The sequence below is a fragment of the Staurois parvus genome, unplaced genomic scaffold (genome assembly GCF_062004578.1).
Source record: "Staurois parvus isolate SC_StPar_1 unplaced genomic scaffold, SC_StPar_1.0 ptg000151l, whole genome shotgun sequence".
Classification (NCBI taxonomy): domain Eukaryota; kingdom Metazoa; phylum Chordata; class Amphibia; order Anura; family Ranidae; genus Staurois; species Staurois parvus.
The window spans coordinates 10,770,018-10,914,196 of NW_028317947.1; the positions used below are offsets into that span (position 1 = coordinate 10,770,018).

General features: G+C 41.7%; 1 protein-coding gene across 1 annotated transcript; it reads right to left on the reverse strand.

Annotated features, from left to right (window-relative positions):
- Positions 1 to 26,101: 26,101 nt before the first annotated feature.
- On the reverse strand, positions 26,102 to 96,606 carry LOC149464456 (keratin, type I cytoskeletal 19-like). The gene is made up of 8 exons (XM_089674426.1): positions 96,189 to 96,606; positions 56,074 to 56,156; positions 52,246 to 52,402; positions 47,409 to 47,573; positions 37,884 to 38,009; positions 34,600 to 34,820; positions 33,004 to 33,026; positions 26,102 to 31,687 (listed from the first exon to the last, which is right to left on the reverse strand). Exons 1-8 carry the CDS (start codon positions 96,567 to 96,569, stop codon positions 31,602 to 31,604), a joined length of 1,242 nt encoding a protein of 413 aa, XP_089530552.1. The 5' UTR covers positions 96,570 to 96,606; the 3' UTR covers positions 26,102 to 31,601.
- Positions 96,607 to 144,179: the final 47,573 nt, after the last annotated feature.

Consider the following 144,179-nt stretch of genomic DNA (forward strand, 5'->3'; position numbering starts at 1 on the left):
TACTCGTGGTCCGGCAAACTGACTCCCTCCGAGTGACGTTACAGTCCCACCCCTACGCGTTACGCCACTGGTCACGTGGCTTCATCAGGGGGATTTGATTGGCAATCAAATCCCCCTGATGAAGCCACGTGACCAGTGGCGTAACGCGTAGGGGTGGGACTGTAACGTCACTCGGAGGGAGTCAGTTTGCCGGACCACGAGTACACAGCTCCGACAATCAGCGGCGGTTTTGGGATTGTATTTGTGCTACCACTATCCGCACACTTTATATGTGAGTGCCATATTCCAAGCAAATTAAAGTCATACTTATATAAAAGATAAAGCACCACGTCGAGGTCTTTTTTGTATGTGGAGAATCGCATGGAGATGAAAATATAGAGGAATTGCACCCTCTGGAGAGGAGATTCATCCTATAGCATATGTCGCATACCATGGATATCTTAAAGCAGGAGTTCTAAACAAGCAGGTTCCAAAGGAGGTGAACCACAAGCTTATATAGCCTAATTGCAGGCTTCTTATGAGGTGAGCGCACATCTTCACTTGAGGGAGGATTCACAAGCAGTCACCGATTTATAATCTTTGTAGATTGAAGATTTTCCAGCACAAAGTCACTTTTTGGGACATTTTCTTTACATTTATTTTTATATTTTTTAGAATATTTTTTATTTTTATTTTTATTTTATAGTTTTTATTTTTCATTTGTTATGCACATTATTTATTTGTACTAATTTAAATTATAAGTGTATTAGTATTTATGTTTACTTACACACATCATTCTTAATTACTGTGATCCTTATAATAGAGATCAAATTTAAATAACAATATATTGATTTGATGTTTGGGAGCGCAACACTATATATTTTATTTTTGCTATAGCATTTCCACCAGTCCTGGTTACTCATAGCAACGGCATGTTAGACTTCTACTCCACTGCACTATTAACCCTTTCTTGGTGGCTCTCTACCTTCTTCTCTTCATTCCCTTTCGTGTTACAGGCCCTGTTCTTTGGATTCGTCATGTGCCTTAATGCACCCCTTTTGAGAACTTTAGACCAGGTACTTTACAGTTAACGTATAACCTTTACTAAGCCTTACGTTGATACAGCACACAGTTTCCATACAGTCAGTTCTTCATTTATCTATCTATCTATCTATCTATCTATCTATCTATCTATCTATCTATCTATCTATCTATCTTATCTATCTTATCTATCTTTCCTAATCAGGCTGCAATCTCATATCTCAAAGTCGAGGAAAGTCCATAAAGTCCTTTAGGTCTCTTCAGCATTCCAACTGGGTACCCTTTCATAAGGGAAAGACACCCCTAAATTAAGTTGACATCTTGCAATACCTTTCTGGCTAGTTCCCATGTGCAGGAAGAAGAACATCGGAAATGTTATCTCCCCTTGTATTTATAGACCACATGAAAGGGCAGGATCATGAATGCCTGGCAGTTGGTAACCTTAACTTGGTATCCCAACCTTTTGGGCAGCATGCTGACTCACACATTACACAAACCAGTTCAAATTATAATGATAGATCCTTACAGGTAATCCAACATAACAGAAACTTTACATTATATTTACAGTACATCCTCTGTAAGCACCTTTTTACATGTGTGATAGGGGGCTAGGTGATTGGGGGGGAGGGGTTGTGATTGGGAGTTGTCTGATTGGTGGGCTCTGTGATGGAAGGACTGTTTAAATGGTGGGTTCTGTCACACCCTGTGCACACCTCTATGGGCATGTTACTGCTCATGCATTAAATACACAGCAACAGACCAACCTGGTGTGCAGTACCAGGACATATTCGCCCAGTGCCCAGGATTATTTAGCCTAAAGCCAGGCCTCCTGGAGGTGACACCTTTGTGTTAATGAGATTATCACCTGCTGGGAGAACCTGTTTAGGAACTTGTTATAGGAGACAGGATGGCTAGGTTTGTGCATTCATCAAAGGAGTATGTTTAATCTCTTATAAAAGATGAAATATTAGTTGGAGAGAGATGGAAATGCTTCAGTTGCGCAGGGCCTGCTGTGCGCTACATTTGCATATAAGAATCATATTTGTGGCTTGGAGAGAAAGCCAGGAAAACGCATGGAATGATTAGATGACGCGGGGGTGCGACAGTCTGATGGTGTTTGGTACTGTTGCGATCGGGCTGACGCTCTAGTGTCAGAAATCCAATCCCCGACTTGGTGTTCAGGCCAGTCTTGGCCCAATTGAACTTGGGCAGGTCCATACACAGTACCTCTTGTGGGCAGGTCAGGACCACCTTCCCCAGAGTCAATTGGCTGAAGACTAACGTCCCGCCCAAGTCCAAATCCCACTAAATTGAGCGCATGGACATTTGGACATCTGTGATCCATACGGAGCTGGTTTGATTGACCAATGGATTGCTAAGTTTCTGGCTTGCTCCAGCCGCAGGGTAAAGTGTTATTCTGTTTTTTTATTCCCTTTTTATTTTATAGTAATTAGTCATTTGTGTGTCTTCTTATATCTTTTGTATTTCTGTAACTTTTTACATTTGTACATATTTTATGCACTGCCCACTTTGGGAAATTAAATCTTAAAATTAATTAGTGAACTTCTGTGTATTTAAGCACGTGCTCATATCTTCGGAGACACTAGATAGGAGAGATTAGATCGGAAAGATTAGATTAGATTGTATTGTATTTTAGTGCCTTTAAAACGCTCGGTTAAGCTCATTGCCAATCTGTATGCAATTGCTCTGTGTGTGGGCAGATTGTGTGCAGATTGTAAAAGGTAACAGATCGGCCAGACAGAGATCTGTGTGTGTGGGGTGTCTCAACAGACCATTCTGCAGATAAACTGTTGGGTGGTGGCAGGCTACCTTTGTGGTGCGTCTGGTGTGGGGGTGTGTGGACAGTGGAAGGGTTATCAACCCTGGGGTTCAAGCTAGGATAGCTGAAGGGACCTTAGAAGGGTGTGTGATTACTAAGCTGGTCCTCAAGTCTAATCAGGGCACCAGGTTGTATGTAAGATCGTATCTGCCAGTGTGTGGTCGACCAGCTGGATTGGAGTGGAGTCTCCATCCGGTGGTGGCCAGAGGTAGTGCGGGCTGTGAAAAGGTATCACAGCTGATCTTATATAGGGTTTGAAATATTCAAGTGTAAATCCCTTTATTCTCCCTCTTTACCACCCTGTCGCGGCCGCATGTGCGTGGCTCGGTTAGCTAGTCGCTGTGGGCGTGGCGTGTGGGGGACGCGTGACAGGGTGATCGCTGACGGATCCGTGACAGTTGGTGCCCAGGATGTAGACATACGACCATCTCCCAGTTATTAGAAATAAAAACCTTGCTAATTTGTCTGCTTTGCCAGCTACTGGTGTAACATCATACTCCATTAAACCCAGTGTTCATCTCAGCTGGCCACATCTAACCCAAAAAACTGTTAGAAAGCAAGTGCCCTCTGCTACTAAAGCATGACATAGAATAGCCGTACTGCCCTGTGCCCATTCTCCACTCCCTTGCTCCGAATACCCAAGGATTGAGTACTGCTCACGCATGCTCAATTGTTTGCATTCTGACAGGGTTTTTTTTTTTTAAGTCTCACTGCAGTCATTACTAGGACTCTGTGCTTCTCTATGCAATGCAGTCAAAATATGGATGATGAGAGGGGCCATCAGGGTGATGTAAATAACTTCTTCTTGGGCTGGCCCATAACATCTTTGGCTGGCTCTTGAAAGGAGTTATGCCAATATCAAAATGAAAAAACAAATTAACTGATTGTTATATGTATTTTTCCAAGCAAGTGGTGAAAGTGTCTACAGTAGATTTGAATTGGCATTCTTATTATTACAGGTACTTATATAGCACCATCAATTTATGCAGCGCTCTACATACATTACATTAACAAAAGCATTGGGACGCCTGCCTTTACACACACATGAAATTTAATGGCATCCCAGTAGGGTTCAATATTGAGTTGGCCCCGCCCTTTGCAGCTATAACAGCTTCAACTCTTCTGGGAAGGCCGTCCACAAGGTTTAGGAGGGTGTCTATGGGAAGGTTTGACCATTCTTCCAGAAGCACATTTTTGAGGTCAGGCAATGATGTCGGGGGAGGAGGCCTGGCTCGCAGTCTCCGCTCTAATTCATCCCAAAGGTGTTCTATGGGGTTGAGGTCAGGACTCTGTGCAGGCCAGTCAAGTTCCTCCACCCCAAACTGGCTCATCCATGTCTTTATGGACCTTGCTTTGTGCACTGGTGTGCAGTCATGTTGGAACAGGAAGGGGCCATCTCCAAACTCTTCCCACAAAGTTAGGAATATAAAATTGTCCAAAATGTCTTGGTATGCTAACACCTTAAGAGTTCCCTTTACTGGAACTAAGGGGCCAAGCCCAACCCCTGACATACAACCATACACCATAATCTCCCCTCCACCAAACTTGACACTTGGCACAATGCAGTCACACAAGTACTATTCTCCAGGCAACCACCAAACCCAGACATGTCCATTGGATTGCCAAGCAGAGAAGCGTGATTGGTGAGTCCAGAGAACATGTTTCCACTGCTCTAGAGTCGAGTGGCGGCATGCTTTACACCACTGCATCCGATGCTTTGGTGATGTAAGGCTTGGATGCAGCTGCTCGGCCATGGAAACCCATTCCATGAAGCTCTCTACACACTGTTGTTGTGCTAATCTGAAGGCCACATGAAGTTTGGAAGCTTTTAGCTATTGACTCTGCGGACAGTTGTCATGTACTGACCCCGCTCTGTCATGTTACGTGGCCTACCACTTGGTGGCTGAGTTGCTGTTCCCAGTTGCTTCCACTTTGTTATAATACCACTAACAGTTGACCGTGGAATATTTAGTAGCCAGGAAATTTCACAGATGGACTTATTGCACAGGTGACAACCTATCACAGTACCACGCTTGAATTCACTGAGCTCCTGATAGCGACTCATTCTTTCACAAATGTTTGTAGAAGCAGTCTGCATGCCTAGGTGCTTGATTATATACACCTAAGGCCATGGAGGTGATTGGCCCAATACATTTGGCAATATGGTGTATATATTGTACATTCACATCAATCACTAACCCTAAAGGAGCGTACAATATAAGGTCCCTAACTCACATTCATACATACACATACTAGGGTAGATTTAGACAGGAGCCAATTAACCTACCAACATGTCTTTGGAGTGTTGAAGGAAACCCATGTAGACACAGGGAGAACATGCAGACTCCAGGCAGGTGGTGCCGTGGTTGGGATTTGAACCACCGACCCTAGTGTTACTAGGTGGAAGTGCTAATTACTTAGTCACTCTTGCCATCAGAGTTCCCTGTAAATATGGATGGGCACCAAAGATTGGGCAAAAACAGTGTGAAAGGAGACTGCATGGATAGAAATACAATTCCTTTGGTAAGTAACAGTTCTCATCTACAGCATTTATTTAATCTGTGAATGTAGCTCTGCCTGGAGCTAATCCATTCTCGGAATAATAATTCTAAATAGGAGGACGTAGATGCTGCCACCTGTTCAGCTTTCACCTTGACAGACAGGTTGTATGGGCCCAGTTCAGACTTTAAGTCGCCGCTCAGGTTTTTGGGATTAAAGTGAAAACTATGTATAAGTAGTCAATGAAGAAGTTGTTTATCTTCTTAATTAACTTTAGAAATGTTTATTTTTCCACTATTTTATGCCTTTTCCTAGCCATAGTGCAGAAATAAGGCATTATAATATGCACATTTTACCGTGCGTTACCACAAATACGTAGCAATGTGCATCACCCCAATGCACTAACACAACGCAACACAGCAGACAAATGAGAACAATCTGTGTGTTGTGGTGTGTCGGGAGAAGTGGGGCATGCGACATCTCTGATGCAAGGCGGACCATTCAAAATGAAAGGGTCTTTTAGGGTTGTTCATGTAAAATGAGCGATAACGCATGTATGTGATCTCCATGATCAAGTCCTGCCGTGGGTGAAACATGATGGGGCATGACTTTGGGTGGGAGTGAGCAGTGTTTTGTCATTGCAATAAACTGGCTGGCTTGGCTGGAGTTAAACATCTTCGGTGCGTGGCCTGTTATTCGAATGGTGGACTACAGTGGAACAAGAGCTGACTCTAGGCACCGGGCTGTTTGCATGCAATCGAGGAGGATACAGGCTGCCCTGTGAGTGGTGAACAGGGGTTGGCCCAGGATTGCCACCGCATACCTTTGAAACCGAACACATATTAATTACACAGGTTCTGGGGCTGATCAACGTGGTAATTACCACCTTTTTTACCACCACGTTGTGCCTTATCTGCATTAAATCAGTCCCAAAACTTGTGTAATTAATATGTGTTTGGTTCTAAAGGGATGCGATGGCAACCCTAGGTTGGCCTTGTTCTCCACAACTTGCTAAAGCTATTTTTATGCTAAACTCAAGAAAATGTGAACATTGATCCATTGTAGTAGGGCTGTGCCCACACTGCAAAGGGTAACTGCTCATTTAGGTCTAGGGGCTTTCTTACTTGATCCTTTGCACCATTAGGCCCCTACAGTGTCTTATCCCCCATGCCTCTTTATTAGGATTTTATTTTAACCAAAGACATGTAACAGAATACACTTTGGCCTAAATTTATGACGAAATTTGATTTTATTGGATATAAATTATATAACAGAAAATATAAAATATAGTTTGTTTGTTTTTTTGGAGGGGCGGGGGGCTGAAAATGTTCGGTCTTTATTTCGCTTATATAATAAAAACTAAAAAAAAAAGCGGTGATCAAATGCCACCACGAATACTCTGTTCGTGTGAAAAAGATGATATTAATTTCATTAGGGTTCAGTGTTGCATGCGCAAGCAGCTAAAGTAGCACTGTGCTGAACCTTCCGCAGGTCAAGTAGTTAAAGATATTCCTCAATAGCCAAAAAGGATATAAATTACTTTTTTGTGCATCAAATGCCTTTAGGAACCAAGATATTACTTTGTAAGGTAGTAGTGACATCATCACTGTGGGAGGGACCCTAAAAGAGTGGGCGGAAACAAGAGTAGTCACCCAGCAGTGAGCAGCAGAGACAGGTCTTTATTCCAAGAAACTCCTACACAGAGGTAAGCTTTCACACTGGATTGCCGCACAGATCTGAAAGAAAGACACAAAGAACACCAATATTCAAGGAAGAATACACATAGATGTTGTACGTAGACAATATTTTTTTTTCTGCATTGGAAACTGACTAGAACTGACTGCACTGGTGTGAACCAGAGCCATTGGAATACATGGGCAGCACAGTGGCTAAATGGTTAGCACTTCTGCCTGGCAGTGCTAGAGTCGTTGGTTCAAATCCCAACCATGGCACCACCTGCCTGGAGTTTGCATGTTGTGCAGGGGCAGACTGACCACTTGGAAACTTGGGCACTGCCTGAGGGCCCGGGGTCAGTAGGGGGCCCCATGAGATGCCTCTGGTACCTGTTTCATAGGCTTTTTTGAGTTTGGCCAAGGACACAGGGGCCCCATGATCCCCTATTGCCACGAGTTGTCAGTCCGCCCCTGTCCTTGTGCCTGCGTGGGTTTCCTCTGGGTACTCCAGTTTCCTCCCACACTCCAAAGACATGCTGGTAGGTTAATTGGCTCCTGTCTAAATTGTCCCTAGTATGTGTATGTATGAATGTAAGTTAGGGACCTTAGATTGTACACCCCTTGAGGGTTAGGGACTGATGTGAATGTACAATATATATGTAAAGCACTGCGTAAATTGACAGCACTATATAAGTACCGGAAATAAATAAATAATTGGAAAACACTGTGCATGCATTTTTGATGCAGAAAAAAACACACTGGACTGCATCTAGTGTGAACCAGCCATTAACCAGCATAAAAATGCATGTGCAGTGTTTTCCATGTATTCCAATTGTCCTAGTTCACACAAGTGCAGTCAGTTCCAGTGCAGAAAAAAAGTTAAAACAAAAAAAAGTAAAACATGCTGCATTTTTTTCTGCACACAACCATATTGGAACACAGCAAAATGCATCAAAAATGCCCTGGAACGGAGTGTGGTGTGAACTGTAAGCAAAAACACATCTGGAACACATCCGGAGTGTGTTTTTGTGGTGTGAGCTGGCCCTAAGTCCAAAAATATTTTTTTTCATTAATACGTTTTAAATATTAGTTCATTGGGGTACTACATCTGTCTTTAACCTCCCTGGCGGTATTCCCGAGTGTAGCTCGGGGTTGATTATCAGTGCCAAAAGCGGTGACCCCGAGCTACACTCAGGAATACACTGCAGCGTTGCTCAAGGATCTCTTCTTCACTTACCTTGTCCTGCGCTCCTGCGATGTCCCTCCTGGAGTGTCCCCGGCCATCTCCTCCGGCCGATGCCGTCATGTGTCTTCTGGGTTCTGTCCCCTGCGAGCGTCTGGACATACGGGGGACGGAACTGGCGGGAAATTTAAACATTTTAAAAAGTGATATTCACTAAAATCACTAAATTCACATAGTATTCCATTACTGTATCAAACCATTTCACATATATTTTGTCCCGAGTGCTTTGTCCTGTGCCCTGCCTGCATTTTTACTGTTCTTTCTGCCTGGAAACTGAGAAACTTGGCGCTCTATTTAAAATTTCAGTGTTTTTGGTTTGATTATATTATTGAATTAAATTTATTATTATTATATTATTATTTTTTATGATTATTTATTATATTATAATTTATGATTTCGTGTTTCAAATTTTATCATACCTGGGATGTTTACTAGACTCTTGTTCGGACAGATTTCAGTGAGTTATTCCTAAGAATTACAGGCCTACAATAAAAAAGACTCCGCCCCTTGAAGACGTCAAGTGACGGAACGCGTTGGGCCTGGCCTAGTGGATGTGACGTTGGAACGTTCCTCCAAGCTGTTTGATCGCAGTGCAGGTGGTTCATCCCTTGGTTTTTCCCTTGTGGGTGTGGCATTTTAGAGGCTGTCATTGCTGGTGTCGGCTAGACACCTTCTTTGTGAGTGCAATACTTAATAAAATTTTACTGGTTTTAAACGTACTGCACCATCATATCTCTTCTTATTCCTCGAGCTTTGCCCATGTTATTGGAAGATCATTTGCTGCTTAGCTGTTCCATATGTGCTGATTGGATCACTATTGGTTGCTGTTCCTCTACTGGGATATCCTGCAGATCATCGCTCCCAGAGCAAAATGCTATCATGCTGGTTTATAATATAATCAGCATATAGCTCTGGTGAGTGTATTCATTTCATCTGGTGTCGGATTTGCACATGGGTGTTTGTTTTCAAGATTGACATTAAGTTGATATTGGACTATCACTGTTATGGTGGCTGGACTTATGTTTATATTTATGAATTCATTTATTTTTATTGTTTATCCTTGCATGTTTTGTGAATAATTAGCGCACTTTTTATTTGTACACTATTTTACCTTTTTTGGTTAGAGGTGCTGCTTATTTGATTTATTTTGCATTTTCTGTGGCGCTTCTTATATCTGCTACAATAAAAAAAAATACATATTTCCATGCAAAAAAACTTTACCACTTTGAGCACAGAAATACGGACATCATCAGACCGCTAGGGAGGTTAAGCCATTCTTATTTACTATTCTTTATCACCATGTAGAGCTTTAAGGCATCCCCCAAACCTGCAATTTTAAAGAATTTGTATGCTTTCACCTAGAGATGAGCGAATCGAACCAGGCGAAGTGGAATTCGTTTCGAATTTCAGGAAAAATTTGATTCGTGCCGAATCCGAATATTAGCCAACTTCGGGTGCGCGAATCGGATTTTTCCCGATCAGCCGGCAAAAAGTGTCCCTGCAGAGAGCTCCGCTATTTCTGACAGTTCTCTGACAGTTCCTTCACATTTACAGCGGTTGAAACATTGTATCTATTTGTTACCATTTAGGATACAGATGTTTTTATTCGGAAACAGATACAATGTTTCAACCGCTGTAAATGTGAAGGAACTGTCAGAGAACTGTCAGAAATAGCGGAGCTCTCTGCAGATACACTTTTTGCTGTACTGGAATACTTCTTCTTTTCATTCTTCTTTTCATTCTTCTTTTCATTCTTCTTCTCATTCTTCTTCTCATTCTTCTTTTCATTCTTCTTTTCATTCTTCTTCTCATTCTTCTTTTCATTCTTCTCATTCTTCTTCTCATTCTTCTTTTCATTCTTCTTTTCATTCTTCTTTTCATTCTTCTTTTCATTCTTCTTTTCATTCTTCTTCTTCTTTTCATTCTTCTTCTTCTTTTCATTCTTCTTTTCATTCTTCTTCTTCTTCTTTTCATTCTTCTTCTTCTTCTTTTCATTCTTCTTCTTCTTCTTTTCATTCTTCTTTTCATTCTTCTTCTTTTCATTCTTCTCATTCTTCTTTTCATTCTTCTTCTTCTTCTTCTTCTTTTCATTCTTCTTCTTTTCATTCTTCTTCTTCTTCTTCTTTTCATTCTTCTTTTCATTCTCATTCTTCTTTTCATTCTTCTCATTCTTCTTTTCATTCTTCTTTTCATTCTTCTTCTTTTCATTCTTCTTCTTCTTCTTTTCATCTTTTCATTCTTCTTCTTCTTTTCATTCTTCTCATTATTCTTCTCATTCTTCTTTTCATTCTTCTTCTTCTTTTCATTCTTCTCATTCTTCTTTTCATTCTTCTTTTCATTCTTCTTCTTTTCATTCTTCTTTTCATTCTTCTTTTCATTCTTCTTATTCTTCTTCTTTTCATTCTTCTTCTTCTTCTTCTTCTTCTTCTTTTCATTCTTCTTCTTCTTCTTCTTCTTCTTTTCATTCTTCTTTTCATTCTTCTTCTTCTTCTTTTCATTCTTCTTCTTCTTTTCATTCTTCTTTTCATTCTTCTTCTTTTCATTCTTCTTTTCATTCTTCTTCTTCTTCTTCTTCTTCTTTTCATTCTTCTTCTTCTACTTTTCATTCTTCTTTTCATTCTTCTGCTTCTTTTCATTCTTCTTCTTCTACTTTTCATTATTCTTCTTCTTCTTTTCATCTTTTCATTCTTCTTCTTCTTTTCATTCTTCTGCTTCTTCTTCTCATTCTTCTTTTCATTCTTCTTTTCATTCTTCTCATTCTTCTTTTCATTCTTCTTTTCATTCTTCTGCTTCTTCTTCTTTTCATTCTTCTTCTTCTTTTCATTCTTCTTCTTCTTTTCATTCTTCTTCTTCTTCTTCTTCTTTTCATTCTTCTTCTTCTTCTTCTTCTTCTTCTTCTTCTTCTTTTCATTCTTCTGCTTCTTCTTCTACTTTTCATTCTTCTTCTTCTTCTTTTCATTCTTCTTTTCATTCTTCTGCTTCTTTTCATTCTTATTCTTCTTCTTTTCATTCTTCTCATTCTTCTTTTCATTCTTCTCATTCTTCTTTTCATTCTTCTCATTCTTCTTCTCATTCTTCTTTTCATTCTTCTTTTCATTCTTCTTTTCATTCTTCTCATTCTTCTTTTCATTCTTCTTTTCATTCTTCTTCTTCTTCTTTTCATTCTTCTGCTTCTTCTTCTTCTTTTCATTCTTCTTCTTCTTCTTCTTCTTCTTCTTTTCATTCTTCTTCTTCTTCTTTTCATTCTTCTTCTTCTTCTTCTTTTCATTCTTCTTCTTCTTCTTTTCATTCTTCTTCTTCTTCTTCTTCATTTCATTCCATGAGTTGTCAGTCCATCCCTGAACAGGGCATATGGAATTTTACCAAATTTGCACTACCCATGCCTCAGATCTACTGTGGACAGTCTTGAAATGGTAAATTGGACACTATTAAACACTGGATCTACCTATTTAAAATCTACCTTTTTTTTATTTGTAGACAGCACTCAGTAGATGAGCAAACCAGATGGTACTCTGACGCACCATCTAGTGGAGACAAGTGGTATACAATGTTGCATTCCCTTTTTGTGCTGACTTCAAAGTTTCTACAAATGGACATCCGATTAAAAGAAGTTTTACCATAACCAAAACACTCTCATAGTTTCTAATGACATAGCTATGTAAACATCTAAATTAACAAATAGACTAATGCTATATGGGATATTCATCTGTTAACAAAACACCAAGGATAACTTGGACAATGCAAGTTTGTCATCTAAATCTGCAATGAACAAAAACAAGTCAAAAGTTTGATTTAAAATAGTGAATTGCTTTTAGGAAATGGAGACGTCTGTTTCAGAAACAAAACACTATGTTAATGTCCTATGGGGAAAAAGGGCTAATCTGTTTTTTTTTTTAAAAAACATGGTTCAAGGGTTGGTCCACAAAAAAAAGTTATTTTTTCATTTTAAAATAACCTAGTGGGTTGAGTTACCCTAGGTTCACACCTAAGCGTTCTCTGCAGCGTTTTGCAGAAATGCAGTACAGTCCATTTAACGTGATTTCCTATGGGACAGGTTGACATCTATGCGTTTTCACCCGGTACGTTATTTTGAAAGGGTCAATGACTTTTTTCAAAAAGATGCGGTTTTGTTTCTATAAACTTCAATGGAAATGCTGCAGAATAGCATCTATTGCATTTTTGCTGCATTTTTGCTGTGTTTTAAATCTGCCTAGCAACAAGAAAATAAAAATGAAAAAAACAAAAAAAACAAAACGCATTAAAAATGCAGGTGTAAAATGCAATGCAGAAATGGCTCAAATGCAACCTGCATAGGTGTGAACCTAGCCTTAGATACTGAGTTAGATTGATTGGACACAGTGGGGTTGATTTACTACAACTGGATTTATGCAGGCCATACATGGTCCAAATTCCGAACGATTTTTTGTCCAAATATCGAAAACGTTGTTCACTCGGTAATCCGATGGTGCCATCAATGATTTCAAAAATCGGTCGACCAAGTCATAAAGTTCACCCCATATAACAGGTGAAACTGCTGTTCCTTCCAGGTCACGGCTCATTCGCATATTCTTTTTCGGGAAAAAAGATTGTACGACTTGACCATCATTGAGTCGAAAATTGGTTGTTTTTCATGAATTTTCCAACAAGCCCGATCACCGAAAAGGGGAGGAACCATGAAAATCGTCCAGTGCCATTGACCCACTAACAGAGCGAAAATCGTCCGATTATTCTTAGGTCCAGTTTTCGGACGAAAAATCGGTCGAATTTCCACCCATGTATGGCCGTCCTTACTCAAACTGCAAAATCTGGAGCTGCTGTGCATGGTAGCCAATTAGATTCTAACTTCAGCTCGTTCAATTAGGATTTGACAAAAAAACTGGAAGCTGATTGTTTTTTTTGCTCTAGCATCTGCCAAGAATTGAAATATCAGTTTTGAATGGACTGGCCCTTTACAATAGAGTGTCATGAAATACTGTCTACTTTTCTTTGTATAGATCAGGTGACTCCAAACTATGACCCTCAGGCCGTTTGCAGCCTGTTACTAGACTTCTTCTGGCTGATAGGGTCAGTGGTGTTATCCTCAAACTCTGGCCAAATTTGGCCTTTTGTGCTTCCATTCTATTGGTTCCCACCTGGACCCAGAGGTAGTGACCTTATCTTGGCAAGGGAACAGGGGCGGACTGACAACTCATGGGGCCCATGGCAATAGGGGATCATGGGGCCCCTATGTCCTTGCCCAAACTCAAAAAAGCCTATGAAAAAGGTACAGGGGCATCTCATGGGGTCCCCTACTGACCCCGGGCTCTCGGGCAGTGCCCGAGTTTCCAAATGGTCAGTCTGCCCCTGCAAGGGAACTATGCTACTCTCAAACAGACATTTTCCCAGCACACGTACCAGCTAGTCTGCAATCACACCAAAATGACCCTGTCTAACAAGTCACTGTAAAAACAAAGCGTTTCGTTGCACACATTTGCTAATATAGGTGGAAGCCATAGTTTCCACGTCAAGGCTCCTCTGTATACTAACTCTCTATTTTTGAGAGTTGGAGCATATATAGCAGTGGATAAATTAAGACAGGTTTGCCTGCAGGGAGCCCACCTCTCCTTTAAAGTGACATTAAAGGTTTGGCTTTAAAATAAAAAAAAATCATGTTTTATTTACCTGCTATTTGCAATGGTTTTGCACAGACCAGCTTTAATTCTCTTCTTCTCGGGTCCCCTGCTGGCACTCCTGGCCCCTTTGACCAGTGCCCCCAATAGCAGGCGCCTGCTATGGGGGAACTGATACATGCTCACTCCCAAGCCCGGCTATATGCATACATAAGACACATAGAGCCTTGGCTCGGCCCTGCCCTCCACTCTCTCCTCATTGGCTTACAGGCTGTGGTTGATAGAGCTGGGAGCCAATGGTTCCCACTTAGGGTTGCCACCTCATCCCTTTAACCACTTCCTGTCCGGACACTTTTACCCCCTTCCTGTCCAGGGCAATTTTCAGCTTTCAGCGCTATCACACTTTGAATGACAATTGCGCGGTCATGCAATACTGTACCCATATTAATTTTTTACCATTTTTTTGAGACAGATAAAGCTTTATTTTGGTGGTATTTATTCACCGCTGGGATTTTTATTTTTTTTGCTATGTAAATGAAAAAGTCCAAAAATTTTGAAAAAAAGTGTTTTTCTTATAAAATTTAGCAAATAAATAATCTTTCATCATAAATCTTGACCAAAATGTATTCCTTTATATTTTTAGTAAAAAAAAAAAATAAGCCAAATTAGTTTATAACCAAAAATTATAATTTTTAAACATTTTTTTTACATTTTTATTTTATTTTTTTATATTATTATTTATGGTTTGTTTGTTTTTTTGTTTTTTTTTTACATACTGTCACCCTAGCAGTACAGTGTCAGCATGGTGACACTGTACTACTTGTGGGGGGTGATGAAGATTTTTTTTAATTTTTTTTTATAGTGATTGCTTTTACACCCATATAGGATGTAAAAGCAATCATTTCTCTTTCTCTCTGTCTGCATTCTTGCAGCCATTGAGAAATACTGAGTGAGCTGTGATTGGTCACACCTTGTCACATGGTACAAGGCTGTTGTGAATAGCCTTGTACCATGTGACCTCTGTGATCATTCATAGATTTCACACGTAGTAAGCAATGATGTCACAAGTGACATCTTGCTTACTACTTTGCATGTGATCACTGATTGGCCAATTAGTGATCACATGATCGGGACCTCGTACAGAGGTCCCGTCCGACGATTGGTGTTTCACTGTGTCCCAGGGAGCGCGCACAGCTAGAAAAGGCGGGTGCCGTTTATGAACGGCAACCCGCCCCTGGAGTGCCACCGCCCTGCCGTTTATAAACAGCAGGCAGATGGCAAGTGGTTAAACCCGAACACATATTAATTACACAGGTTCTGTGGCTGATTAAGGTGGTAATTAAACTCAGTGCCTTGTCTGCATTAAATTAGCCTCAGAATCTGTGTAATTATTATGTGTTTGGGTTTAAAGAGATGAAGTGGCAACCCTACCCTCCGCTGCTGTCTCAGATAATGAGGAGAGGGAGACCTGGGACAGCCAAGGCTCCCATGCACCCCGCTGGATTCAGAGGGGGCTCAGGTGACTTTTATGGTGGGCTGTGGGGGGGGGGGGGAGTAGCACACAGAAGGTTTTTTTACCTTCATGACTTCAGGCCTTCAACCTTTTTAACCACTTTAAATAACAGGGACACACTGGATGCCCAGCAAGAACACAATGGCAGCTGAAGGCATCCAATGTGTTCCCACGTCAAATCCAGCGAACTATGTTACTCTCCCTTGAATGTGGGGAAGCCTGTGGGGTAAGCTTGTCCTGGCTTAACTGATACTTGCGAAAAGTTATCTGAACACCTGCTTCAAGACTTACAACGATGAACCCCCACCAGGGGCAGAATGACCATTCGAGCATTCGGGCACTGCCCAAGGGCCCAGGGTCAGTAGGAGGCCCCATGAAATACCCCTGGTACCTTTTATAGGCTTTCTTTGGGTGTACTTTGAGTGTGGGCAAGGACACTGGGGCCCCATGATCCCTTATTGCCCGGGGGCCCCATGAGTTGTCAGTCTGCCACTGACCACCACTATACTCCAGGAGACATCCCCATATCAAGGTTAGAAGAAAGAAGAGCCCACACCAGGAATGCCCCTTATTGTTATCTGAATCATTAGAAGTAAAGACATGTATATACTTCATCCAGTGATGTATTTAGGTTTCATGCTGCCCTAGGCAACACAAAATTCTGCTTCCCACCCCACGGAGAGACCCTGACACTGACCAATGCCCCCCTCCCCCATGAAGAGAGCCTGACATTGATCAGCAACACCCCAGCCCCCCCACCCAAGAGAGCCTTCCAATACCACTGCCCCCCATACACTGGCAACCCCCCCCCACGAGAGACAAAACATTCACCTTCACAGCTCAGGACATCCCCAGGAACAAGAGTCATGCTCTGCAAGCACCATAAAGCAGCCTGCAGCCTCTCTCAGATCCCACCTGGTCCCCATGCTGCATGTGTCCCTTATTCCATTCCTTCTTTTGGGGGGCTGTGCTGCCCCCTTGAAAAATGCTGCTGCCCCCGTGAAAGTTGCTGCTGCCCCCCCTGAAAAATGCCACCACAGCTCAGGACATCCCCAGGAACAAGAGTCATGCTCTGCAAGCACCATAAAGCAGCCTGCAGCCTCTCTCAGATCCCACTTGGTCCCCATGCTGCATGTGTCTCTTATTCCATCCCTTCTTTTGGGGGGGCTGTGCTGCCCCCTTGAAAAATGCTGCTGCCCACATGAAAGCTGCCGCTGCCCCCCTGAAAAATGCCGCCCTAGGCAAATGCCTTGTTTGCCTTGTGGTAAATACACCCCTGACTTCATCCAGGGTTTAGTTACAAACAGTCCAGCATGCTTCAGAGAAATGTGGCATGAGAGGAGATACAAGAGACCCATTACTCACAAAGGGGATGTCCTAGAGTTCTGCATCCCATGAAGGGGGGATGTGAACAGTCCTAAAAATGCATAAAGTCCTTCAATTGCTCTAGGCTTCCCCCCACAAGAGGAAGCTAAATGAGATAAGGCCCAATTGCCTACAAGTTGTTCCCACCCAGTCCATCTACAGAAACCCTTGCAGATAACCATCAACACTCTATATAATTCAGGCTTCCCAAGGCGCCCCTGTACTGGCTGGCTGGTGTCTAATCCTATCACGTCCTGAGCCTCCCCTAATTTACGGCTATGGGGACAGCTAAATAGGTTAAGAACAAATTACAGTGGGCCACCTCTGTGCCCTACCCTACAGTATTAGTGCCTTAAATAAAGGTAGCTTATAGTTTAGGCTTGCTGGTCCTTTAATACGATAAAGTGAAAGGATACCACAAATTGCATAGAGGAACATAAAGGTGTTAGAGCCAGCTAAAGAAGCACAATAGCTGATGAAAGAAACATTTATATTCTTACGTGCGTCTGCTGGTTCAAAACTAAATCTGGTAGATCCAGTTTGTCCAGCCCTACATGTTATGTGAATTCTATGACCTCATCCTTTCCTCACCCTGGAGATAGTGTTTATGCAATGTTGGAAAAGCTTCTATTATTTACGGGAGATGAAATTCTGTCCCACAGAAGTGGAAGACATTGATTTTCATAGAAGTTAATGTGTCGTACAATGTACAATCATCAAGGATGGCTTAAAATGTAAAAGTCAAGGACAAGGAAAAAGTCATTAAACACAGTTGGAAAATATTGTCAGTCTAGTTTTATAAGATTTTCTCCAGCAGGTGTACAATTAATTAAGAGCTGAACTTCAAGTATGATTTTTACTGCATAGTCACATTTGTTCAGCTTGGATGCTTATCTCATTCCCGAGGAATCGTTGTGGAAGCTGAAAATTACATTAGTGATCACCACTACCAGGGGCGGACTGACAACTCATGGGGCCCCCGGGCAATAGTGGATCATGGGGCCCCTGTGTCCTTGCCCAAACTCAAAAAAGCCTATGAAAAAGGTACCAGGGGCATCTCATGGGGCCCCTTTCTGACCCCGGGCCCTCGGGCAGTGCCCGAGTTTCCAAATGGTCAGTCCGCCCCTGACCACTACTACAGTGATAGCAGCAATCCTCTGGGTCCTGTGGCAAGTGGCTGCCGTTCTGCATTGTAACCACAAGGGGTCGCTTACTCAGCACTGCTGCTAATCAGTTTTTTCAATGGATACAAGGCATTCTCTGATTGGAAGAGGTGGAGATTGTGACATCACTGCCCCACCTCTCACCTCTTCCAGTCACGTCTGAACATCTGCACTGACTGACTCTTGCACTATCTGTTACATACTATTGACCTCTGAACTTTGAGTTACTTATTCCTGACCACCTTTACACCTGCTGTAAAAAGTCGTTTTACAAAGCACAGTAGCTCAAGCAGAAATTTACATATACAAGTGAATAAGGCAGAGCAATGACTCATTACCATCTCTTATGAAATGGCTTTGTCTGAAGTTTCTCATTCTGCCTGAAAGAAGTTGATTACTGCTATGCTGGCATTTTAGCTAGCACATAATTCTCTGGGAATCGTTTTTTTTTTTAAATATTAACTGTTTAGTATAACAATTTGTATGTATATGATTGTGCACAAACAATAGAAAAACAGATTTACAACACCTAAAACATAATGTTGACCTAAAATAAGAGAATATATAGAAAACAAATCCACTGCTAAGAGTTTAGCATGTATGGCTTAATTGGCTGAATCTGAACCCAGGTGAGACAGAAGTGCTTGTAGGCTAACAACAATCGCCAGAAAACACATCCAGCTGGTTTAAACCTTGGGAATACAAATGTTATATACTCAGATTACGTGTACGGTTCTGGACACTGACCTATGAATCAGGGGCAGACTAACAACTCATGTGGCCCCTGGGCAATAGGGGATCATGGGGCCCCTGTGTCCTTGCCCAAACTCAAAAAAGCCTATGAAAAAGGTACCAGGGGCATCTCATGGGCCCCCTGCTGACCCCGGGCTCTCGGGCAGTGCACGAGTTTCCAAATGGTCAGTCCGCCCCTGCTATGGATTAATCTACAGGTATCCTGTAGTCCTCATTCCACCATCTCAGGAATATTAGAAATATCAAACATCTGATTCCAGCAGAGGATATGCCAAAATTAATCCATGCTTTATAACATCCAGATTGGTATATTGTAACATCCCCTACTGTGGTCTACCTGAGAAAGAATTACATCACTTGCAGCTGACCAACCCTGTAGCTGCCACATCACCCCAATTTGTTCGCTACACTGGTTTATAATTGTTCCTTTGATAGAGAATATTTATTGTTCAATTAATCGTACCTACTGTAGGTTAGAATATTATTCTGGGGTGAGGCCCCTCTTTGACCTTAGAAATCCCCAGGAGGATAATAGCCTTCTACTCAAAGATCATTCTGAAGGGCATTAGTATAAAGTATGGTGTGGGAATTACTGATGTATATATCATCCTAGGGCCAATCACAAGAGGTTTCTTACCGCCTCTCAGGGAGTTACCTTGCCATGTCATGTAGTAATTGAAGAGCTGATCCCCAAAATTGGATGGTGATGTGTGCAGAGGCACTCGTAAAGGAAGAGATGCTTGAACATAACTTGCTTTAAAAAAGGGTTCTTTATTAGTCATTCTACACACATACTGTATAACCATCAAGTCACTTTGTGACTTATGCTGGCCACTTCATCAGGAAGGTGCGTTAATGTACTAAAAATACAAAGCCATGGTGTATATGTAGACTAGAAAATCATATAAAAGGCTTGACATAAATATGTTGATTTCATGGGCCAAAGAAAAATCCTAAGACTGTTTCAACTTACCTGCCTAATGCGGCCTTCATCATATCGGTTCTACACTCACAAGGTTCTCTCCTGGGGCTTTTCCCCTTTGTCTTCTTTCTCTTCTCTGTATTTAGTCAGGTAACTGCTTGGCCCAGCTTCCATTTTTTGTAAAGTACTCACCTCATCCCACCGCACACAAACTCTTTTATAGCACCACCGGAGGCAACAAACACACCATGGCTCTTGCTAGTAAATTCACTGTAACTTGTAAAACATCATGATCTAGACTTCAGGCACAGACTTGAAAGACGTAAAACAATGTTCCAACATCATCCACACTTGGGTTTATAGTAATCACCACTCGGTGCACTCATGGTGATGTAGCATTTTACACAACAAAGCATTTTTTTTTATTTTCGTTGGATTGACATCAAGTCATTTGGAGTATCTGGAGGAGCATAGTCCTGAACCTGTGTTCTCGAGGAGAACACTTCTGGCTTACATGGCAAGGCCTAGTTGTCTTTTTCAGCTTCAGAGAATGAGTTCTCTGTCTCTAACCATGCAGAACTCATTCTCAACCCAGCAACCAATGTCCTCTTTATAGATTGGAAGAACATTTCTTCTAATCAAGAACATAACTTCAATTACAGGTTATGGTGGAAACAAAGTGGCCAAAATGCTGTAGACATCCCTTCCACTGTTACAGTTTGTTAACAGACACATCAGTAGACTTTTTCTGTGAAAAATGTGTGGATATTACCTATACAGGGAAATTCTGCCTCTTTACCCCTGCTCCCTATAAGCACAGACCTAATAAGCCTAATGGTAAACCTGCTCTAGATATATTTTATAAAAAGGTCCTGTGCTCCTCCGCCAATATTCCACTGCTCCACCTTATCACAGGTATTCACAAGCTGCTCTGTGTTTCACATCACTATGTGCTTCTTTGTGTTATCCCCTCCACCTCTGAGAACTCACCAGAATATTTTGACCCCTTTATGCAAAAAAAGTGGGCTCAACAGTGCTTTTCCCCTTTGGGATGTATCTGCTCCAGCTCCACCATCTCATTACAACCAAGTCTCATGCCACACAGGTAATTGCATGGAAAGAAGAAAGGCCTCCATTGCATAAAACCATTTTATTTAAAATATACTGTATATAAACATAAAAATGCAAACTCACATAGCCTTACACCAGGAACAGAACGCTGGTTACCAGCTCCACTCACTCTAAATGCGAGTCCGATCCCACATCTACTTTGACACTTCTTGGTGTACTACGTGTTACTTCTGTGTTTGCTGGATGTCGTCAGTTCCTGCAGCTCCACCCCTATGTGTTTTGTCAATTGACATGCTCAGGGAGCATGTTTTGAACCAGGGGCGGACTGACAACTCATGGGGCATCCCGGCAATAGGGGATCATGGGGCTTTTTTGAGTTTGTGTCCTTGCCCAAACTCAAAAAAGCCTATGAAAAAGGTACCAGGGGCATCTCATGGGGCCCCCTACTGACCCCGGTTCCTCGGGCAGTGCCCAAGTTTCCAAATGGTCAGTCCGCCCCTGTTTTTGAACTATTTCTCTAAATTATTTCGAGTTTCTAAAATCATTGTCTTTAGCCAATTCCATTTTATAGGATCCATTCTCCAAAAGAAGGGGTAGCTGGGGTTTCCAGCAATTGCATGTTATGCTATGGTTTGGCGTATGTTATTTACATTGTTATTTATTCTTGCTGTTGACTAGTTCATCAGAGTGTGGGATTCTAGATGTTTATATGTATATATGATAGCAGTAGTATAATTTAAGTGTAGCTGTCATTATAATTAAGCTCTTGACACTTTTATTATTGTGTAGTACAAGAATGAGCCAGTTTAGTAGAAGTGGTTAGTCAAGGGTGGGGACCAGCCTAAGAAGTGGTCAGGTGTATCCAAAGAATAAGATTCATTAAGAAATATGTAAAGGTAAATGCACACAAGCTGTCTCTTGTTTTTTTTTTTTTTTAAATGTATCTTCTATTTAGAAGAAAAAAAAATCCATTGGGCTTGGGCATGTACAGATTAGAGTGTATGAATAGGCAAAACATGTTTAGTTTTACTTTGAGTCAGGGCTTTTTTTCTTGGAGAATAGATGCAGGAACTCCCCATTTCTGAGTCAATTTTTGTCTCCGCGCCTTACCCACCTCTGAGCACTGTCCCTTGGTTTTACCCCCTATGCACCTCCCAGTACCCCCCCCCCCCTTTTAGGGATTACAGAGCCAAGTAATTTGGATGGAATTTGTTAATGATAATAGGAAAATCAGGAAAATAGATCACCCGCAGTCAGGGGCGGACTGACCATTCAAGCACTCGGGCGCTGCCCGAGGGCCTGGGGTCAGTAGGGGGCCCCATGAAATGCCACTGGCACCTTTTTTATAGGCTTTTTTGAGTGTGGGCAAGGACACAGGGGCCCTATGATCCCCTATTGCCCGGGGGCCCCATGAGTTGCCTGTCCGCCCCTGCCAGCAGTAACAGACCCACCCAGCAACAATACATTCCCCCAGTAACAATAGACCCCAGGGAACAACAACAGATTTCCCAGCAGTCAGCATCAATAGACTCTCCAGCAGTCAGCAACAATAGATCCTCCACCAGCAACAATAGACAGCCACACAAAATAGATGAATTCCAGCAACAGTAGACCTCCAGCAGCCAGCAACAGTAGACCTCCCTCAACGTTAGATTCCTTCTAGCAGCAATGGACCCCCCCAGAAACATAAGTTCCCCCAGCAACAATAGATCCCCAAAAGCAACAATAGACCTCCAAAGCAAAAATAGACCAGCAGCAAGCATTAATAGACCCTCCAGCACACCCCAGCACCCCTTGCCATTACTTATGTTCAGTGTTGGAGGTGCCGGAACAGTGTTCCGTCATGTTCCCGCTGAAAAAAAGCCCTGCTTTGAGTAGGGGAGAGTTAAATCCCCTATCAGAGAATTTTTGCTGTCTGTGTCCTGCTGCGGAGACTTTCCTTCAATTCCTGTCTTCCTGAAAACACAACAGGAAGTGAAAGGAAGTCTCCTGGGGAAAATTCCCATATTAGAGAGTTGTCACCAAAACGTTTGTCCATATTGGAAGATTTACCTCATTTATTTCTCTCACAAAACTCTAAAATGACTTTCTTCCCATCAGACAGTCGTCAAATAAAGGGGTGAATCACATCTTCACTTTAAGACACTGTAAAGACGTTGTGAATGCCTATATTGCTATTTCACATGTCACAGCAACAGAGACCCCAATACACAGAGATTCTAAGTGGTGGGTACCATGGTGCACTAGGCTATGCGTCGATGGACAACAGAAGGACAAGAAAATTGTGGCCCAATAAACCTTTTAAGTGCTTTTTTTTTTTTAATTTTTACTAGAGTGTGCCCTTAGGGAGGACCTTCCACTTATATGTCAAAAATGTAATTCAGCTGCTATAATAAATATTATTAAAAACAAAATACTAGACCTTGAAGCCCATTAATGTCTCCCTCTCTGCCAAGTTTTCCACTCAACTAAAGTCAATTATTGGAATGATTTTTATGGTGCGGGAACGTCCATAGATGGATCGAAATTCAGCTGAATTTCGATCCATCTATAGCCAGCTAACATTTTCCAACTGGGGCACTTGTTTTATTGCTAACTGTCTAAGTGGGGGTTTCCCTTACTTTGGACAGATCTTCACTTACTTCAAGAAAAGAAAGTACAGAAAAATTTCCCCAATTGGATACAGATGATAACGCATACAGGCAGTGACAAGCAGGCAGTAGTTTTACCTATTCCCTATTCTATCCAAAAAAGGGTTTGGCTTTAAAAATAAAGCTTCTTTGGAACAGACTCCAGTTTAGCAGGTAGAGGTGTCACTTTCATTAGCCACAAGGAAAACAACACCACCTATTTATTTCCTAAAATGATATCATCAGTCTTTATATATGGCCTTACGTGGAAAGAGAAGGGTTCTGCTGAAAGCTTGTTGATGATCTACAATCTGCAAACACACCCAGATTTCAAATCCCATTCTATTTATTCTTTCAGCAGGTTTCCTCAAAGTTGTTCTTCAGCTTCCCTTGCCAATGATTTCACAGTCATCTCCTTTTAGCTCCATTTAGAAGTTCATGTGTTCAGCCCTTAAAGAGAAAATTCACTCCACCTACTTTCTGTCATTCTATCCCTACCCCTACCCCTCGTTTCCTCCAAAGACCGCAGTGACATTAGTTCCGGGATGCCGCAATCTCGTGTCTCAGGGTACAGGAGCTTTCTCTGCCCTACATCATCACAACATTGGAGCACACAAGCCATCCAACTTGCCCAAGCCACCCATCATCCATTGTGATCATCTATTGTGACCCTTTTATACAATAAAGGTACACATCCAAGCGAGGTCTATACACTACTTACTCTCACAGCACTGATTCTTTTGAGGTTCTTGGAGCGGTGGATGCCTACAGAACACAGCTGGATTCACTGCTCGTGAAAGTATGGTTTTTGTGGATAACCCATCGAAAAAGGTGAAAAAGCAACAGGCATGCAAATTTTTCCAACTTCATTGCATGTTTGTTCCAGATCAGTGACAATACTAGGCAATAAAGCAGGATCAATAAGACAGCCCTCGTGCCTACAGCTTTAAAAACCAAGTTAGCAAAGGCATCCCTGAAATTTCTCCTATTAAAACGTTTACTTTAAAGAGATCAGCTGGATGCAAATAAACAGATCAATATGTATCAATGCTTTAATAACTTTGTTTCCATATATAGTTTGTAATTATATACAGTGCTATACAATGGTTGTGCTCGATTGCTCATTCTTACCACCGAAGTACACCTAATTAAAAGCAATGCACTCCCTGTGACTGATATTGAAAACAGGGAGGTTGAATCACACAGATCTCTCTTTACTGGTAATTTAGAAAATGTCTATGTTTACTACAATAACAACAGGTAAAAATATACAAAAGAAATTTAAAGGAGAACTTCACATTTAATGAAGTTGTTCTTTAACCTTTTCTTTGCAGGCTGTTGGCCTTCTTGTAGAAATTATTCAGGCCCTCCTAGAACCATCATGGTGCCAGGATTGAGTGTGGTGAGAGATGAGTGAGCATTTTTTTGCCGATCTTGCCTGAGAAGAAAAATAATCCTGAAAGTGATCAGTTCTGATCACGTCCAAGTTCAGAGCTATCAATCTCTGGCCAGGAAAGAAAGTTGATTGAGAAAGATCTGTGCTTGGTCATCTTCAAAAAGAGTGCAGAGGTGACAATAGGGGTCTATTGTCTTCTTAACTACCTAATTTGACTATTAGCTGAGCGGGACATTCACCATTTCGGGTGGACATCATATGATGTCCTCCTTGAACTCACCTTGCGTGTTCCCCACGGGCTGAGTTTTGCTGAGATCTGTCACCCGCTGTGTCCGGGATGACCGATCAGTGTACCCGCTGCTGCTAGTATCATATAATCACTGTGACCAATAACAGCAGATCACATGACAATTGTACACACTGGATAGCGTTCATTCATGCCATCCATGGCATACTATTGTGTTGATTTCTGTGATTGGTCACAGTGAACACATGGTACAGACCGGGCCAGTCACAGACAGGGCCAATCTCGTTAAGTAAAAATGGCTGCTTATAACAGTGAAATTCCATGGTATAAGCAATCTTAATGTGTAAAAAAAAATCCTGATCACTTTTCCAGAGTAGTACAATGTTACTATGGTAACAGTATATTGCTCTGGTCACAGTGTATTAAAGATATCGTAAAAAAAAGAAAAATATATAATTACTGTAGTAGCAATGCCTATTACAGAATTTACCTTTTTGTAGATGCAAATACAACTGGTCTGGAGAAATTCAACTGCAAGGCACTATGTATCCTTAAGTATCTTGCTTACTGCTGCCTACAAATACAGCGTACAGACATCTTTTTTTTTTAACTGATGTATGTACAGGTGCTGTATTCAATGTGCCAGTACACACAGGCACATAAACGTGTACTACATATAGATCAGTAAAAAAGAAAAAAAACAGAAATCTGCATAGGCAGTCAGTATTTTACTCATGTGTGGGTGCAATCAGGGGCGGACTGACCATTTGGAAACTCGGGCACTGCCTGAGGGCCTGGGGTCAGTAGGGGGCCCCATGAGATGCCCCTGGTACCTTTTTCATAGGCTTTTTTGAGTTTGGGCAAGGACACAGGGGCCCCATGATCTCCTATTGCCCGGGGGCCCCGTGAGTTGTCAGTCTGCCCCTGGGTGCAATCACACGCAAATATGTTCCTTCAATGTCAGTTTGAAGAGAATAGAATTGCACTCTGGGAGCTAGAATTTATTATACATAGGCACACTAATACACATAAATATGCACAAAATAAACATGAGACATTTCTCCCCTTTATACTGATGTTCAAACAACAGTACCATGTGCAAGTACCCTTTAAAATAAGTATTGCAACATAATGATAGCCTACATAAATCACACCAATACAATGTAACAGTTCTTTATTTTAGAGTATGGTATAGAATGGACATCAAAGATACAAAGACATATCAACATTCACAGCTAATGTATAAGTGCTTAGAGAAAATACAGGGAAGAGTCAAGGAAACAGCAATTCATAAATAAATATAATAAACAGACTAAATCCACATTGAAAAGACCAACTTTACTTATATTATGAAGGCACTTGCTGGGAGCAAATTTGGGAGTTTTTAATTCATTTTTTGCTATTTTTGTTACAGGGTAATCCATCGTCACCATGAGTTTGTCAACTCATAGATTTCAACAAAGACACCAACACTCAGCCAATATATCTCACATTTTTAATGAGGTCAAATTGCAGAAGCCATATTCGAAAAGCAAATTCAAATACCACCAATGTTTCGTGGGCTATGAAGGACCCCTTTCTCAAAGTGGCAAAGACAAACCTCCTGGCTAGTCTATCCAAAAATTCAGCTATAGAGGGATTGTGGCTGAACCATTGCTTTATTTCATCTTTTGTGGACTCGATTGTTGACTTCTCTATATACCATACCTGCACTCCTTTTATGCCTAACACTAACCCTCAAACTAGAACTCCTTATATCCCCAACTCTTTATTATGAGAGTAACCCCTTGTTTGCATACTCACCTCCCCTGTGCTGAAGTCATAGCGCTTTATTGCTTTAAATTTTGAACTTTGAAGTATTTGTTTAAAATGTGTACAGGGGAACCTTAAACATGGACTTTCTTTACACTTGGTTGGATGACTTCAAAGAATACAGCTTCAGTGAGCTAAATGAAGAATGTAGTCCTATAGTAAATCAACCCAAAGTAGAAAAAAGAGGCGGTTTTACTGTACGAGCTCCAGAACTTTCAGCTTCCAACAAAACCCACCTTTCATTGGCCATTATCTCCTTTACACCTTCATGTATCCAATCTATTTAGTCAACCTTTCCTGACTTTCTAACTACCTTCACATGCCAAAGACTGATCACTTTAATTGACAGTTTTTGACACATATTTCGAGACAGTTGTATGAAAACTGCAGGAAATGCAGCCTTGCATTGCAATGCCATATAACAATTGCTGGTTATAAGTAGTATGTGAGAATGAAATACAAAGAATAGTAATAAAAAATATGAGGGCTGTACCTAAAAGTAATGCAAATGAAGTTAGTATTAACTTCAAATTTCACGTTGGTAGAATAACTCTTCCTCTTTTTCTTTGCAGGTAAATATTGCATTCCAAGCAGAAGCAATGTGCCATCATTGAGTTCTTGATGAAGGAGGGGTGCAGGATGTCCCATATTGATGGTTTCCCACTGTGGGGTTTTTCTTCAGTGCTTTTTATTTTTCATTGCAGGTAAATATTGAATTCCAAGCAGAAGCAATGTGCCATCATTGAGTTCTTGAAGGAGGGGGTGCAGGATGTCCTATATTGATGGTTTCCCACTATGGGATTTGTCTTCAGTGCTTTTTATTTTTCATTGCAGGTAAATATTGAATTCCAAGCAGAAGCAATGTGCCATCATTGAGTTATTGATGAAGGAGGGGGTGCAGGATGTCCTATATTGATGGTTTCCCACTGTGGGGTTTGTCTTCAGTGCTGGTTTCTCCTTCTTCTTTACACTTCTTCATCCATCTGTGCGCAATGCTCCTTTCAATGTGTCATCTCCGTAAACATTCTGTAACCTTCTGTGGATGTCGGGCAATTTTCACCCCTCTTTCGTCAAGAACTCAGTGATGGCACATTGCTTCTGCTTGGAATCCATTATTTACCTGCAATGAAAACGAAGAAGAAGAAGAGTTACTATAGAGAAACAGTTACTTTATCAACGTGAAATTTGAACAACTTATGTAAGTTAAAAAAAAAGTTTTGTCCTCTTATGCATTACTTTCAGTACCGCCCTCGGAAAAAAATTCTGATAACATTGGTGGCTGAGATCTTCGCACTATCCATTCAGCAAAATTGCTTGGGGATTTTTTTGCCAGGCCCGTGAAAGTTCTTGTTTATCCAGATGACGGAATAGCTAGCCCCATTCAAGTAGTCTTGTTCTGTAATGTTGACTAATATAACTGGATTTTCTGTGTAGATATACATTTTGAGGTATATCCCAGACCCTTCTTAGAGCTGAGAAAGCTGCTTGGATAATCTACAAAACTTCTTCAACATTTTAAAAAAAGTCCAGTTGAAAGTCACTATAAGCTTTAGTTGGGGTTTTAGGTTTTGGCACCACTATATAGAAAGTAAGAATTCAATTTATTTGAGCTAATTTATGAAAAAGGGGCCAAAGAAACTTGCTGCAGAGGTGGAACAGATTTTTATAGTAACCAATTAAATTCCATCTTTGCAAAAAAAAAAAGAAGCTTGGTTGGCTGCTGTGAGCAGTAGCTCCGCTGTCCAGCTTTTATAATGCGTTTTAAACTGGTTCTTGGGGGCCAATAATAGATCAGGTTCTCCAGGCTGCCATGTAGGACCACTCCATTCAAGAGTTTTTTTCTTTTTTTTTTTGTCTTTTTTTTATTTCATGCTAGCACAATACCAATGTTTCCTCGAAATTGAGAAGAGTAGAGCATAATGAGGGGCTTTTAAAGTGGAAGAACGCTCAAAGAAATGCCATTACATATATTTACTTTTAGAAAACATCCACCAAATCCTATTATTATTCTCTTCTCTGCTCGATTTCAAGGAAGCATTGTTATTGTGCAAGTAAGTTAAGAATGTGGTGCAAAGTACTCATTACATCGCTGGAATTATAATATTTGTTTATTTATTTATTTATTTATACTAAGGGTTTTTTTTTTTAAATGCTAACTAGGGACTACTAAATGGACATTTTCATGTTCAAATCTCTGTAGGAAGAGGGTAAATACAAGCAGGTACTTCATACTTAAAAATCCATTATTGTTCTTTCAAATGGTGCAGCCAAACCATAGACATGGTAAATGTCCTCTTATTGTCCGTACTTTGGACTAAATTTTATTTTATTTTTTATTTTGTTTTAATCAGTATAGTTCAAAAATAAGAACCAAATTAAACCTGTGATGGAAAACAATTTCATGTGGTTTTTTAACCAGAGTTTGAAAATACTGATTTAATTTATTATAACTGCTGTCAGTTAATCCTATGCTGTCTTTATATAAATTTAGTGTATATTGGATAAAAATATGAACATTGCCCTCAAATTTTTTTTTGTTTTTTTGCTTGTTGCTGTGATTTAATTACTGCTTTAATGAATTACTATTTGGATGAACAAACAGTAAAAAGTATATCAGAGCAATCTACAACAAAAAAATGTATCTTATTAGAAATTTAAATAAATAATTTGAAGGTACAAATTTTAGCTGTTTCTTCACCCAAATATCTGCCTAAATATGGCCACATTCACATTCATTGCATGATACATTTAAATCTAGTGTATACAAATGCTAAAGTAGAAAAATATTGGAAACAAGGGAAATCACGTAGAAAAATTGCCACATTTGATTAGAATTGAAAGAAAATATAAATAAGCAGAAAATAAAATAAAAAAACACGTAAAAGGTATGCAAATGCAAATATGTGAGTTATTTGTAAAACATTAAAAAGATCATAAAGTAATGTGACACATGGCGAAGTTTATGTAAAAATGATATCAATTGCTTCAGGATACAGCTACCTTGTTATTGTTGAGGCAGCCACAACTGGAGTCAAAAAAGTTGCCCCCCACTTGTATACTGCAGTAAAGGGTATCTACTATATGTGTGTAAGCAGCAGTCTGACACACCCCTGCTGAAGAACTCTCCAATGAGCAGGGGGTATGAGCTGTGCCTATGCTGATTGGAGAGCACCAGCTCTAACTCAGCCAAGAGTATCAGACCACTGCAGAGAGACGACTGCTTCAACACAGATGTCCTTCTCTGCAGTATATTGGTAGGGCATGGGCTTTTCTACTCCGGCTTTTATAATTTATTTCAGCAAATTCCCATATGATCAATACTATAATGGGAATTTAACCAAAATATGATTTAAAAAAATTATCTCAAGGAAAAATTCACCCAAAAATTGGCATTTCAGATTCTAGAGATAGGGATAGAACTTAAATATAACCTCTATATCTGGGGGTTCATTGATGAAGTGTCTGAAGTTTCCAGACCTACGCAATTTCCATGATAGTAAAAAACGGGTCCTACCCAATTGAGGTATTGAACAACAATAGGAGTGGAAACACTCCAAGGAGGATGGTGCACCCACAGATGAAACAAAGAGGTCAACTGGTTGGAACACATAATGATTAGATGCCCTGAGAAATCAAATAAACTAGGGTGACTCCACCTATTGTACTGTACCCAACTTTATTAAATTCAGTTTTTGCTGGGGTGTTACTTCAAAAGGAAAAATATATTTTGCCTGTTCAGGGCCCTAATTGCTGGTACTGGTACTTTTACTGCTGGTTCCATTGCTCCTTTGCCACCCCTTGCACTCTTCAGATCTGGCATAAGTCCAGGGTTGGATGAGTTTCAGTTAACATCGGGGTAGTGGCCCTACACAGGGCTATTGGCCCCCTATTGATCCCCACAGACAACATGTAGGCCTGGACATTAGCTGCTCAAGTGCTGTGGGACCAGTGGTAGGAATAGGCGATAGTCACGTTCCTATTTACCAGGAAATACTGACTCTTTTGGGGGCCTTCAGCTGGTAATCAGAATGGCTGGAGAGCACAAGGAAGGCAAATACTTGCAGTGGGGAGCATCTGCTATCCAGCGAACCTGTTACTTTGCCCTGGATAAGTAAAGTAGAGGTTCACTTTACGGTGAAAATGTATACAACAAGCTTTTCTCATTGTGTACTCAGTATATACTTCTTTACGTCAAAATTCTATCACAAAAAAAAAAGAAAGAAAAGAAAATATAATGTAACATAGTCCATTCATTCATACCTCCATGTCAAAAACTATAATGCCTAAACAATGTTTAAACAAAAATAACACTCCCATTGGATATGTTGGAGTATTTACAGTAGCAGAATCTAGGCTGTATATAAATAAATATTAATAGACACCACCTTCTTGGAAGTATTGATAAATTATTTATGCTATATTAATTGATCTATCCTTAAATTACCTTTTCGTAGTCATGAATAACAAAATTTATTTTCCAGCCTACGACAAATATACTAGCAGTGACATGTACTCAGCTCCCTAAAGTCCCTGGGGTGATACCTTCAGATAAAAAGAGCCTAGCACTAGGTTCACATTTTTTCAGGAAAGTACAGTAAAAGGTAACCCTTGCAGGGAAACAAACTGGGTGTTGATAGATGTTGTATGCCTGGCTGAAAGAGCATCATTTTGTTTTATTGAACATCTATTGCTTTTACGCTGGCAGTAATATACAGTAGAGATTTTGTACACTCTTGCTATGTCCCTCTGTACATTTGCGATAAATATTGGCACATGTAAACTAGGTATAATCGCCTGCTTGCGATGTGAAGCTTGTTATGTCTCAGATTTCAAGTTTTCATGTCTTCACAGTTTTTGGGGGATCTCAGAAATTCTGGAGTTAACCACTCTTCCATTGACCATGTCTTGGACTATAGTCTTGACCCTGCGATCTGAAAGAAGAGACATCTTAATTATTATTATTATACAGTATTTATATAGCGCCAACAGTTCGCTCAGCGCTGTACATTACAATTGGAGACAATACATGAGACAGTACAATAACAATACAGTGCGATCACGAGGGGTTCGAGGGCCCTGCTCCTTGGAGCTTACAATCTAGGAGGGAGGGGATAGTGGTATGGGAGGAAAAGCTGTGGGGGATGGAGTGGTAGGAAGAGTGGAGGAGATCGGCAGGTTAGCAGGGGGTGGGGTAGGCTTCCCTGAAGAGGTGGGTTTTTAGGGTGTGCCTAAAGGAGAGGAGAGTGGGTGATAGTCTGATGGATTGGGGTAGGGAGTTCCAGAGGATGGGTGATGCCCTGGAGAAGGCGGGTATGGGAGGAGGAAATCAGGGAAATAGAGAGAAGGAGGTCTTGTGAAGAGCGGAGAGTGCGTTTTGGGTGGTATTTGGATATTAGGCCGGTGATGTAGTTTGGGGCAGAATTATGGACAGCTTTGTACGTCAGTGTTAGCAGTTTGAATTTGATCCGTTGGGCAATCGGAAGCCAGTGGAGGGATTGGCAGAGGGGGGGTGACAGAAACGGAGCGGTTGGTAAGGTGGATGAGTCTGGCCGCCGTATTCAGGATCGATTGAAGTGGGGATAGCCTGTGGTGAGGCAGGCCAGTGAGGAGGGAGTTGCAGTAATCGAGTCGTGATATGATGAGGGAGTGGATGAGCTGCTTAGTAGTTTCTGGGGTTTTAATGATTTAGTAGTTTAGTTACATGCAGGGTATGAACTAAAAAATAATAAATTGAGTCACTGAAAAATTATAAGAAGAGTGTGACATTGTGAGACGCCAACATCTTATATTTTGGGGGGAGTACAGTAGTGAATTCTTGCCATTATGAGCACTCTTTGGTGTTACCACTTATTCCATTGCACAGTAAATTTTTAGAGTCCAGTCAAAACTGCATTACTCTTGAAATCACTAAGGCTGAGGAGAGCAAAATTAGGAGTCTATGACTATTTTTTTAATTAATTTCATAATACAACTTGATCAAGTGTCAAAATTACAATCTCCATTCATTAACATTGTGCTAGGTTTATGATTTCACATCATAGACTGGTTTAAGGTGTGCTGTACAGCAATACTAAACCATGCATTTTATTAAAAAATATCCTTGAAAAAAATAACCTATACAAACTGTAATATAATTATTAACATAACCTTTTAGTAGTTCTCATATCTCCCTTAACAAAATCATCAATCACAGGATTAGGCATACAATTCATTAAATTCATTCAATAAAACAGTAAATTTATTTTACCTTTTAAGTTGATAGTTGGTCCACTGAAAAAAAACAAAAACAAATATATGTCAAAAACATGAAAAGAGAAAAATGTTTAACCATCTAAAATTGGACCTTCTGGCCAGGTTATTGACTTGTAAGTATCAATGAGCTTTACAATAAACCATGGATAACCTCTGTAGCTGCAGGCGCTGTGAAGCAATACATGCTGAAATATCACAGCAGAAGAACTGAAGCTTTTTCAGTTTTTCTCTCAACAGCTCAGCTGAGCTCACTCTACTCCTCCTCCCAGAGTTTCTGCTTTTTATTTGTATTTGAATACATGGCCCCTTTCACAATGACGGTCCAATCGGGTCAGCTTGTCAGGTTTTCAGGCAGACCCGATTGAACCATCAGTGTGAATGGGGATAAGTGTCCGCTGACACCTGCCGGCATCCGATCCAATCCTGTATGCCAAAAACAGACAGATAGGGATCCGTTCTCCATCTGCCTGGTGGATCGGATCGGATGGCAGTAGGATGGAAATGGACTGGATCCACTCCTGTATACCAAAAACAGACAGATAGGGATCCATTCTCCATCTGCTTGGTGGATCGGATCGGATGGCAGTCGGATGGAAATGGACTGGATCCAATCCTGTTTGCCAAAAACAGACAGATAGGGATCCGTTCTCCATCTGTCTGGTGGATCGGATCAGATGGCAGTCAGATGGAAATGGACTGGATCCAATCCTGTATGCCAAAAACAGACAGATGGGGATCCATTCCCCATCTGTTTGGTGGATCGGATGGCAGTTGGATGGAAATGGACAGGGGGTCCTTTTCCATCTGACCACCCCATAGAACACAGCAGGCAGTGTCTGTGTCCACTCCACTGCTGCACAGACCTGTCATCTACCTGCTCTGCGGGGATCAGCAAACAGATCCTCCAGTGAGCAGGTGGATCTATGATTCTGAAAGGGGCCTAAAAGGCTGGAAGGCTGCTGAGTCGCAGCTGGAAGGGGGTAGCAGTGTGAACTAAGCTATGCTGCTGAGCCACTGATGCATGGGGGTAGCAGGGTGAGCTGAGCCACTTAGAAAATCTCTTAAAAAAAGTTAGAACTTGGCTCTGAATTTTGAGGATGAATTGTTCTACAATGCTTGCAGCTACAGTGGTCATTGGGGACTGTTTTTAAATCTAATTTTCTGATTTTTTAAAGAATATGCACATATTGGAATGTCCAAAACTTGATTACCTGTTTACTTTAATTTTAAGGAGAGTTTAGGTGTTTCTAAGATTTTATTCTCCAGGTCCTCTAATTATTATTTTGCCCCAAGCAGCTAAAAACTGATGATTACCCAATATAAGTTGTGAGAGGGTTTATTTCTGTGTGGTATGGACAACACGTCCACTTTCAATATATAAATACTAAAAAAAGAACAGCTTACAGCACCTTTTGAAGTTTCCACCAAACCACATCTTCCGTAGGGTCAAATAGAGGAACATATGAAACATGCTTAATATGTATCAAAAATGCATGGTGCCTCTCACACATAGGTTTGAATGAAACATTAGGATTCTGGGGGTACCATGGCTGCGTGACCGTGTCAGTATGACCCATACATGCCATTATACCTGCTGTTGTTTCCATCTATCAATCTTCTGTAGGTGGCAATTTCATTTTCTAGGCGACTTTTGATGTCCAGAAGGATCTTATACTCATTGCTCTGTCGAGATAGATCATTCCTAACTCTGCTCAGCTCAGACTCCATTTGGCAGATGAGTTCTTGGATCTTCTGGAGCTGTGCAGCAGCATTACACTGGGTCTCATCCAGTGATTCCTCCAGTCCGTGTTTCTAAAAAAAAAAACAGATCCTTGTCAATACCATATGGTTTCTCAATGTGAAAAAGGCCATTTTTTATATACTGAATTACTTTATTGGCAATTCAGCAGTCATGCAACACTGTACACAAATTAAATTTACATTATTGTTTTCATACAAATAGAGTTTTCTTTTGTTGGTAATTGATCGTCAATTTTTTTTTATATAAACAAAAGAACACTGAATATTTTGAAAAACAAGCAATATTTTCTACTTTCCGTTAACAAACAAAATATCCCCAAAAAAAATGTCTTCATAAATTTAGCCCAAAATATATTCTGCTACATTTCTGGTAAAAAAAATCCCAAAGAGTATATATTAATTGGTTTGTGTAAACGTTACAGCATCTACAAACTATGGTATACATATATTTGAAAATTGATGAAATCTGATGATCTAATTTCTTAAGGCCTTTAAAATGTCAGGACAATACAAATACCTCCCAGATGACCCCTCTTTGGAAAGTAGATAGTGTAAGGTATTTAGTAAGAGGCATGGCTAGTTATTTGAAGATGTGATTTTTTTTTTGTCATTTTTTTTGGACAATGACAAAAAAAAATTCACAATTTAAAATTTTTTTTTACATACTGACACCAGTGCAGTTCAGCATCATCACATGACTGGTGTTGCGGTGATCAAGGACACTGAATGGTGACAGTATGTTAAAAAAAAAACTAAAGAAAACATTTTTTTATTCAATTTTCAAACATTTTTTTAACATGGTTTTCTTTTTTAAACATTTTTTTAAATATTTATTTTTTACACACTTTCATCACAATGGTTCAGTGCTGCCATAGTGACACTATTCTACTCTCAGAGGGGTGATCAGGAATTTTCTTTTTTTGACACTTTGATTTGCTGTTTGTAACCGCAATGTTTTGTACTGTCATGAATGGGTTACACTTCTGACAGCTGTGATTGCTAGTGGTCTGTGATTAGCTACAGCTAATCACATGGTACAGATGCTGTAATTGGCTCAGGTGTCATGTGATAGCTGTGGGACATTCACAGCATCATTATAGGAACCACAGCTGTTATGAATGAATTTATTAATGCTTCGTACGTACGGCTTTTTCTTTAAAATGTTTTACTTCTATAACTTTTCGGAATTTGCCCACAAAACTCTTACACTGAGGGGAGCTCTGGATGGCCCAAAAGATATCATCGATATATTGCTCTTTGATGGGCTAGATACATGAAGTTTCTATTGTGGCCCAGAGCATTTTGACAACAAAAGTGGAGTGAGGTTATATTAGGCAGCCATATCGACTAGGTTCTGGTACAGGTAATTTTACTGGATTAACTGAAATCTTGCCAAACATTGAATAAGTATACTGCCGGAGCCTTGGTTATGGTTATGTTTATGCGGGGGGTTCATGTCTTATGCAAGAGACAACAGTACTGCTGTGTATTTTTCAATTCGATTAGTTTGCTATTGATATATTATGTATTTATTTCAGGTACTTATATAGTGCCGTCAATTTACGCAGCACTTTACATATATCATACACCACCTCAAGGGGTGTATAATCCCACACGGAAGAAAAATATATTTTAAATATATTTTAAAAAATATTCCTCCCAAACATATTGACATATATTTGAAATATATATATATACTGCATGTTGAAATGCGGTTTTTATATATTACAAAATATATTAAAATTAAATGTTTAAAGTGGGAAGCACAGTGGCTAAATGGTTAGCACTTCCACCTGGCAGTACTAGGGTCGCTGGTTCAAATCCCAACCACGACATCACCTGCCTGGAGTTTGCATGTTCTCCCTGTGCCTGTGTGGGTTTCCTCCCAGTCTCCAAAGACATGCTGGTAGGTTAATTGGCTCCTGTCTAAATTGGCCCTAATATGTGTATGAATGGATGTGAGTTAGGGACTGATGTGAATGTACAATGTATATGTGTAAAGCGCTGCGTAAATTGACAGCGCTATGTAAGTACCTGAAATAAAATATATTCTTCTGATTTTTTTTAACACATAAAAAAGTAATTTTAACATATATTTGTAAATGCATATACAGTATATTTGAAAATGTATTTTTAAAATATTTTTCTTATATTTTGTAATAAAATGCATTTCTACATACAGTGTATACATATATACAGTATACATATATATATATATATATATATATTGAAATGTATTTTGAAATATATTGAATACGGCCAAAATTGTAGTATTTCGAATATATGTCATCATATTTGGGAAGAATATTTTTCAAATATATCTTTCTTCCATGTGGGTTCTAAGGTCCCTAACTTACATTAATACATACACATACTAGGACCAATATAGACAGGATCCAATTAACTTACCAGCATGTCTTTGGAGTGTGAGAAGAAACCCATGCAGGCACAGGGAGAACATGCAAACTCCAGGCAGGTGGTGCTGTGGTTGGGATTCGCACCAACAACCCTAGTACTGCCAGGCGGAAGTGCTAACCATTTAGCCACTGTGCTGCATGCTGGGCACTGTAATTAACTAATACTGCTTCAACAGGGACATTGCTAATCATGATTATAAAAGAAAACATGTACTGGGAAAAAGGGTGTTTTTGCCACTCAAACCATTGAGTTCATTAAAAAAACCGTTGCTGTAAGAATGTCTAAGCATTCATATAGCTATCATGAAAAGGCCATGCAATGTGTCCAGTATTATTTTCTATGATCATCACCCCATCTAGTGGCCATAATGCAATATCATCTTAAAATACCTAATTCAGGAAAATACCAAATTATGGCCAATAGATGGAGCTGTTGATAATAGAAAATAATATTAGACGCATTACAAGGAATTTTTGCAGTGCGGATGCTTTTATAAATAGCCCCCTAGTGTCTCTGATCTGAGAACAATCAAAGTGCCGTCAAAATGAAGCTTGAGTTCCTGGTTCTGCACACCTGTCGTGCCCATAGAATGTGTATAAAAGCATATACAAAAACAGTATTTATGCATGCTGCCAGTTCATTTAATATGTCCTCCATGTCAAATAAAATCACACCTAATAATTAAACAGTTCTTACCCTGCTGAGCTCAGCTTGCATTTCAATCTCCAGACTTTGCAGTGTGCGTTTCAAGTCTTTGATCTGGTTTTTGCTGCTTTGCAGAGCTTCTGTGTTTGTGTTGACATCTTGTTGTACTGTTGTGGACTGAAAGGTAGAAAATGTGCTGCTTAATAGATTAAACCTCAACACAGATAGCCGGAAATTAAAAAGTATTCTCGATTTGAAATGCGGTTCAACTTGGACTTATGTTACATCTTATTTGTTATCTATTTATAATGCATATGATAAGAGCAACTTATTTAGCCCTTGTTCACAAGAGCAGCAGGGGGCGGTAAAAACAGGCAGTTGATCTGAGGTTTTTTACAACCTCTCACCTAAACCTGCGGCGGTGGGTCGGAAGTGCTATTGCCACGGCCTTGATGCCTGACTTCATGGCACAGCAAGAATTATACAGCATTTTGTATTTAGTAGGCGAAACCACTGCCAAATGCTTGACCTGTGCTCAGGGGCGGACTGACAACTCATGGGCCCCCCGGGCAATTGGGGATCATGGGGCCCCTGTGTCCTTGCCCAAACTCAAAAAAGCCTATGAGAAACATAGCAGGGGCATCTCATGGGGCCCCCTACTGACCCCAGGCCCTCGGGCAGTGCCCAAGTTTCCAAATGGTCAGTCCGCCCCTGCCCGTGCTAGTGAATAGGGCTGCACCACAGCCATAAGCCGAATTTTTCAGTTGCAGCACAGTATTTCCATAGAAAATCCCCCGTTGGCTGAAAAAAAAAAATCACTGCATTCAGAGGGCCAGTAGAGAGTGCCACTTCCAGGGCACATGCCCCTACATCTCCTGCAGGATTCCCTGGATCCTTGATGCCAGGATCTCACCCCGTCACTGCTGCAGCCAGTGTCTCTCTCCATCAGCTGCAGCTGCCTGTCACAGAGCCAGGGGTAGCTTCCCCTAGGCTCGTCCTCGTCTCTGACGTGTCACATGACACACAGAAGGAGGAGCCTGGGAGAAAGGAAATCTCATATGCTGCCTCGTCTCTGGTCTGGGGGAGAGGATTTATGCTGCAAGGAGGAATTTGGGAGGAAGGGGGAAAATGTCCACTAAGAGAAGAGATTTGGGGGAGTATTTGTACTGGGATGGGATGTTTGGGGAATATGATTTGTGCTGGGTGGGGGGAGATGATTTTTGCTGGGAGAGTAAAACTGGGGGATGGAGAGGATTTGTGCTAAAAGGGGGGGGGGGGATTGAGAGAATTTGTGTTGGACAGTTTGTGCTGGGGGTAGGAAAGGATAAGTTCTAGGAGGTGGTTGGGGAAATTTTACTAAGGAGATGGAATTTGAAAGGGGGATTTGTGCTATAGGATTGGGGGGATTTTTTTGCAGATCAGGGCAGGTGAAATTTGGACGGGCAGGGGAATCAATCTCTTTTTTTCATTTAGCAAAAAGTATGGCCAGTTTAACAGACTCCTGCACCTTACACACTATATTGTACATTACACACTCCTGCACTATACACACTATATTGTACATTACACACTCCTGCACTATATACACTATATTGTACATTACACCCTCCTGTATTATATACACTATATTGTACATTACACCCTCCTGCACTATATACACTATATTGTACATTACACACTCCTGCACCCTATACGCTATATTGTACATTACACACTCCTGCACTATATACACTATATTGTACATTATACACTCCTGCATTATATACACTATATTGTACATTACACACTCCTGCACTATATACACTATATTGTACATTACACACTCCTGCACTATATACACTATATTGTACATTACACACTCCTGCACCCTATACGCTATATTGTACATTACACACTCCTGCACTATATACACTATATTGTACATTATACACTCCTGCATTATATACACTATATTGTACATTACACACTCCTGCACTATATACACTATATTGTACATTACACACTCCTGCACTATATACACTATATTGTACATTACACACTCCTGCACCCTATACGCTATATTGTACATTACACACTCCTGCACTATATACACTATATTGTACATTATACACTCCTGCATTATATACACTATATTGTACATTACACACTCCTGTACTATATACACTATATTGTACATTACACACTCCTGCACTATATACACTATATTGTACATTACACCCTCCTGCACTATTTACACTATATTGTACATTACACACTCCTGCACCCTATACACTATATTGTACATTAAACCCTCCTGAACTATATACACTATATTGTACATTACACACTCCTGCAGTATATACACTATATTGTACATTACACACTCCTCCACCTTATACACTATATTGTACATTACACACTCCTGCACCCTATACACTATATTGTACATTAAACCCTCCTGAACTATATACACTATATTGTACATTACACACTCCTGCAGTATATACACTATATTGTACATTACACACTCCTGTACTATATACACTATATTGTACATTACACATTCCTATACTATACACACTCTATTGTACATTACACACTCCTGACTATATACACTATATTGTACATTACACACTCCTGCACTATATACACTATATTGTACATTACACTCTCCTCCACCTTATACACTATATTGTACATTACACACTCCTGCACCCTAGACACTATATTGTGCATTACACCCTCCTGAACTATATACACTATATTGTGCATTACACCCTCCTGAACTATATACACTATATTGTACATTACACACTCCTCCACCTTATACACTATATTGTACATTACACCCTCCTGTACTATATACACTATATTGTACATTACGCCTTCCTGCACTATATACACTATTTTGTACATTACACCTTCCTGCAGTATATACACTATATTGTACATTACACCCTCCTGTACTATATACACTATATTGTACATTACACCTTCCTGCACTATATACACTATATTGTACATTATACCCGCCTGAACTATATACATTATATTGTACAGTACACCTTCCTGCACTATTTACACTATATTGTACATTACACCCTCTTGAACCATATACACTATGTTGCACATTACACACTCCTGTACTATACACACTCTATTGTACATTACACCCTCCTGAACTATATACACTATATTGTACATTACACCTTCCTGCACTATATACACTATATTGTACATTACACCCTCCTGAACTATATACACTATATTGTACATTACACACTCCTGCACCCTATACACTATATTGTACATTACACCCTCCTGTACTATATACACTATATTGTACATTACACACTCCTGACCAAAGTGTTCATTGTCTCAACAGTTTGGTTACTAAGCAGTCCCTGACTATTTTAAGCTGCAACCATACCTACAAATTCATCCACAAAACCAATTGGATTTGAGAACCCCAGTGGGGATTCCTTGAATTAACCGGAATTCCCCCTGGGGTTCTCGCACCTAATCAGAGTGCATGTACATTCACAGGTGTGAATGTATCCTTCATGAAATTCTTCTTTAAGGTAGGCTCAGATAGAGTGTTAGCTCTCTGTTGTCAGTGTGTATAGAAGCATATGCATTAGTTGCGTTTCATTTTTAAAATATTATTGTGCTGAAGTTTATATGTGTCTGTGAGACTCTTACTTGTGGCACAGCAATCAAAGTATATTTTATGGGTACAAGAAGGCTTTATTTTCACCTGGTGGTCCTGCCAGTAGGTTCCTGTTGTAGGGTGACAGCATTCTCTCACTGTACTGTATCTATGTCACCCCAGGAAGTGTGTTATGACTACAGACTACAGAACACCTCCCCTCTCCTCTTCTCCATATGAAAGGAGATGGTCTGTACTTCATAGAGAGAACTAGGAACAATGTCTACTGATAACAGTGCAGCAAAGAGCACACAAAGTTTTAAGCTCACTGGATTTCTGGCAGAACCAACAGATAATTTTTACACCCGTAAAACACTTTCCATGCTTTAAAGCTAAACTCAATGCAGACATAAAAAACACAAATCATGCAGCTCTATAATCATTAAATAATGTATACTTTTTCATACAAGCAGTATATGCAGCTGAATTTGACCTGGTATCAGACTATTGCAGTCCCTGTACAGCAGGGCTGGAGTGTGAGGGGAAGAAGCAGTGAAAGGAGCCAATCAGTTCATATGCTGACACGGAGCATGCTGATAGGAGGAGAGAGCAGAGTAACAGAGAGATGAGCTCATCGCTGTGCTACTTCTCTTTTCACTGTCCAGTCACAGGCTGGGGTGGGTCCAAGATTACCTGGTGCTTGGTGCCAGACTGAGTTCCTCCAGTGGCTGAAAAAAATACTGCAGGTAAAATCTTCGTTGTAGGGGAATATTGCAGGTAAAGCTGGCTTTGTTAAATTGTCTATTAATGGGCAATTCATTTTTATCTTGTTTTTTTTGGGCTGAAGTTCTGCTTTAATTGAGAAAAAGGGAGCGAATAAAAGTTTTAGGCTAGGTTCACATATGTGCAGGTGGTGCCTCTGCGGATGCGCATGAAAATCTGTGCAGCCGCACCACCCGCACAGAGAAGTGCGGACCCGCGGGCGGGTGCCATTACTTCTAATGGCATGCCGCCCACACTGGAAAACACAACCGTACTGGGAACCGAGGTTCCCGCGCGGGCTGCGGCTTCCAAAGAAGTGCAGGGACTTCTTCCCTGCATGTCACAAGCACGGAGTCCATTCAAATGAATGGGCTCTGGTGCCCGTGCAAAACGTGGCCCGCACAGCCGCATATATGTGAACCAGGGCTTAGGGTTTACATACACATTAGGCAATACAGCCAAGACACCTCCCTGTCCCCATCTTGCAGACAGTAGCTGCTCATGATTAGTTATCCTTCAGTTCACTCTGCTCTCTTCTACAGTCTTCTACCCTCCCCTCTTCCAATCTAAAAGCCATGATACAGGTTATTGATATAAAAACCTCATACCAAGTAGTTTTAGACAGTTACACTAGTTGCATTTTTTCAATTAAACACATATCTCCATAAACTGGTGTTTTTAAATCTGTCTGGAGTTAAGCTTTAAGGCATGCTAAAATGTTATAAAATAATTCTGGCTGAGAAGCCACTTTGGCATGCTTTGAGTGCAGTTTTAGATGTTTGAAATGCCTTGAGTGCAGTTTGATGAACAATGGGCATGGTATTTTTCCACTTATAACCTTCAGTCTTAAAATTATTTTTACTTTGCGGAATTTTCCTCTTTAGTACCTCAGTCTCTGAGACAAACACGTTTAATTGCATTAATTATACTCGTAACAGCACATCAGTCATCTGCAGGAAATGAGGGGCATGATTGTATATGTATCGTGATGGAGGTTGTCTGTCAATGCATGTTCTTCCTTTTCTTTACAATAACACTGTTAATGTTTGTATAGGGCCTAAGGATAATTTGACACGAATGAACCGATGCCAGTTTGACCACCAGCCAAAAGGAACCCAAGCCAAAATAAAATTGGATTAACATAAAATGTTGAACAAATGAAACATTTTTTCCATTTTGTCTAATCTAAATGGACATGTGTTGGCATGAGGCATGTGCCAGGGTGAAAGCAGTCTACATTTACAATGTACACATACACATTAGCTAAGATAGTGGCTTGTATTCAATGAGCAGGCCGTGGCTTGTTCTTAGACAACATTGAATTGGGATAAGAACATAGCTGTTCTTGGCTTTGCAACCCAACTCCAACCCAAACGTTTTTTTTTTTTTTTCATTTTGGATAGAGTACAGGTCCCCTACTGGTGCTCCTGGCACCTCCTCTTCTCGGTGTCCCACCATAGGAAGCCACTTCCTATCATAGAACACATACACATTAGCTAAGAGAGTGGCTTGTATTCAATGAGCAAGCCTTGGCTTGTTCATAGACAACATTGAATTGGGATAAGAACATAGCTGTTCTTGGCTTTACAACCCAACTCCAACCCAAACTTTTTTTTTTTTAATTTTGGATAGATTACGGCAGGTTGGAACTCAACTTTGTATTCTGCTTCCTAATTTTGGAGATTATTTCTGATTTCCTATTTCATTTCCTATGCTGCATTTGCTCTGCAACCATCTGGGATACCTGGGACCAGGAGCGGACTGACAACTCATGGGGTCCCCGGGCAATAGGGGATCATGGGGCCCCTGTGTCCTTGCCCAAACTCAAAAAAGCCTATGAAAAAGGTACCAGGGGCATCTCATGGGGCCCCCTACTGACCCCGGGCCCTCGGGCAGTGCCCGAGTTTCCAAATGGTCAGTCCGCCCCTGCCTGGGACATTGTTTCCAGTCAGCCTCTAGATGAGAATGCAAGTACATAGAGATACCAGCAATGGCTATTTTAGGGGTCCATAGAGTTATGCAGGTTGTGTTGCTATTGGACTACCCAGGTGTATGCATATATTGGCAAAACAGACAAGCTACTGTATGTCATGGGCTCTTCAGTTGCTTTAAAGTGTCCAATACAAGGACAGTAATATACCAGACATATATCAAGGCTTATAATCCATATTGGCCACCTATATTAAAACATCTAAACTGATCTATTGGGCATGTTCATTGACTTTAGGTATCTGGAAAGTGGTGGAGGTAGGCGCTAGTTCAGAGCATGCATGCTCCCTCATCAGGCTGAAGCCACCAGCACCACTGCCAGATGCCAGTGACCACCACCCATCCAGAGGCTTCACACTCCTTCACTACAGTGGATGCTTACAAATTTACAAGCTCAAATCTACTTATGTTTTGTGAGTGGCCTGTATTACTACACTTTTTATCCATTAAAAGCTTTCATACTGCACTTAGAGGGCACTGCCTCTTTCTTCCTGATCTTCCACAGGGCTCATTACTGGCCGGCTGGCTTCACTCCATGGTGCATCAGAATTACCTATGGGACTCTTTCTATGGACATTTTATTTGTACATTTTTTCACAGTATATTATCATGATTTATTTTCCCTAATCCCATCACCATTGATTATATGCTTATACATACTATTGTATGCCGCATCTACCTCCTTACTCCGTCTCGGAGTGTATCAAATATCCTACTTGCCTTTTTTTCTAATGTCAAGGGGGAATTCTGATGTTAGTTTTTGGAAACTGACTATAAAATATATATTTTGGCTCTTGACTCAAAGGTTTTGAGACCCCTGCTCTAGGCTGTAAAACTGGCCCCCACAGACTCTTAATCCCTATGCTCTGGTGGTTGCAGGTCCCCTGACATCATCAAGTGCAATACAGAACCCATAGCTCTGCAGTGAGTATGCCAAGGTACTTAGTTTTATAATGAAATAAATACTTTGGGACTCTAAAACCAATGGTGTGGCACTCTTGTTCCTTCCAAACCCCTCAGTCTTGCTCAAAGCAGTTTTAGGGACCCTTTCATGTTTAGGAGCCCCCTAATAAGAGCAATTGGGCTATACAATATTGGTTCTACTCTGCACTGTACAACTAAACTGTGACAGACCCAAACAGGACAGGGGCTTTTGGAGGAGACTAGGGGCTAACCTTCTACCTACTGATTATGGCCCATGATGACAGCAGATCATTCTCTAATGAAGGACAACAACGTGATGAACACTGGGAGTGAGGAAGCAGTTCTCTGACAGAATCACCCAATTGGGGTGACATGCGATCCATCATATAAACTATCTGTGGATCCAGTGCACCCACTTCATACCTAGAATGAATGTACCACTGCTCCAGAACTGAAGCAGTTCTGGAGCAATTGTAGAAAACAACTAGTCAGGTTTCACATAAAATATGAAACCTGAATATTTGTTTGGACAACCCAATCACTTTTTGTTCTAGTTTTCTAAGCACCAGTTGTTCTAGACCAGTGCCTTTGTGATTTATACACATACACTGTTTATGTATATATACACCCTTGTACTTTATTTCATAGTCATCGCATTACAACAAGTCTCCTGTTACACCAAGAGCCTAAAGATATCTGTTATATCAGTGCTTGAATATGTAAGTTGACTCCAATGTTTATTAACCTGCCTATGGGAAAGTATGAGCCAACAATTTATATTTTATGCACTGAACTGATGATGGCTAACAAGTCTGATATGCTGTATACCATTTGTAATTAATGGTTCTTTAATATTAGGCTGTATCTTTGACATACATTATCAATTCTGGTTGTACAGTTAGTCAAGGGGCATTAAAGAAAGATTTGCATGGCTCTGCTTGAAGGACAGGCCAGGGGCCAGGTTGCTTAGCCTGTTCTTGGCTAGGCACCTAAGTCTACAGCTTTGCAAGGATGAAGTGGCCCATTTAATTCTACATGTTTCAGTACATCTCTGGCCAACAGACCTGATCAGGAGTACACTTCACATTAAAGGTTGTAAGGCCTCACTGTCTGCTGCACCTTTGAAACCTGCATGGTCACTCTGACAGGCCCACCATCAGTAGACCATCATCCACTCCTGATCTGGACTGGCTGCTGCAACAGTCCCAGGTGCAACCTGTGACCTCTACATTTTTTAGACCTTCTCCAGCACCTCGCTTTTGTGAAACAATAATGAGACATTTCATGACTTTTTAACTTCTTTACTGAAAAGTATCTAAAATATTGGTCCATATATCACTTGAATCCATATAATTGGTGTATGTACAGAAACAGTTCAAGCCTCGACAATAGGAATTTCCACTCTTGACTTAGTACAGTTCTGCTACACAAGCTATAAAGGGGGTGGCTTACTGTCCCAAATGCTTGACACTCACCCCTAATCAGGTTTGTGTCTGTTCCAAGGTTTCTCAACTAGGGTTCCATGGATCCCTAGAGTTCCTCCAGAAGTTGTTAGGGGTTCTTTGAGCAACAAGCAATTCCTGCCTCTCAGATAAGTTCCCACTGACACCATTGATCTTTTTAGCCATCTGTAAGGGGTCATTCGTTCTAATGACCACAAGTGTAAGGAACATTCTTCCCACTGACCATCACACTAATGTATCCTGAGTTGTTGATATAGTAATTTTTAGCAGGGGTTCCCTGAGACTGGAAAAGTTATTTCAAGGGTTCCCCTGTTTTGAAAAAGTTGAGAAAGACTTGTCTGATCTATCATTGGTCTCCACATTTCTTGTCCAGTTGCCTGTTACAGGGAACCGACAAAGGGGTAACATCAGTAAATGGACTTTTGGCACTACATCTTCTCCTCCATCCCGAACATACAATCTGAACCCTTCTGTGAGCTCCACCTACCCAGTCTCACACAAGAGAGGTGCAGATCAACATGAACATGGCAGAGGTTGCCAGAGGAGACGAATCCCCCTTTACATGACTACTATCCAAGAATGAGGAATAATCCCCTTTTTTTGGGATATATGCTAGGCTGAGACATGTAAATACTTTCTGTTCTGCTAAGGCTCTAATGTGCTTAGCTTTCTTATAGAGGCTTCAGATAAATGAGCCTTTTAGTAGAAAAATAAGAAATGTAGAGCATTGGGGACTGTGAGAGAGACAGATCTTCCATTAAATTACTGTAATACCATTCTCTAGCTACTTTATGTGAGGACCTTCCTTACCTGTTGTTTGTACCATTCTTCAGCATCTCTTCTGTTCTTCTCTATAATGGCTTCATACTCCTTTCTTACTTCAGCAATACATTTGGCTAAGTCTGCACCTTTGGGGGCATCAACTTCCACATTGACAGTGGAACCTTGCTTCTCTGCTTGAGCCTGCTTCATGTCCTGTATGAGTAAGTCAGATAATTACTTACAATGCATTCCAAAGTTAAAATATATTTTTAGTGCTAAACTTATAAAAGGTTTAAAAGGAAATTCAGCACAAACTTTCTGTGCTAGTTTTAGACAGTGAGGGGAAGGTTTTGAATCTGCGAATGGAAATCTAATGACAATGGTCAAAGACTGGATTTCCATTACTTTGTGTAGACTACCCATTTCCATTATTTTGGGTAGGGTTAGTTTCTACCAATGGAAATTTAATGACAATGGTCAAAAGATTGGATTTTCATTACTTTGGGTAGACTACCCATTTCCATTATTTTTGGTAGTTTCTGCCAATTGAACTCTAATGACAATGGTCAAAGATTAGATTCCCATTACTTTGGGTAGATTGCTTTTACTCCCTGTCATGTCTCTGGGACAGTTAATGAGGGTTATTCTCCTCAACAGAGTCACAGGCAACAATAGAAAAAAACTTCACAGGGGTTCTAAACCTTCCCCACTCTCTATTATGATCTTGTTCTGGGTCACTGACTCAAGATATTGAAGTACAAGGGTCAGCATGACAAACAGGCAGTTGGCATTTGAAGATATGTGGGCAGCAATGTTTTTATGTTTATCCCATGACAGGTTTCCTTTTAAGGGTCACTCCATCTTAAATGTATACGAGTCTTTGGTAAATGTTGGAGAGTTATAACCTCTAGCAATTTCATATGGCTCTGTTGGTGAGATCTCTGGACTGAGTTCCTAGATCTACATCACAAAGGGTCCCACTTTCCCCACTGTATTTTTTATTTATTTTATGTCATGGAGATATGGTAGACATATGAGATGGCATAGTACTTTTATGTGGCTTGACTCTTTAAACCATTCACATTTTGGGGTTAATTTACTAAAACTGGAGAGTGCAAAAATTAGTGTGGCTGTGCATGGTGGCCAATCAGCTCCTAACTTTAGCTTGTTCAATTAAGCTTTGACAAAAAAACCTGGAAGATGATTGTTTTCTAAACAGAACTGCACCAGATTTTGCAAGCTCCAGTTTTAGTAAATCAACCTGTAGGCGTTGGGGAGTGTTTATCAGGCATGTACAGTCAGATTCCCTCTCTTATATACCGTATATTTTTTTTAAAAATCAAATCGTGTTTATTAAACTTAATAAATATCACCTCTCTTATATTTACTGCTTGTTGACAGAGTTGGCCAGAGACAAATAGACTATAGAGAGAAAGAAGAGAAGTATGTATGTACAGTAATCCTCTGATACCAAGAAGCTGCCTACTTGATGACATTTATTGGAACAATTATTTCTTGGTTACATAGCAGGATACAGTAATAGCACCCTAACACGTTTCGGCCGAGGCCTTACTCATGCTTACTAAGGCTTCAGCAGAAACACATTTATTGGCTGGTATGTAGCCAATACAGAATTGTTCCAAAGGATGTCACTGAGTAGCTGGCATCATTGTATCAGATAAGTATTATTACTACATTTCAAAGGCATTTTGGCCAGAACACTGGTTCCCAGTCTCCCAGGTAATCTGTGGTACAGCATGTTTTCATTGTGGACCATGTATGTACAGACCAACAATTACAATTGTAACATTAACAATATTGTAACAATGACCAGTTTAAGGTTATCATCAGTGGCCTTTTAATATGACTGAGTTTATTTTTCCTCTACGCTCTTTATGTGTTCCAAATACATTATACACTCTCATTTTTTGCAAGTACTCTAGACAGTTACTGATACACGCTGGTTCCTTCTTTATTCACATGTCCATTATTCTTGTTGATAGTACCGTGAAAGGTACGTTTTGTGATTTGGGTGTGGGTATTTGCTTATACCTTTATTGTTCTTCAAAACAGACATCCTTATCTATACATTTGTCAAAGTTGGTTGTTTCTTTTCATTTTTTTTCTGGGTCAAATGACTGCTAGTATCCAAGCGTTATCTAGCCTTATGATGCAGATAGAATTTCGAGTTTCCCATAATAAGTATAATATAGCTATAGAAAATGAATTTGGATCAGTATGCAGAAATGTATTTAAGTATTACTTTGTAATAATAAGGAAATAGATGGGTAACCATCCAAGTGATGACCAGCAACCTCTGAACACGCGCGAGGGGTGGGGGCAATTTTGTTCAATAGAAAAATTAACAATCCCTGAACCATACATATGACATATGAACAAACATTCAGAGTTGGGCCAAATGGGAAATGAAAGCTTATATAAAGAAAAGTGGGAAGATCACTACAAGATAAAGCATAAATGTAGAGATCTGACCCTGTTCCTGCTGAACTTAATGCTTTGGTAAATAACTGAAATTGTTGACATGTTGTTCAGTTCAGCCATTAAAGGGGCAAATCTCAATTACCTTGATGAGAAGTACAGTATGTCTGTGTGTGGGCTCAGCTCTAGCCAAAACATTTTTTAGAGTTAAATGGAGAAGGGTTAGGACATCTGTCAGGTTTTAAAGCTGAATTTCAGGTATGATTTTTATTGCATAGTTAAATTGGTCATTCTTGGATTGAATGAAGTAGAGATCTTGACTTCACTGCCCCATCTCCACCTTATCCAGAGAAAGCTTTGTATTCATTGAGAAAAATGCAATGAGTTCTCTGAATGGCACAAGCGCCAAACAAGGGACCCTCTGTGGTTATTATGCAGCAAGGCAACAGCTTGGCATTAGACCTGAAAGACAGGGAGAATCATTGTAATAGTGACGGCTACTACAGTGATTCTTTGCTTCCTTGGGGATTCACCAGGTATGGAAAATAGTTGGACCAACAAAACTATGCAAAAAAACCCCATACCTCAGATTCAGCCTTAAATGTTGTCTATGCCCCAAAGAGGAGCAATTAAACTGTACCATCAAATGTGTTTATATTGTTGCCTGTGTGCCTGTTGATTTAACCCTATTTCCTGCTCTAACACCCATCAGATATAAAGAAATAAGGGAGATTTTTCATCATTTCCTGTTCAGTCAAGAACAGAATATAAACTCTCAAATGGGTACATGCACAGCAATAAAAGCTGACAGAAGTTATAAGTTTTTCACACTTTACCTAAAACTGGTAAAATACAATTAAATGGATTTGGAGTTTAAGATAAATATTGAAAGAAATATTTCAATTGCAAACTCCTGTTTTTACTTGACCATCTACTTAAACATGTTACTCATTTGTACAACCTTAAAACCAACCACAACTGTTTCACCTTAATTGTTTTAAAGGAAAAAAAATATTTCAAAAATGTTCCACCTAGCTAGGGAACTTACCAAATTTATCTATGAGTATGGCCATAAGTGCTCCAGAATGACAGATTATGACCTGATTCGCCCTAAACTGCAGATGTCTGATGACTAGTTGGCACTTTAATTCAGTTAAACAAGTGATGGTATTTGAATAACCATCTTGGAGATAAACCACCACCAAGAAACATGACTGTTTTTCGTTACATAAAAACAATTGCACAATTAGAATGGGACTGCAGGAACCATATAACTGGGCTGCAGGGGACCATACAACTGAACCCCAGAAGACCATAGAGCTGGACTTCAGAAGACCATAGAGCTGGACTGCAGAGGACCATAGAACTAGATTGCAGAGGACCATAGAACTGACATGCTAAAGACCATAGAACTGGACTTAAGAGGACCATAGAACTGAAACGCCGAAGACCATAGAACTGGACTGCAGAGGACCACAGAAGTGGACTGCAGAAGACCATAGAACTGGACTGCAGAGGACCATAGAACTGGTTTCATGTGTAGATGCAGCCACTGATTCAACCATTCCACCCACACATCACCCAACCAAAAGTCATCAGTTCCCCTTGTAGCACCAAATTATTGTCTTGCCACGTGATTATGTCTATAATCTGTCCAACAATCAGACCAGTTATTGGCATCTTATGCCATGCAGTTTACTGTGAGATACAAGAGTGGCCATGTGTGCCATGGGTTTCTGGAACAAAGCTATAGGGTCCCCAGGTTTGGCAAACTTTACCTTAAAACCAACCTTTGTAATAATATCTGAACAATTCTATACCAATAGCTAACAATGCAGCACACATACTGCTTTCCTAGAAAATGGTACTGGAACTGATGGTTGACCTGCGTTGTCCGGAAGTTTCGGCCAATTCAGTTAACCAACACAAAATTTTGCTTCATCTCTTTATTGTCTTGTATAACACATTTACTTCATCCAAAATTATGTGGTTAATGGTATTATTGCCCTGACAGATCCTTATGCATTCCGAAGTGCTAGGTTGCTGGGTCACAAAGGCGTCATATGATCTGCTAAGCCTCTTTGTAATAAGGCTTGGTTCCCTTGCTCATATTTTAAGAAACCTCTTGGGCTTTCATTCTTTCTCAGTATCATTGTGTCTAGGATATACAATTCATCTATTGTTAGTTGGTACGCCTGGTTCTCTTCCCATCTCCAGTTAAACATGACAGCTAATAAAACCAGACATATTGTACACAGAACAATTATCTTAGTATATGGCTTAATAGTTTAAGCCATTCTTCAGACCGGGGAACAGAGGTTATACATTGTTTGTCCTGTCCTGTTTTATTTAATTGGAAAGTTCCTACTGCTACAATGCTATACTTGGAGTCATCCATACCTTCCGGATTGTACAAGGATTATGGAATGAATAGGCATAATAGTACCTCTTCATGGCTCTTTCTCATGTAGATCAACTGTTTCCTCATTCCTTCCACCTCCATCTCCAGGTCTGTCCGGACAATGGTGAGGTTATCCATCACTTTGCGCAGGCCCTCCAGGTCCGTCTCCAAGGCCCCACGAAACACTTTCTCTGTGTCATATCTGAAACCACAAATAAACTAGTTTTCAATGGCACCACAGGGTCATTTAAAAAATGCATATGGTGGAAATAATCAGTAGAAAAGAATAAAGAAGTCATAAAGGTGAGAAAACAAATAAGCCAAACTTTTGTCTAGTTTTGGATGGCATAAGGAATGTGTTGGTTTTTTTTGCTGTCTGCGCCCCCATTGAAGAGATTCCCCATTACTTCCAGTTCCAGTGGTACAACATTGAGTGAAAATCTTTTAGAAGTTAGAGGAAATCCAGTTGTTTGAAGAATAGGTGTCCCCATTGGAATATTTCTTCTGATCTTTTTTTATGTCAACTATCAAATTTTGGGTTTCTCGTGACTTTCTGGTGGTCACCAGGATAACCAGAGACTAAGGTTTGGTTCACACTGAAGTCATGTGACTTCCAGTGACATTTGCATTGTCTCTTGCTTACGACTTTCACGCAACTTCAATCTGACTTTCATGCAACCTTGATGTTATGCGCCTTTGGCTTTGCCTAAGAACCCTCTGAAGTCACCTACTGTCACATCAAAGTTTCATAGATTAAGACAATCCTTGTGACTTTTGTGACATTAACATTGCAGTTTATGGCACTGAAGTTGCACCAAAGAGGCATAAAAGTAGTGCAGGAACTTCTTTTTAAGTCGCTGAGACTTGAGTCATATCGATTAAGATGGCACCCATTAAAACTAATATGTTTTGGCTTGTCATGCAACTATGTGCAATTCGCATCAGGTTGTATGATAAGTCGCATCAGTGTGAACTGGGGCTAAATATCCCTAGCAGGGACACAGACACCATTATCAGAGGGTTCCCAACAGCTATGTTAGGGCTTGTGCACTGTCAGGTGGGGAGCCGTGACAGTGCTCCACTGGAGGGCTTCGTTTCAAGGTAAGTCTTTCATAATGTGCTGGTATGCAATGCATACTAGTGCATTATGCCTTTACCATGCAGGATTTTTTTTTTGTTTGTTTTTTCGGATACAGTTTACAACTGCTTTAATACACAGATCTACAATGGTAACCAGAAAAATCTGAACATGGGTGGGTTTTGAAGGGCATGAGAAAGAGAAGCATCATGAAAGAGATTACAAGTAATGACTCTTATAAGGATATATGCACAAAATAACACATCATTTCCAGGAATCGTTGTCCCACTTATGAGTACCGTGCTACATTCGGGATGGCAGTGCAACATTCCTTATAGTGGAACTGGGCTAGAGACAAGGATTCCCTTCTAGGTTGACTGATTTGGAAACTGATGTCCTTTTTTCATCCATAAAGGCTCATGCACATGGCCATAATTAATTTACTGATGTCATCTGTGCAGGATCCTGCTGGAAGCTAGATTTTGCATTATTATTATACAGGATTTATATAGTGCCAACAGTTTACGCAGTGCTTTACATAAGGGCAGACAGTACAAATACGATACAAATTAATACCGGAGGATTCAGTGGGCCCTGCTCCTTAAAGCTTACAACCTAAGAAAAAAAGCATCTAATGGCCAGGAAGTGCTTCTGTTTAATATTTGTAATCATCCCCAAAATTATTTTTATATTCACTCTAGCGCAAATTTACGCATGTATGCAAATATGTATGGACATGTGTTTACAAGCATTTAGATGCCTACAAGAGTAAATCACTGACCACTGATAAAGATTTTTTTTATTTTGATTCTATGGATCCTTATGCAGTGCAATTTTAGTTATATAAATGCAGCTGTGTGACTGAGCCTATAGCCAACAATACTGCTGCATTCAGGCCTGTAAAAAAACAACATGATTTATGGATCTGTGCACCTGTATACCTTAACCCTCTAAACTATATACAGTGCTGTGAAAAAGTATTTGCCCCCTTCCTGATTTTTTTTTTTTTGCGTATTTTTTCCACTTAAATGGTTGAGATCAGACAAATTTTAATTTTACACAAAGATAACCCGAGTAAATGCAAAATGCAGTTTTTATGTGCTGATTTCATTTATTAAGGGAAAAAACCTGCCTGACCCTATGTGAAAAAGTAATTGACCCCTAAACCTAATAACTGGTTGTGCCACCCAACAACTGCAATCAAGCGTTTGTGATAATTGGCAATGAGTCTTTCACATCGCTATGGAGGAAGTGTGGCCCATTTTTGCAGAGTTGTTTTAATTGAGCCACATTGGAGGGTTTTCAAGCATGAACGGTCATGCCATGGCATCTCAATTGGATTAAACTCCAGACTTTGACTAGGCTATTCCAAAACCCTAATTTTGTTCATTTTGAGCCGTTCCATGGTGGACTTGCTGGTGTGTTTTGGATCATTGTCCTGCTGCATAACCCAAATGTGCTTGAGCTTGAGGTCACAAACTGATAGCCGGACATTCTCCTTCAGGATTTTGTAGTAGAACGCAGAATTCATGGTTCCATCAACTATGGCAAGTCGTCCAGGTCCTGAAGCTGCAAGGCAGCCCCAGACCATCACACTACCACCACCATGTTTGACTGTTGGTATGATGTTCTTTTTATGAAATGCTGTGTTCGTTTTACGCCAGATATAACAGGGAGAAAACCTTCCAAAAAGTTCAACTTTTGTGTTAGTTTTATGCTAGATGGAATGAGAGGCACACTTTCCAAAAGTCTCAACTTTTGTACAGAATAAAGTGCACAGAAGTGTGATTGCAGCCCCAAATGTTTCCTAATGGATTCCAGAGCATAGAATTGTTTAAAAGTATTCTAATTCATTCTGATTAGCATAATTTACTTTAAAGTAGAACTAAAGGCCATTTTTAGGATAGAGAAAGGGAGGGTTATAACCCCAGTCAGTTTTTTTTTTGGCCATCACTGTCCAATTGGGGAGATTTTGCTTTAGTTCCTGTCCCATAGCCACCTCCAAAGTAAGGGAATCCCTGGCTGTCACCAGAACTAGTTTCTCCATTGGAAATTTCCTCCTCTGTTTCTATTCTGGTGACAACACAAAATTTGAGGTTTATTTCACATTTACTCTTAGTGGAGAGGACAAATCTCCCTATCATGGCCAAAGACTGAAATAAAAACCAACACGTGTTCTAATCCATCTCCATTTCAATCAACCTTTAAAAAAGCGTTTTCCCTTTAGTTATACTTTAAAGTATCCATTTTCATTTTTTCTCACATCTCTAGTTTTTCTACACGCCACTTTATCTACAATTTAATCACATATGAAAGTTGGTTTAGAAAGGCAGGCCAGACAGCTAAAATTAAAGTGATAGTAAACCATTGCCTTGTAAAACAACCATTCAGCTTAAAATAGAAAGGAAGGGCAAAACATTGGTATTTTTTTCCCCATTTTCTTTTTATAAATGATCACATATGAGCCTATAATTTCCTTATGCAGCTGAGAACAGAGAGCTGAGGGAAGAGAAAAAGCAGGACACTGAACTTCCCAGTGAATGGCTGTGCATGGGTGGGTGGTGTCAGGTCAAGTTTGATCATTGGACACTGAGTTCTCAACATAGCTAGAGAACTGGTCATGCTGTGCTCTCATGCCTAGTGTGGTGAGTTTTTAACAGGAACACCAGAGGTTTCACACAAAGGAAGTGATACAAAGAGAACAGGATATTTTTTCATACAAGTACATGGTACAGTAGGCACATATCAGGAATATGAAATGTTGGGTTTACATATTCTACAACATATGGACATACTTGCGTTTGAAGTCATCCAAGGCCAGCGTGGCATTTTCCATCTGTAGTGTTAGCTTGGCGCCATTTATATGTCCATTGAGAAGCTGCAAAAAGAAGGAGAAAACAAGAATGAACTCAATCCAAGCAAGAAGGGAAATCAGACAATGAGCTACTAATGCAATCTGGCCACTGCTTTTAAAACAGAAAGTTCACTTGGTTGATATTAAAGTGTACGCTTATTTGCTCCTTTTTGGTTTGCAAAATAGATAATTGAAAGCATGTTGTTATGCTGGTTTAATAAATGCAAAAAAATAAAATAAAAAATACCCGCTGATTCTGCCATATTGTGAGCTGATCACTTACTGTACATTCGGTCTCTACTACCTGTTAGAAGTTATTGTTGTCAGTTTCTTCTGTTGACTACAGAACACCTTTCCCCTGTGTTATGGGGAAGAGGAGATGGGGAGGTGTTCTGTAGTTGTAGTTTGACAATGCTGCTCATAATTAGATACAGTCAGGGGCGGACTGACCATTTGGAAACTCGGGCACTGCCGAGGGCCCAGGGTCAGTAGAGGGCCCCATGAGATGCCCCTGGTACTTTTTTCATAGGCTTTTTTGAGTTTGGGCAAGGACACAGGGGCCCCATGATCCCCTATTGCCCAGAGGCCCCATGAGTTGTCAGTCCGCCCCTGGATACAGTACAATGAGTGTTTTCATCCTTGGCAGGGTGGTACGGGCAGGGTTACCAGTTCAAAAGATAGGGCAAACAGCCAAAAACAAAAACTGGAAACAAATGCAATCACCACATCAAAGAACTAGAAATAAATCACATTTTAATTGCTAGGTTTACATAAGCTTTAATTTGAAGCAGGGCTTTTTTTTCAGCAGGAATGTGGGAGGAAGGCAGTTCTGGCCCCTCCAGCATTAAATGTAAGTAATGGCATGGGGTGGTGCGGTGTACTGAAGGGTCCATTGATGCTGGCTGCTGGTGGATCTATTGTTACTGGAGGGGATCTATTTGTGCTTGGGGGAGGGAGAATCTATTGATGCCGGGGATGTCTACTGCTGATGGTGGGGGATCTATTGTTACTGGGGGTGGGTCTGATGCTGCTGTGTGGTCATTTGTTGTTGGGAGAGATCTACTATTGAGAGAGGGGGTCTATTGTTGCTAGCTGCTGAAGGATCTGTTGATGCTGGCTGTGGGGAGATCTGTTGTTGCCAGGGGTCTATTGTTGCTGGGGGGGTATTTTGTTTTAGGTGGTCCATTGTTGTTGGGGAGGGGGGATGTCTACTGTTTCAGGCTGCAGGGAATCTATTTTACTGCTTTTCTTGTTATCATTAACAATTTCCATACATAGTTCTGTATTCCCTAAAAGGACGGTACTTTTTTTTAGCAGGAACGTGGGGGAAGGCAGTTCTGTCACCTCCAGCATTAAATGTATGTAATGGCAAGGGGTGGTGGTGTGTACTGCAGGGTCCATTGATGCTGGCTGCTGGGGGATCTATTGTCACTGGAGGGGATCTGTTTTTGTGTGGAGGGAGGGAATCTATTGATGCTGGGGATGTCTACTGTTGATGGTGGGGAACAATTGTTGCTGGGGGTGGGTCTGATTTTGCTGTGTGGTCATTTGTTGTTGGGAGAAATCTACTATTGAGAGAGGGGGTCTATCATTGCTAGATGCTGAAGGATCTATTGATGACGGCTGTGGGGAAATCTGTTGTTGCCAGGGGATTATTGTTGCTGGGGGTATTTTGTTGCAGGTGGTCCATTGTTGTTGGGGAGGGGGGATCTACTGTTTCTGGCTGCAGGGGATCTATTCTACTGTTTTTCTTGTTATCATTAACAAATTCCATACAAATTGATGCTTTGTTCTGTATTCTGTATAAAAGGACAGTACTGGGAGGTAGGTAAGAGGTAGAACCACGGGATGGTGCTGGATGGAGACAGGGGGTGATTTGGAAAGGGAGAGTTTTTGCACCTATTCTCTGAGAAAAAAAGCCCTGGTCTAAAGTCCCAGGTCCAATGCAGTCAGACCATCTCAAAGGCGCAATGGGTGTGGCTGAAAGCCCACGCTGTGTTGTTTCCTCTCTTTTTCTTCATCGTGTATCACCAATCATATTTAAACTTTTAAAACAGGTTTTAAACTATTTGATGGATGCAAAAACGTCCTTGTATTATTATTTTTTTTACATCATACTTCCTGTACATGGTAGATAGAAAGAAGACTTCAGTGGGTGTATTTAGGAACTCCTTTCCTGCAACCTGAGCAATGGGTTCTCAGATTACCAGATTACCAACCAAGGAGACAAGGATAGATTGCTGCTTTAAAGCCAGCCAAATGTCCAGATGAGGAACTGAGTAAAGAAGAGGTATGTTCAAGGGCGGACTGACAACTCATGGGGCCCCTGGATAATAGGGGATCATGGGGCCCCTGTGTCCTCGCCCACACACAAACCACTCCCAAAAAAGCCTATGAAAGGTACCAGGGGCATCTTATGGGGCCCCCTACTGACCCCGGGCAGTGCCCAAGTGTCCAAATGGTCAGTCCGCCTCTGGGTATGTTTTATTACAGGTGTACATTTTAAAGCACAATGGCAGCTCAATTTTACTCCTTTAGGCTGCAGCCATTGTTGTATTACAGAGCAAGTCCTGGCTGTCATTTTGACATCCCTGATTTGTCGGCAAGAGCGACAGTTGGAGTGGCAGAGGAGGGAGGGGTACTGAGTATACAATGTATGTTCTGAATGCCTTGCTGATATTGTCTCAGGGTGTACTTCGAATGTCCAAAGTTTGCTAGAGGTTAAAGGGAGAAGCTGTTGGAATCGCTAAGGATAAAAACCCTTTTTGCTTATGATTTTGACCCCGGTCAAAAGATTTTTATTTTTGTCTCAATCTTGAGCCTTCCACAGCTCTTGTAATGCAGCACAGCCAGTGGTAGGACACAATTTTCTCAGTTAAAGGATACAGTAGTGTTCTTTCTCAATTCCAAGCCTGCTGACTTGATGGTGAAAGAGCAGCAGAAGACTTATTTGGTAATCTCTCTGCTCAGTTTGCTTTCTCCCAGGGGCGGCGCTTCCACTAGGCAAACTAGGTGGCCACCTTGGGTTCACTGCCACCTAGGGGCGCCTGGGTGCAGCACAGGCTGGCACTCTGTTTGGGACACCGTCACGTCATGAATGATCCTTCAGCTGAGAGGAGGGGAAGCAGAAGGGAGGAAGAAAGGACAAAGGAAGATGCTGGGTGTCTGGTGCCAGTGAAGCAGCTGAGCTACCACTCCTTCCAGTGTTCCTCTCAGATCAGTCCCTTACTGCAAGCCGGCTGGCGGCTGCTGATCACTGTGAAGTTCCATCCCTTCTCTTCCAATTCATCAGAGGAGGTGGAGTTGTGCCTGCGGAGGAAGGTAATGTCTGACTCTGATGTCTCATGTCTATGTGAGTGTAACCTGGCCAGCCAGAGATCTATCACATGTGCAATGTGTCAGTGAGTGATGACATCATCACGATCCCACACCCACAGCCTTCTCTTCTAGTGCCTGCTGGGCCTGTTGATCTTTGCCAGTGTTTGTGGTGGTGTGTTGTGTCAGATCTGTCACTATGTGGGATCGCTCAGTTCAGCTGCCTGCTGTCACAGCATTTTATCTCCCCCCATTGCCTGGGGAATTCCAGTCTGGGATCTGTCAGAGCGTGGATCCATCATCCTCCACTCACTGCAACTGTCACCTTGCCACTGCCAGCCACGGATACAGTCTGTCCGTGAGACTGATTTTGTTTTTAATATTGGTGCTGGTGGCATCTTATGGCACTTATTTGTGCAAATTAAAAGAAATTTAGAAGTTTAACGTTTTCTTGATTTAATATTTCCTACTGTTATTTAAATGATTTATTTATTTTTAATTTTTTTTTTTTGGGGGGGGGGGCATAAGTAGCTGGTGTTGCCTAGGGCACAAAATAGTCTAGCACCGGCCCTACTTATAGACCCCACAAACCACTTGGACACCCCTCCTCATAGACCCCACATAGACCCTGGACACTGTTCCCCATACCCATGCCAATTCGTGAGGAATTGATGAGGTGCAATGCAAGTTGTGCTCCGTGCAACTTCCTCCAAGCTCCCCAGTCTCCACATGGAGCTAACATTGGCAAGGAGGTGAGAAAGCATCCATGCACAGGCTAAATTTGCAGCCTTTATTTTTTTTGGAGGGTGCAAGTATCTAGTCTTGCATAGGGTACAAAATAGTCTAGCACCGGCCTTACTTATAGATCCCACAAACCAGTTGGACACCCCTCCTCATAGACCCCACATAGACCCCAGACACTGATTCCCATACCCATGCCAATTCGTGAGGAATTGATGAGGTGCAACTTCCTCCAAGCTCCCCAGTCTCCACATGGAGCTAACACTGGCAAGAAGGTGAGAAAGCATCCCTGCACAAGCTGAATTTGCAGCCTTTATTTTTTTTGGGGGGGTGCAAGGATCTGGTCTTGCGTAGGGTGCAAAATAGTCTAGCACCGGCCCTACTTATAGATCCTACAAACCACTTGGACACCCCTCCTCATAGACCCCACATAGACCCCAGACACTGCTTCCCATACCCATGCCAATTCGTGAGGAATTGATGAGATGCAACGCAAGTGCTGCTGCATGCAACTTCCTCCAAGCTCTCCAGTCTTCACATGGAGCTAACTTTGGCAAGAAGGTGAGAAAGCATCCATGCACAGGCTGAATTTGCAGCCTTTATTTTTTTGGGGAGGTGCAAGTATCTGGTCTTGCGTAGGGTGCAAAATAGTCTACCACCGGCCCTGCTCTCTCCTCCTATCACCGTGTTTCTTGGCATCCTAGAAAAAAAAAGCTGCGTGTGCGCACAAACCCCCAATAAATCATGCTGACTGATAGCAGATCATACATAAAGTAAAATAGGAAATCTTTTTTCTAGGTTCAGACCTGTTCAGTTGTTAATGGCCACACACAGAAGCTAGAATTCAAAGCTTTGCATGCGCGACTAATAGTTGCAGGTACATGGACACCATAAAACACAACAAATGGTTTAGTTTTTCTAAAATGAAAATATGACAGTGTTACGTGTCCATCCTAGATACAAGTAGGTAAGAAGTTCTTTTATCTTAGCCTTTGTTTTTCGCCTCTCGGGTTTCAGTAGTATTTCCTGCAGGAGTAGCCCGGTATTTTGCTAGTTTGTGTCACTGACAAGGCGTGGGCTTCATGTTTGAAGTTCCAGCAATAACTTGCTAATGTAAATGTGTTAATCCATCTGTGCAATATTAGATCAAGGGTGGGACCCATGCAAACCTGCCATGTGAACAGCCATCAAACAAAACATCTATTTAAATTATTACGAATGGTTAATGTAGTCTGACCTCAATAATGACTAAACTCCATCCAACAGATAACAAGCAACTTCAGTACAAAGGATGCAAAGTACACAAACCGTATAAGAGAGGCTTTCCCACAGCAACCAATCAAATGCCATGAGTCAGCTTTGCAGAGAAGGACTAAAGGATGTAAGTAAGATTTTAATTGGGTGGTATGAATGATGAATTTAGTTTTCCGTATCTCTTCTTCAAAAGTATACTTAAAGTGGTTATAAACCTCAGACATGAAATATGAACAAAGCATAGCTCTCTATAATGTGTACTTGTCTCAATCCAGAGCACAAAGTGTCATTTCTGTCCTCTGCCTCGCAGCATGAATCCCTGCTAATGAGTGGTGCTGCAGCATGAATCTCTGCTGTTAGAATACCGGTTGCTTGAACTGTCACATTGGTTCCTAGCTTGTATTATGAATCTCGGTTTGTGAGTATATATTTTTTGTCATTTTCAAATAAATTCCTTTTTACCACGATAATGCATGAGAAGAGTGCGCCCCTTCTTTGATTTTATTCCACTTTGAATGGATGTAGGGGACATAGTGATTTGGACATTTCCAGTTGGACGGGAGAGCCCAGGAAGGTGGCAGGGCCCCCCCGGTAAAAGAGATCTAGCAGCTAATTAGCCTCTGGATTGCTTTTAGTGTATTCAGAATCACCGGCTGAAAAAACTGATACCGGTATACCGATCAAACTCAAGCATGTACATGGACGTCCTTGGGTCATTGTTTGGTTGGGTTGTAGGGATAATCTAGTGTTAAAAATAATCGGAGGAAAAAATGCCAAGAGTTAGTGATCAGTAGAAGGAAAATAATTCCCCGAGTTGATGGTCAACAGGAGAAAAATGGCCTAGTGGGGGGAAATAGACGGAACTGGTACTCAGGTGGGTAAGGGGAGGGCATTGGTGCTCTGTGGGAGGAGGGGTGGATTGTTATTCTGTGGGGGAAAAGGGGGGACCTGGTACTCTGTGGGAGGAGAGGAGGGTCATTGGTGCTCTGTGGGAGGAAAGGGGGACATTAGTGCTCTGTGGGGAAAAGGGGGGACCTGGTACTCTGTGGGAGGTGAGGAGGGACATTGGTACTCTGTGGGAGTAGAGGAGGGACATTGGTGCTCTGTGGGAGGAGAGGAGGGACATTGGTACTCTGTGGGAGGAGAGGAGGGACATTGGTGCTCTGTGGGAGGAGAGGAGGGACATTGGTACTCTGTGGGAGGAGAGGAGGGACATTGGTACGCTGTGGGAGGAGAGGAGGGACATTGGTACTCTGTGGGAGGAGAGGAGGGACATTGGTGCTCTGTGGGAGGAGAGGAGGGACATTGGTACTCTGTGGGAGGAGAGGAGGGACATTGGTACTCTGTGGGAGGAGAGGAGGGACATTGGTGCTCTGTAAGGGGAAAGGTGGGACCTGGTATTCTGTGGGAGGAAAGGGGGACATTGGTGCTCTGTAAGGGGAAAGAGGGGACCTGGTACTCTGTGGGAGGAGAGGGGGACATTGGTGCTCTGTAAGGGGAAAGAGGGGACCTGGTACTCTGTGGGAGGAGAGGGGGACATTGGTGCTCTGTAAGGGGAAAGGGGGGACCTGGTACTCTTTGGGAGGAGAGGAGGAACATTGGTGCTCTGTAAGGGGGAAGGGGGGACCTGGTATTCTGTGGGAGGAGAGGAGGGACACTTTTACCATTTGGAGGAAGAGGGGGGCACTGATGCTCTGTGAAAGGAGAAGGGGTACAAAAAAGGGATAAAAAAAGGGGGCAGTAATGATCTGTAGAGGAAAATTGGGACACTGGTGCTTGGTTAGATTAGGGCACTTAGGAAACTTATATCAGTAGGTTAATTTTAATTTATTGGCTAGCTTTGTGAAAATAACACCTGGTGATAACTGATATAAAGGTCAATGCTTAGGCATATTGTGTTATATGGTGACAACGCTCTGCTTCTGTCTCCCACAATCTGCTGCCTGTAAATCACTCTGTCACATGCTTTTCCAAAGGAAACTATTTGCTTCTGTCCTGATGAAAGTGCACAGGCATATTCCATTGATGTTGCCTTATAAATAAACCCTGTTAAAAAAATTACAGCCAACAACATTAGGGAACATGCCCTTTGAAAAACCACATGCAGCCTGTTATCTTTGTAGTGCAGGTAGACAGGGATAGGGTGCAAAGAAGCTGCAAGACATCAGCTACAGGTAGATTTTAAAAAATCCTTTCCCCGAATTCCCCAAGATACACAGACCTTCAATACCTACAGGACATTCAGCAAAGTTTACATCTACTTTAACCCCTTTCATTTGTTGGTAAATGGTAATGGATATCTCCTGATTTTTTTTTTATTACCAAAGGAAAGCTGGTACAAATTAGTAAAAAAAAAACATTTAAATTTAGCTGTATATTTGTTGCTATTAACTACCATAACCCACCACCAAAGAACAACCCAAAATAATTCCTCCTGCTCCTGACGATCGCAGCGATACCACGTGTGTATGTTAGTTGTTGTTTGTACCCGTAGTACAGCCCAGAAACAATGGTGCGCAAATTGCTTTTTTTTATCCTGCCACTAACTGACACTGATACTAATTAAATAAAAAAAAAACCGTGACCAAAAAAACCCCCTGAACTTTGACCTTGACCTTTGACTTTTGACTCTGACCTTAACCCAAACATTAACCCTGGCACAGGCCTAGATCAAACCTTGATCTAGGTATTTTTGTTTATTTTTTAATTATTTTTAATTATTTATTTATATATTTATTTATTTTTTTACACACACTTTTTTTTCTCTCTGAAACGACAGAGAGACATACAATGTCACTCCTCCATTCAGAGAGAGAAAACAAGGGGTGGGCGGGCTTCACAGTGACTGATCACTGTGATAGCCAATTAGAGGCTATCACAGCAATTAGGTGACCCAGAATCAGGAGTTGCGGGCAGTGGTGTATTTAGGTTTTGTGCTGCCCTAGGCAACACAAAAATTGTCTGCCCCCAAAGACACCAACTAACACAACCCCCCCTTTCCCCTACTCCAGAGAAAGCCTGACATTGTCCAACAACACCCCTGCCCCCCACCCTGGAGAACCTTCCACTACCCCCCCCCATGATAGATAGACACTCATCTTCACAGCTCCTGACATCCCCGGCTGGGAGCGAGTCAAGCTTTACATACACCATCAAGCAGCCCGCAGCCTCTCTCAGATCCCACCTGGTTCCCATGGTGCACGTGTCCCTTATTCCATCCCTTCTTCTGGGGGGAGGTGCTGCCCCCCTGAAAAATGCCATCCTAGGCAAGTGCCTTGTTTGCCTTGTGTTAAATACACCCCTGGTTGCGGGTCCCGACCATTAGAACATGACCTGGGGCTCTCAGTGACACCCCAGGCTTTGTGCTGGAGGGCACGCCACGTGGTGTAAATTAGTGGCCCCACAGGAAAAGCCCTGTTCTGTGAGGCTGCTAATTTGTGTGCGGTCGGCGTCAAGGGGTTAAGAGACCAGCCATTGCCTACAAGCTCTACACAGAGCTGTCCCTAAGCATTTTTTTATTATCACTTCTTATGCTTGCCCTATTACTGCCACATTGTCATTATGGCTACTGGAAGCTCAACCTTTTATAGCAAGGGGCTGGCTTATCCAAAAGTGCCATTATTGGCCCTTCTAAGCCACTGGGCCTAAATTCAAAAGCCAGAAAGTGCCTTATATGTAGTTGGCTATTATGGTTGCAAAATCCTACATTGGTTCACCAGATCTGGGTTCTCCCAACCCAAACCTCATCATTACTTGAAGCGTAGCTCCACCCAAAAGGGGAAACTCTGCTTTTTTGCACCCTCCACTGACACATTTGGGGGGGAAAGGGGAAGCAGGTATCTGGTTTTGACAGGTACCCACTCCCACTTCCACCTCAGTTCATTCCGGCAAACTGAGCCAGAAGTTGGGCTCCCTGCCTTCACCCCCCAGGGCCCAGAAGACTATGGGACCAACCACAAGGTGCAGCACCAGTTCCAGGAACCTGGATGTTAGTTAAAAACTAGCACGGATGACAATGATGCTGGACCCCTGGATAGGTAAGTGCTTTCACAGTATTTGTAGCTGTTGACTTTTTAATTTTTTTGGGGGGAGCCTGAATCAAAATTCTGTCAGCCATACATCTGTCAATGGTTTTGTGCCAAAATTGCATACACTCATATGTAACTATTAAAAACTTTTTTCCATGGAGTTGGGAAGGGTTGAAATTGCTATCAGGTTGTTTCTGCTGCCTACGTCCCAGCTGGGGAGATCCTACCTCTATATTTGTCCTGGTGACAATGATTTGCCTCCTTCCGGGTTTGGGGCATGCCCATGTGATTGGACACTAGTTTGGCAGCTGATTTTAGACAATGATTTTGGCAGTAGAGGTGTAGTTTTGTTGATATTGTGTTAAAGGTGAGTAAGCTGGAAACTGGATCTTAAGACGTTTACTAGATGTAAACATTGAAGCCAACAATAAGAATATCAGGACGCACAGTATGCGCCTAAATTGTCTCGAGACAAGTCTCAGTAATCCAGCATGCGGTTTATTGGGTCTAGACACTAAGCATTTGTCTTCCTTGGGAGAGAGGTGCACAATATTAATCCTTGTGATGTTACAAGCTCAGTATAATGCTGTTGACAGCAAGGTTAATCTCGTCTTAACTTTAAAAATAACAGTTTCATGGTAAGCAAGAAAATATGCTGAGTGACTATCCAGTGTGCAAAAAAAAAGGGTGAGTTCTATATCTTAGCCATTAAAAAACTTCACTCAAGGAAGGCCCGGAGTGAGAAGAAATAAGACCTGAACGAAGGGTCGGCATGACAGGAGTTAAAGGGGTTTGGGAGAGGAGGCCATTAGCCCATTAGCATAAGGGGGAGTCTAAATGGTTTTAAGGAAGGAGTGGGGGGAGCTACAAGGGGTGATCTACAGGGTGTGGCCGGGGGGTCTTCAGTCTGAAGAGAGTTGTCACAAGGCAAACCTCCCTCTACCCGCCGGTTGTTTTATGGTTTGTCTTGGTGGTGGTTGTGCCATGTTGATGCTGGGGGGCGTCCGGCGGGGTGTAAGGTCCTCGTTGGTTAATGTGGGCACAAGAAAAGGCACTTTGTAGGAACCCGTCTGAGGTATGGCTTCCAGTTGTTCTGGTGGGGTTATCTGTGGTGGTGTCTCTGAGTCGGTGGTGTTGCGGCTGGAGGCCTAGTTAAACAAGATGCAGATATTTGTTTTCTTGATGCCTATTGGGACATTGAAAAAACGTATGTTATACTGTCTTTTCTGTTATTTAAAGTTGTGCCATGTTGGTGCTGGGGGGCGTTCGGCGGGGTGTAAGGTCCTCGTTGGTTAATGTGGGCACAAGAAAAGGCACTTTGTAGGAACCCGTCTGAGGTACGGCTTATAGTTGGTCTGGTGGGGGTATTTGTGGTGGTGTCTTCGAGTCGGTGAGGCCTAGTTAAGAAGGATGCAGATATTAATTTTCTTGATGCCTATTGGGACCTTGAAAAATGTATGTTATACTTGTGTTTTTGTTATTTAAAGGTTATTTATTGATGGTTCTAATAAAAGGCCATTTTTGGGCCATTAACTCCATTTTGTTGTCTGTGTTTTTACTTAGGTTAAGGATGGGGGGTAGGTATTGGTTCAGTGGGACTGGATCAAGTCATCTTTAGTCCCCTGGTCATGGATTATGAAGGCCAGACATCCTACCTTCAAAATCTGCAAACTGCCTAATAGTAAAGCATTGCAGTGCTTCTGAGCCCCTATCTTACAGCACATCTGTCTCTTACAGCAAGGTCCTTGTTGGTTAATGTGGGCACAAGAAAAGGCATTTTGTAGGAACCCGTCTGAGGTACGGCTTCCAGTTGTTCTGGTGGGGGTATCTGCGGTGGTGTCTCCGAGTCGGTGGTGTTGCGGCTGGAGGCCTAGTTAAGCAAGATGCAGGTATTCGTTTTCTTGATGCCCATTAGGACCTTGAAAAAACTTATGTTTATGCTGTGTTTTCTGTTATTTAAAGGTTATTTATGGATGGTTCTAATAAAAGGCCATTTTTGGGCCATTAACTCCATTTTGTTGTCAGTGTGGTTACTTAGGTTTAAGGATGGGGTGTAGGTATTGGTTTAGTGGGACTGGATCAAGCCATCTTTAGTCCCCTGGTCATGGATTATGAAGGCCAGAAGTCCTACCTTCAAAATCTGCAAACTGCCTAATAGTAAAGCATTGCAGTGCTTCTGAGCCCCTATCTTACAGCCCATCTGTCAGTCTACCCAGAGAGACTAAAAAACATTAGAATTTCAATATGAACAATTATTTTTTTATCTCATTTTATCTGAATTTACATATCCATTTATAAATGGACAATAATGAATGGTAAAGAACGTAACATCAATATATTTCAGCTATGTGTTACAATAATGATTCACTGTAACATGTACTCGTTGAATCTACATTATACTTTGCATTGAAAGTGTCATTACCCCACCACTAACGTTTGGAGAATGGAAGGTGGTAGGTTAACCACTTGCTCTCCAGAGGATCTACCTCCCTTCCTGACCAGGCCATTTTTTTGCAATACTTTAACTGACAATTGTGCAGTCATGCAATGCTGTACATAAATGAAATTTGTCCTTTTTTTCCCCACAAATAGAGCTTTCTTTCGTGGTATTTGATCACCTCTGCGGTTTTTATTTTTTGTGCTATAAAAAAAACTATTTTTTAATTTTTGCTATAAAACATACCCAATAAAAAAAATTAAAAAATCAAATTTCGGCATAAATATGGGCCAAAATGTATTCTGCTACATGTCTTTGCTAAAGAAAAATCCCAATACATGTAAATGAATTGGTTTACGTGAAAGTTGTAGCGATTACGAATGTAGATACATATATACTGGAATTTTTTTTTTTAATACTAGTAATGCCGGCGATCAGCAACTTGTAGCGGGACAGCGGCGGGCATTCTGACACTGGGTGAGAACTGACTAACTGCCACTGACATCCAATGACACTAAAACAGTGATCAATGCTAATAAAAAAGCACTGACACTGTACTAACGACACTGGGCAAGAAGGGGTTAACATATGGGGCGATCAGTGGCATGATGTGCTGTGTTTTACAATGGAGACATGCTACCTTGTAGAGAAATACACAGCAACAACTCCTTGCTGGCCGGAGAGAGACCTGTGTTGTTTACACACAGGTCTCTCCCCTGTCAGCTTTGTCCGACAATCGCCGGAAGCAAGTGGAGAATCTACGGCCGGGACCTGGTGATTGACATCCTTAGCCGCCAATGGCGGCACGAGTTGGGCAGCACGCACACGCACCCCCTACCTGGAAATACAAATGTATATATACGTGTTTTACGCAGCCCTGACGCCCTGCAGCAGTAGTTCTACTATAGGGCAGCGCAAAAGCTGTTAATGAGAAACTCCATTTTCATGGAAAAAAATATATAGCAAATAAAAATTAATATATTTTAGCTACACAAGCCATATTGTAATGTTATTAAAAAAGGACCTTTCCATTGAAATCTGTAAAATTCAATGGAATATGGCAACCTGAAGGCGTCCTGTACACAGTTGGTGTATGGAATGCCCCCAGGAATGGCATCTCCTACTTATCTGATTTCGCTTATTGGTTCGCTAAAAGTCTGCATCAAGATCGAGTCAGATTTTAGACATCCCCTGCAATAAGAATTCTATTTTTGCTGAGATATTCCCTATGGGTTATTTACTTCTAAAAGGAGAGTGCTTATCTATAGCGGAAGAGAAACCCAAACTGTGTGTGCTATATGGCCACATCCCAACAAATCATGTACAACTATGAACAGAATATGTAGTCATGGACATATAGAGATGACACTGAGTACTGTAAAAACAACTTTATTATGTACCATTAAAAAATCAATAAAACAACATTGTAAATGACTCTCCCCATAGGGGTTCACAGCATGCAAAGATTCCAATTACAATTCACATGTGGACCCAACACGTTTCAGGACTCCTTCTTCAAGAGCACTTGACCAAATCAATGCACTGGAGCCTACTCCTAAGCTTTACTAGAGTAATATCAATCAGTAGGGTAGTCTGGAATTCATAGCATGTGTATGTTGCCCATAGAGGCGCAAATGAGTAAACCAAGGCGAAGCCACTGCCTGTCAGGTGGGAATTCAGGTATATTCACTAAATAGCCAATGGTATTGTACACATAATCTTAAAATAGAAGGACCAACTTCCCAATGGGGAACCATCCAGACCCAAAGTAAGTAAGTCACTATAAAGACAGCACGGTCGTCAAAGTAGTCAATGCACATATATTCCAAAGAGGGGTCTCTTGATAAATATCTTAGAATTAAGCTCAGTTCACATCTCTGCCAATCCCTCCAATGGCTTCCAATCGCCCAACGAATAAAATTCAAAATACTAACAACTTACAAAGCCATCCACAACTCTGCCCCCAGCTACGTCACCAACCTGGTCTCAAAATATCAACCAAACCGCTCCCTTTGATCCTCTCAAGACCTTCTGCTCTCTAGTTCCCATGTCACCTCCTCCCATGCTCACCTCCAGGATTTCTCCCGAGCTTCTCCCATCCTATGGACTCCCGAGCTTCTCCTATCCTATGGAACTCCCTACCCCAATCGGTCGGACTGTCTCCTAATCTATCCACCTTTAGACGATCCCTGAAAACCTTTCTCTTTAAAGAAGCCTATCCTGCTTCTACCTAGTAAACCGACACTTATTTCCTCCATCAGCTCATCCCCCCCACAGCTATTAACTTTTGTATCACTCAACCCTTCCTCCTAGATTATAAGCTTCCAGTAGCAGGGCCCTCTGTTTCCTCTTGTACCAAATTGTATTGTAACTGTATTGTCTACCTTCATTTTGTAAAGCACAGCACAAACTGTTGGCGCTATATAAATCCTGTATAATAATAATAAATAATCTAGCCTGTAGCATGCACCAGATTAAACTCTCCGATTTAGAATCAATATCCAAAGGACATGGTCAAACAAGACACTAGTTCTTCAGAACAGAAACAGTTAGGAATCTGCACAAAGTTTGTTAAAATCCCTGCAATGTGCATTGATCACCCATTGTTTTTTTTTCTCAACAAAAGTGAAATTATTCTTTAATGTCAAGGTACGCCCATACATATGCCACTTCCATCTACATGGTTGGTAGACTTTAGAATAAATCTAAAAAAACCTGAAATGGCCTAGGAGGGCTGTAATTTTCATTATTAATTAGAAATACACCATAGGTAGGTACCAATGCCACTCTTTAGGTACAGTATATAATGTTTTCCCTGTGTCTAATAACATAGACTGTATTGGCAAACGTTTGTTGGGCATCCTATTCCAAAATCTTAGAAAAAATACGAAGTTGCAGCTATAACATCCTCCGCTTTTCATGGATGGCTTTCTATAATATTTTGTAGGGGTACAGTATTATCCTTGATCTGAGTGTGAGGTATGACAAAGATGCAGCCCGCAGTATCTGTATTTAAAGAGGAGAGCAGAAAACACATGTTGCTCACTTGCATTCCGAGTTTAATGTGTTAAACAGAAATGGATCACATTATATAGATAATTACTTTCTGCATAGTGGCAGTGCAGGCCACATGGAAAAGTGCAACAAATTGTATTAGGGAATTACTATTATGGTATTAACATATAGGATACAAAACAGAGAATGTGAGTTTAGGATCAAACACGAAGATAAACCAAGTGTGACTAACCTGTCAAGAAAAAAACGCAACAGGGTGCACTCTCAGGTCTGAAAACAGACATGTAGCCAAGTGAATCAGTCCTAGGTAGCGGGGGTCCTGTAGAACCTAGGACTGATTCACTTGGCTACATGTCTGTTTTCATGGTTCTTTTGTGAGTATTCACTTGCCATTACTTTTTTTATAATAAAGCATTTGATACCACAGTAATGCATGAGGAGAGTGCACCCTGTTGTGTTTTTTCTTGTCAGTGCTAAGATTTCCCCGTCTTCAGAGGGCTGCACCTCAACTAGTGACAATTACCGTGTGATTCTGCGGAGCATGAAGATTTGAGCGCTGGTGGTCTTTTGACTTTGATTTAGAGTGACTAACCTGTATTTAAAGAGGAGGCAGAAAGCACACGTTGCATACTTGTATTCTGAATTTAATGTCTCCTGAAGTCACACTACAAATCATTAGTGCTTCCCGTAGCTGCAGCCTAGTAATATCATTACTGGGAGGTTTATTCATTTACTTGCTACATAGGGTATCTGCCCATTCAACCAAAACCCATTTGTAGGGTCAAGTACTCCAGTACTTCACAAAGCATCATTAACATTTTAATTATTAACATTTTATTATTGAATTCCTGTAGCTATTCCCAGTGTGGGGCTGCATTCTTGAAGAACAGGACGCAAGCTCAGTTGTATACACATTTAGTTACCAGGTGGTAGGATGTACTGACCCCCATTAAAATAAATAGATGAAATTTTAGACCTCAATTTATGGTAGCATTCTGGGTGTAGTACATTCCCAATCCACACTCCACAAAACAAAAGAGCAGAGCTGCATTAATAGTAGTGGTATATCTTTACAAATGACCGCACATTCTGTTGCGCATGTAATAGCTTTACCTAATCCATGTGAGTGTATATACAACTAAACTACACATTTCACACAGTCATAAAAATATCATTAGGACTAATCTTCTCTTTGGGCCTTTTAGAAGCGGATACAATTATTGCAATTACAAGGCACGGTCACCCTCTATATATGCGGTAATAGCAAAGAATGCTGAATGTTTAACAATGTTGAACAACGTCGTGTGCTGAGCTGGATCATACCATTCATATCTCTCATACTCTCAGTCTGCTATTAGAATTAATAGAATGTTTAATTACCTAATTGGGTAGGGTTAAGCATTCATCCAACAAATGCTAACTCAGCTATTGCAATCTACCCTATATCTGCAAACATTAAAGATTAGTAAAGAATATAGGGGTTGAATTACTAAAAATGGAGTGTGCAAAATATGGCGCAGCTTTGCACAGAAACCAATCAGCTTCCAGGTTTTTTCGTCAAAGCTTAACTGAACAAGCTAAAGTTAGAAGCTGATTGGCTACCACAAATTTTTGCACTCTGTAGTTTAGTAAATCAACCCCAAAATGTGAATTATTATTATTATTATACAGTATTTATAAAGCGCCAATAGTTCACTCAGCGCTGTACATTACAAAGGGGGACAGAACATGTGACAGAACAATACCAATACAATGCAAAACATGAGGAAATTGAGGGCCCTGCTCTTTCGAGCTTACAATCTAGGAGGGAGGGGATGGTGGCACAGGAGGAGAAAGCTGTGGGGGATGGAGTGGTAGGAAGAGTGGAGGAGGTCGGCAAGTTAGCAGGGGGTGGGGTAGGCTTCCCTGAAGAGGTGGGTTTTCAGGGTGCGCCTAAAGGAGAGGAGAGTAGGTGATAATCTGATGGGTTGGGGCAGGGAGTTCCAGAGGATGGGTGACACCCTGGAGAAGTCCTGGAGGCAGGCGTGGGAGGAGGAGACCAGGGAACTAGAGAGAAGGAGGTCTTGTGAGGAGCGGAGTGTGCGTGTTGGGTGGTACTTGGATATTAGGTCAGTGATGTAGTTCAGGGCAGTATGGTGGACAGCTTTGTACGTCAGTGTTAGGATTTTGAATTTGATCCGTTGTGCAATCGGAAGCCAGTGGAGGGATTGGCAGAGGGGGGGTGGCGGAGATGGAGCGGTTGGAAAGGTGAATGAGTCTGGCAGCTGTATTCAGGATGATTGAATGGGTGAATGGTTTAAAGAGTCAGGCCACATAAAAGTACTATGCCAGGTATACAGTAGTAGATGGACCTTGGTGGGCTGAGTCAACCCCTGGCTTCTTATATGTCTTGAATACTCCTTAGGTGAAATCCTCCATGAAATAATGTCCAACTTTTTTCCTGTCTACCATTCTCCATAACATAAAATAAATAAAAAATACAGTGATTGGGACCCCTTGTAATGTAGTTCTAGGAACTCAGTCCAGAGATCTCACCAACAGAGCCATATGAAATTGCCAGAGGTTGTAACTCTCCAACATCTACCAAAGACTGCACCAGATTTTGCACTCTGGTTTTTGTAAATCAACCATACATACAACCATATATCATTTTACATCTTTTTGTATTTTTTTTGTTAACTTTTTTTGGTCTGAGTATAGATCTATGTTTGTCCCAAGCATGTTTGAAGCCACTTACTGTTGACTTACTCACTACCTCTGCTGGAAGTCTATTTTTCCAAGCATCAACTAACATTTTAGTAAAATAATACTTTCTAAGATTTGAATTTTCCTCCTCTTATCGCTGAAACCCACTTCAGTAGAGCAAAGTTCAGCCTCACAGCAGTCAGAGGACATCAGGTAGAGAGCAATAAGAGGCAGTGATGTTCCAGTAGCTGGAGCTTGCTGTGAAGAGGGCTCCAGTGATGGGAAGGGGTGTATAATTGGTGCCACCTATAGGAGGAAAGATCTGCAGAAGAAGCAGATAATTAGCAAGTGAGGAATTTCTCTTGGGGCAAATGAAGGGACAAACCAACTGGAGGCACTGCCCAACATGTACAGGTCACTGCTATCCTAAGGTCCACTGAGCTCTGCAGTGTGGGACTTTTTTTATTGTATCTGCTGCCAACAGAAGAATTCTGGTCTACAGCCTCTGTCTACTGTGGTAAAAGTTCCAGATATTTTGGTACCACATGCATGAGGAAACACATGACTCTGCACCACAGAGCTTGGTGAGAGCAGAACCTCAATGAGGTCAACACTCCTCCTCATGCTCCTCTTTACTCCTCACTTTCTGCATCTTCTCCCCCTCCACAATATCCTCTTGTTGCATCTGCCGTACCTTCTGTGGCTTCTAGTGACAGGGAAGGAAGTCTCACAAAGGGCTTCAGAAGCTTTAGGGCCAAACAGGGAGTAAAATGTAGCCACAGCAAATAAAGCACATCAGCCCCATTTTTTATTTTAGTGCCAGTAAATTTATTTTTGGCACTGAGAACCAGCTGGTAAGTTCAGTACTTTTATTGCTAAAAGCAAATAAAAACAAATTATTGAGATTTATCAAGTATATTTACACACAAAGTAGTGAAAAATAATTAAAAGAAAGGTAGACATAATATTTTCATAGTTGGCTGTTTTCCTAATCTGCTTTATGGTATTAAATTATGTCAGGAAAACCGAGTTGGCCTTTACCGAAGAACTAATCTCTGAAAGCTGATCTTAAAAAATGAAGACAGCACAAAGGACTTTTCACCAGTATTGCCTGAGGTCGTGGTGCATCTGACCTTCCCTGATTACTGACTTACATATCTTGCTCTGCACTGTGTTTCTGTGCAGACAGCCATCTTGGTAGAGGCAGGGCTTTGCTTCCTCATGTCAGAGTCTCCGGCAAAGAGACAGCTATGATGAAGGTAAATTTTTCTGAAACTGCTTAGACACAATTGCTATTTCTAGATGTGTAGGCCAGCATAGGAAACCTTCTACTGAGTTTAGGTCTAGTTTAAGTGGCATGTAGCTGTCGACAGCAGTAAACAGCAGTCATAAGCTATAGTAGTAGCTATGATACACTGTAATTGTAGTGAGGAATGCAAAGACCTGTGCGTTAGGGAGACATCAAAAACCTGTACAAAAAATTCAACAAACAAACAGTCCAACATAAGAGGACAAATTCTATAAGCCAAAACACAGTAGTTTACCAAAATCTTAACACCTTACAAAATTGCCTTGGAGTGTCTACTTCCCAAAAATTTTCATTTTGGTAGTGTTCGTTGTGTCCTGGCATTTTTACTTTAACAGAAATTAAGGCAAAAAGTTTTCTTTAGTCAGAATTTTTGGTCTATTGTCCTTTATATGGTAAATAAAAAAATTAAAATATTATTAAATAATACCAAAAGAATGTTCCATCTATCTAAAAAAATTACTTAGAATTAATGTGGCTAAGTCAGTAAAACTGAAAACTGAAAAAAAGGGAAATTACAGGTTGGTATTCAAGTAATTAAGGAAAAAGAACATTATTTTGAGGACAGTTACAACAGGAAATGATAAGACACATCATTAAAATGGGGAGAATTCCATTTTAGACAGTAATCATGGAAACATTTGGAAGATTTCCCTTGATTGCCTTCTCTGGTGTCAATTTTAAAATGTAGTTTTTTTTCACTTTTTTTCTATCTTAGTGACAATGGTCACCAGGAAAAAAAGAAGGGTGGAAAAAGACAAAAATCTGAACTTTCCCTTTCCCTACACTATAAAAAAACATGTTTTGCCTTTCCGACCCTTTAAATATAGTAAAAGGGATTTCCCTACTGGGTATGTAATAGGTTTATTGTTATGAGCTCCTACTACTGATCATCATTTCAGATTTCCAGTATATCAACATGAATATTTTTTTTGTGTGTTTATGGGGATAATTAGTGTAATGGTATGTTATTTATTGTGTTACCTTTGCCATGATGACTTTCTGGTCATGTTATACTTTCAGTTGTGTATTTTGTAAGTGTTAGAATGAAATATGGTGTGGTGAGGTAGGAATCCAAAGTGTGAAGGTGTCTACAGCCAGATATTCCTTCTATACCAGGCTACAATAAAGGATTGGTCCAGTTAGGACAGTGTAGTCTTATTTTGTAATTTCTGAGCAATTAATGCTCTCAACCAGGGGCGGACTGACCATTTGGAAACTCGGGCACTGCCCGAGGGCCCGGGGTCAGTAGGGGGCCCCATGAGATGCCCCTGGTACCTTTTTCATAGGCTTTTTTGAGTTTGGGCAAGGACACAGGGGGCCCATTATCCCCTATTGCCCGGGGGCCCCATGAGTTGTCAGTCCACCTCTGCTCTCAACTGTCCATAATCAGTAAGGACTGTCTCTAGGACCCACTTTTCTTCTCACTTGTCCTCTTTTTGGTGTATATTCTTTTATAAAAATGTACTGATGAACTCTCACTATGGGTTATAGTACACTAACCCATTTATCCAACCTGTAAATTATTGTATATGTTAGTTTCAAAAGCCTGCATAAAGTAAAAAGAGTGGTGAACAAAGGCACTTCTAGGTTTAACCTATAATTTTTTGCATATTAATTTTTTATGGTCTGTAAAATTGGGTGTGGAAATGGAGTGTGTTCTTCGCCTACATAGTTTGTGATAAAAATGTGTCTCTCTTTCTCATTTCAATAGGTTGGAAGGTATAAACGTAAATAAAAAATGTAAAGAGGTTTTTGAGTTGGAGATATTGCTTGAGATTTAAAGACATTACATGGTGTTTGGATATCCAGGAACATTGAATATGGGTACGTCTCCAGAGCATTGCATGTTAATACTATGGAGACAGGTGAGAGAGTGAGGAGGAAAAAGAAATTGCTTGTCTTTGGGGACAATAGTGACTGGACAAGACATTAATACTGGCCCAGTTGACCTATCCTTTCAAAAGGAGATGTCTGCTGGTACCATAGGCACAAGATAGTCATCCAGATATGGTGATATTCATTTCAGGAAATCGGTGATTTTCATATGCAGGTAAAAGGAACATATTCACTTGAATTCTATACAGCCAAGGAAGCTGCCGTCTTAGCCTCTGTTGATTTGCAGTTGTCATGGCGCTGCACATGTGATCAGCTATGACACCAGCCATTTGATGATGGTCTACACAAGTGTTGCCCTTTTAAGAACAATCCGTGATGAAACAATTTTCAGAGGGGGTTTGACAAGCGGAGGGAAGATGATGTGTTGCCTTCTTACTGCCTGGAGGGTGTCATGTTTGCTGTGGCATTTGGTTTGTGGAGCATTAAAAATATGGCTCAACTACCTTTTTTCACAGCCCCCCTACTGCAATTGTAAACTAAGTCTTAGGATGAGAGCACAGGAAACTGTCATTTACAGCATGCTTTGAATGTAAGCTTTTTGGAAACAGTTCAATCAATGGGTTTGGTTTCATTTTAACCACCATCCTCCTTAGCAGCCCATACTTACCTTCTCTTCCCTTCCCAACTCCTCCATTCGGTCTTCGTGAGCGAATTGAGAAAAAAAAGCAGTACTTTCAGTTATGTGGAGCATGTAACATATAACACCCCTTCCTTCCATGTGACAGCAATGGTGCTTGGTGAATGGCCACTCAGATGCCTAGTAGTTTCACATGGGGGATGAGAGAGAAATCTCAGCCCTGTGTAAGTTTCTTACATAGGGCTTCCTCTTTTTGTATCTAGTAGCTGAACAGAAAATAAGATCCATGGCAAGATGGTTGAACATGGACACACTTCATGTCCTGTTGAGGGGTTACATTTTAAAACTACTACTAGGTAACCTCCAAGTTTATAAACAGTCATATACAGTAATTCCGCAATTCTTTTTGTCTGCATATTACTGTAAATTATTAGTCTGGCAATAGCCTGTAGATCCTGTTGATCTGCTTTCTGCAGTCCTTTTTCCCTTGGTAAACACTGTCTGGCTTCCAGCCTGAAGCAAAAGGTATTGTCTATTTATGAAAATCAAGAACATAAGTCAATATGATACTTTAGTATGGCAATATTGTATTTCTTCTAAGTTTCCTTTGCATTTGCAACTGAAATTTCATCTTTCTTGTGCCAGACCTATACAAAGGACCACCAACATTTGTAAATGGTTTCTTTTCAGGCCTGGTTTTGGGAAGCACATTCTATAGATAGAGAACTGTTGCTTATTCAGATAAACACATATATGTGTTGCAAGTTCCAGGTTAATTTAATTGGCAATAGACCTGGTTAACCTACCACAGGTCTTTTATACATGTCCAACCATAAACTCACACAGGGGTGAAATTTAGAGCTCAAACCACATGTTCCTGATGATGGCATAGCCCTTAATTTTGGGGGAAAAGGATTATCTAGTTGTTTGGCTCGATAGACACCAGTATTTATTTTGTAAGCGGGTTGCAAACCAGCTAGATAGGTGCTGCCGTGGACAGAAGGGTTAACCAAAGTTTCCGAGTTTGCTGTTTGGCAGGCTTTTTAGGTTTGACTTTTTGATCTTGGGGTTGTAAAAGGGACAGTGGTCCAGAGCCTGAGGCTCTTGGCTCTTCACATGAATCCTTGGTCTGAAAGAGAATGGCAATATACCTTCTGTCATCTTGGAACCCGTTGTAATGTAGGAAGCCACTGGAGCTTGGGATTCACCCCAAAGACACCAGCTGCAGGATGATGTCGATACCAATGGACTTGCCACTGATGAAATTTACCTTTTGCAGGTATGCCGGGGCATCACACAAGCCTGAGTTAGGGTTTAGGGATGTAAGGAAGAACTGTTCTTATGCATGTGGACTATGTCATGTTATTTTTGTTTTAAGTAAAGTGTTCAGACTTTGTTTTCTGTCTGGAATGTAAGTAACCAGCACATTCTACATACTTGCCCTTAATTTATCCATTGCTATATATTGTATGTCCATTATGGAGACTCTCAAATATAAGTTAGGACCGCATTTTACAGAGGAGCCTTGGCGAGGGCATGTGGCATCCACATATATTTGCCAATAAAATATCTGTTTTTACCACAAATTTTTAGAGAATGAAAGTTGATTTTTTTCTTGCTGGCTAGCTAGTAAGTCTGAATGGGAAAACTCTTGTTTTGTTTGTGATACTCACATTAGAAAAAAAAAAAAAAAAATTGCATTCTGGCTGATTTGCATGTTGCTTCAACTATTGCTGGTACTTGCATTATCCCTTACTCTTAGGAATATTTTGAAATTCTAGTATTTTTTGGGGTTCATGAGATCCCTTCTACATCAATATTTTACCTATTTTTTAAAAATGGAAAGAATGCATGTTCATAAACTTAAAGAGTGCCTAAGCCTAAAAACAAAAATTTTATATAATGCTTACCAGTCCTTGACACTAATCGCTGCATTTGTTTTCTTTTCGTAAGCTTTTTCCTTCATTTTCACCTTGTGATCCAGCTAGTAACACATTTCCTATCTAAGGTTGTCATTAGAAAAGCAATTCTGGAAAAGTCACCCTTGGTCAACATTGTCAATCAAGGTAGTGTTTGATGTGCAAAGTGCCTCCAGCAGTGATCATGTGCGAACAGCCACAGATAGCTGGGTCAACCAAGGACCTGTCATTAAACTGTATGGAATCTAGTCGCTAACGGGGTAAAAAAAAAAGCATGAATCAGCAGAATTCCTGCTGCTGCTGCCATTCACACAGTATCTAAATCCAAAACTATATATAATTAGTTGCACTTTGCATCAGTCCACAGCCTGCTAAAGTCTATGTCATTTTAAGCTTCTGCTATGGGAAACAGGACATAATGGGGGCGATTTACTAAAACTGGCACACAAAGAATCTGGTGCAGTTGTGCATGGTAGCCAATCCGCTTCCAACTTTAGCTTCTTTAATTAAGCTTTGACAATAAAACCTGGAAGCTGATTGGTTTCTATGCAGACCTGCATCAGGTTTTGCACGCTCCATTTTAGTAAATCTCCTCAAATGCTTCCAGGGACAGCTCAAAGCACCATGAGCAAAAAGGAAAAAAAGACAAAAAGTGCATGCACCCTAGTGCAATGAATCCTTTAATAATAAAACCATATAAAATAAATACACTCCCATGTTCACAATGGTTGTGCAGGACATCAGAAATCTCAACTTAAGTTAGATGGACTCTCCTGCCTCGCGCTTTCACGTATGTCCACATTAGCCTCGGGATCTCCACCCTGACATATGATCCAAGTTAATAATCCCCAGAGAATATAAAGAGTTTGAGTTTCAATATGTTTCTGCAATCTGCCAGCTCCCGGTATGGGCAAAGCTGGTGCTGCTGCCAAAAGGAAAAAACAGAAGCTACTGATGATGTCTAGTAGGACGTTATGGCAGTTGTTGGGACAACATGTTTTGGGTGTGTGGCCCTTTTTTCCAAGTCAACGCCTGAGCAAATAAAGCCTTAGATGTACTTTTCAAATTAAAGCTGAACTCCAGCTAACATTTTTAGGCATTTTTTATTTCTTTTTGAAATAAAAGCTTTACATAAATTAATAAAAGCTAACACCTGTAAGCACCCCTGTCAGTGGTAAATACTGTAGTTTGTCCCAACTCTGACAGACCCTGGTCTGTTAAAGGAAGTAAAAAAATAATAGACGTGTTAAATTAAAGGAAAAAAGCCCAAAAAGAAAACTATTAAATTCACCAAAATTAATGCTTGGCTGCAAAATGTTAAATTTTTGCTTTTTTGTTTAGATATGTTTTAAATTCATTCATCCCATAGGTTCTGTACTTATGTGGCTATAAGAACCAGTTCAATTACTATAAAATATTGTGCTGCATACTGTACACCTGTTCTTTATTTTTCACTCTCTACAAGCATTTTATATTTATGTAATAATATGTTTCGAGGCAGTGCCAAGACAAAATATCAGTAGCAACAATTAAGCTAAGACCTTGGGGCCATGATGACCTGAAAACCAAGCTAGTAAAAAATACCTTATACTAATAATTATAACATATACAGATTAGCTATACCGAACGCTGTACATCATTGTTGAAATATAAATATTATTATGAAAATCTTCCGGATACAGTTTATGCACACATCCGCCAACCCGGACTGGTCTACACACAGCAGTCCTTGCTGAAGCTGTCCATATGCCAAGAGGTGAATGATGGTATAGAGGATGAAGATATAGGAGTCACCTAAGGTTACTTTTGGAGAACCGCTTTCTACCACTGATAGCTAAGCACATTCAATTCATCCAAAGGGAATTACAAACAAGCAGTAAATGACAATGGTCCCTTGGCCCCTGGAGACTACAAGGTCAATATTATATCTCTAGAGCAACCTTTCTCAACTTTTTTACCCCAGAGGAACCCCTTAAATTCATTTTCAGGTCTTGGGGAACCCTCACTAAAACCACTTCATCAAAGATTTATGGGAAAAATTCCTTTTACATTGGTGGTCAGTAGGATGACTGCAATCCTTACAGACTGTTAAAAAGATCATTGGTGCCATGCTGCTGGCTCGACCAAGTGGTGCTGGCCCTGGAACCATCAGATGGTTGGTCAATTAACCACAGCTCAAAAACCCCTAGCAGCCTTTGGAGGAACCCTAGTTGAGAATGGCTTCAGCCAAACAGCTAAATGTTACCATGAACATAGTTATAATTAAATTGGCCCTAGTATGTGTATGTATGCATGTAACATAAGGACCTTAGATTGTAGACTCCTTGAGGGCAGAGACTGATATGAATGTAAAATATATATAGAGCACAGTGTAAATTGTTGACGCTATATAAATACCTGCGATGAAAAAAACACTAAAATGTTAAGCAGAACTCTGGACAAAATAAAAAAAAACTCATTAAACGATAAAAAAAATATTAATCAGCATCTGCTGCAATACACCATTTCCACAACTACTTTTCCTCTGCCTTTCAGGTTAAAGTGACTCAACCTATCAAAAAATAAAAGTCAGCAGCTACAAAAACTGTAGCTGCTGACTTTTAAAAAACAGCCACTTACCTGTCCCTCGGTCCTGTGGTGTGTCCCCCGCAGCTGTTTCACCGGCCGTCCTGTATTCCAGGAGGCCGGCATCTTCAGTGTGGGCACCTGGCTGTGATTGCTTGCGGCTTCACAGCCGGGTACCCACTGCACATGTGTGAGTAGCGCTGCACTTCATGAATGGTCCTGTAGTCTTCTGGGACCTGTCACATGTCCCAAAATACTACAGGGAGGGAGGGATGGAGGACACCTTCCACTTCCGATCGCCTAGACGATCAGACCAAAAGTGGGAGCAGGTACCTGTCAAATTTGGATACCCGGTCCCCAAAGGTGCCAATCCTTAATGGGGAGCAGTCCTTAAAGCGGAACTTCCCCTTTTGGGTGGAGCTCCACTTTAAATGATGGCCAGCCTCATTAAAACTATTTCCACTGAGACCAGGCTGCAAAGTCACTCCTGCAAAGCATAGACAGAGCTTAGACTCCCGGCTTCATGTGACAGTGTAGGTCCAACTATCATGCACCTGCCTTGTGTTTACAATTTTTTTACAGCAAGTTATTAAGCTTTGGGCAATATCTTGCATCAGTGTTTTTCAACCAGGGTAGTTTATAGGTTCTTCAGAGGTGCTTTGGTAAAATGCCTAAAAATTGCCCCAAAATTTGCAACTATTAAGCCGGTGGATCAAGACAACCCTGGTCATTGTGCAGGCCAACCTCTGGCATCCTAAGATCTAATGATGTCATTGGCTGATACTGAGGATGTTGAATGCCAACACAGCATCTTGTTTACCCCTCCCCTGCCTCTCGCCATCACAATTGGGGTCATGTTAGCTGACTGAGGGAGAAGGCAAATGCTAGAACATTAGCCACACCAGTGTGCAAAGGTGTATTTGCTAAGAATAAATTGCCTCTACTATTGGGCGTCCTACATATGCAGATGCCGTTATATTACATACAACTATTTGTTTAGTTTTTACATTTTAGAATGGGGTGTCTTAAGATTGTCCATCATTTTAAAGGGTTCCTTGGCTTAGAAAAGGTTGAGAAACGCTGTCTTACTAAAATGCACACATGCTACACTGCAAATATAGGATTATTGAGCCCAAAAAGGACTAGTTAAAGGCAGGGGCGGACTGACAACTCATGGGGCCCCCGGGCAATAAGGGATCATGGGGCCCCTGTGTCCTTGCCCAAACTCAAAAAAGCCTATGAAAAAGGTACCAGGGGCATCTCATGGGGCCCCCTACTGACCCCGGGCCCTTGGGCATTGCCCGAGTTTCCAAATGGTCAGTCCGCCCCTGGTTAAAGGTAGAGGCTGGGAGACCAGATCTTCTGGTATGTGTTGGATACTCCACTGATGAGAGATCCTTATGACAATCCCTGTCTATCCTGACATATTTTGCCTATCTTTGAATATTCCAGCATCTTGGAATAACAGTTTTGGGTGGACTGGTCCTTTAAAACTGCCATGACATAGTTCCCCTTTCTACTGTGTAGACAATCATACCCTTTCAAGTTTTAACACATCTGCTAAATGATAGCATAAAATATGAGTTATCGCTAAAAGCTCAATTTAAGGAGGCAATTTATTTAGACAGTTATGACCAGACTAACCTTACTGCGATTGATCACAGGTAATTCAGCTTTACAGTCATGCTTAAACACTGTCCATTTGCTTTAATAGTTGCATTTCTCACCTACACGTTGAAGCTATGGATCACTATTACTCAATGAAGCACATGCATATAAAAATGAATCAAATATTTTTATTCTTTACATCATGCTTTTAACTGCATATTATATACAGTATTGCAATCACACTTACACTCCATTCACACTTGTCATGCGATTTTGGACATCAAAGTTGCATGAAAAGTTGTACCGCATGTTTTCCAATGATAACCATTCATGTATGTGTGACTTAACCACTTGCCCTCCTGAGGATTTACCCCCCTTAATGACCAGGCCTTTTTTTGCTACTCGGCGCTGCACTAATTCAACTGATAATTGCGCGGTCATGCAATGCTGCACCCAAACGAAATTTATGTCCCTTTTTTCACACAAATAGAGCTTTCTTTCGGTGGTATTTGATCAACTTTTTGTTTTTCACGCTATAAACAAAAAAATGCCAAAAATTTTGAAGAAAAACAATATTTTTTACTTTCAGCTATAAAAAATATATAGTAAACTCAAAGTTATTTATACATTTAGGCCAAAATGTATTCTGCTACATGTTTTTGGTAAAAAAAATCCCAATAAGTGTATATTGATTGCTTTGTGTGGAAGTTATAGCGTCTACAAACTATGGTATAGATACTGCAATTTACGCCATTTTTTTGCTATACAGCGCTGCACTTGTTTAACGGACAATTGCACGGTCATGCAATACGGTACATAAATGAAATTTACATGCTTTTTTTCGCCACAAATTGAGCTTTCTTTCAGTGGTATTTGATCGCCTGTGCGGTTTTTATTTTTTGCGCTATAAAAAAAAAGGCTGACAATTTTGAGGAAAAAAAACAATATTTTGGACTTTTTGCTATAAAACATGTCCAGTAAAAAAAAATTTAAAAATCAAATTTAGTCATAAATTTCTGCCAAAATGCATTCTGCGACATGTCTTTGCTAAAAAAAATCCAATACGTGTAAATTAATTGGTTTACGTGAAAGTTATAGCGTTTACAAATGGCGGGAAAGATACTGGGATTTTTAGGTCTTTTTTATACTAATAATGGCGGCGATCAGCGACTTATGGCGACGATCAATGACTTATGGCGGCGATCAGCAACTTATGGCAGGACTGCGGAACTGCGGCAGACATTCTGACATTGGGGGGTAATGACTTGGGGTCACTGACATCCCCAGTGACACCAATACAGTGATCAGTGCAAAAAAAAAAAACACTGACACTGTACTAATGGCACTGGGGAGGAAGGGGTTAAGTTTATTATTCAGGGAAAGGGTAACTGTGTGAGGGGAGTGTTTTATTAGGGGGCGGGGGTGTGTACTGCAGGGAACACCGCTGATCGGGAGAGAGAAACTCTTCTGTCCCGATCAGCGTGTCCTGGAGCTGTCAGGGAACTGACAGAAAGCACAGCTACTGCAGCTGTGCTTTCTGTCAGCGATTGCCGCCGATCGCCGGGACATGGCCGGTAACAACCGGCTGTGACCCAGAGACTGACATCCGCAGCTGTGATCGGCGGGACAGGTAGGGCGGAGGCGCGCTTCGCGCACGCCCCCTACCTGTTTTCAAAACACAAGTTTTAAAACGTGCTTTTGCCCAGCCGCGCCGCCCTGCGGCCGTATTTATACAGTGGCTGGGCGACATGTGGTTAAAGTCGCAGCGACTTCAAAGTAGTTCATGCACTACTTTGATCCGGCATTAATGCAACTTGAGGACCATAGACTTCAATGGTAACCCTCAAAAGTTGCATGGAAGTCATACCTGAATGTTTTACATGCAACAGTGGTGGAACAGTGGGTCTGACTTTGCAGAGGGAAAACAAATCACATCCAAGTTGCAACCATCTAAAGCGGTGGCAAATTGCATCAAAGTTGCACCAAAATTGCAGTCCAAAGTTGTGAAACTTTAGAGGCATACAAGTGTGAATGGAGCCTTATTCTTCACACCATTGTATTGATTGCATGGTTGTAAATACAAATAGGGCAGGAAAGGCTTACTGATTTGGTGGGAAGCATATATGTGAGAAATGGGCTTGTATTTGTTGATGGGGAAGGAAGCAGGAGCATACAATACGAACGCATTAAATTAAAACTACTAACATTGACATACAAAGCCATTCATAACGCTGCCCAAAACTACCTCACCGACCTGATACCCAAATACCACCTGACCCGCACTCTTCGCTCCTCACAAGACCTCCTACTTTCTAGCTCCCTGGTCTCCTCCTCCCATGCCCGACTGCAGGACTTCTCCAGGACTTCCCCCATCCTCTGGAACTCACTACCCCAATCCATCAGACTGTCACTTACCCTCCTCACCTTTAGGCGCACCCTAAAAACCCATCTCTTCAGGGAAGCCTACCCCACCCTCACCTAACAGCCGATCTCCTCCACTCCTCCTACCACTCCATCTCCCACAGCCACTTCCTCCTGTACCACTATCCCCTCCCTCCTAGATTGTAAGCTCGAAAGAGCAGGGCCCTCGAACCCCTCATGTATTGTTTTTTTACTGTATTGTCTCATGTACTGTCCCCCACTATAATGTACAGAGCTGAGCAAACCTTTTGGCGCTATATAAATACTGTATAATAATAATAATAATAATTATGCCCAGATGCAGAGCTAGATTAAAGTGCAATTGTGCCTTTGGCAGAGTAACATCTAAATTAGGAGAGCTCAGTGACAGAGCCTCTGCCAAAAGTAGTATATGGCAGACAGCAGAAGGATGGTTCGGAGCAGACCCAAACTGCTAATTGGTCCTCGACAGTCACATGGCTAAGGTGACCAAGTGTTTGGGCTGTAGAAAGAGAATAAACAAAGTATATTGTGATGATCAAAATTCTTTTAAAGTAGAAGTCTCACTACATTTTTTTAAAGTAGAACTATAGGCAAAACTTTTTTTTTAATTTTGGATAGTGCAAGGAAAGGTTATAACCCCTGTCAGATTTCTATTTTGCCATCTGTGTCCCATTTCGGAGATTTGCCTTCACCGGCTGTCCCATAGCCAAACAGGACGTAAGAGGAATTACCTTCAAATTAAGGAAATTCCTTGGGGACCCCCAGGACACCAGAAGTAGTGTCCCCATTGGAAGATTTCTCTTTTTTACCTTTCTGGGGACAACCCAAAATTAGGGATTTTCTTTTACTTTAATTTTCAATGATAATGGTAAACAACATAGAGAGGGTGAATCTCCATAACTGGAGCACAGGCAGCAATAAAAACTGATACGTGTTCTAATCCCTTTGCGTTCTAAATCTAAAATTTAAAAAAAAAAGTTTTGCAGTTATGTTTCTGATACAGTATTTCTACAGTGGTTGTGGCTGTCACATGGAAAAGTCATGCTGATGACTTCATCCATTAAAAAATGTAAGATGGCATGGCTTTCTGTTCTAATTGAATACCCTAGCACAAATGATGAGATGAGAAAAGACAAGATGAGATGGGATGAAATTTACCTATATTTTACCCTTTATTAGACTATTGACTATTGACACCAACACTGTCTAGATACCATACTCGAGGAAAAAGTAGACATGTGGGTTCCTGAAGAATTTAAATTCCTGAAGAATTTAGGGAGGCTTTATTTTACATCTCTGGCATGAAATAAAACAACTTATTTGCAAATACGTGAGTTTCACCAAAACTGAAAGGCAGAGTGTTTATTGGAATCTTATAATCATTATCCTCTTTAATTGCCCTATGTGAATGTAATGAAGTCATGTTAACATCTGTCAATAATGATGTAATGATTCTGAGGAAATAATTAGATCATGATGTCACCAGAGGTAGGATGAAAATTTGAAAAAAAATATTTGCCTAGGGCTCTGGACTATGTATTAGATTTTAAATAAATGTACGTGAACTTTCGTACCTGACAAATGACTTAATAATGTGTAGTGATTGAGGTACAGCTTCCAGATACCAAAGCTTTGTCTCTGACTTCTTGGAATGGATAAATAGTGAGACTAATTCACAAAGCTGTTCTCCAACTGAAACAATTTCCCAAAGTCAATTACACTTTAGCTCTAGAATTAAATAATTGATCTTACGGGTATTACGGAAAACCGTTTCACTTTGCTTCCATTTTCTTTTTTGACTTGTACATGGAGAGTCTGCACTCTATGTCTACATTTGTGTTTATGGGATTATGGATGGGGATTGAGGTAACCTTCCCAGGATGCTTTTCACAGTGCCACTAAATAGTAAAATTCAATGTGTGCTGTAAACGGAGAAGCCCTTAGTTTCTACAGCTTGCATGACCTTGGTTGACATTAGTGCCTGAGGAAGAATTTTTCTGCAGTCTGATGACATGATGAGAGCCTCCTCTTCTTCTTTAATCATGGCAGTTGCGGGTTGGAAATTCTTCTTAGACCAAGCATGCTCTGTCCTATAGTACTGTGAACTGAGCCTAGGGGAAGGAGGGGGGTGTAATAGACAGGCCGGACTTACAGTAAATGGGCAGACTAACGTGACTAGCACTCTGCCCAAGAAGAAGCTGTGGACATCGCTAGAGCTTTTGAGAAAAGCTTAGGAACTTTTTATTTAATGCGGGAAGAGGGGAGGCTAAAAAGTAATTAAAAAGAAAGTTATAGTTATACTTTAAACTGAACTGATACTGCTTTTTCCAATAACTCATAAGCATAATACTGTTCAATTTCCTAATACTATAAACATCAATACATACAGCAGCTACAATCATTTTGATAATTACTGTAGAAAAAAGCACTAGAGATAAACAAACTGGATTGGATGGATTGGGGTTGATGTGGATTACCCAGTTTTTGCACTTGCAAAACTGAAATGGAGCACTTTTTTGGAAGTTCACCTATCTCTTGCTACAGAATACTAAAAGAAGAAATCAACAATCACACAGTTCTATACTGGGGTTTGAGCTAATTGTTCTAGATCCCATGCTCACATTTTAGGCCTGGGGTAGAGTTTTAAAAATGTGTTTCACTGTAGAGATTTAGATATAAAATCTAGATATAAAATCCACTCAATAGGGCATAAAAGACTCAATATGTAGTACATCCGGCGCTAATAGTTGCTAATCGAGTCATTACTTTCATGACCACTCTTATCCTCAGGTGACTTCAAAATCTCATTGAAGATAGGTTGCTCACTCCCAGGACAGGGAGGTCTATAACACATGAACAAAAAAAGACAGAATTCCTTGTTCTGGTGTATTACATTTTATTAGAAAAAACTATATGTAAAGAGGTACTCCCAAGATGAATACAACAATGTGCTCATCCATTATGCGCCAGATTCCTCCAGGAGTTATTGACAAGGCAATCTGTCCTTTTTTTGATCATGTATTTAATATAGGTGGCTAAAGAACTATATTGGTTGGAAAAGTCACCATATGTGGGCAGATTATATAGGTGTGTAGATTGGTTTTTCCACAGGTAAGCTGTGACTCAAGTCCCAGCACAATCATTCATATAAGTCGAAGAGCAGTGACAGTGGCAATGGAGCATGAGCGCTAAGGGATAGACTGAAGACTCCATGAACTCTCAGAAGAAGCAGAGCGCTAGAAGAGAGAACTTGACATCATCAGGGAGAACATGAGAAAAAGCAGAGTAGTCCCAGAATAACAACACTGTAGGGAAAAGATGCAGAGGATGCAGAACAGGGATAAACTGATTACATATGGCAGATGACATGGAGCATCTATTCTCAACCAGGATTCTGTGGAACTCTAGGGTTCCTCAAGAGCAGAGTTTCTTAACCAGGGTTGTCAGGAATCCTAGTGTTCCTCCAGAGTAGAGTTTTTCAACCAGGGTTCCATGGTTGCTAGGGATTCCTTGAGCAATGAGCAATGAGCAATATCTGCCACTCAGGTAAGTTCCCACTGACACCGTTGATCTAAAAAGATCAACGGTGTCAGTGGGAACTTACCTGAGTGGCAGATATTGCTCATTGCTCAAGGAATCCCTAGCAACCATGGAACCCTGGTTGAAAGCTAAAAAGCTATCTGTAAGGGGGTAATTCTTCCCAATGAACTCAAGTGTAAGGATCATTCTTTCCCACCGGCCATCACACTAATGTATCATGAGTTGTAGATATAGAAATTTTTAGCAGGGTTTCCCTCAGACCAGAAAGTTATTTCAAGGGTCCCTCTGTGTTGAAAAGGTTGAGAAAGGCTGCTCCAGAGGTTGTTAGGAGTTCCTTGAGCAAAGGGTAACTTCTGTCTCTCAGATAAGTTCCCACTTACATCAAGGATCTTTTTAGCTATCTGTAAGAGGGGTTTTCCCACTGGCCACAAATAAAAGAAGCATTCTTCCCACTGGTTATGACCATGTAAAGTGAGCTGTAGCTATAATAAATACTAGCAGGGATTCCATTTGACCGGGGGTTCCACTGTGTTAAAAAGATGGGAAAGGCTGGTCCAGTGGATGTAAAAGGTTAAGTCATTGATACTTTTAGTAGAAGGAGCAGAGAATGCAGATGGGAAAGACACCAACTATATTGGAGAAAAGGAACAGAGCACCTACAGAAGAGGAAGCAACTGAAGACATTGGGTTGGAGGAGCAGCAGTGACAGTACTAAGAGAACGTTGGTGTAAAGAAGGATGATTTGGAGAATGAGATTAGGCAGGTTGAGTACATTGAGGAGGAGAGTGGTGAAAAAAATTAGACATATTCTTAAAGCTGGAGAGCAGACAGGAGTGGAGAGACAAAAGGACGCAGAGGAGGGATTGCAATACTAAAGATGACAATGGAAGTGAGGGTGGGCGTACTTTACATTGAGAAGGAGGGAAAGCAGGGAGGCTGGTAGTACATGCTCCCTGGGGGTTTAAAGGTGAATGTATGCAAGAATCTCTTCCCCTTACAACCCCCCTTCTGACATACAGGAAACAGCAGTTCAAAGCCGGAGTGGACTGACCATTTGGAAACTCGGGCACTGCCCGAGGGCCGGGGGTCAGTAGGGGGCCCCATGAGATGCCCCTGGTACCTTTTTCATAGGCTTTTTTGAGTTTGGGCAAGGACACAGGGGCCCCATGATCCCCTATTGCCCAGGGGCCCCATGAGTTGTCAGTCCTCCCCTGAGCAGTTGTTTCTTTTCTCTCTTTATATTATATATTGAATACATATAGAGTAGAGAAGACAAATGACACCATGATGCACAGATGATTAAACAAGGGCAAATGCCAATTTGCTGATATTTACACAGATCATCCATACCATTCTGATTATTGAAAGGTAAAGTAGATAACACTGATTATCGCATTACAATGGCATCTGAAAGTGGGTGGGATATATTAGGCAGCAAGTGAACATTTTGTCCCTAAAGTTGAAAGCAGAAAAAAATGGGCAAGTGTATATTTGATTTGAGTGACCTGACAAGGGTAAAATTGTAGTGGCTAGATGACTGGGTCAGAGCAACTCCAAAACTGCAGCTCATGTGGGATGTTCTCAGTCTGCTGTGGTCATGATCTATCAAAATTGGTCCAAGGAAGGAAAACTGGTAAAACGGCAGTAGGTTCATGGGCGGCCAAGACTCAATGATGCGCTTGGGGAGCAAAGCTGTGCCGTGTAGTCCGATTCAATAAGAGAGCTACTGTAGCTCAAATTGCAAAAAGTTAATGCTGGTTCTGAAAGGTGTCAGAATACACAGTCCTTTGCAGTTTGATGCGTTTGCATCTGATTTCCTATGTCTTTTACTACAGAGAAGCTATGCCTATGATGAATTCATATTTTACAAAATTATATGTCTGTATCTGCAAATATGGTATTTTATAGCAGCTAGGCTGTGTTAGGAAAAAAGCTGACTTTTTAGTAACTTCTCAATTCTGTGGGAATACATTTACAGCAACAGTATAATTTTTTTTATATCTCCAACTTTTATCCCAGGTTCATACTATGCGATGCAGGGCACCGCATGTAATTCGCACAGGGATCGAACTGCATGTCTGTGCGGTGCAATTTGATCTATACATTTTGTATGATTCAAATCGCATCACATCCGCAACAAAAAGGTGCAGGACCCTTTTTTAAATTTGCATCTGAATTTCCAGCAATTGCATTGTGTTTTGCAATCTGTTCCTGGGTTACATTAATTCATTATTGACACCCGCACCAGACTGAAATGCGATTGCAATGCGGTGCGGGAAACACACAGGATTCGCAGCGTTTCCCACAACGCATTGGTGTGAACCCAGGCTGAACCTTAAAATCAACCCTTTGTGTGAGGTTGCCATGATGATGTCATTAGTCTGCTGCATGCAAGGAGGAGTATTTACTCAGTTTCCTCTCCACCAATGATTAGATTTTGACATTGTAGCCAGTCACAAGGTGAGAGGCATTAGCAGATGGCTGATTTGGGTCAGACATTTGTAAACACAAACATGAAATGTGCAGATACCACAGTTTATATTTCTAAACCAACATTTCAGTCGAGGAAGTGGATGCTGACCCTGGATAATTTCTGAACAAAGATTGCCCTGCCCATAGGCGGACTGACAACTCATGGGGCCCCGGGCAATAAGGGATCATGGGGCCCCTGTATCTTTGCCCAAACTCAAAAAAGCCTATGAAAAAGGTACCAGGGGCATCTCATGGGGCCTCCTACTGATCCAGTACAGAAAAACACAGGTCACTGCATTATCCCTGCCATAATTTATGTTTGCATACCTGGAGTTTTTAAGCGTTCCTGCCCACCTTTGTATGTTCCAGCAAGGAGAGCAGAGAACAATCATAATGGCCATTGCAGGTGTGCAGACTCAAGTGAAGTTTTTTTTTAGCAATAGAGCCTCTGAGAGATATTACAAATTATCAGATGGTTTACCTCTCCAGTATTTACCAAACCAGGTGCGGACTTACAACTCATGGGGCCCCCGGGCAATAGGGGATCATGGGGCTCCTGTGTCCTCGCCAGGGGCGGACTGACAACTCATGGGGCCCAAGGCCAATAGGGGATCATGGGGCCCCTGTGTCCTTGCCCAAACTCAAAAAAGCCTATGAAAAAGGTTCCAGGGGCATCTCATGGGGCCCCCTACTGACCCAGGGCCCTCGGGCAGTGCCTGAGTTTCCAAATGGTCAGTCCGTCCCCGGCCCTGCCTGTCTACACTTACACACTTTTCAGCATGCATATGCCTAACATACAAAAAAAAAAATATCCATTGCTCGGTCCATTTCACATTGGCCCAAGTTGCTGCACCATTGTTACTATGTTATTAAATGAAATTATGTGTTGTGTTGTTACAACTGGAACCTATGGATTATCAAGGGGGCTTTGCTCAGAAGAGATGAAAGGATTTTAATATATCCAGCTAGGATACAAGGAGAGAGGCAGGCATTAACAGACACTTTCGCATCATAAGGGATTAACTAAGGGAGTGAAGAATATTTCATTGTTACCTGAGAGAACTGGCAAAACAACACATCACGTAAGAAGCATAACAATCAGCCTGACTAGGAAGCGTCTGTGTCTCTGCCAAGGTGGTTGATTTTAAAAGGTCAGTCTACCCATACTTCAGTTACACATAAAAATTTAATACATGGAGACACAAAGATATCACTGTTTCAAGTCCCCAGTCAAAACTCGGATAGCAGAAAACACTGGATCAGTGCAAGCAAGGCCATCCAAGCTGCTGAATGCAAATAGTAGAAGGAACAGTCACACTTGGTCCTCGGTCCGAAAAAACTTTAGGTAGCAAACCATTAGAAGCTTTCACAGGCATTTTAAGACATGCATCAATTGTCTCTTTGGTGACTCCTGTATGCAACTAAATTTTTGACAATAAAGCTTTGTTTAACTGAGGACGTCAGGTCTGCAGGTGTGGCCTCCGCCTACAAAATTTGGGTGACGTCTGGTGGGATGAATTAACTGATTGCTTCTTACATCACTTGGGGTCACCAGCAGTGAGACTTTCAGCTGTAGCAGATGGGTGGAGCTGGTACCTTATGCACAGAGATTTTTTTCACCATGGTCCATGAATGAACTCCTGCCATGAAACTGGGGGTCGATTGTGGTTATACCTCATTCCACAATATATGGGTGATGTTTGGTAGGGTGAACCAACTGATTGATTTTTACATCTCTTGGGGATACTAGCAGTTGGACTCCAGATGTGGCGGATGGTGGAGCTGGAATCTCAAGGATAAGATTTTGTCAACATGGTGCATGAATGACCTTAGGACCTAGGGTGACTTATTCTAAAATATATGTGTGAAATCTGGTCAGGTGAACCAACTGCTTGCTTTTTACATCATGTGGGGACAACCAGCAGTGGGAGGCAAGCTGGGGTGGGTGGATAGAGCTGGGAACTCAAACACAAGATTTTGTCACCATGGTCCATGAATGACCTTTTGGCCTGAGGACTGAGGACCCTGTGTGACGATTCCTTATTCTACAATATATGTGTGAAGTCAGGTTGGGAGAGCCAACGGATTTCTTTTTACATCATGTGGGAACATCAGCAGTAAGAGACGAGGCCTGAAGATATCAATTTTGGACTTTTGACTTCTTGAGTCAGCTGTGGCATGATCTAGAAACCTATAACCTACCCAGAAAATAAATGTAAATCTCCCCAAAGTGAGAATGAATCTCACCCAGGGGTGGACTGACCATTTGGAAACTCAGGCACTGCCCGAGGGCCCGGTGTCAGTAGGGGACCCCATGAGATGCCCCTGGTACCTTTTTCATAGGCTTTTTTGAGTTTGGGCAAGGACACAGGAGCCCCATGATCCCCTATTGCCCGGGGGCCCCATAAGTTGTCAGTCCGCCCCTGATCTCACCCTCTACTCCAGCTTCATTGACAACCATACAACATTGGATTTCCCTTACTGTCGTTCCCTGTGACAGTGGTCACCATAACAAATACTGAGCTGGCAAAATTAGCAATAAAAACACTCTTCTCAAATCTGGCCATTGATGGTGAGATTTTTTTTCACTAAGAATGACAGGGGGTGAGACATTTATCCATCCTAGAAAGACTTTCACTCTGAATGGAACCTCTACAATCTTTGACCAACACAGATAAAGATCAGTAAAAGCTCCATTCACTTTTCTTCATAAAAAATGCAACGAATGGGTATTAGTCACAAACCTTAACTTTCAAATGCCTTCATGCAACCGTAATTATTTTTAGTTTGTGGTAACATTTGTTTTCACACTTCTGCATGACCCAATAGTCGCAATGGAAGCTCAGTTTGGTTGTATTGCTTATTCATGGGTGATATCAAGCATCCTACCAGAGACTAGCAAGTTCATCCCCATGATTTCAGGTTTGCCTAAGTGAATGAATTTCACTGGTCAAGGATCAATGACAGATTCATCTGGCAGAAGGACGGGAGTGCATAGAAAAAGATATCCTACGAAAAAAATCAATGTACCTTCAGTCCTGACAAATTCCTGAAACTTGCATGTACTGTTGCATGTTAATGCATGTTTATTCTGTCCCCAGACAGGTGCTAATTGAGCATTAGGAACGTGTTTTATGTGTTCCCTATTACTGTGTGAACAATGCCTACAAATGTATGTACAGCCAAAAATGCTTTTTAAAACTGTGTCAGGTTTTTATTGGTTTTCATGTTCCCAATGTGAACATAGAACAGTGACCATTGTCTCTAGGACAGAAAGTGATGGGAAATGCAACATTTTACAGCTGTCACCAGAACAAGAGTGGAGGATAAACCTATGAAGACTTCTGCTACAGTGACAACAGTCTAACTCCCTGTTGCATCTCTTGGACAGGAAGTGAGAGAAAATCCCCCCATCAGGACACAGGCAACAAAAAAAATAAACTGACAGGAGTTTTAACCATTCCCCACTCTGGCCAATTCTTTAAAAGTTTTGGTTATACATGCTGTACACGTTAAGAGCCCTGACTCGTAAGTTACAAAAATACAAAGTGAACTAAAGCACAGTGAACCATCCAGTCACTTTCATGGGGAGTTCTCTACTTTTATAATCCCAGGCACATGATTGGATGTTTGAAAACAGGTTCACGTTTCACTTTAGTAAATCAGGCCCTCCAATTCTTTACAACAGCCCTTATCAGCCATGGTTTTGTGGATCCCTAGGTTTCCCCTTCAGGCTTCTAGGGGTTCAATGAGCAATGGCAAATTGATATTCCATTTACAATGATCACCAATGGGGGAAATTTTCTACTAACTAAAGGGTTACTTCTACACTGGCCACTTATCTAAGTGGACACCCCAATTCATACATTTCAAGATTATTACCGAATTGTATTTTGCTGTATAGAGTAGGGGTGATAAAAAAAACTCTGCCCTGGGTGTTTAATACACTAGATAGGCCACATATTTTTTTTTTTTAAAAACGTCTACAATTTATGATCATGAAATGTATCATGAGCTATAGTTGTAATTAATTTGAGCAGAGGTTCCCCAAAAACCTGAAAAGTATTTCTAGAGCTAACTAAAAAGGTTAAGAAAGGCTGCTTTACCACTTTCTTCAGTAGACTTGGAGGTATAAAAGGTTCTTATTTTGAGAAGTTATCAAAATCAGTACACACTTTAAAAGGAAAAACAATATCGGCAGTATTTAATTCTGTTCTTTAACAATCTGACTTTGCATCCCATGTAATAAAATGAAGTGAGCTTTTAAAATTCTTTTATCATTCGGTACCTACCTGTGCTTGTAGGTCTGTGATGGCCTTCTCGTAGCTGCTATAGTCTTTCTTCTTATGCTGAGTCTTGTTCTGGTGCCAGTCATTGATCTTCTTCTCCAGCGTTGTATTGGCCTCCTCCAGCGATCGCACTTTCTCTAAGTACGAGGCGAGTCGGTCATTTAAATTCTGCATGGTGTACTTGCCATTATTAGCCAGAAGGTTCTCATTGAGATAATCCTTGGTGAAGTCAAGTCCCCCCAAGGAAGATGAAAGGGAGGTAGATCTGGACCTGGACACCTGACTTCCAGGACTCATGCTGTAGTTGCAGGAGCCAAAGGACTCCCCTAATCCTCCATTGATAGAGGTGAAGGATGACTGGAGCTTGCTAGAGTAGAGGCTCATGATCAGCTGTGAATCTTTACTAAACGTCAACTGTCATCAGCACGTTGCTGTATAGTAAATGTGTATCATAGCTAGTCTACTTTATGTCTTCCCCAGTGGGAGTTGCCTAGGCAGGCGAACAGGGATTGTGTCATCTCATTAAGTACGTTGCTCAATCCTGCACCTTGGTGTTATTATTTTGAATAACAACTGAACCTCTCACTCCTTTTTTTTTTTTTAACCCTCATTCACGTTATGCTACCAAGGTGTGTCTAAGGTGGAGGAAGCTTTGCTAAGTTTTAAACTCTATTGTAATCGTATACAAGGGTAATGTCTGCTCAGAGTAGCTTTAGAAAGGAGCCGCAAAGAATTCTACGGCAACTCTCCAGATTCTGGAGTATAATTACACTGTCTGACAGGTTAACCTCTTCACTCCCGCCACCAAATAAACAAAGAAATTGGCAAGTTGGGACTTTGTTTAGAAGTTAAGAAAACAGTAAGGATGCAAAAACCAACAGGCAACCAATGAGATGCCAGCTTTAAGAAGTGAATCCAAAGATGAGGGATGATTTCTGCCCTTTGGTTGCTACGAGTTACTGCAACTGTCAACTGACTTATTTAAAGGTCCAGTAAGCATCAAATGAAAAAAGTATGCAGCTATATTTTATTTATTTCAGGTACTTATATAGCGCCATCAACTTACACAGCGCTTTTACATATATATTGTACATTCACATCGGTCCCTAACCCTCAAGGGTTGTACAATCTATGGTCCCTAACCAGGGGCGGACTGACAATTCATGGGGCCACCGGGCAATAGGGGATCATGGGGCCCCTGTGTCCTTGCCCAAACTCAAAAAAGCCTATGTAAAAGCTACCAGGGGCATCTCATGGGGCCCCCTACTGACCCCGAGCCCTCAGGCAGTGCCCGAGTTTCCAAAAGGTCAGTTCGCCCCTGTCCCTAACTCACAATAACGCATACACATACTAGGGCCAATTTAGACAGGAGCTAGTTAACCAACCAGCATGTCTTTGGAGTGTGGGAGGAAACTGGAGTAACCAGAGGAAACCCATGCAGGCACAGGGAGAACATACAAACTCCAGGCAGGTGGTGCCTAAGTTGGGATTTGAACCGGTGACCCTAGTACTGCTAGGTAGAAGTGCTAACCACTTAGCCACTGTGCTGCCCATATGAAGTTGGGATATTTATTTTTTAGGAAACTTTTTCTGGAGTGTATTGCTCTGTATTAGATGGAAAAAAAATGTTGAATAAAGTAAAATAAAATAAAATAGAAAAGATAAAATACAGTGAAATAAAGATGACATTAATACTTTATTAATGAATCATGTTTGTTTTATTTTATCTTGTTTTTTGACAATTCTCATTCATTCTTATAGCCTTCATTGAAGATTATAAAAAAAAAACCTTTTGCACAAAACATCTAATCATAATAGAATTATTTTGCTTAATAGATATGTCAAAGAGTGGGGGGAGGTGGGCAGCTGCCACAGGCATAATGAAGCATCTGGGCAAAAAAGGGGGTTACATCCATTCAGCAGCAGTGGGGGGGCGGGAGGTGCAGTTCTGGCATCTTGCCCTGGGCGCAAGTATTGCCTTCAATGTTCAAAAACTGGTGGAACATTCCATCATGGAGATTTCCTCACTTATAGTCCTATTATAAACTGACAATTGGAATCCACCCATAACCAGGGGTGTATTTACCACAAGGCAAACAAGACATTTGCCTAGGGCAGCATTTTTCAGGGGGGGGGCAGCACTGCCCCTCGGAAGAAGGGATGGAAGAAGGGACACACACAGCATGGAGACCTGGTGGGTTCCGAGAGAGGCTGCAGACTTCATGACGATGTATGCACAGCCCAACTCTCATTTCTGGGGATGTCCGGAGCTGTGAAGGTGAGTGTCTTTCTTTTTCTCGCCATGGAGGGATGGTGGCTGGTGTATGGGTGGCAGTGGTAGTGGAAGGCTCTCTAGGGTGGGGGACAAGGGTGTTCTTGGTCATTGTCAGGCTGTCTCTGCAGGAGGGGGGCCCGAATTTGGTCTTGCCTAGGGCAGCACAAAACCTAAATACACCACTGCCCATAACCCAAATATTCATTTTGGATGGACTAACACTATTGAACCTTGGCTGGCTCAAATGTCGTAATAAAGACCTAAAGCTGAACTCTAGACTAAAACTATTTTTGACACCGTATAAATAAATCCACACTAATGAAATGTGTCTAGACTGCAGTGTTATGTACAGCTCTGACTTACACTCACCCTAGCACATTGCAGTCTGACGCTAAGAGTTACATGTCTGGACGGAGTACTTTACTTCGAACATTTGTACTCCAGCTCCTCCATTCAGTAAACGCCTTGCGTTCTTTCCAATGAACACAAACTGCTTTGTGTTTGGAGGAGGGGGGGATGAAGGTCATTGCTCTCCCCTCCTCCAATCACAGAGTACCTCGAGCTGGAGTGTGTGTGACTCACTGTGATCTGAGTACTTCAGCCAATACTCTAACTCTCAGAGTTGGACATTCGGCACTGACCAGGGGCGGACTGACAACTCATGGGGCCTCTGGGCAATAGGGGATCATGGGGCCCCTGTGTCCTTGCCCACACTCAAATCACACCCAAAAAGCCTATAAAAAAGGTGCCAGGGGCATTTCATGGGGCCCCCTAATGACCCCGGGCCCTGAATGGTCAGTCCGCCCCTGGCACTGACTGCACTATATGTTGGAGGACCTAGCAAACCAATCTGCCATAGTATCTCCAGTGTTTGTGTTTCAAAGTGAATATTGGAGTTGTAATAATGCTGCAGCCTAGACACGTGGAATAAAATTCATTAGTGTGGATTTATTTTTAAAGTGCACATCTCAAAAAATAGTTCTTCGCCAGAGTTCAGCTTTAAAGCTGAACTTTTGGAAACCTGAAAATCCTGCCTTGCAGTGGGGTGGGGTTGTGTCCACACTACAAAGGCTAACTGCTCAGTGGGTCTAGGGGACATGGAAAAGCAGATTTGCTTACTGACCCTTGGCTCTCACAGGTTCTTCTGCACTGCTAGACCAGTCCCCACAGCATCCCCTCCACACCCCTCCCCAATGCTCAAGTGGACCTCTGACATGATCAAAACTGATGCAGAGTCCATAGCCCTGCACTGGACATAAGGATGCCAAGGAACAGTTCACCACAAGAGCATAGGGGAGCTCCATCTGCCAGGTGAGCGATGGATCAGAGGCGTCCCTAGGGTTGGTGTCACACTTGGTGACACCCCCTCCGACGATCCCCGCAGAATGGATCAGATCTGCGGATTGAGCATAATGGATCGGAGTCCGATCCATTATGCTCCCCAAGCCGCAGATCCGATCCATCCTGCGGGGATCGTCGGCATGCAAACTATACAAGTTGGTGACACCCCCTCCGACGATCCCCGAAGAATGGATCGGATCTGCAACCTATACAGGTTGGTGACACCCCCTCTGACGATCCCCGCAGAATGGATCGGATCAGCGAATTGAGCATAATGGATCGGAGTCCGATCCATTATGCTCCCCAATCCGCAGATCCATTCCATCCTGCGAGGATCGTCCGCATGCAACCTATACAGGTTGGTGACACCCCCTCCGACGATCCCTGCATAATGGATCGGATCTGCAACCTATACAGGTTGGTGGCACCCCATCCGACGATCCCCGCAGAATGGATCGGATCAGCGGATTGAGCATAATGGACCAGAGTCTGATCCATTATGCTCCCCAATCCGCAGATCCGATCCATCCTGCGGGGGTCGTCGGCATGCAACCTATACAGGTTGGTGACACCCCCTCCGACGATCCCCGAAGAATGGATCGGATCTGCGGATTGAGCATAATGGATCAGAGTCCGATCCATTATGCTCCCCAATCCGCAGATAAGATCCATCCTGCGTGGACCGTCAGCATGCAACCTATACAGGGTGACACCGGACCCGCTCCAAGAAAAGGTAAGTTTTAAAGAAAGCCGACGATCCCTGCAGGGTGGATCGGATCCATCCTGAGGGGATCGTCGGCTTGCTTTACAACTTACCTTTTCACGGAGCGGGTCCGGTGTCACCCCATGTGGTCGGTGTCACCCGGTGCGGGCCGCACCCCCCCACATCTGCCTCTGGATGCCACTGCGATGGATTGAGTAAGTTTAACAAAAAATGCTTTTACCATCCCCTGGACCAAATAAGCAGTTTACCCTTGCAGTGCAAGCTCAGCACCCCCGCTAAAGAGGTTTTTCAGGTTTCCCAGAGTTTAGCTTTGAATTCCACTGTTGTTGAGAAAAAGCAATCCCTCTGGGTGATCACATTGCAGGGATTTTAACAAATGTTGTTGTAGATTCCTACCTGTTTCTGCTCTGAAATAATAGCTGATTATTTCACCGTGTCCTCTGATTCTGAATGGGAGATGCTGGTTCATTATAATAACCTGGTGCACTCTTAGTGTTCTAATGAGAAAAGCTGTAGTGTCTGCATCCCTTTAGAAGTGATGAACTCTTGGAGAGTATCTCACCAAAAATGAAATTCCTATTGCAGGGAATGCCTAAAATTTGGTCTGTATCTTAACCTCCTTGGCCGTATGATTCTTTCCGATTTTTTGTGCTGAAAGCGGTACCATTTTTTTGCATGGAAATATGTAGTTTTTTATTGTAGGCTGTAAGTTTTAGGAATAACTCACTGAAATCTGTCCGAACAAGAGTCTATTAAACATTCTGGATATGATAAAACTTGAAACACGAAATCATAAATTATAATTGAATAAATAATCATAAAAAATAATAATATAATAATAATAAATTTAATTCAATAATATAATCAAACCAAAAACACTGAAATTTGAAATACAGAGGCAAATTCGCACATCGCTGAGCAAAGTCGCAAAATCGTTTTCAGTGTCTGATGATGAATTTCCCCCACAAATCATTATCACTCAATTCTGCAAGTGGTTCTGATTTACTATGGCTGTTCTAAAACCGCTTTTGACGTAAAGGGACGCTTTTTGGACGCCATGGACTTTTCTAAGTTTCCAGGCAGAAAGAACATTCAAAATGCAGGCAGGGCACAGGACAAAGCAGTAGGGTCAAAATATATGTGAAATGCATTGAAACAGCAATGACAGCAAAAATGACATTTTTTAAAAATTTCAAATTTCCCGCCGGTTCCGCTGCCAGTACGTCCCGACGTCACAGGGACCGGAACACAGAAGCCGGATGCCGGCATCGGCCGGAGGAGATGGCCGGGGACGCTGGAAGGGACAGATCGTGGGAGCGAAGGACAAGGTAAGTGCTGCAGGGACCCCCTGAACAACGCCGCATGGTAAGCCCGAGTGTAGCTCGGGGTTACCGCTTTTGGTATTGAAATTTTACCCCGAGCTACACTCGGGAATACCGCTACGGAGGTTAATCTAGACTTCTGGGAAAATCAGTGAGCCAATCAGGGAAGGCAGGGAATTATATTTTTGGCGGCACTCTGTACAGAGTGTACGGAACGCTTCCAGATTGAAAGATTGAAAAGTTACAGCGGCTACAGTTTGAGAAGGAAAGTCAACATTTAATAACATTCAATTACAATATGGCCTGTCTAGCAATTGTATGTATTGTTATTATTATTATATTTACAGTATATTTTCTTTTGTCATGAAAGTAGAGTTACCCTTTAATCATCTGTCCCCTGAAGTGCAGTACGTGTCATTCAGTGATTTGGAAAGCACTGAAACCTGCAGGATAGTATAACAGCCAGGCGACTAGCATTTTCTGAAGCAGCAGTATCCCCCCACCACACACACACACACACACACACACTTAGGCATGACAGATTCATTTTAACGTACTTGTAAAACCTGTAGTTACCGTTTACACATCATTACTAAGAGTGTCCTATAATAAAATATAACACATACTGTATATTAGTCAATGGCTTTACAACAACAACTTGCACATAGCTGAGAATCAAATTCTCTCTCATTTTCAAGCCAAATGAAAGTTGGGATGAGAATTGATTCTGACCGGCAACACAGCCAGTTTTTATTTCTGACTCTATTTAGCATGCTCAGTGATCTCCTGAACCACTCCTTTACTTCGGAAGAAGCACAGCACATTAGTTGGGGTCATGTGCACTGCTCTATGCACACTATAAATCACATAGTCCATAATTATTGTTTTTATACAGGATTTATACAGCGCCAACAGTTTGCGTAGTGCTTTTCAATATAAAGGGAGACAGTACTGTTACATGGCTATTGCACCAGAGATAGGCTTGTCCACTCCCCATTACCACCATTACCGTTCCATGCCAACCCCCCCCCCCCCACCCTTCCCCTTAACCAATTATACTTACAAAAAAAACATGATACCAATTTTGGAGTAAATGGCCAACATGGCCTTTTATTAACAACTCAAGTTTAAATACACCAACCATTCCTTATAACAGAAACCCAAAGAATTGTTGTTGGTCTTCGAAGGCACCCCCAAACAATCCGAAATGCACCTGCGGACACCCATATACACTAGGCCTCCAGCCACAACCAACCAGCTCAGAGACAACCATACCGTCTGCAGTGCAGCACCACCACCTTCCAGTTAAACCTTGGTTAACTGGGAATGTCCCCGGACATCCCATACCACCGATGGGTCCCACACCATTGTTTTTACCTTCCAAGATAAGAACCGCCTCCAAAGACCAACAACCGCCCATGAACCAACATAACCCCCCCCCCCCCCGTTTCTCGGAGGGACCCAATACTCTCCAAAAACAGGGAGGGCGGGAGGGAAGCTCTCACTCCTGACGTCCAGCTCCAACTGACGCCCCCTCACAGAACCCCCCACCCTAAGGTGCAGCAAACTCCACCTACACTCAACCTCTACCAACCAGATACCCCCACTATCAAAACAAACCCCCTGGAGCTAACCTTAACCCTTTCTGCTCCTCCTTCCCCACTCTGGGCCTAGTCATGCATGCCCTGCGCTATTTCTTCTTTATTTTCGCTACGGGCATTTCTATACAATACAGAACGAGAGAGTTAAGAAGGCCCTGCCCATAAGAGCTTACAATCTAATAGGGTGGGGCAAGTGGTACAAAGGGTTATAACTGTGGGGGATGAGCTGATGGAAGTTATAAATGTTTAGTTGGAGGCATGATAGGCTTCCCTGAAGAGATGAGTTTTCAGGGATCACCTAAAGGCAGCCAGAGTAGGGGATAGCTGGACAGATTAGGTAGCGAGTTCCAGAGGATGATAGAGGCTCTGGAAAAGTCCTAGAGACGAGCATGGGAGGAGAAGACAAAGTAATTTGAGAGCAAGACATCCATAATCCATAGTCCAAGTTGGGAGCAAGCAAGAGATGGTGGCTATGTTCCTACGTACAGTGGGACCATGGGGAACGAACACAGGCACCCTCTAACAAGAAGCCAGCTCACAGCAGCAAAAGGGAATTTGGAGATTTGGAGGAGGCTGAGAGCAATAGAAGGGGCTTTTTAGTTAACAATGATGCTTAAATAGAATATTTCTGTAAACCAGAGTTTAGTGTCACTTTAAGAATTGCGCTATAGAAAAAAACGTTCATCATCAATTCATAGCTTTATCTTTATCAGCCCTTAAGGATGTTCCACTGAATTATGACATATATATAAAAAAATGCAAACATTTAATCACAACATGTTCAGTTCTGCAATATAGAGGGACATTTACCATTAATAATATTGTACAGGCTGCACTTAAAGTGGGCTTGTTCACCCTACCCACCCATTTGCCATCATTACACTCTCCTCACACTTGGATATATATTATATTGCCAAAAGTACTGGGACGCCTGGGACACACACATGAACCTTAACGGCATCCCAGTCTTAGCCCGTAGGGTTCAATATTGAGTTGGCCCCGCCCTTTGCAGCTATAACAGCTTCAACTCTTCTGGGAAGGCCGTCCACAAGGATTAGGAGGGTGTCTATTGGAAGGTTTGACCATTCTTCCAGAAGCGCATTTGCGAGGTCAGGCACTGATGTCAGGGGGAGGAGGCCTGGCTCTCAATCTTCACTCTAATTCATCCCAATGGCATTCTATTCGGTTGAGGTCAGGACTTTCTGAAGGCCAGTCAAGTTCCTCCACCCCAAACTCACTTGTCCATGTCTTTATAGACCTTGCTTTGTGCACTGGTGCGCAGTCATGTTGGAACAGGAAGGGGCCATCCCCAAACTGTTCCCACAAAGTTGGTAGCATGAAATTGTCCAAAATGTCTTGGTATGCTGACGCCTTAAGAGTTCCCTTCACTGGAACTAGGGGGCCAAGCCCAACCCCTGAAAAACAACCCCACACCATAATCCCCCCTCCACCAAACTTTACACTTGGCACAATGCAGGCAAGTACCGTTCTCCTGGCAACTGCCAAACCCAGACACGTCCATCAGATTTCCAGACAGAGAAGCATGATGTGTCACTCCAGAGAACACGTCTCCACCGCTCTAGAGTCCAGTGGTGGCGTGCTTTACACCACAGCATCTGACGCTTTGCATTTTACTTGGTGATGTAAGGCTTGGATGCAGCTGCTAGGCCATGAAAATCTATTCTATGAAGCTCTCTACACACTGTTTTTGTGTTAATCTAAAGGCCACATGAAGTATGGAGGTCTTTAGCTATTGACTCAGAAAGTTGGCAACTTCTCCACACTGTCTTCTTCAGCATGCACTGACCCCGCTCTGTCATTTTACGTGGCCTACCACTTGGGTGCTGAGTTGTTGTTGTTCCCAGTTGCTTCCACTTTGTTATAATATCACTAACAGTTGACTGTGGAATATTTTTGTAGCCAGGAAATGTCACGGATGGACTTATTGTACAGGTGGCATCCTATCACGGGACCATGCTTGGAGTCACTGAGCTCCTGAGAGCGACCTATTCTTTCACAAATGTTTGTAGAAGCAGTCTGCATGCCTAGGTGATGATTTTATACACTCATGGCTATCAAGGTGATTGGAACAGCTGAATCCATTGATTTGGAGGGCTGGCCCAATATGTTTGGCAATACAGTTTATATTTTTTCTCAATGCCTTCTTTTCAGGGACATGGATAAAAGACCCAGTACCATCACTGGAATATCTCATCAACCCCCCACTATTCCTCCCACTGACACCAATGATGAGGTACTATTACTTCCACACTGACACCAATGATGGGGCACTATTCCTCCCACTGACACCAATGATGGGGCACTGTATCTCCCACTGACACCAATGATGGGGCACTATTCCTCCCACTGACATCAATGATGGTGCCCCATCATTAGTGTCAGTGTGGGAGGAATAGTGCCACATCATTGATGTCAGTGGGGGGGGGAATAGTGCCCCATCATTGGTGTCAGCGGGGGGGGGGGGGGAATAGTGCCCCATCATTAGTGTCAGTGGGGGGAGGAATAGTGCCGCATTGTTGGTGTCAGTGGGGGGAGGAATAGTGCCCCATCGTTGGTGTCAGTGGGGGGAGGAAAAGTGCCCCATCATTGGTGTCAGTGGGGAGAGGAATAGTGCCCCATCGTTGGTGTCAGTGGGAGGAATAGTGCCCCAACGTTGGTGTCAGTGGGGGGAGGAACAGTGCCCCATCATTGGTGTCAGTGGGGGGAGGAATAGTACCCCATCGTTGGTGTCAGTGGAGGGAGGAATAGTGCCCCATCGTTGGTGTCGGGGGGGGGGAAATAATGCCCCATTGTTGGTGTCAGTGGGGAAGGAATAGTGCCCCATCATTGGTATTAGTGACACCAATGATGGGGCACTATTCCTCCCACTGACACCAATGATACTTACCTTGCTGACCCCTGCTCCAGCCTGGGCTCGCTCCCTCTCTCATCCACAGCCAGCATACCTGTCTGCAGCAGCATCATCTGCACAGCACAGACACTTACCTGTCAGCTATCTTCCTTCTCCCTCACTCGATCTTCTTTGATCTTCGCGCTGCCGCTCGGCTCCTGCTCTCCAAGCTCCGCCTCCTCACCAGTGATTGGCCGCCTGTGCGCCATTCCTGAGCTACAGTTTCAGCGGCCAATCACCGGCGAGGAGGTGGAACTTGCAGAGGGAGGGACAAGCTGCCATAGGCTGTTGAGTGATCCCGGGGGTGTGGCCAGATGACAGGGGCACATGTCATCCCGCCCACACATCGCGATCAAGGGAAATGTAGACAACGGACCCGCTGACCTGACAAACTCTCTACCATCAGTACATCAGGTTTGATCAGGTGTGACCAACTTTTAATGATCGGTACCATAACTTGTTCACACAGACCAAATAATATGGACAGCTTTTGGTGATTTTTACCAAAGAAATGTAGCAGTATAAATTTTGGCCAAAATTTGTGAAGAAAATTACTTATTTGCAAAATTTTACAACGGTAATGAAGAAAAATGTGAGGGTTTTTTTTTCCAATTTGTTTTTTTATTTATAACACAAAAAAAATAAAAAAACCCAGTGCTGATTAAATACCACCAAAGAAAGCTCTATTTGTGTGAAAAAAGGACACAAATTTCATATGGGTACAGTGTTGCATGACTGAGTAATTGTCAGTTAAAGTATGACAGCGCTGAAAGCTGAAAATTGGTCTAGGCAGGAAGGGGGTATAAGTGCCCAGTAGGCAAGTGGTTAGGTGAAATAAGACTTTTGATTGGACTATTTGTGGAGCATGCTTGTCATCAATGATTATTTGTAACACAGATTCAAGGTGTATAGGATGGGTTTCTTGATTTGTATGTCAATGAGGACAGACTTGGGACAGGCTCACTCTAACATTGTGCAAAAAAAATGCAGTCAGCTATGACACCTTCACCTGAGAAACAACTAAAACACAGTCTGTCCTAACAAAGGGTTAAATGTGTAGAGGATGGGTTTCTTGCATTGTACGTCAATGAGGACAGACTTGGGACAGGCTCACTCTAACATTGTGCAAAAAAAATGCAGTCAGCTATGACACCTTCACCTGAGAAACATCTAAAACACAGTCTGGCCTAACAAAGGGTTAAAGGTGTAGAGGATGGGTTTCTTGCATTGTATGTCAATGAAGACAGACATTGGACAGGCACACTCTAATATTGTGCAAAGAAAAAGTGCAGTCAGCCATGACACCTCCACCTGAGAAACATCTAAAACATAGTCTGTCCTAACAAAGGGTTAAAGGTGTAGAGGATGGGCTTCTTGCATTGTATGTCAATGAGGACAGACTTGGGACAGGCTCAGTCTAACATTGTGCAAAAAAAATGCAGCCAGCCATGACACCTCCATCTGAGAAACATCTAAAATACAGTCTGTCCTAACAAAGGGTTAAAGGTGTAGAGGATGGGCTTCTTGCATTGTATGTCAATGAGGACAGACTTAAGACAGGCACACTTTAACATTGTGTAAATAACCTTGCAGTCAGCCATGACATCTCCACCTGAGAAACATCTATAACACAGTCTGGCCTAACAAAGGGTTAAAGGTGTAGAGGATGGGTTTCTTGCATTATATGTCAATGAAGACAGACTTGGGACAGGCTCACTCTAATATTGTGCAAAAAAAAAAAACGTGCAGTCAGCCATGACACCTCCACCTGAGAAACATCTAAAACATAGTCTGTCCTAACAAAGGGTTAAAGGTGTAGAGGATGGGTTTCTTGCATTATATGTCAATGAAGACAGACTTGGGACAGGCTCACTCTAACATTGTGCAAAAAAAATGCAGTCAGCTATGACACCTTCACCTGAGAAACAACTAAAACACAGTCTGGCCTAACAAAGGGTTAAAGGTGTAGAGGATGGGTTTCTTGCATTGTATGTCAATGAAGACAGACTTTGGACAGGCTCACTCTAATATTGTGCAAAAAAAAGTGCAGTCAGCCATGACACCTCCACCTGAGAAACATCTAAAACATAGTCTGTCCTAACAAAGGGTTAAAGGTGTAGAGGATGGGCTTCTTGCATTGTATGTCAATGAGGACAGACTTGGGACAGGCTCAGTCTAACATTGTGCAAAAAAAATGCAGCCAGCCATGACACCTCCATCTGAGAAACATCTAAAATACAGTCTGTCCTAACAAAGGGTTAAAGGTGTAGAGGATGGGCTTCTTGCATTGTATGTCAATGAGGACAGACTTAAGACAGGCACACTTTAACATTGTGTAAATAACCTTGCAGTCAGCCATGACATCTCCACCTGAGAAACATCTATAACACAGTCTGGCCTAACAAAGGGTTAAAGGTGTAGAGGATGGGTTTCTTGCATTATATGTCAATGAAGACAGACTTGGGACAGGCTCACTCTAATATTGTGCAAAAAAAAAAAACCGTGCAGTCAGCCATGACACCTCCACCTGAGAAACATCTAAAACATAGTCTGTCCTAACAAAGGGTTAAAGGTGTAGAGGATGGGTTTCTTGCATTATATGTCAATGAAGACAGACTTGGGACAGGCTCACTCTAACATTGTGCAAAAAAAATGCAGTCAGCTATGACACCTTCACCTGAGAAACAACTAAAACACAGTCTGGCCTAACAAAGGGTTAAAGGTGTAGAGGATGGGTTTCTTGCATTGTATGTCAATGAAGACAGACTTGGGACAGGCTCACTCTAATATTGTGCAAAAAAAAAAAGTGCAGTCAGCCATGACACCTCCACCTGAGAAACATCTAAAACATAGTCTGTCCTAACAAAGGGTTAAAGGTGTAGAGGATGGGCTTCTTGCATTGTATGTCAATGAGGACAGACTTGGGACAGGCTCACTCTAACATTGTGCAAAAAAAATGCAGCCAGCCATGACACCTCCATCTGAGAAACATCTAAAACATAGTCTGTCTTAACAAAGGGTTAAAGGTGTAGAGGATGGGTTTCTTGCATTGTATGTCAATGAGGACAGACTTAAGACAGGCACACTTTAACATTGTGTAAATAACCTTGCCGTCAGCCATGACATCTCCACCTGAGAAACATCTATAACACAGTCTGGCCTAACAAAGGGTTAAAGGTGTAGAGGATGGGTTTCTTGCATTATATGTCAATGAAGACAGACTTGGGACAGGCTCACTCTAATATTGTGCAAAAAAAAAAACGTGCAGTCAGCCATGACACCTCCTCTTGAGAAACATCTAAAACACAGTATTTCCAAATAAAGGGTTAAAGGTGTAGAGGATGGGTTTCTTGCATTGTATGTCAATGAAGACAGACTTGGGACAGACTCACTCTAATATTGTGCAAAAAAAGTGCAGTCAGCCATGACACCTCCTCCTGAGAAACATCTAAAACACAGTCTGTCCTAACAAAGGGTCAAAAGGTGTAGAGGCTGGGTTTCTTGCATTGTATGTCAGTGAGGACAGACTTGGGACAGGCTCACTCTAACATTGTGCAAAAAAACTTGCAGTCAGCCATGACACCTCTTCCTGAGAAGCATCTAAAACCCAGTCTGTCCTGACAAAGGGTCAAAAGGTGTAGAGGCTGGGTTTCTTGCATTGTACATGTAGTGATGTTTTCTCAAATATGACTGCTAAAGTGGAAACAGGCTTTAGGTTTTGCTTAGATTTTAACATTGAATTTAATATATCAGTCCCTTCATGTAGTATTCATCATACGTGGCTAATCATCTAAGGCTGGTACTGAACCTTTTTTTTTTTTTAATGGTTGAACTGGATGGACTTTTGTCTTTTTTTCAGCCAGACTAACTGTTACTATGTAACTATGTAACCTATCCTGAGGACGTGTGGCTTTCATTTGTCAGGAACGTCTTTTGCACCGTAGTGTTTATGACTTCACATGTACAAAGCAATGAGATATATATATATATATATATATATATTATTATTATTATTATTATAATACAGGATTTATATAGCGCCAACAGTTTGCTCAGTGCTTTACAATATAACGGGAGACAATACAGCAACAATACAGTTCAATACAAGAGGGATAGGAGGGCCCTGCTCCTTGGAGCTTACAATCTAGGAATATATATATTTGAACATGCACTGTCATAGTATACTAGCTTTCCACATCATTACAATAAACGAGTAGGCTACGCTTACAGGAAGGTAATCCTTATTAGAAACAGAAAGCACCGAGAACACATCCCTTCACATATGCCTGCGAATTTAATATAGGGAGCATGAATTAGAATATCATTCTTCTTTTTCATTTGTAAATGACTTGCACTAATGAATTATAAAAACAGGGCTTAGTCAGGGCTAGAGGAGACATTGTAATTGTTTTTGAAGATGACTTCTTTACTGAAGCATTTACAATACAAAGGAAAACCCTTAGGGCCCATTTACACATGTGCAGTGCTTTAACACACACATTAACACACAATGCTATAAGACAGCCTATTATTTTAAAAGGGCAGTCAACATACTTCGGCATGTGAGGAGTCACGTCTGTACATTGTGGTACACTGTTGTAGAACTGTATTTTTCTTTATTGTATGTGTGCTTTATTGGGACCCTTGTACTAACATGCTTTGGCAGAAAACATGCATTTTACCACATTCTTCCAAAGTATTCAAGCTGGTTACATGGCGCTCTGGATCCTCTTCTTCCTCAGTCTTCTCCGAGTGGTAAGAAGTCCTTCAGATGTAAGAGAGGCTATGAGGTCCCATATGGAAGAAAAATATATTTTAAAAATATTCTTCCCAAATATAAATGTGATAGACCTCCTGCGCTCCCAACTAAAACCCTATCAACTATTCACAGAGGTAAAGCTGCCAACATTCAGTCATGTACCTATAGACAAGTATGAAAAATAAAACAAAAAATAATGTGGCGCTACTACCATATAAATCCTTCACATATTAACACACTGAATTTGCATAAATAAAAGTAAAATAGTGCAAATAAGTGAAAAAAGACCAATTAATAATACATAAACCGTGATAGACGACAGTGTAAAGTTAACTCTTGAGGTGCTAAAATGCCAGGGTAGTACACCCCCCCCAAATAACCCCTTTTTGGAAAGTAGACACTCCAAGGAATTTGCTGAGAGGCATGTTGAGCTCATGGAAGATTTTATTTTTTGTAACAAGTTTAAAAAAAGGACAAAAAAACAATGTTTCCCTTTTTTGCATAAAGTTGTCACTTTATTAAGATATTTTTCACACATGCAATGGGTATAATTGGAATTAGACCCCAAAACACTTTCTGTTGCTTCCCCTAAGTATGAGCATACCACATGTGTGAGACTTTTTGGGAGCCTAGCTGCAGGCGGGGCTTGAAAACTAATGACCACTTTTTTTTTTAAAGGGCGTAATTTACTAATTTCACTTCCTGACTACCTATCACAGTTTCAAAGGCCCTGAAATGCCTGGATAGCACAACCTATTTCCCCCCTCAAATGACCCCTTTTCAAAAATAGACACCCAAAGCTATTTGCTGAGAGGCATGTTGACTCCATGGAAGATTTTATTTTTTGGCACAAGTTTTTGGAAAATTATTTTTTTTCACACAAAGTTGTCACTTAAATTTTATATTGCTCACACATGCCATAAGTATATGTGGAATTACACCCAAAAATACATTATTCTACTTCTCCAGAGTATGGGAATACCACATGTATGAGATGCATACAGGAGCCCGAAATTCAATTACCCTGTGCGTAATTTCCTCATTTCACTTCCTGACTACCTATCACAGTTTCAGAGGCCCTGAAATTCAAGGATTGCACAAACCCCTCTTCCAAAAGACCACCTTTCGTAAAGTATATACCTCAAGCTATTTGCTGAGAGGCTAAGAGGAATTTTGAGTCCATGGAATAGTTTATTTTTTGCCACAAGCTTTTGGAAAATGCCAAAACATTTTTTTTCTTTTTTGTTACACAAAATTGTTACTTAAATTATATATTTCTCACACATACCATGGGTATATGTGGAATTACACCCCAAAATACATTCTGCTACTTATTAAAAAAATAAAATGTTCCATGGACTCAGCATGCCTCTCAGCAAATAGCTTGGGGTGTCTAATTTCCGAAAAGGGGTCATTTTTTTGGGGGGAGGGGTTGTGCTATCCTGGTATCCTGTCATTTTATGCCCAACATTAGAAGTTTATGCCACACCTCACTCACTCTTCTAACCACTTGAAGACTAGGTCTTTTGTAACACATTATTTACATGTAAAAAGCAGTATTTTTTGATAAAAAAAATCACTTAGAACCCACAAACAATATATATTTTTTTTAAAGCAGAGGTCCTAGAGAATACAATGGTGGCTTTGCAATTTTTTATCACACACAGTATTTGTGCAGCAGTTTTTTAAGTGCAATTTAAAATAAGCAAAAACACTTTTTTAACTGTAATGCACAAAAACACAACATAAAACTCAATTATTTGGTAACATATAAAAATTATGTTACACCCAGTAAATAGATACCAAACATGCCACACTTGCGCATGCCTGTGCACTACACACATTTGTATTGTCCATAGGTGACACTTTAAAAGCCCTTTGGGGTTACTACTTTAGATTTACGCAGGTCTAGTGTTAGAATTACTGCCCTCAATCTGACGTTTGTGATGATACTGCACGTGCATGTTGTGATCTCTGTGTATGACTGAGGCAGGACCGATACGTGTGTTTGCCTTTGAACTTGAGCACGGTGAAATGAGGCATTTAAATTTTATTTATTTATTTTTACACTGTCCCTTTAATTTTTTTTATCACTTTTTTTAATCACAGGGAACATAAATATCCCCTGTGATAGCAATAGGCAGTGACAGCTACTCTTTACTGAGAAATCTGGGGTCTATTAGACTATAGATCTCTCCTCTGCCTTTAACAGAATTTGATCACACCAGGATCAGTGTGATCAGATGTTTTCCCAATTTAAAAATGGTGCAGTTTACATCTGGTGAAACCAGAAGTCATACGATGCTCATTGCTTCTAGTTTCTTAGACCATAGAGATGATCAGAGCAGTTCTGGTCTGTGATCAGCTCTATGGTTAGTAGGCAGACCCGCCAGCTGCATTCTCAGGTTCCCCGGTGGGATGGAAGAGCCTGAGAAAGCTGTAGAAGGACTGCGTTTACATTAAAGCTGAAATAAACGATACCAGGACGATCCTGGTATAACCACTCTCAGTCCAGCGATGTACTGGTACGTTGCTGGTCTTTGTTGTGCATATCTGTAATGTTCTTTTTTTTCATGCAGCCTGTGCGTTGAATGAAAAAGGGAAGCTAACAGATTACTCCATTTACATTGATTTATGTAGATGAAGAAATCTCTGCCACAAAAAGTGTGTGGTATGCCCACCATTAGAATTTACCACCCTGCATTCACCGAGTTCTAATGTTGGACATACATGTAGTGTTCTTTTTTTCATTCAGCCCGTGGACTGCACAAAAAAATACGCAAAATAGACTCCTCCATTCACAATAATCGTTGTGGATGAAGAAATCTCTGGCAGAAAAAAAAGTGAAAAAATATATGACAAAGCAAATGAGCGATGACCAGTCCAGGCTCCCATGCTCAGGCATATACGTTCTTTTTTTAACTGTGGATGAGAAATCTCCTGCAGCAGTCGAATAAACAGATCCGTGCTGCAGCTGATTGGCGTTCCTGCAAAGCAAACAACAATGATTAACAATAAACCACAGTAAAAATAGAACATTAACTCAATAAAACAATTTTTTTTTCCTTTACTTTTGTAACTTTCTTGTAACTTAACTGTAACCATAAACTTTCCAGGTTACGATTTTAGGGTCTCTCAAAATGTGATTGACAGTTTCCTGACAAGCTAACATCTTTCAAGGCCCTGTGTAAATGTGTACCCTAGACTGTGCCATGCTGTACTCTATACTAATACTACACTAGTGTATGGTAGCAACGGAAGCAGTCCTTAAGCAGAGACCAGGTTGGCCAGGACAGGAGGGACAAAACAGTGGGTGTCAAAACAGTGGGTGTCACACTTAATTCCCTGTCTGCTACAGACACAACATCTTTCTTGGGGTGACTTTTGGGTCGGGGTGCCAGGAATAACATCCAGAAAATGCCTCTCATGCAGCCGGCTAACTGCATCTGGATTTGGGGATTAGACCACAGCACCTTCTGGATACAAAAGGGTTGTGATAATCTGTTCTTGAAATTTTAGGAAGGATTCTTTCAATTGCTTTGTAAAGCACAAAAGCGTTATACAGAGCCAATTGAAATAAATAAACTGACACTTTTTTGTACCAGTGTCTAGCTTTATGGGAAACTAAGTACAGCTTTATCATCTGGTCATTGAAATCCACCCCTCCCATGTTTAGGTTATAGTTGTGGACACAGAGGGGCTTCTCAACAACACCAGATACTGTGCAAATTTGGATGGTCGTATTTGCGTGAATGGAAGACCAGTTCCACCCACCTATGCCCAGCAGTGCCACCCACAAGTGCCCAGTAGTGCTGCACACCTGTGCCCAGCAGTGCCCAGCAGTGTCACCCACCTGTGCCCATTAGTGCCTAGTAGTGCCACTCACTTATGCCCAGCAATGCCACCCACCAGTGCCCAGCAGTGCCCCCCATCAGTGCCACCCATAAGTGCTGCCCAGCAGTGCCCATCAGTACAGCCAGTCAGTGCCCATCAGTGCCGCCAGTCAGTGCCATCAGTTAGTGCCACCCATCAGTGCCTCCTATCAGTGCCCATCATTGTTGCATATCAGTGTAGCATCATCAGTGCCACCTATCAGTGTTGCCTATCAGTGCCCATCAGTGCTGCATATCAGTGTAGCATCATCAGTGCCACCTATCAATGTTGCCTATCAGTGCCCATCAGTGCTGCCTATCAGTGCCCATCAGTGCCGCCTATCAGTGCTGACTATCAGTGCAGCCTCATCAATGCACATCAGTGAAGGAGAAAAATTACCTGTTTGCAAAATTTTATAATAGATACAAAGAAAAACTTTTTTCTCTTTTTTTATTTATAGCACAAAAAATAAAACACCCAGTGGAGAGCAAATACCACCAAAAGAAAGCTTGATTTGTGTGAAAAAAATAATACAAATTTAATATGGGTACAGTGACCGCGCAATTGTCATTCAAAGTGTGACAGCGCTAAAAGATGAAAATTGGCCTGGGCAGGAAGGGGGTATATGTGCCCGGTAGGCAAGTGGATAAATAGGCCGCTTGGCGCCAATGCGGGAAGACGTGCAGGCCAATGTGTTATTGTGTTAGTGCACGCTGGATATTAGCCTGAGCTTGTCTGTGTGCTGGTCATGAACGATCATTAGCTGCATGGCAATCAGCATTAGCTGCAGAATAATTTGCATCAGTTGCAGAAGAATTAGCATTAACTGTACAAGAATCAGCATTAGCTGTAGTAGTTTCCTGACACATCAAACTTGCACTTTCTGGCGCTCCTTCTTTCCTATCATTCTAAGTGCACATGGAAACAACCGTAACGCCGTATCAGAAAGGTAGCAGCCAAAGCCCTAAGATGGTTTACCTCCAGTATCCATCATTGAGCTCAACCTACTGGATGGACATCTCCCTACTCACCCACACAATCACCCACTTACAACCAGTGACTGATCTGGTTAGTCCAGCATAGTCTTCAGCACAAACAAGGGACAGGTCAAGGCAGAAGAGGCACCTTGACCAGAGGTAATGCCCAGTTTGCTATGGAATGAGAAATGTGGCAGGGCAGAGGAACTGCATGCATTCCTGTTCCGGGCAGTGTGGGGCCCAACCATGGTATCAATGCCATGTTCCATAGCACCACATACAGATCATTCCCCAAGCATGTCATTTAAATGATTGTCACAATTCATAGGGGGTGAAGCTGAAAAAGAAGCCTTTCCTGCCTTTGCAACACTTTCCCGCCACAGTGCAGAACCAAACTCCAACTCCTCAGCCATTCCCACTGATGCCAACTGTCCCGGATTTGCCAGGATAGTCCAGCATTTTGGCTCACTGTCCCTTCAATGCTGCGGCCTGGGCAAGGTTCCAGGATCAGAGCATCGACCTTATTTAAGTTAATGCACATAAGCAGTAATTGAAAAAGGCACTCAAAGAGCAGATTGTTTCTGGATGCCAGAACTACATCTTCTCCATGGGGAGCCTGGCCTAATAAATATGACTGCGTGTGACATCAAGTGATCATTGAGTGCAGATATAGATGTCTTGATAATAACTTAGATCATTGTACTACATTAGGCTGATGTATGTATATAATAATAATATAGCCCATCCTCTTTTTATTCTATCACAGATTAAAATATTGTATTGAGGCAGAATCTATTTAAATAATAAATGAAAGATTTTGGGAGAATATTAATAGTCTATGTATACAATAATATAGTTTAGCCTCGTTTTAATCTTTCACAGCATGTTTTATTAAACTATCTTCTTCTTTATAAGCATTTCCCACCTTCCTGTGCCAATTTGGGTAAGTCTACATTCTATTACTTGCGTCCACGCCCAATGGAGACTCGCCAGCTATGTTGGGTTATGTGTTTTTTTAAAGAGAGTCAAGGGTTGTTTACATGCTAGGTCCTTATCTGGGATCAGCAGTTTTAAAATATATTCTATATAAGACAAGGGTGCTGCTATAGATAGCTCTTTAGTCTATATGTATCATCCATTTGTCACCAGGGTATATATTTCTGCTACAATAAATTTGACTGAAATCAATGAGCAGATCAAAGAAGCACAAAGACTTCGTTCCCACGCACGGAAGATATGCAAATACAACTGCAGTAATAGAAATTAGATTTTAATATATAATGCAACAAATTGGCCAGCCCAACCAACTGTGCCGGATTAGGCCTAATTGGAGGACCTAAAAGGTCCAGACCAGGGGCGGACTGACCATTTGGAAACTCGGGCACTGCCCAAGGGCCTGGGGTCAGTAGGGGGCCCTATGAGATGCCACTGGTACCTTTTTCATAGGTTTTTCTGAGTTTGGGCAAGGACACAGGGGCCCCATGATCCCCTATTGCCCGGGGGCCCCATGAGTTGTCAGTCCGCCCCTGGTCCAGACCAAAACTCAGGGAAGGGGTAAATATCGAGGGAGGGAGAGGGGAAGGTAAGAGGTAAAGGGAAAAGGCAGGGAAAGCCCTGGGAGGAAAGGAAGACAGTGCAGAAGAAGGAAAAGGACAAGAGCCAGGAAAGAAGAAAGGGAGAGAGCGAAGCCTGCATGTTAGCGAGCGGCAGAGGAATTGAGGGATCCCATGCTATTCAGGTTCAGAGTTGGAAGGGCATATGACCACCAAGGACCCCAGACTTTCAGGAATTTAGAATGGGTGTCGTTGAGAATGCTAGCCATTTTTTCATGGACTATCAGGTCATTTATTTCAACAAAAAATTACCTATACGGTTGCAGAATGTTTTATTTATTTATGCAGGTTGTGTACCTCTAAAAACCTCCCTTGTGTAGACATCCAAAAGCCCTGAGACCAGGGGCAGACTGACCATTTGGAAACTCGGGCACTGTCCGAGGGCCCGGGGTCAGTAGGGGGCCCCATGAGATGCCCAGTTACCCTTTTCATAGGCTTTTTTGAGTTTGGGCAAGGACACAGGGGCCCCATGACCCCCTATTGCCCGGGGTCCCATGAGTTATCAGTCCACCCCTGCCTGAGACTAACGCTGGGTGCTGCTATGTTGGATGTGATTTGGATGGAGCTGTTACTCAAGTGCCACTGTTATATTATATTATTCCACTTCATTCCTCCCTGGGAGCTGCATAAAAGGTCATGTGGAGAGATAAGGGAATAGGTGGAGGAGCTGGATCAGCACAGATAGTAATTAGACACTCCCAGGACTGGGAAGGGCCATGATATGGGGGGGGGGGGGGTCTGCTAAGGAATTGACTTTTTTGGAGTAAGATATGTTCTAGCAAGTTCAAAGGTACATTAAAAAAAATAAAACATAATTTATGGAAAGGAAAAAATAATGCATTTAAAATACTTGTTATTGCTGTCTCACTTGGAGAAATTTGCCCTCACCTCCTCTTCTGTTTGACTCTCGTTAAATAGACAGGAAAAGACACAAATGGCATGTATTGAATTGGAATTAGACATTAAAATGAACCTGTGTTTTGCTCATGTTGGCTCCTGCAGCTGCTTATACTTAGCCCTGGTTCACATTGATGCAAGGTGGAATTCGCAGCGTTTTCTGTGTGAATTCCGCACCACATCAGAATTGCACCCCGTTCATGCAAACCGTTGCGGGTGTGTAAGTTAACAACACCCCGTGAGCGGGACGCAAAACGTGGTGCGATGTGCAGAATCGGATCGCATAGGTGTGAATACCCAATGCGATCTGATTCTAGTGCGGACCCAAAAAAGGGTCCTACACGTTTTTGGTGTGGGTGCGGTACGAATAGAGCCATACAAAATCTATGGCTCCAATCATACCGTACACAAATCGCATGTGATTTGTACAGGAATGCGGTGTGGTTCCGGTGCGAATCACATGCGATATATCGCACCGCACATATGTGAACCCGGGCTGAAAGTGGTTCTAAAGGCTGAAGGTTTTTTTTTACCTTATGGTGGATGTGCACCCCTACATATACCCGATGAAGTGACTTGTCTCAGGTGATACACAAATCCTCCTACATAAATTGTACCTGTCTATCTGCAGTCCTCTCCATTTAAAGTGCTGAATTTATAAAGCTTGTAGAGCTGTCAAAAAAGGGGGTTGAGAGCTGAAGTTACACTCTGCAGAGCTCAGTTAGGAGAGCTCTAAGAGCTGATTGGAGAGAAGGGACACGCCCCCCTCCACACAGCTCACAGGAACAGGGAGGAGGCTGTCAATCTGGTGGAGGTCCCTCCCCTGTCACCATTTTTCTCTTGGTGTCAGAAACACTTGTCAGAAGTGATTCATGCTGTTGGCAGAAGAATGAAGAAGCAGGCAGAAATGACACTTAGTGGTCTTTATTGAGACAAATACACACTACGAAGAGGCATGCTTTGTTCATATTTAATGTCTGGGGTTTACAAACATTTTAATCCATTCTCTGCATTAAGGTAAAAAAAACCTTCTAAATTCCGCCCCTGCTTATACTTATCTAAACCTGATCTCAATTCAGTGATGTGCCCAAGAGCAGTGGCTTCCACTGCTGTCAATCCTAGCCAGTGAGGAGGAAGCAGGGGGGGGGGGATTGGGGGTCTGAGCCGTGCACAAGAGCCCCAACTGCAGCTTGCTCTGGGGGCACTCAGCAGTGGGGAGGAGCCAAGATCACTGATGGTGGACCACAGAAGTGGAGGATCAGGGCAGCTCTGTGTAAAACCATTACACAGAGCAGGTAAGTATAACATTTTTGTTATTTTTTAAAAATAAAAGTTGATCCTTGCTCTGGGGGCACTCAGCAGGGGGGAGGAGCCAAGATCACCGACGGTGGACCACAAAGAGAAGGATCAGGGCTGATCTGTGCAAATCAGAGCAGGTAAGTATAACATGTTTGTCTTTTTCAAAAATAAAAGTTGATCCTTTACAATCACTTTAACTTGATTTCAGTTCCTTGCCTCTCTGTTTTCCTGGGGGAGCTAAATGACATACTTCAGTATAAATCCAATTTTTCCCCTGTGATCACATTGGTACTGGTTGACTGGCACCTAGGCACCCAGAACTCTCACATACAGGAGAGGTGAAAGTCTATAGCCCTGTGTAAGCTCAAAATTGAAACCAGGAGCTCCAAACCATCTGCTTCTATTTGCTCCTATGAATAAACAGTAAACAGGGTGGCTGGGCAGTAAGCAGGGACTGGCAATCAAGTCAACCTCAATCAAGTCAACCCGCTGCTTTGCCATGTAAAGCTGATCTGTAGCCACCACCCCCAAAAAGCTAAATGTATAGTTCTTATGCCAAGTGATGGTCCAAAATGTGTTTAGTTGATTTTTTTTTTTTTTAATCCGTTTGATTTCCCTTATTGACAGCCCATTCAGATCAGCAGGGAAATATCTGTAGCCACCATAATTAGAAGAGCTAACCATCACACTCCCATCTTTGACTATACTGTATGTTCAGCAAATATAGTTGTTGTTTTTTAGTAGGCAGAGCAAACTTATGACAATCCCTCCCTCAGACCAATATCTGCTTTACCAGCCAGACATATTGACGGGCTACAATTTTTGAACTGAAATTGAAGCCAAACAAGTTAAAAGAACCAACAGTTTGATTCATGAAAACAAAATAGAGAGTCCAGCTACGTCACATGGCATTTTCTAGGTGGCTACAGCTTTTAAATTGATTTCTACACTCACCGACCACTTTATTAGGTACACCTGTTCAATTGCTTGGTAAAACAAATTGCTAATTAGCCAATCACATGGCAGCAACTCAATGCATTTAGGCATCTAGACGTGGTGAAGACGACTTGCTGAAGATCAAACTGAGCATCAGAATGGGTAAGAAAGGAGGGGTGTAAGTGACTTTGAAAGTGGCATGGTTGATGGTGCCAGATGAACTGGTCTGAGTATTTAAAAATTGCTGATCTACTGGGATTTTGATGCACAACCATCTCAAGGGAGATCTAGACTCATCAGACCAAGCAATGTTTTTCCAATCTTCTACAGGCTCAATTTTGGTGAGCCTGTGCGAATTGTAGCCTCTGTTTCCTGTTCTTAGCTGACAGGAGTAGCACCCGGTGTGGTCTTCTGCTGCTGTTGCCCATCTGCTTCAATGTTCAAAGTGTTGTGTGTTCAGAGAAGGTAGTATGCATATCTTGGTTGTAATGAGTGGTTATTTGAGTTGCTGCCCATTCTCCTCTGACCTCTGACATCATCAAGGCATTTTCATCCACACAACTGCCACTCACTGGATATTTTCTCTTTTTCAGACCATTCGCTGTAAACCCTAGAGATGGCTGTGCGTAAAAATCCCAGTAGATCAGCAGTTTTTTAAATACTCTGCCACTCACCAATGCCACAGTCACTTAAATCTCCTTTCTTCCCCATACTGATGCTCGGTTTGAACTTCAGCAAGTCGTCTCTACCATGTCTACATGCCTAAATACATTGAGTTGCTGCCATGTAATTGGCTGGTTAGCAATTTGTATTACCAAACAATTGAACAGGTGTACCTAATAAAGTGAGTGTAGGTATGGTCTGTATTGCATACTTACAATGGTCCAGCTTTGGACAAAAAAAATAGGCTCAGGCATTTTAGACTGAGCAGTCATTTTTGGCAAGTACTGAGAGATGGGGGGGCAGTTGTTTATGGGATATTTAGGGAGTTGGTCCTCCGCACTGTAATGTAAAGGGGCACTGTTCTGTAGTCATTACAGTACCCCTTTACAGTCCAGTCCCCTTTATATCACAGTGCCCCTTTACATTACAGTGCCCCTAGCAATCACAGCCCCCCCATCACAATGCCCCTTGCAGTTATGCCCCCCCCCTTCCTTTTCTCTCTAATCACAGTACCCCCTTTTCTCTCTGCTGCCTCCCCTGCACAGTCTTACCTTCGGTTTGGTAGAGGCAGAATTTAGCCTGTGTGTCCTCTCCAGGGTCTCCCGTCCAGCAGACGATCATCAGTAGGGCAGGGGGAGGGTGGAACAGCAGATCTTGATCATATTAACAAGTGGGTGATTACCCAATTGTTCTTTATGAAAAGAGTCCTTATCTCTGTGCAGATCTCCAGCTCCTCTCACCCCCTGCTCTACTGATAGGATGACATTGTTGGAGAGGCAGGGGAACTAGGAGAGGAGAAAGAAGCACTGCCGGGAGGTGAGTGCTGACCGCAGTCTGTATTAGCCCTGTCCAGACCGCAGTCCCTGCTTACTTCCGGTTGTGTGGTCCAGTCATCAACAGGCCATGGGCAGGTACCGGTCCACAGTCTGGAGGTTGGGAACCCCTGCATTAGCCAGTTCTTGTTATGCAGCCATGTGATTCCGGTCCATGTCCAGTGTGCCCTATGGCCAGTCCGGGCCTGTCTCATACCTGAGAGACTGCTGAGAAAGCTGGAAATCACTGAAGAATTTAGTGCTGAATCAGACTGGATGATATCACCATGCTGGATCCAACATCAGTATCATCACCTTGACCTGAGCCATGAAACATGTTTTATTTGGTGAAATAAAGAAATTTGATGACCATTAACCAGATAACTCCAACCTATTACAATGGGTGCCTCTGCCAATCGGACCACCATCAGGCTTTTTTGCAGACTCCTTTTAAGCTCATTAATTTCACACCAGCCTGAAGACCTTGCTGGAGGACCTGCGATTGGAACCCACATAGCAATGAGAGAAACCACCCTCCACCTAAACCTGCACACTTGGAACGTTGCGTTTACCCACCCCCTAGGGTGACCAGAGCCTAAATAAATGCACATCATTTCATTTTCCTATTGTTAAAACCTTTTTCAAACCAGGCATCTTTATTGTACCAATTAACTGCACTATAAGGACTCTCCCACCTTCCTCTTTCCTTTACTGATGGACATCCAGAGCTGCACCAGAGACCACTGGCCAGTCCTTTAGGACCAAACACCTCAGAACATATTTGACCACCACACCCTAGATCCTACTACAGGGATACTGTAGCTGCAATCTACTGTTTCCCCTCTGTAATCTGACCACCGGCACTGCCATTCACAAAACGACTTGTATCTATTTCAGTGAATACACGGTATTCCCTGATTAGATGACATGGAGATTGTGACATCACCTCCCCTCCTCTCTACCCTGTCCAATCTAAGAACAACCTGTATTCATTAAAAAATGAAAGGCATTCTGTGAATGGAGGCAGTGCTGGGTGAGTGAGCCCTGTAGTCAGAGGGGAAGCCACCTGGCACAAGACCCAGAAGATTTTGGCTATCACTGTAGTAGTTCCTACTACAGCAACAGTTGTCAGCTTCTGAAGCGGTTCCTTAGGTATGAAATATGCATACACACATTGGTCCAAAGGGGCTATATTTTTGCCCATTCTATACTGATTTTATCCTAATCCTGACTTTGTGGGCAGGTCATTTTGCCATCCTTATCTCCATCTTCCTCCCTTCCATCTTGAAAGGGCAGGTCATTTTGCCATCCTTATCTCCATCTTCCTCCCTTCCAGCTTGAATCACAGGTTCTTCGAAAAAACCTTCTACTACCTCTCCTTTGATGTTGTTTTGGTGTGGTTGAATTACAGTAAGACAAACAAGCATATAAATCATCGTTCATTCAATTCCCAATTCCAGAAAAACAAGTGTTCATTTTTCAGTAGCATCATTTACGTGAGGACCTCTGTTGTGACAGACTCTACTTTATGTGACTTGTAAAATCCTTTCCGCCATCACACAATCTATACCCAAGGCAGGCGAGGCTGTCGGTGGCTAATTTATGCCGTTGACATCATCTTCCATATTATAAGTAATCATGGGATCACCCAGCCTCACTTACATATCTGTCACATTGCTCAGAGAAACTTTTATAATGTTGAGAGATTTGTGGGCACGTTCAGTATCTGGAAAAACAGGCTTGTCGTGCTATGAATAACTTACTATTTTGCTGAAATACATAGCACATTGCGTTTCCAAATTTTGTTAAAAACGTTAAGCAAACCCCAATTTAGCTTTGCAGGTATTCTAGATGGGTTTTTTTTTTTTAACAAAAAATCAAATAGAGAATGGGCCATCAGGAAGAGATGACCACCAATTGGTGAGACTTTGTCCATTCAGGGCACGTTGACGGTGTGTTTCTAAAGGTCTCATGCACATTGCCCTTCTACCTTGTAGCTTCTTCCTTTATTACCACCAGATAAAGAAACCTGTTGGTATGGGGGAGGGGGCATGTGGCCTCCTCCTAATGACAATCCAGGGGCTTAGCATCTGCACCTAGTGGTATGTACATTTATAGCAATATATAGGCAACGGCCTGTATATTGGGCATTCGTCCCTGGTTTCATATTGCCCTAAAACAAAGGACTGCACTGCCCAGCCCCGTCCAGTGACAGTAGCTGTCAGACTCTCAGAGTTGGACAGGTTGCTGGCAGCAGGTATGGATGGTGCACCTGTGCCTTCCATCCGCAGCTAAAAACTGGAGCCCTGTGCACTGGGGCTAAATACTCAGCGTACATGGGGCCACAGAGTTTCAATTATAAAGAGAGAATCAATTCAAATCTACATTTTAATTCAAATAAATCTAAATAACTATTAAATATCTCTAAGAAAACCACTTCTGCTGTTCTCTCTTTAGGAAATCCGGATTCCAGAGTCACTGGTGCACTTTAAATTGAATGTATTATAAACATCTTGGATTAGACTAAATATAGATTTATTAGATTAGTTATAGCCTAAAGATTTTATATAAACAGTCAACTATATAAAACAGTTTGACCACTTTAGGGTTGCCCTCAGTACTTTTACTGTGGGGAGGTGGCACGGACAGGCTCATCAGCGTATCTATATGTTGCTATGCACATGCGCACAGATGCGCTACTCCCATAATCGCTGTGTCCACTGCTTTGAGCAGCCGTGGGTTCACATGATCACAATCAGGGGCGGACTGACCATTTGGAAACTCGGGCACTGCCCGAGGGCCCGGGGTCAGTAGGGGGCCCCATGAGATGCCCCTGGTACCTTTTTCATAGGCTTTTTTGAGTTTGGGCAAGGACACAGGGGCCCCATGATCCCCTATTGCCCCGGGGCCCCCTGAGTTGTCATTCCGCCCGTGATCACAATTTGTACACAACTTTCTACACAACTGTTATGAATGAGATTCATCCATACCAGCTGTGCTTTCTGTTGTGATCATGTGATTGGCCCACAGCTATCACATGGTACCTGGGCCAATTACAGCACTCTGTACCATGTGATTAGCTGAAGCCAATCACATTATGTTAACAGAAAGCAAGCTGTCATGACTGGAAATCCATTCATGACAGTTCAAACAGCCATCACAAAAAAAAATAAAAAATCCCTGATCACCCCCCTAGAGTAGTATAGTGTCACTATGTTGACACTGAACTACTCTGATGAAAGAGTAGTAAAAAAGAAAAAAAAATTAGAAAATAGAATAAAAAATTATAATTTGTTTCTTTGTATACTGTCACCAGTCTGTATCCCTGATTACCATCACACCAGTCATATGATGACGCTGTACTGTACTGGTGCTAGTATGCACAAAAAAAATTGTGAACAAACTGATTTCATAAAATATCTTGATTTTCCAAAAAACTGTGATAAAAAATTGCAACTCGCCACGCCGCTTACTAAATACATTGGACTGTCTACTTTCAAAATAGGGGTTATTTGGGAGGTATTTGTACGGTCCTGGCATTTTAAGGGCCTCAAAAAATTAGATAGTCTGTCAGTACCTCAGGACTGATCAATTTTCAACTACTATATATATACCATGTAGACACTATAACCTTCACACAAACCAATTAGTATAGGTACACTTGTTGAGATTTTTTTTTACCAAAGACATATAGCAGAATACATGTTGGCCTAAAGTTATAAAGACATTTGATTTTATTGGATATGTTTTATAACAGAAAGTAGAAAATATTGTTTTTCATTTATATAAAAAAAAATTACCAATAGTGATCAAATACCACCAAAAGAAAGCTCTATTAGTGTGAATAAAATAATATACATTTCAGTTGCATGACTGTGCAATTACCAGTTAAAGTAGTACAGTTCTGAATAGCAAAAAATGCTGCGGTCATGAAGGGGGTAAAACCTTTCGGAGGTCAAATGGTTAAAACATCTCAACTTTTAAAAAATTATTAAAATTGCACCAAAGTCATTATAGATTTCTTTTAATGGAACTTGTTAAGTGACCCTTTTTATCAGTATCAGTTTATCCTCCAGTCTGTCCCAATCTGCCAGAATGTAATATTATTTCATGTAATTTTTTTAAATAAAAATGTATGTCTTTTTTTTCCCTAATGCTAGTCCATATAGGGCTACATTCACAAAAGCATACTCCACATTTCTGTGAAGACATTTTACTACTATTTGTTAATTCATGTCAGATTAGAAACTATTAGGAGGGACTATAGTGCAGGGTAGATAGACTGAGTCTGAGTTCACAGTTCCTGCCAGTGAGAAGGTCTTTTCCAAGCTTGTTGGACAAAAGCTGGAGGATCTCCAAAGACAGACTCCACATCATTCTAAGGAGCCCCTGCAACTGAACTTTGCTGCCCCTTTCATCTGGAGGTATCTCTTTTAATAAATATTTATATTAATAACTATTTATATTAATACCTATTTTATTACTTTTCCTATTTTTTATACAAAAATTGACTTTCAAACCATTACAATTATTATTACTACATGTTGCATGATTTTACCATACCCATGTTATATTTATTTTACAAACATTTTATTGATTGTTCTGGTCATTGTATGTATTTGTATGTAGATGGCAACTCACAAGAATCTCATGAATTCTGTGCCCAATTTGCCCCTTCTTCTCCTGACTGCACAGGGGCTTGGTGGTCGGCTCTGCTCTGTCACATGGGAAGAAGAGGAGATTCCTCAGCCTTGTGTGTCTTCTCGCTACCAGCAGGTGAATGAGTGGGGGCATTGATGCAAACCTGTTGCTTGGAAAAGACAGTTGTTTGTAAAAAAAAGGAATTCCAAGAAAAGCAGCCTACAAAAAAGACTCCTAATTCTTATATATCACGTTTCCTATAGCTTGGGGCTCCCCAGGCTTCCCAGCTTTTCACTGTAGGACACCCTAAGGGCAACCCAACCCAGAGTGGCCAGGACCCCATGGTCCACTTCCAACCTGCTTCTGTCTGAAAAGCAAAGAATCCTGCTGTGACCCCAGGGCATAGGGCAGTTTCCGAGAGCACCCTTCTGATAGGACCGCACATGGATAATATTTTCAGAAAGTTTACTTATTCAAACAATTCAGCTACCTATGGGACAGCAACACATGGCTTAGTTAATGACAAACAGTTCATGAGGCCCCTAACAAGGCAGAAGAGGGGTATCCCAAAGTCCCGGTATCCCAAACTGTTCCAGTTCCAAAAGTCTGGCCTGCCAGGTACATGATTTTCCTTGTCCTGGTCCCAAACAGAACATAATGTTATGCTACACCAACAGAGACCCCCACCCCCAGAAACCCTCTGCTTTCCTATAGCTATGCCATCCCAGAGTGCCCCTCAACTGGGAGGGTCAGGACTACCAGATAACACTGGCAGACTCTCTTCAATAGGGTTCCCTCTCCAATGTAGGGGCACCTTGAGGTCAACTACGGGAACTACACAAGTGCCATATGCTGCATCGTTAGTGCAAGTCAACTCCTGAAAACGTTGTATGAATAATAATAATCCCTTCTCTTAAAATCAGTGCATATACAGTATATCATATTATGATGACTGCAAACAGGTAAGTGAATTCTGAAATTGGTAAGTTTTTGGGTGTATGGTAGCTGGATTAGGTGTTGTGAGCAGAGATGGTTTTTCACCACTGACTTTTTTGTGAATTTTGCTGTAAGATTGTTGTAAAAAAAGGCCATTTCAAGCAGGTGAGGTTGGTGATGTAGCCAATTAATATTTTTAGGTTATTGCCTGTTAAATTTGGGTGCACCATTGTTGATGGTAGGGGTTGGGAAGTTTTATGTAGGGTGTTATGGGTTTTACGTTTGATAGTGGGGTGACCCATGTTGAGCTATGGAGGACATATAGACAGTAATAAACAGTTAAAGGGAATTTATCGTCAATTAAATGTTACATATTGAGTCTCCATTTTCGGTTTTGCAGTGCTACAAAATGGTTGTACTTTACCGGTTATCTTCACAATGCAAGTCTATGGGTCACTGTGCTTACTAAGTGCACATTAGTTAAACCCGTTATGGAGAACAATACGTAAAAAAAAATGCACTGCAAAACAAATGCATTTCTGAATTGAAGTCTTAATGATTCATTACATTGTTAGTTGCTAATTACTGTACTGAAACAGTTCAGATTTGCTATATTACATGACGTGTAATGTAAACTCCTAATACCACTTAGATCTTTCATAGAACACAGTCACTTTATTGGTGAGAATCACACATCCGGTTGGGGTCAGGAAACAACTATCTGTTTACGAATGTAGGAAAGCACATGGTTCATATAAACACCTTCCATTTAATAAGTCCCATAAAATTAGGATATAAAACCACAGCATGTGAATGACAATGTTATACTGGGTGAAGCAGGCATCATGAGCAAATAAACAAAACTGCGAAAGTCCTACATCCCTTCCTCAGTCATTCTTTGTGTTTTTTTTCTGTTGTGTACTAAATTAAGGGGGGAGAAAAATGTATTAATTATTAAAATGTATTTAATTATTGGAGTTCCTTTTGGCATAGCTGCCATTTGATTGACTGATATAGTGGTGTCAACATCACCTCTCCCGTCATACTACAGGTAGAGCGGAGAACGAATAATGCAGAGAAGTAGAGCAGTTGTCAGGTCTCCAGGTATGACCAGAGGTGTGCGGACTGACACAGGGAAACGTAGGCTTCAGGTATAGAGTAAACAAGACAATTTATTAAAGACTAAACAACACAAACGCAGTGCAAGGTAAACATAACACAGTGCAATCAACCCAACCTCCAACAGATAACCATATATACAAATTGAACGTAGTCGGGCAGGCCGGGTCGGTAGCAAACGGGCAAACAGTATACCAGGAGCGAGCGGAAGAGTGGTCAGGAATAGCCGAGGTCAGGACAGGCGGAGTTCGTTCACAGTCAGGATCAAAGCAGAGTCAGGATCAGGCAGGAAGCAGACAGAATGCAGGTGCAGGGGCTCATGGGAAACATACACCAAGGCACTGACTGCAGGTCTGGCCATTCCTTAAATACACCTCCTGCAATCAGCCTCAGGTGATGGCTGATTGCAGGAGTGAGCTTCTGGTTGCTGAGAGCACCCGCTGGCCAGCCCTGGTACTGCAGCCCACACGGCAGATGAGTCCCACCACTAATGGTGAGTCCATTCCTGACAGCAGTAAAAGGAAGTGTGGGCTGTGCTCTTTTTCCTCCAGGACCTCCCTCTGGCCACCTAAAGGATGTGTTTAAAGTTGAGATCCCATGAGCATTTAACAATTAAAAACATGGCCATGCATTCATGCCCAAAAACTGTATTACTGTAGATTCCCCAATGAAACAGTATTAAAAAGTAAACAAAAAACTATTCTTTCCTTGCTCCTGCCCTTCCCCTCCCCTGATAGAAGCCTGATTTGTGGGAGTTGAAACAAGGCAGTGCTCCATTCCCAAAACCTGTTCATTGAGCCCACTTGAGGGGGTGTCAGCTGGGGTTCCCCTGTCTTCCTCCCATCTTTTTATTGGTTGTTAGGAAGTAGGGAGCACTGTTGCTCAGCCTCCTTGCTTGTTTGGATGCAGATGGCCTGGTACAGTTTTCTTGGTATCCAGAATGCTGGTTGGTGGGCCACACTGTGCCACTGGTTGTTACAGTGCGGGTGGCCATCTGCGCCCCAGCAAACATAGAGGCTGTATGGCATAGACTGTTTGTGTCCTAGCAATCAAGGATGCTGTGTCCATGTCTTAACAACCAATAAAAAACAACTGAATAGGTGGAACTGGGGAACTGGCACACTCCCTCCCCCGAATACCTATTGATGGTGTGTCAGGGAAGCACCTGGTTCCCAAGACAAGCACTAGCAATCATAGATAATTAAACATTTGTTTCCTTTCTAGATGTGCTGTCAGAAAGCAGCGAGATGAAAGGGGCCTGCTGTCGACCGTGATATCTCAGCAATGAGAAAAGCTTGAAAGTCAGGAAATAATGCTGCATGCACTTTGTCGCCTTAGGGACAGGTTAAAAAATGTGTAGCTAGGCTTCTTTTTATATCCAGTAAGAGTGATTACAGCCGGCAGCTGTAGTGCTGGGAATAAAGGCTCAGGGAGATGGAAAAAGGACGAATGGGCTCCTATTGTTGTCCCTACATTTTGCCATTGCCTGGTTGTTGCCCATATTTAGTTCCAAGCTGAAATTTGTTGCCCATGTATTGCCACAACTACCTGATTATTGCCAATGTACAACCATGACTGTCCATTTTTTGTTTATAAATTGTCACCATTGCCCATTTTTTTGCCCACATATTATCACCACTGCCCATTTGTTGCCCACATATTTAATGACTGACAGTCCTATTTATTGAGGAGTCCACTATTTAAGTGTTGAGCTAGTTGCCATCTCTTGAATACTCTGTATTAAAAATCTCTTCATAGTTTCTCTAAAATGTGGTTGTTTATTGTACTTTATGAAGAATCCATCAATTCTTGCAATATTGCATTATACTTTGTCCTTGTAAAGATACTGTAGGTAAATTGGGTAGAACTGGGTATTTTCGGAAGACATACAGCATATTGCTGGTGGAGGCCCTTGGGCATATAAGGAGCCAGTTACAACTTGACTGCAACTATGTAAAACTGAGAATATTTCCAAGTAGAGTTCATCTTTAACCCCTTTTTGGTGACACTAATAACCTACTGTTTTGAAAGAACCACCTAAAACTTTAATACTTTTGTGGATGACGCTAGCGCAAAAATATTGGCCATTTTGATATTGAAGGCCATCGTTAATAGTGTCATGCAGGTACAAAAACCTTTCAGTTCAGGTCCAAAAAGGATCAGACCGAAACCTACTAGCTTACCATCAATAAGTAAAGAAAGAATGTATTATTTTTTATTACTTTTGGGTAGGATGGGTGTCACGGATCCAACCCACACGCTCACGTCCACAGAGACTAGCTAGCCGAGGCGTGCACGTCCGGCCGTGACTTGGGGTAAGAGGGAATGAGGGGGACTTAATCTGAATATATATAAGACCAGCCGTGAAATACTTTCACAGCCCGCAATACCTCTGGCCACCACTAGAGGGAGACTCCACTCCAATCCAGCTGGCTGACCACACACACAGGCAGATAGGAATCTTATATACAATCTGGTGCTCATTAAGGGTTGAGGAGCAGCCTAGCAATTGGCACACCCTTCTAGGATTCATCCAGCTATCCTACAAGCTAGAACCCCGGTGTTAATCACTCTTCCACTGTCCACACACCCCCACACCAGACACACCACAAACGGTAGCTTGCCACCACCCAACAGTTTGTCTGAAGACTGGTCTGCTGGGCCACCACATACACACAGATCTCCGTCTGGCAGACTTGCTACCTTACAATCTGCATGTAATCTGCCAACACACAGTGCAATTGCATACAGATAGGCAATGAACTTGACCGAGCATATAAAGACACTGCAATACAATACAATCTCTCCGGAGATATGAGCCCAAGCTTAAGTACCCAGAAGTCACTTATTCATTTTATGATTTAATATCCCGAAAGTGGGCAGTGCATAAAATATGTACAAAGAAAAAACAATTACAGAAAATACAAAAGACACACAATTGGCTATTCACTATAAAATAAAAGGGAATAAAAACAGAAATACAAATTTTACCAAGATTTATCCTGCGACTGGAGCAAGTCAGAGAAAGTCCGCAATTCTCCAGTCAAATAGAACCGGCTCCGTACGAATCACATCGTCCATATCTCAGGTCCTCAATTTATGGGAATATGGATGTAGGCTGGACATTAGCCCTTGGCCCATCAACTCTGGGGGGTGTTCCTGTACCAGCCCACAGGACATTCTGGGTACTGAAATGCCCAAAGTAGATTGAACCAGGAACGGTTTGAATCAACAAGTCAATGATTGAATTTCCGACACCAGCGCATCAGTCCGATCGTGACAGTACCAATCACTGTTCAGCTGTCGCAATCAGGCGCCATATAACCGTTTTCTGCGTTTCTCTGGGATTCTACATAGGCTACAAATACAGTTTTACATGCAGATCTATCCTACAGTGTGTCCAATCAGAAGGAAGTATTTTCATCTCTCTGCAACTAATATTTTAGCTTTTATGAGAGATGAAATATATTCCTTTGATCTGCTGATATACATCAGAGCTCCTAGACACATCGGAGCCCTCTCCTGGTCTTATGCTGCCTGTGAAGCCGAAATGTCTAGAGTTCTTCTTCTTAGATTTCTAGAAGGCGACAAAGTCTGACTAAGTAGGTGACAAGTCTTATTGGCATCTAGGTGTCACCTCCAGCCTAGGGGATGCTCTGTCCTTTCAGATGCTAATTGGTGACCATATGTCTCTGACTGAATTCTGAACACATCTTATTATTAACATGGAATGAAGGTAAATCTACAATATCAGATTTCTACAAATCACATCTCAGCTACTCAAATCTTACATTTATGTCACAATGGGAAAGAACATGGGTTCCATTTGCTCAATTATTTTGAAATTATGAACAGACAGCAATCTTTTCAGTGGAGCTTCCTGGAGGTGAATGAAAAAGATTGATTTGAATGACCCCCACAAGATTGCAATACACGGATTAGCTCAAGGACCTATTTTTTTCATAAATGTCAATTAACAGAAAATGAAGATGTAAAAGTCATATTGCCTAATATTTAATTGTTTTGCTACTCTGCATATCCTATAAAAGTTTCTAGCATTGTCACAATACATACACACCATGACTTAATTCCAAAACCAAAGTGATGCCATTAATTATCTGTTTCAGCTACATAGTCATGTCACACATGACTAACGTGGATAGATGTCCACATAGTATGGGGATAAATATGACATTTTTGTTGCAGAACCCAAAATCTGATGTTGTAATAATGATGTGCTTGTAATACAGAGAACACAGCCTTCTATAACTTGCAACTCACATGTAGCAGCCACCTGCTTCCAGTGTATAAGGTGTTTCTCTGTTAAATTAGGTGGCACCCAGATCCAGCTTCAGACCACCCAAGAAGTTTCTTTGAAGTGCTCTTCATGTTATACAACACTATAGAGACATAAATGCTAATGAGAATTCAATATGTTATTTTTATTAGGTTATGAAATATAATATAATTTACCAAAGGGGTATCATTATAGCTGGACTATTTTCGGGTGTGCACTAATTATTCAATTATGTATTAATAAAAAAAAAAAAAATTTGCAAATGTTACTAGTAAATGGTATCAGCTTCATGTGTGGGAAGCATGGTTTAGTGGTCAGCACATGTGCCTTGCAGCACTAAGGTCCTTGGCATGAATCCTAACCAGAACACTACTTACATGGAGTTTGCATATTCTCCATGTGTTTGCATGGGTATCCTCAAGGTACTCTAGTTTCCTCCCACACTCCAAAGACATACAGGTAGGTTGACTGGCTCCTGTTTAAATTGGCCCTGCTCTGTATATGTGAACCTGGAATAAAATGTTTATCTTCTTGCTAGATGTGTGGTTGGAAAGCAGTGTTCGGGGACCAAGTGACAATGTGGCACACATAGTGACGATGCTTGTTTCTGGGAAGTGCTTAGTTCCTGAGACAAGCACCAACAATCATAGGTAAATAAATATTTCTCTCTCAATGATGAGGGGTGCAATGTCAACTATGATATCTAAGCAACGAGACAAGCTACAAAGACAGGACACTTTATTGGTCACTTTCTTAGGAAAGGTGCAGCAAAGGTGAACGTGGCCTTTAACTGCGATAGAAAAAATTTAGGTCACTGACTAGCTATGCTTTCTTGCAGGACTATGCAAGGACTTAGGACTCCAAGGCCCATCCCCATGCAGATCTAATGATGGTGCTTGTCTTGGGGAAGCTATAATGTAAATCTCATGAGCCGTGTATTAACATAGTAGTTTGTCAGGAGTTCAGATTGTAAAAACACAAAGCATTGTACTTATTCTTCGCATTTTCAAAAAAATATTCCCATGTATTGTAAGACAAATAGTTGGATTTACATAGGTAATTCTTAAAAGAGGTTTTGCACTTTTTAGTGGGTAGAGGTTTCATGTCTCTCTACATGCCAAATTCCCACCAGCCAACCTTACTTATGAGAGTATCTATCAGACAGATCAGAAACCCTTGACATACTTGGAATAAGTAGATCCTAACTATTCCTGAATGCTTCATTCAGCTGAATGTTCATGTTGATGGATAGTCTGTTGGATCAAGAAGCCCTAAACTGGCCATATGTGGTTACATTTTCATTTCGAAATTGCAAAAAGTTGTTCATCAGAACATTTTTTCTTGCCATATTTGGTTAGAAAATCCTTAAAATTTTGTCCAGACCTGCTATCTAAATAGACTCCCAGAGGTATTAAACAGGTTTCATTACAATAACTATGATTTTTCATGAATTAATACATTGACAGAATGTCATTCATTTGAGAAAAAATTTCCAATACTGCTCCTTTGAATTTTCAAAAATGAACATTGATTTGTGTCTATTCACCATTGTAAAATCAAATGAACATTCTGAAAATATAATTCCAATGTCCAGCTTTAGGATGGTCAGATATTGCCTTCACATCCATTATCCTTTTACGGCCAACTTATCATTAGACTCTGTATGGTTTACATAGTGTGTTTGCCTTCACAATATTTGCTTTTTGTACCAGAAGCATTTGTGTGCCATCATCTACACTGCTTTCAAGTATAGACATCTTAATTTGCAAACCTCCACAGATTGTTTAGCAAACCTTTGATATTATTTAACCACTTACTGTAATCTAACCTTCTTAAAGCCGAACTTCAGTCTTGCACAGGCTCCTCTGTAAATTCGTACTCTAAATTCACTACAGTGTGAACCTGGGAGCAGGTCTTTTAACCTAGCTTAAGCTTCATGACCAGAGCACTTTTTGCTTTTCTAACTGGTAATTGCACGGTCATGCAACACTGTACCAAAATGGTGGTATTTGATCACCTCTTGGTTTTTTATTTTTTATAATATAAACCAAAAAATCCCAAAAATTAAAAACAAAACAAACAAACAATATTTTCTACTTTCTGTTATAAAACATATCCAATAAAAAATTATAAAAAATAAAATTTCCTCATAAATTTAGGCCAAAATTAAAATCTCAAAAAGGGTATATTAATTGGTTTGTGTGAAAGGTATAGTGTCTACAATCTAAGGTAAATACATTAGAATTTACGCAGCTATAGACGCTATACTGGTAATGGATCAGCAACTTACAGTGGGACTGTGATAGTGTTGCGGGAAATCTGGTGCTAGCTTAAATTGTCTGGAAGGGACACTAACTGACATCAATAGTGACACTAATACAGTGATCAATGCTAGTACTTTACACTGACACTGTACTAATTACGCTGGCTGGGAAGGGGTTAACATATAGGGGCAAACAAAGGGTTAACTCTGTGCCTAACAATGTGTAATATGTGTAATGTGTGCTGCTTTTACTAATAGTTGTGGCTGTTTTTTTTGTCCTACTTTGCATTGAGAAAAAAACAGCCACATCACAGCTCTATGTAGAGAGCCCTGTGTCGTGCGTAAACACAGCGCTCTGTACTGTGATTCTCTAAGCAAGCCTCTGTTATAAATCATTGGCCTGGGCCTGCTGACCGATTTGCACTGTACGGAAGAGCATAGATCAAGCGGGGGGCACAAGCATGTGCCTTATACGGGGACATGTTGAATCATTTACATGTACTGTACGTGATCCAATGCAGTGGGCCACCCATCCACAGCAAAAAGATAGTAGGTGGTTCTTATGCTGTTAAAAAAGCTAAAAGAGCAACATTAAAAATACACAATTCTTGGGGGATTTCCTGAATCTGCACACGAGATGAGCACCTGTATGATGCATACAGAAAACAGGACATTTCGCTAAAAATAAAATGACTGCTGCTAATTGACATTTCCCTGCAAGCTTTGTTCTGTTTGTAAACAAAACAGCTGGGGATCCCCCTCAACATCCATCTGTATCCTTGATAAGGGTATGGTATGGATTTTAACAAACCTACACAAAAAAGCAAAATAAATAAATAAATACATTTTTGGGGTCTCCTTAGGGTCTGGTATGGATTTTAAAGTTGAACTCCAAGTATGAGCTTATTGCATACTTACATTGGTCCAGCTGTGCACAACGCGGGCATGCATTTCTCACACCTAGTGGGCCACTGGGGAAGGTGACAGCCCTCAGCACACTGATCTGAGGGGGTAACTGGTTTGGCACTGTTGTCATTCATAGAATGCCTTATATTTTTTCAATGAATACAAAGCATTTTCCATTTGGACAAGGTGGAGTTGATTGGTGACATCACAAAACCACATAAACTTAACATAGGGAGGGTACCATACCAGGAGGCCTTACCCTGCAAAGCATCTTGTCTCCATGTTGATGGGGACAACAGCCTCTTACCTACATCCCTGACCTGATAGATGTGGGAGTCTGCAAGGTGCTGCACTGAAACCTGGGAGCCATTTTTTGAACAATGGTACCCCTTGTTACTCATTCACAAAAAAAGTACAATGTGAATGAGCCTCCTTCCAAGAGACTCTCGCCATGATTGACAGCTCCCTGGCCGGCTGCTGAATGTCAACAAGCTGGCCAATAATACTGGTGGACATCATTGATCAAATATGGTCATGACCATTATTGGTCAAAGATGATAGCCGGGATACCCGCTGCTTGTTTACTATGTGAAACAAGCCTGAAAGGTGGTAAGGCTGGACTAACATTCAAACGGGCCATTAAGTTTGCATGTCTGCAAACCTCAATCAGCTAGAGTTTGGGTGAAACACTCTTTTGAACCAAACCCAAAGTTCAACCCTAAACAAGACCCTTAGTTAATGTCTAACCTGTGGTTACGTCCCTAGTTTATGCTAAAATTAAACAAAGCAGGTAACAATTTCAAAACGTTCTCTAGTAAGGGAACAAAAGATGCTAGGATGAGGGTATATGCACCTTTCCATCGGCCCATGTGTTATTACTGTTCCTCAGCTTCTGCAGGTATTTGAGACTTTGGGCATGTCAAATACCTGCTCCCCCACTTCACTTCAGCCCCTGATATACTACAGAATGTACGAGGTGGTGGGAAGAGTCACAGCATTCAGTGGAGGAGCAAGTATTTGACGTGCCCAAGCCCAAGTGTCAGGTGATCAGACAAGGTCCAGCGGCAAGATAAACATATAGCATATTCAGGGTGGCTTTGTTTTACATTTGATCCTATAGTAATAGGGTCACTTTAAAATCCATTCGACTATTTTTTGATAAGCAGCTTACCATCTTTCATCACTGCAATCAAATCTTTTTTTATTTAGCCATAAAAATAGATTAAGATAGCAATCAGAATAATGAGTCTCCACCCATCACCGTCAACACCAAGTATATTAAGTTCTCATGAAAAAGGGTGAAGCCAGCCTGGGCCTGGATTAATATTAAAGCAATTTGTATGTACCTTAAAGGGAGGTAAGCAGACTTTCTCACATCTCATTACCATGGCCTCTGAGATTACTAGATGTGGCTGCAATGCATATCAATTGTTTTTATACTTAATAAATATTTAAGACTTTATTCATATGGATAATCATATTCATAAATAATTAATAGTTTATTCTGTTACTTTTAATAATACTTATCTTCTATGAAACTCCTGGCCGCCCTATAGCAGTTTTACTGCTACAGGGCGGCCTCTCTGTGCAAAATCACGTGTATATATATATATACCGTATTTTTCGCTCCATAAGACGCACCTGACCATAAGACGCACCTAGGTTTTAGAGGCGAAAAACAGGGAAAAAAAAATTCTGAAGCAATGGACTGCAGACATAGTACAGGAGATGACCAGAGACTGCGGACACAGTACAGGGAAAATACCAGGGACACAGTACAGATGACCAGAGACTGCGGACATAGTACAGGGAAAATACCAGGGACACAGTACAGATGACCAGAGACTGCAGACAGTGCAGGGAATAACCAGACTGCAGACAGTACAGGGGATGACCAGAGACTGCAGACAGTAAAGGAGATGACCAGAGACTGCTGACCTTTGGGGAGGAAGGGGGAGCAGGTACCTGAATTTGACAGGTACCCGCTCCCACTTCCGCGGCGTTGTCCTTCTCTCTTCTTCCCGCGCCGGCTTCTGTGACAGCCGGGTGCCCACTGCGCAGGTGCGAGAAGCGCTGCGCTTTGTGAATGGCCTGTCATGTGTCCCAGAAGACACCGGACCATTCACAAAGTGAAGCTCTACCGGGGGACTGATAGAGGTGCTGTCAGGCGGTCTGTTACAGAACCCTTGCTGCTAAGAGACACACGTTTGCTGTGCTAGGGTTAGGATGAGTGTTCTGAAGAATTCCCCAAGGTCACATATTAGTGTTCCTACAGTGTGCTACTGACCGGATTTTGTGAAAAACAGTGGCTGTTTCTGGATTTTTTGAATGAAAACTGCCTTGAGATGCCAGCTTGAAAGGGGGTCCACCTTTACCGCCTCCAGCTCGCTCGCCCCCCCTTTCTCCCCTTTCTTCCTGCCCTTACCCTTCTATACCCTTGTTGTGCTCCTTCCTACTCTTTTCTCACAATGTTTCTGAACAGTCATGTGCAATCTAAGCTTGAAATATATTTTTGTAACGTTTTAAACCCCAATAGGAATGTACTGAAACAGAAAGGGGGTTGTAGGAGCAGAGCTCAGGTTCCTAGCCTGGGTCTCCTTTATATCATCCTATGTCCTCCTTCTGATCTCCCCCTTTCCTATCCTTTTCTGATACCTCTCCGCATTTTCCTATTGTGGAAGATACTTCACTGTTTGTCCACTCTTTCCATCCGAAGCAGACTAAATCCACTAACCAGATCAGGCAGTACATTTTAGCCAGTGTCTTATCAGTCACCTTACTCCTTTAAAGACAGCTACAGACAGCTTTTTCAGCACTGGATCCCTGCCCTATATATTCATGGATTTTTTAAATGTGTAAAATAACTCAATGTTATCAGTGGCTACATTTCTGATATGTAATTCTGCATTGACTATGATTGCCTGCTTCTTTTTGCTATCCTTGGTACTTTGAAAAAACTGTACTTTAAAAACCTTACTGAAACTCTTTTGAAAGTGAAACAGAAAGGGGGGCCTGGAGGAGAGGGGCAGGACCTTTTGCTGGCTATTGCAGAACTATCAGGGACCAAGGACTGCAGCTGTGGTAGAAAGGCCTTTGGTCATTGTTCTGTTTGCTTTTTGGGTCTTTGGAATTACAAATACCTCCAGTAAGGAAGGGTGAGTGCTTCATCAGAGTATGGGCCCCAACGCTATCAGGACTTCTGACATCTCACTGGCCAATGGAGTAGGAGTAGACTTGCTTGCTGCTAGGACCTTTGCACAAAGACAAGTTGTCTTATTGCCAGGTGTGTTACCAACTTGTGTGCCAACTTTGCCTTTTGCCATTGAAACGCTTTCAGATGTGTCAATGGTCACTTGGGTCCAGGAACAGGGCAGGTCATCACTGGTGTAGGATATAAGGACTCATTAAATCCAATGGCTCCTCCTAAAGTCTTTAGCGGTTTTTTTTTAGATGTGATCAGCAATAGCGGGCTTTGAATTTCTGTGAGTAAAGGTTCACTTTATTATTATCAAATGATTATATAAAACACATATTCCCTCTCCCTGTAACTGGAAGCTTTTTTTTTATCTGCCATCATTACATGTGCAAGTTGTAAAGAGTATTCCGTTGCATCAAATCCAATTCAACCAATGCTTCATAAACCCATGTCACAACACAAATTCTGTATCTGTATACTATAACATTGATGCATGATCCAATTTAACTGGCATGGATAGAAATGGACTAAAATTAGGGCCCACATTACAATTAATCCAGAACTGGATAGTGAACAAGACCATGTAAGCAGGAGCCTAGGGCCCAGTGGATGTCCAGAAGGCCCATCTATAACCTTCATGCTCCTCCAGTAAACAGGAGGGTAGTGCAAATAGTCAAAGCTGTGCACCCTGCTGTCACCTCATGGATGTACTTGCAGGCAATTGTCTGATGAGACCATGCCACTAAGGACCATAAACATTAAATGGGATGGGTGCTTTGTGCCTATTGCACTCCCTACCAGTGTCAATTAAAGGAATGGGATCAAATCTATACCCTTGCCTAAGACCCCATTCTACCTTAGGCCACATTTACACCTCAGCTGAGTGTCTTTGGTAATTTTTTGTGGCTTTTTGTAGCATCTGCACAGGCATTTTTTAGCATGTTTTAGGCTTGAGCATGCCAACTGAAAGTTATGGGGGTAAAACACATGTTTTTGCCCCCAAAGAGCCCATAAAAATGATGGGCTTCAAGTGAAACTACACTCAGGTGTCAAAGGGCACCATTAAATATAAAGAAGTCCTTATGTTGAGCTTATGAAAAAAGTAAAGCTTTAAATCATGCTTAAAAATTATCCAGCATGAACAGCACCCTATTTCAGCTCTTAATTAATGGACTACTGGATGAGCTTATGATTCAGCTTTGACTGTTTATATTGATGGCATTTTTACATTTCTTGCACTCTTTTTTAAGCAAGCACTCCTCTCATGAAAAAAATGGTTTTGGCTTGGTCTAAGGCCCCATGTACACGGGACACTTCTGAACAATGAAAAATGGCTGCTGGAAAATGTAGGTTAAAAAATATCTGTTTTGCCGTATTTGCATAATGCGTTTATGCGCGTTTATGTGCGTTTGCGTTTAGAAGTGTTTTTTAAAGGTAAGCACAGGAGAACCTCCCAAATGCCCAGAATGCGCTGAAAAGTAGGAAATTATTAACTATTTCAGACTGTGACTCAGAGAAATACAGAGAGCAGAAGCAGAGGCAGCAGTATGTGTTGAAATTAGCTTAGGTGTGAGTTGCTCATTAACATTTCTTTTGTTTCCAAGGGTGGGAAAGGTGTCTGGTGGAGGGAGTCATTAAGGTCACCTGGCAGGGGGTCTTCATGAGGAATTTGAGGTGTCAATGGTCATTAACATATCTTTTGTTTCCAAGGGTGGGAGAGGTCTGAGGTGTGAATTGTTCATTACAATGTGTGACAAGCTTGGTAGGAACATCCTGTGTTCAGTGTTTTGTCCATCTGAGTACCTTGAAAACACTTTGCATGCATTTGTCACGCTGAAAAAAGGCTCTGGACAGCATCGGGAACTGGAAGAGTTAAAAAAAAGTTCAAACGCAAATGCTTATAAATGCGATTGGCCGCGTTTACAAGCGTTTTGCGTTTGAAATGCTGATAAAATCGTCAGCTTTTCTGCGTTCAAAAAAACGACTGTAAACTCAAATGCCTGTAAATGACTGTAAATGAACATGTGTACATAGACACATGGGAAAACATTAGGGTGAGTTCAGGGGCTGCTGAAAAAACGCTGAATAGCTCCTAAACGTGAGTTTATCAGCTGCAGTGTACATGAGCCCTTACCCTAGGTTCACATCTGTGCGGGTGGTGCTGCTGCGGATCCGTACGAAAATCCATGCTGCCACACCACCCGCACAGTGAAATGCAGACCCGCCGGTGGGTGCCATTAGTTCTAATGGCACGCCGCCCGCACTGGAAAACGCAACTGTACTGGGAACCAAGGTTCCCGTGCAGGCTTCGTTTTCCAAAGAAGTGCAGGGACTTGTTCCCTGGGTGTCACGGGCACGGGAGTCCATTCAAATGAATGGGCTCTCGTGCCCATGCAAAACGCGGCCCGCACGGCCACATATATGTAAACCGGGGGTTAGACTTTAAATATAATATTTCACCTTGGCTGAGTATCTTTGGTCATTTTTGAGACTTCTTTTTAGCATCTGAACACGTATTTTGTATTGCATGCTTCAGGCTTGAGCATACCAACTTGAAGGCTACTGGGGCCAAATTGTGTGGCACTGCCCCAAAAGGGCCTTGTCTACTTTTTCAAATAACGAGCTTCAAGCTTCAGTTGACACCAAGTGAAATTCTTATCTTTAAATTAATCCACTGCTGGGTGGTCTTACACTTGACTTTGATTGACCACTTTATATTGAAGGTGTTTTTTACATTTCTTGCAATCGTCTTAGTGGACACTCCTTTCATGCAAAAAATAACCTGGCTTTGGCTTGGTCTAAGACTTTAATTATAATCATTCATCTTATTCCAGTTTAGTAAACAGGTGAGTCCTAAATCAGAGATGGGTGTGGGTCACCTTTGTGATCAACACAAACATTTCTGGCGTGCCGTGTCAGACTGTCTCTGTGGGTTAAATGTACGCCAAATGTGTTTAGGCTTTCTTCTGTTCTACATCTAGCATTTTATACGTGTGTGTTTACATTGCATTTGTCCCTCTCAAGGCAAGTTTGCGAGGAGAGCAGGATGTGGTACCAAAAAAGGGCTATGTTACTCCGTTATATCTTTTGAGTAAAATATAGGTTAGATCAGGTGGCTTAAAAAAGATCCTGTTGCTATTATAATAAGTCTGCTAGACGGAAGACATCTATTACTAATATTATACATGATTATGTTTCTTAAAATAAAGCTGTTGGATGCTTTGTTTCTAGCTCTGCCTATCATTTCGAGACTTGTCAAGGGCAATTCTAGCCAAAACTGATGTTTCAAATTTGTTTGGCTGCTGGAAAGTTAAATGCAGAACTCCAGCATAAAATAACAAAATAAACATGAGTAACCCATTAAAAACAAAATAGCGAAACCAGCTTTTTCTGCAATATTATCTTTCAATTCAGAGATTTCCCCTGCAGTACTTTGTTCTGCAGCTAGATGCCCTCACTCTGATGGCCAGCATCTATCAACCATTTCCACTGAGTCCAGGTCATGTTGAACGTACCCCAGCATGTGGCCTAACAGTTAATGGAGAAGCAGATACCAAGCCAAATGCAGGTACTTACACTTAAAAATACAATTATGGCTTAGAGAGCTGCATTGATTGGTATCTTTTATATCTGCTTAGAGCTCAGCTATAATCATATACTGACTTCTGACAGAAACTCCATTAAGGACATTGTACCAGGGCACCCCCCATTTCTTAAAACAACCCCCAGATGCTCCCCCATCTACCCAATAGTCCTGTCATAGGCAGAGTTTAGAGGCATGGTGTCAGGGATCCGGGTATGACCAGAGGTGTGTGGACTGACACAGGGAAACGCAGGCTTCAGGTATAGCGTAAACAAGACAATTTATTAAAGACTAAACAACACAAACGCAGTGCAAGGTAAACATAACACAGTGCAAACAACCCAACCTCCAACAGATAACCATATATACAAATCAAACGTAGTCAGGCAGGCCGGGTCGGTAGCAAATGGGCAAACAGGGTACCAGGAGCGAGCGGAAGAGTGGTCAGGAATAGCTGAGGTCATAACAGGCGGAGTTCTTTCAGAGTCAGGATCAAAGCTTAATCAGGATCAGGCAGGAAGCAGACAGGATGCAGGTACAGGGGCTTATGGGCTCATGGGAAACGTACACCAAGGCACTGACTGCAGGCCTGGTCCTGCTTAAATACACCTCCTGCAATCAGCCTCAGGTGATGGCCTGATTGCAGGAGTGAGATTCTGGCTGCTGAGAGCACCCGCTGGCCAGCCTTGGTACTGCACCATTGGCGAGTCCATTCCTGACACATGGTCCAGCTGTGGAAAATAAAATCAAAGACTGTAGGGGAGTCTGGAGATTGGACCTAGCCCTTCACTTTTTTTTTTATGTTTTGGGGGGGAGGGGCTTCAGGTAGGCTGTATGGGGCCCTATGATTTCTAAATCATGGGGCCCCATACAGCCTACCTGAAGCCCCCCCCAAAAAAAATATAAAAAACCCTATAAATTAAAATTTTTGCAGGCAAAAATATAACATATCTGACAAATTTGTGTGCAAATAAGACTCATTCACATAAGTGCTGTGGCCTGTACAGTGTGAATCAGTGTTTTTTCACTTAATGTTACACAATGCAGAAG

Coding starts and splice junctions, on each gene's coding strand:
- LOC149464456 (XM_089674426.1), bottom strand. CDS start 96,569: ATGAGCCTCTACTCTAGCAAGCTCCAGTCATCCTTCACCTCTATCAAT. Junction 56,157..96,188: donor TCACAGACCTACAAGCACAG/GTAGGTACCGAA, acceptor TTCTTTTTGCAG/CTTCTCAATGGACATATAAA. Junction 33,027..34,599: donor ATAGATGGAAACAACAGCAG/GTATAATGGCAT, acceptor GTTTTTTTTCAG/TGGACCAACTATCAACTTAA.